Source organism: Tasmannia lanceolata, unplaced genomic scaffold (genome assembly GCF_043159265.1).
Source record: "Tasmannia lanceolata isolate RefF3 unplaced genomic scaffold, GAP_Taslan_0.1 ptg000029l, whole genome shotgun sequence".
NCBI lineage: Eukaryota > Viridiplantae > Streptophyta > Magnoliopsida > Canellales > Winteraceae > Tasmannia > Tasmannia lanceolata.
Window position 1 is genome coordinate 10,563,373 of NW_027518706.1, and position 114,996 is coordinate 10,678,368.

At 39.5% G+C, this 114,996-nt stretch overlaps 1 protein-coding gene, 1 long non-coding RNA gene and 1 pseudogene across 3 annotated transcripts; 1 reads left to right on the forward strand and 2 right to left on the reverse strand.

The window, feature by feature from the left end:
- Positions 1 to 27,811: 27,811 nt before the first annotated feature.
- Positions 27,812 to 28,351, reverse strand: LOC143859040 (BURP domain-containing protein 16-like). Its single transcript, XM_077369712.1, has one exon. The coding sequence runs from the start codon at positions 28,349 to 28,351 to the stop codon at positions 27,812 to 27,814; it is 540 nt and encodes a 179-aa protein (XP_077225827.1).
- Positions 28,352 to 36,263: 7,912 nt separating this feature from the next.
- On the forward strand, positions 36,264 to 96,401 carry LOC143859471 (uncharacterized). The gene is made up of 3 exons (XR_013239255.1): positions 36,264 to 36,325; positions 93,981 to 94,040; positions 96,303 to 96,401. It is a non-coding gene; the product is annotated as an uncharacterized LOC143859471 (long non-coding RNA).
- Positions 80,672 to 84,741, reverse strand: LOC143859470 (putative disease resistance protein RGA1 pseudogene; annotated as a pseudogene). Its single transcript, XR_013239254.1, has 2 exons — positions 81,213 to 84,741; positions 80,672 to 81,070 (listed from the first exon to the last, which is right to left on the reverse strand). The product of XR_013239254.1 is annotated as a putative disease resistance protein RGA1 pseudogene (transcript).
- Positions 96,402 to 114,996: the final 18,595 nt, after the last annotated feature.

Genomic DNA, 114,996 nt, shown 5'->3' on the forward strand with positions numbered 1-114,996 from the left:
CCCTTCTTATCTTACCCATTACCCCTTACCCCAAACTGCATGTATTTCTCATCTCTCTGACAAGAAATGAATAGACCCATCATCTTTATGTCTCTCACAACACATAGAGATACCCCTTTCACGTGACATGTCTAACACTATAGTCCGGTCAAATCGTCAACTTGGCACAACTGACAATTGGTGAGGTCTTAAATGGCTACCTACTTCAGTTGGTGAGGTCTTAAAACAGGTGACTTACCTACGTGCTCAGAATTAATAAAAGGGCCTTTATATCATCTCCCCATCAATAATTGTTCGGGGTCCAAAAAGTCCATCCCACTACCCATGAGCACATCTGTCATTATTGGTCAGGTCCCATGTGGGGTACCACCCCTGATATTTAGATTCAAGAAGGGTAATTTTGTCTTTTAGAAAATTTAGGTGTAGATGTAAAGTTCTGAAGATAAGCTCTTCTAATAAAAATCTATTTCAGCACAGTCGAATTCATGATCGTCGCAGGTGCCAATTTTTTATATATAATTATTATTTGGGATTTGCTAGGGCCCATTGCAGAAGGCATTTCGCAGACTAGCCATTGCATGAGACAGCAGCCACATAGGCTCCGACTTTGTGTTATCCAATTAATTCGGCTAAGTTGGCTGCTCTCTCATGCAACAACGGGTCCATAAAATGCCTTCTGCGATGGTCCCTAGCAAATCCCTTATCATTTTATAAAATGTAGATGCTTCATTTATGAAATGACCCCTTTTTCAAGGTAAGAATTTGATTGTGCTGAAATAGATTTTTATCAGAAGAGCTTATAAGAACTTTACATCGACACCTAAATATCAATGGCGGGCACCCATATAAAATCTCCCATGGTCTCAATTTGTCAGAAGAAAGACATAAATATACCAGACTTTGGTTATAGGAAAATACAACAACTCAACTCAATTCAACTAAGCCTTTGTCCCAAGCTAGCTGGGGTCGGCTAATGTATCCTTAGAAAATTTTCATGAAGAAGGTGAAAGGATCTATCCGGCTCAAATTGACTAAGTCTAATCCTGACACAAGTTGGGTTCCTCTATACGGATCATTTTCTTCCATTCTCTCCGATCCAAGGTCATGTTCTCTGTTATGTTCCTAGCCATCGAGTCTTTTCTCACTGTTTTTACCCAGGTTGTTTTCGATCTGCCCATACCTCTTTTTACTTCATCAACTTGGCACGAGTCACTGCTTCTCACTGGACCATCCAAAGGCCTATTTTAGATATGCTCAAACCATCTTAAGCGGTGTTCTCTCATCTTCTCCTCAATTGGTGCCACCCCCACAAATGCCTTCATTTTTAATTCTATCTAACATTGTGTGGTCGCGCATCCATCTAAGCATTTGCATCTCCGCTACACTCACCTTATGCACATGCTGCTTCTCGGGGGCCCAACATTCTGAGCCGTACAGCATGGCTAGCCTCACAACTGTCGTATAAAACTTTCTCTTCAACTTGGTAGGTATTTTACGGTCGCACAGAACTCCTGAAGCATGCTTCCACTTCAACCAACCTACTCTTATTTTATGGTTAACATCCTCTTCAATCTCTCCTTTTTCTGTGTAAGATTGAGCCAAGATAGCGAAAGATATCCCTCTTAGGTACCTCCCGTCTAGTCATATTTACTACATCCTCGCGCCGCCTCCTTATATTGCTAAAGTTGCACTCCATATACTCTGTTTTAGTCCTACTCAGTCTGAAATCTTTGGATCCCAAAGTAGTTCTCCATAACTTTAAGTTAACAATTAACTCCCGCTGTGGTATTGGTAGCATGTCATATGCGAATAACATACACCACGGTACCTCATCCTGGATGCCCTACGTAAGTTCATCTATAACTAGCGTAAAAATATATGGGCTTAGAGCTGATCCTTGGTGCAGTAATTCTGACACTAGTTGTTGCTCCATAATACATATCCTTAATTATATCAACATATTTAGTAAGCACCTTTTTTCCTTTCAAAAACCCTCGACATAACACTCATGGGATCCCTATCATACGCTTTCTCTAAATTAGTGAAAACCACATGATGGTCCTTTTTTATTTTCTCTAAATCTTTCCATTAAACGCCTAATCAAGAAGTTATCTTCCATAATCAATCATCCGGACATGAAGCCAAATTGATTCTCTAACACCTAGTTTAGGGAAATGATATGTTAGCCCTTTTTTTTACCTGTTGCAACCCCCAGTATAAAAGAGCTAGAGTTTGTTTCTCTCGGTTCTCTCCCTTTTTCTTTTTTTCATTTGCTTTTAAATACGTTTACTTTGCTCTGTTCACAACTTTATAATCTTACTTTTTTAATAGGGAGATGATAAATGTGCCCCCCCTCTTTGGATAAATGCGCGATAACGTGAGTTTTCCTTAAAAAGCAGGTTACCGGGTAACCTCTTTTCACCGAAACTCTTAGGGGCCATTTGGATACATGGATTTTAGAATCCATGTCTTAGTTTGAAAACAGTGTAAAAGAGGGTTTATCATCAGGCCGTTGTATGTTGTCCTGACAATGTTTCTTGGATTTTAAGTAAGAAATCCAGTTTTTAGAAGTCTCTACTGCATCCTAAGATTTCTTTAACCAGGAAACATGGGATGATCTGCTACGCTCTTGCTGACAAAAAGAAGTGCGAGAAACCAAAAAACGACGGCCGGTCCATTTCTTCAATTTTGAAGAAATCCCGGATTCTAAAATCCACGCATCCAAACAGCCCCTTAACATTTTCAGTGAAAAGAGGACACATTTATCCAAAGAAGGGGGCGTATTTATCATTTCCCGTATAATATCGGACCAAAGTCCTACCACAAACTTACCCTTCTAATCTTTCTAATCACCCCTTACCCCCACACTGCATTTATTTGTCATATCTATCTGTCAAGACATGAAATCTCTCTCTCTCTCTCTCTCTCTCTCTCTCTCTCTCTCTCTCTCTCGACATAGAGATATCCACCTATTTTTATAAAGAGGAGTGATAAAACGACCCCCAACTCAATTCAACTCAACTAAGCCTTTGTCCCAAAGTAATTCCGGGGAGGCTAATAAATCCTTTAGAAAATTTTCATGAAGAAGGTGAAAAAATCTACCTGGCTGAATAGCGCATCATATAAAATCTCCCTTCTATGATGGTCTTAGAAGAAAGACATAAATATGCCACAGATTATTGTTAGGAAAGAGTCAACATCATACAAATGGACCATAAATAATTGATAGGGGAGACCCCACATGACACAAATTGGCCGGTAATAATTGTAACGAAGAGGCCAAAAAGTCCAACCCAACACATTGAAAATGACCTCATCTGTTGGGTTATCACATCAGGCGGACCACATACAAGGCAAATCACTTATTTGCCCACTTTACCTACTTTGACAATGTTTCACATTTTCCATTACTATTTTTCATCTCCCTCTCACCTATAGCAACCAACAATGTAAATAGGTAGTGGAAATGATTTTGAAGGCACAACCTATTTACGTTGCGGCCCATCAAATGGATGGCTTGGATCGTCCTATTGTGTAGACCGTGCGCTTCATTTTTGATAAATATGGGTGAGGCCTACAACTGAGCCCTAATGTTACTGTACGGCCTGCACCATAGGATGATCCAAACCATCAATTTGATGGGCCACAATGTAAATAGGTCGTGCCCAAAAAATTATTTCCATGGGATGTTCAAAACCCTACAATCTAAAGATGTTTCCATAATATGCAGTTTCTCTTTAGAACGGAGGGCTAGGTTCATCCTATGGAGAGAGAGACCGGTTTGGATCGGAGGGCTAGGATCATCCTAAGATTTCAACAAATTAATTGTTGGGCCCACCAAGGAGTGGTTGTACCAGCTGTAGAGTGGTGAGAGGATTTTATCGGAGGGGGAAAATATCACTGCCCTTGCTTTATTCTGTCAATTGATATGACCCGACATACTGTTTCGTTTGCTTATGATTCAGTGTGTGGGAAATGTTATCAGCACTACTTTTTTTTTACGATTGCACCCCTCACTTTATTAAAAGTACGGTATGACCATCACGATAGGATGATCCAAGCCGTCCATTAGATGGGCCATACCCTAAATAGGTTGCGCCCCAAAAGTCATTTCCATAGGTTGATCCTAACCCTCCAATCTGTAGAGGGACTGAATGGTCCTAGCCCTCTATAGATTGGAGGATTAGGATCAACCTATGGAAATGTTTTCTTGGGGCACAATCTATTTAGGGTGTGGGCCATCAAATGGACGGTTTAGATCATCCTATGGTGCGGGCCATACCGTACTTTTACTTTTAATAAAGTGAGGAGTGCGATCATCAATAGTGCTGATAACATTTCTCTTTATTTATCATTCGTACTTTTTCTGGGTGCTATGGAAGGAAAGAAATGCAAGAGTATTCAAAGGTGTTTCTCGAAACTCGGAGTCTCTTTTCATAAGGGTCTTACCCCTCGCGATCTCCTTGGTGAAGATTCTCCCATCTTTCAGATTTGTCTCTACGTATGACCTATGGGCTGGATGGAGAATAATGTGTGGATCAGCGATCTTAATCCAAAAATCGATCCAAGAACGGGTTCCCTCAGTGCTGGACTTTGTGAAATTTAACTTTGATGGACCGAGTTTGGGTAACCTGGGCCTGGCCGGAACAGGAGGGGTTCTAAGGGATAGTGGAGGAGAGTTGTTACGGTCAAAATTTGTAGCACGATGTGGTAGTCAGGGATGTGGAGGTCAGTTCAATTCTGGGCTGTGACCTGCATAAGGTAGTGCCCGGTCAAATGACCAACCCGGAGTGGTAGCTCTAGATAGGCCCTATGATACTTAAGTCAGTATGACATATCAGATAACGAAAGCAGAGCTATGAATAGTAAATTTTGGGATTCGGAACCCTATCTTTGGATTTATGAGGGCTATTTATAGTGGGAGCCCAGGTGTTAGATTACCTTTTCACCCTTTGACAAGTGTCAACCTGTGATTGGGTAGAGATTACTTTAAGGCTTTCCTTTGGGGGTATTGTTACATGTTTACCCCTGGTTTTAGTGTGTAATTTCACTTTGCCTCGATGCCACATGTCGATCGGCGATCGAGGGTTCTTTTTACACCCCATCAAGAGGTATTGTGGTATTTTGCTGGACCTATTGAAGGTGCCGATGCCACTGAGGCTGAAGTGAAAACGGTTCATCAAGAGCTGAAGTTGTTAGCTAGAGAGCAAGTGCATAATGTTCATGTCGAAGGAGACTCTTTGAATGTCATAAGGTGGCTCAAGAAATCTCAAACTCCTCCATGGCGTTTTGACCACCTTTTCGACAAGATGTTTGATTAGGTGGATAGATCTTCTTGGTCCTTTCATCAAATTCGACGCTCCGCTATCCAAGTGGAGGAGTGTCCAAGGATGAGCTAGCGCTTTTTGATTCACTCCCCCCTTAGCGCTCTCTTTTTCTCTTGTTTTTAACTTTTGTTTATTCTTATCTGCTTTCTATCTTGACCACCTCAGTCTGTTTTTTTTCAATGAAATTGGCTACCATTATTGGAAAAAAATTGAGAGAAATAAACAAAGTGAAACAAAAGGTGTAGGACAAAGTCTTTACCTCCCAATGCATGTAACGAAGGTGATCTTCTTCTCTTTCAAAGTTCCAAGATGTGTGTCTCGTTTGAGTGCCTTATTGATGCGGGGGCGTATAACGACAACGGAATAGAGGTGCGGAAGCTAAAAGGGAAAATAGAAGGTTGTTGGTTTTAAAGAATGATGGAGAATCTTGGTTAGGTAAGTAGTAAGAATGGTGGATTATAAGTTTTGGGTGACTAGGTTGTTCTTTGGGAGATTAATGAAGATTAGTGGTCAATTGTGGTAAATAGCGGTGAAAAGAATTTAAAGAAGTGAAATATGGTAGTTAGTAGATGGGATCAGGATTAGGAAAGGAGGACAAAACATGAATTTAGTTCTTCCTGTTAGTTGACTGAAATAAAAGAAGATTGGTGGCTCTTTTGGGAGGGGTGAGAAGGTTAAGTGGGTGGTTAAAACAATGGAATTCTGTTGGGTCAAGAATGGGTGTTAACTGACTAAAAGAATCAAAGGCTCTGAGGGCTGAGTTTAAAGAAAGAAATTGGGTGGTTTTGTAAGGAAGAAAAGTGATGATTTAGGAGGATTAAAGGGCTTCTAATTAGGTGGTTGGAAGGGCTGAAATATAGGTGATGAAGGTGTGATTTTTGGGTAGATCAAGAATAGAAGGACAGTTTGATCATCCTAAGATCGAAGGGCTACGATGGAAATAATTTTTTGGGCACAACCGATTTAGATTGAGGCCCATCAAATGGACGGTTTGATCATCCTATGGTGCAGGCCAAACAGTAATTTCATAAAAATACGGGGACTATCGAGGGCTTACACCGTATAATTTCTCATATATAATATCACACCAAACTCCTATAACAAACTTCCCCTTCTTGTCTTACCCATTACCCCTTACCCCACACTGCATGTATTTGTCCTCTCTCTGTACAAGAAATGAATAGACCCATCTTTATGTCTCTCTCACAAGACATAGAGATACCCCTTTCACGTGACATGTCCACCACAGAAGATATCCTCTTATTTTTATAGAATATCGCTAATAATACCTTAATTTGGCACAACCGACAACATTGATTTTGAAGGATTTGGATGTCAGCATTTTTTTGGTTCTTGGGACTTTTGTGGAATTTCCGCAGGAAACCCACGTTTGGTTGCTAGTTATATAGTGGGCCCAAAAGAATCCCACCAACCAAAATAATCCGGCACGAAATCCAAAGCTGGAAAAAAAAATTCCTGGAACCAAAATAATCCTGCACGAAATTCGATGAACCAAAATAACCAAATGAAGAACTTTTTTCTTCCCAACAGTAGGGGTGTAAATGGATATTCGAAAATTCGATTACCGTCCGCATTCAAATCTGTTTCAAGTGAATATTATCCGAATCCATTTGAAGCGAATATATCACTTCCCTTGCTTTATTTTGTTCTCTAGTTTATAGAGACATTTGCTTTAGTTGATAACCTTAATTTCAATTTCTCTTGTGTAACGATCCTTTTCCACACCACGAAGCAGCCTCGAAGCAGCGTGTGACTAGACTTTAGCAAATCCCAATTAATAAGGGTTACATTATTTCTACGCAAGCGACAAATAAGGGGTCCAAAAAGTCCTAAAACTCTTTCCCGGCTCCCTCTTGATGGGAAGAACAACCACATTGGCTCACTTTTTAAAAGGACAAAATGACCCTTCTAGAATCTAAATACCGAAGCCTAGCTATGGCAAACAGTAGTTCGTTAAGATTTTTATTCAAAACTGATGACATTTTTGTGGCGGGGCCAAATTTTAAGACACTTGATTCAATGTACCACAAATAGTTGTTAGGGAAGAGTCGACACGACACAAATGGACCATAAATAATAGTTAGGGACATGGTTTTAAATTTCGACCGAAATCCGGTCAACACCGAAACTGAAACAGCCGAAATGTACCAAATTTCGGTCGAAATTTCGGAAATTTTGTCAATTTCGGCGAAATTTAAAAAAAAAAATTAATTTTTTATTCCTTTACCAAAGTTTAGATGAAATTACCGAAACCGAAATTTTGGCCCCAAAACCCGACATTTCAAGTGACTTTATAGAATTTCGGCCAAAATTTCAGGATTGCGGCTGAAATTTCCATTTCGGCTAGGTCCAAAATTTATGCTGAAACCGAAATTTCAAACCATGGTCAGGGAAGAGTCACAATAACACAAATTGGCCAATAATAATTTTAGGGAAGAGTCCAAAAAACTACAACCCAAGAACCACGGTGTGACAGACCCGCAACCCACGGGATCCCGCTTGGGTTTTGACCCACATTACCTCCCTAAAGAGAGATGTGATGATGCAAGGAAGCCTCAGGTCCTGAATTGAATAAGATGATGTCATCCTGAATTTTATAATCTCCCCAAAGTCCTGAATGTCACTCAAACTTTAACATGAGCCCAACCCTAACTCCCAACGTGAGTATGTCTCTAACATGAGACCGAGCGGTGTAGGTACATAGAAAACATTTTTTAGTCTCTTTGGTGAAATCCGTGCTGTGATGGCCCCGGTAGCTTTGAACTTTGGTATAGCATTTGCAGTAGTACCAATGGTGCAACAGGAATTTGGGTAGGGCAATGACAAAGGTAGTGTGACTTCGCTAGTGATTGGGCGCTTAAGCTCACCAACACTTTCCTCATATATATATATAAAAGGAGCGAATATATCACTTCCCTTGCTTTATTTTGTTCTCTAATTTATAGATACATTTGCTTTAGTTGATAACCTTACTTTCAATTTCTCTTGTGCAACTATCATTTTCCACACCACGAAGCAGCCTCGAAGCAGCGTGTAAATAGACTTTAGCAAATCCCAATTAATAAGGGTTACATTATTTTTGCGCAAGCGACAAATAAGGGGTCCAAAAAGTCCAACCCCACTACCCAAGGGCGCATCTTGTATTATTGTTTATTTATGGCAGTAGGACCCACACCCCAGGTGCCTAGACCTGGCAAGAATTGACCCAGGCCGCCCGAAATTTCCGGGTCCGGGTCAACATTTTAATAGATATCATATTTCCCTATATCAGTAAGTTACTAACAATGACTTTCTATTTTGTTCTCTAATTTATAGATACATTTGCTTTATTTAATAATCTGACTTTCTATTTCTTTTGCATACCTTTGCTTTATTACGTTCCTACTTACTTTCTCTTCTTTCCATTTGCTATTAGGTACGTTTGCTTGACTACTTCACAGCTTTGCTTTAAGGCCTGGACCATAGGATGATCCAAACCGTCCGTTTGATGAGCCATGACATAATAGGTTGCTTCCAAAAATTTATTTACTCATGATGATTTAAACCCTCCCATCTACAGAGGTTTCCATAATATGCATTTCCTCCAACACCATAGTCCGGTCAAATCGTCAACTTGGCACAACCGACAACTTCGATTTTGAATGCCGGAATTTTTTTTGGTTCTTGGGACTTTTGTGGCACGTTTGGTTGCTAGTTATATAATGGGCCCAAAAGAAACCCACCAACCAAAATAACCCAGCAAGAAACCCAAAGCTGGAAAAAAAAATACCAAGAACCAAAATAATCCCTCACGAAATCCGAGGAACCAAAATAACCAAATGGAGAACTTTTGTCTTCCCATTCGATTACCATCCGCATTCGAATCCGTTTGAAGCGAATATTATCCGAATCCGTTTGAAGCGAATATTATCCGAATCCGTTTATGAGATATCCGGCTCTTAGCGGATGCGAATCTGGTAAATACTATATCTGATCCGTTTAACATCCGTATCTGAGAAGTACATCGTTTTTATTTATTATTAATAATATCAGTAGTATTTATTTTTAGTAATGACACACTATCTTTTATTTCTAAAAGAAAAGAGAACTTGTTTAGAATTTTCTTTTTAGAAAATAAACAAAAACAAAAAGTGTTTTGGGTGGGAAATGGAGTAATTTCATTTTAAGGGCATTCTTGGAGACTAGCCATTGCATGGGACAGCAGCCACATAGGCTCCGACTTTGTGTTATCCAATTAATTCAGCTAAGTTGGCTGCTCTCTCATGCAACAGCGGGTCCATAAAATGCCTTCTGCGATGGTCCCTAGCAAATCCCTTATCATTTTATAAAATGTAGACGCTTCATTTATGAAATGACCCCTTTTTCAAGGTAAGAATTTGATTGTGCTGAAATAGATTTTTATTAGAAGAGCTTATCAGAACTTTACATCGACACCTAAATATCAATGGCGGTAACTGTCGGGCACCAATATAAAATCTCCCATGGTCTCAAATTGTCAGAAGAAAGACATAAATATACCAGACTTTGGTTATAGAAAAATACAACTACTCAATTCAATTCAACTAAGCCTTTGTCCCAAGCTAGTTGGGGTCGGCTAATGAATCCTTTAGAAAATTTTCACGAAGAATGTGAAAGGATCTATCCGGCTCAAATTGACTAAGTCTAATCTTGACACAAGTTAGGTTCCTCTATATGGATCATTTTCTTCCATTCTCTCCTATCCAATGTCATGTTCTCTGTTATGTTCCTAGCCATCGAGTCTTTTCTCACTGTTTCTACCCAGGTTGTTTTCGGTCTGCCCATACCTCTTTTTACTTCATCAACTTGGCACGAGTCACTACTTCTCACTGGACCATCCAAAGGCCTATTTTAGATATGCCAAATCCATCTTAAGCGGTGTTCTCTCATCTTCTCCTCAATTGGTGCCACCCCCACAAATGCCTTCATTTTAAATTCTATCTAACCCTGTGTGGTCGCGCATTCATCTAAGCAGTTGCATCTCCGCTACACTCACCTTATGCACATGCTGCTTCTCGGGGGCCCAACATTCTGAGCCGTACAGCATGGCTGGCCTCACAACTGTCGTATAAAACTTTCTCTTCAACTTGGTAGGTATTTTACGGTCGCACAGAACTCCAGAAGCATGCTTCCACTTCAACCAACCTACTCCTATTTTATGGTTAATATCCTCTTCAATCTCTCCTTTTTCTGTATAGGATTGAACCAAGATAGCGAAAGATATCCCTCTTAGGTACCTCCCGTCTAGTCATATTTACTACATCCTCGCCCCGTCTCTTTATATTGCTAAAGTTGCACTCCATATACTCTGTTTTAGTCCTACTCAGTCTGAAACCTTTGGATTCCAAAGTAGTTCCCCATAACTTTAAGTTAACAATTAACTCCTGTTGTGGTATTGGTAGTATGTCATCTGCGAATAACATACACCACGCTACCTCATCCTGGATGCCCTACGTAAGTTCATGTATAACTACCGTAAAAATATATGGGCTTAGCTGATCCTTGGTGCAGTAATATTGCAATTGGAAACTCACTAGACGTGACATCCGTAATTCTGACACTAGTTATTGCTCCATAATACATATCATTAATTATATCTACATATTTAGTAAGAACCTTTTTCCTTTCAAAAACCCACGACATAACACTCATGGGATCCCTATCATACGCTTTCTCTAAATTAATGAAAACCACATGATGGTCCTTTTTTATTTTCCCTAAATCTTTCCATTAAATGCCTAATCAAGAAGATATCTTCCATAATCAATCATCCGGACATGAAGCCAAATTGATTCTCTAACACCTTAGTCCAGGAAAATGATATGTTAGCCTTTCTTTTTACTTGTTGCAACCCCCAGTGTAAAAGAGCTAGAGTTTGTTTATCTCGGTTCTCTCCCTTTTTCTTTTTTCATTTGGTTTTAAATACGTTTACTCTGCTCTATTCATAACTTTATAATCTTACTTTTTTAATAGGGAGATGATAAATGTGCCCCCTCTTTGGATAAATGCGCGATAACGTGAGTTTTCCTTAAAAAGCAGGTTACCGGGTAACCTCTTTTCACCGAAACTCTTAGGGGCCGTTTGGATACACGGATTTTAGAATCCATGTCTTAGTTTGAAAACAGTGTAAAAGAGGGTTCATGATCAGGCTGTTGTATGTTGTCCTGACAGTGTTTCTTGGATTTTAAGTAAGAAATCCAGTTTTTAGAAGTCTCTACTGCATCCTAAGATTTCTATAACCAGGAAACATGGGATGATTTGCTACGCTCTTGCTGACAAAAAGAAGTGCGAGAAACCAGAAAACGACGGCCGGTCCACTTCTTCTCTTGTCTCTCATCTACAATTTTGAAGAAATCCCGGATTCTAAAATCCACGTATCCAAACGGCCCCTTAACATTTTCAGTGAAAAGAGGACACATTTATCCAAAGAAGGGGGCGTATTTATCATCTCCCGTATAATATCGGACTAAAGTCCTACCACAAACTTACCCTTCTAATCTTTCTAATCACCCCTTACCCCCACACTGCATGTATTTGTCATCTCTATCTGTCAAGACATGAAATCTCTCTCTCTCTCTCTACATAGAGATATCCACCTATTTTTATAAAGAGGAGTGATGAAACGACCCCAACTCAATTCAACTCAACTAAGCCTTTGTCCCAAAGTAGTTCGGGGGAGGCTAATAAATCCTTTAGAAAACTTTCATGAAGAAGGTGAAAAAATCTACCCAGCTGAATCGCGCACCATATAAAATCTCCCTTCTATGATGGTCTTAGAAGAAAGACATAAATATGCCACAGATTGTTGTTAGGAAAGAGTCAACATCATACAAATGGACCATAAATAATTTATAGGGAAGACCTCACATGACACAAATGGCCGGTAATAATTGTAATGAAGAGGCCAAAAAGTCCAACCCAACACATTTGAAAATGACCTCATCTGTTGGGTTATCACATCAGGCAGACCACATACAAGGCAAATCACTTATTTGCCCACTTTACCTACTTTGACAATGTTTCACATTTTCCATTACTATTTTTCATCTCCCTCTCACCTATAGCAACCAACAATGTAAATAGGTAGTGGAAATGATTTTGAAGGCACAACCTATTTATGTTGCGGCCCATCAAATGGATGGCTTGGATCGTCCTATTGTGTAGACCGTACGCTTCATTTTTGATAAATATGGGTGAGGCCTACAACTGAGCCCTAATGTTACTGTACGGCCTGCACCATAGGATGATCCAAACCATCCATTTGATGGGCCACAATGTAAATAGGTCGTGCCCAAAAAATTATTTCCATGGGATGTTCAAAACCCTACAATCTAAAGAGGTTTCCATAATATGCAGTTTCTCTTTAGAACGGAGGGCTAGGTTCATCCTATGGAGAGAGAGACCGGTTTGGATCGGAGGGCTAGGATCATCCTAAGATTTCAACAAATTAATTGTTGGGCCCACCAAGGAGTGGTTGTAGTGGCTGTAGAGTGGTGAGAGGATTTTATCAGAGGGGGAAAATATCACTGCCCTTGCTTTATTCTGTCAGTTGATATGACCCGACATACTGTTTCGTTTGCTTATGATTCAGTGTGTGGGAAATGTTATCAGCACTACTTTTTTTTTACGATTGCACCCCTCACTTTATTAAAAGTACGGTATGACCACCACGATAGGATGATCCAAGCCGTCCATTAGATGGGCCATACCCTAAATAGATTGCGCCCCAAAAATCATTTCCATAGGTTGATCCTAACCCTCCAATCTGTAGAGGGACTGAATGGTCCTAGCCCTCTATAGATTGGAGGATTAGGATCAACCTATGGAAATGTTTTCTTGGGGCACAACCTATTTAGGGTGTGGGCCATCAAATGGACGGTTTAGATCATCCTATGGTGCGGGCCATACCGTACTTTTACTTTTAATAAAGTGAGGAGTGCGATCATCAAAAGTGCTGATAACATTTCTCTTTATTTATCATGTTCCTACTTTTTCTGGGTGCTATGGAAGGAAAGAAATGCAAGAGTATTCAAAGGTGTTTCTCAAAACTCGGAGTCTCTTTTCATAAGGGTCTTACCCCTCGCGATCTCCTTGGTGAAGATTCTCCCATCTTTCAGATTTGTCTCTACGTATGACCTATGGGCTGGATGGAGAATAATGTGTGGATCGGCGATCTTAATCCAAAAATCGATCCAAGAACAGGTTCCCTCAGCGCCGGACTTTGTGAAATTTAACTTTGATGGATCGAGTTTGGGTAACCCGGGCCTGGCCGGAACAGGAGGGGTTCTAAGGGATAGTGGAGGAGAGTTGTTACAGTCAAAATTTGTAGCACGATGTGGTAGTCAGGGATGAACTGGTCCGGCTTAGGTAGGAACGTGTGCAAGTTGGTCTGAAGGGATGTGGAGGTCAGTTCAGTTCAGGGCTGTGACCTGCATAAGGTAGCGCCCGGTCAAATGACCAACCCGGAGTAGTAGTTCTAGATAGGCCCTATAATACTTAAGTCAGTATGACATATCAGATAACGAAAGCAGAGCTATGAATAGTAAATTTTGGGATTCGGAACCCTATCTTTGGATTTATGAGGGCTATTTATAGTGGGAGCCCAGGTGTTAGATTACCTTTTCACCCTTGGACAGGTGTCAACCTGTGATTGGGTAGAGATTACTTTAAGGCTTTCCTTTGGGGGTATTGCTACATGTTTACCCCTGGTTTTAGTGTGTAATTTCACTTTGCCTCGATGCCACATGTCGATCGGCGATTGGAGGGTTCTTTTTACACCCCATCAAGAGGTATTGTGGTATTTTGCTGGACCTATTGAAGTTGCCGATGCCACTGACGCTGAAGTGAAAACGGTTCATCAAGAGCTGAAGTTGTTAGTTAGAGAGCAAGTGCATAATGTTCATGTCGAAGGAGACTCTTTGAATGTCATAAGGTGGCTCAAGAAATCTCAAACTCCTCCATGGCGTTTTGACCACCTTTTCGACAAGATGTTTGATTGGATGGATAGATCTTCTTGGTCCTTTCATCAAATTCGACGCTCCGAAGTGGAGGAGCGTCCAAGGATGAGCTAGCACTTTTTGATTCACTCCCCCCTTAGCGCTCTCTTTTTCTCTTGTTTTTAACTTTTGTTTATTCTTATCTGCTTTCTATCTTGACCACCTCAGTCTGTTTTTTTTTTTTAATGAAATTGGCTACCATTATTGGAAAAAAATTGAGAGAAATAAACAAAGTGAAACAAAAGGTGTAGGACAAAGTCTTTACGTCCCAATGCATGTAACGAAGGTGATCTTCTTCTCCTTCAAAGTTTCGAGATGTGTGTCTCGTTTGAGTGCCTTATTGATGCAGGGGCATATAACGCCAACGGAATAGAGGTGAGAAAGCTAAAAGGGAAATTAGAAGGTTGTTGGTTTTAAAGAATGATGGAGAATCTTGGTTAGGTAAGTAGTAAGAATGGTGGATTATAAGTTTTGGGTGACTAGGGTGTTCTTTGGGAGATTAATGAAAGATAAGTGGTCAATTGTGGTAAATAGCGGTGAAAAGAATTTAAAGAAGTGAAATATGGTAGTTAGTAGATGGGATCAGGATTAGGAAAGGAGGACAAAACATGAATTTAGTTCTTCCTGTTAGTTGACTGAAATAAAAGAAGACTGGTGGCTCTTTTGGGAGGGGTGAGAAGGTTAAGTGGGTGGTTAAAACAATGGAATTCTGTTGGGTTAAGAATGGGTGTTAACTGGCTAAAAGAATCAAAGGCTCTGAGGGCTGAGTTTAAAGAAAGAAATTGGGTGGTTTTGTAAGGAAGAAAAGTGATGATTTAGGACGATTAAAGGGCTTCTAATTAGGTGGTTGGAAGGGCTGAAATATAGGTGGTTGGAAGGGCTGAAATATAGGTGATGAAGGTGGGATTTTTGGGTAGATCAAGAATAGAAGGAATCGTATGGGTGCAAAGGATTAGTGATCGGATGAGACAAATTTGGGTTGAATAGAGGTGGTGAAAGAGGCTGATGGGTGGTAGTTTGAAATCCCAAAGGCAAACCAAGAGTGGGAATTGGGTAATTAAAACATGTTGTGGGACCTATTTTGCCAATATTTGAAAGCATATTGATTTCAAAATGGTTTTGAAAAAGTGTAATTGAAACTCCTCTGAGAAATGCAAAACCATTTGTAATGTGCAAAATTATTTAAAATGTGCAAACTCTTTGAAAAGAAAGATGTCGAATACAATCTAAGAATGTAAAAACACTATATTCCACTGATTGCATTGGCCTCGATTGTCTTCTCTTGAATATTGAGTTATGCTTGTGAACTCCTTAGCTTGGTTTGTGCTTGTGACCCTACCAACTCTTGAAAGACTTAACTTTGGTTCATGGATCGCGAACATGATATCCCCCCCCCCCCTCTATAACCTGATTTGACTTTAAAAGTGGGCAACTTCATGTCAAATCATGTTATCAGGGGGGTGTGCAAGTACTGCAGGGGGGTGAAAATATCATCACCATAAATTTAATGAGTAAGAATAAATCTGTTTAAAAATGAGCCGCGAAATCGCCTAACAAGTCCCTAAATATAAATATAATTCATTTAATTCATCTGTGGTGGTTGTTTTCTCATGCAAAAGCTAGCCACAAAATTGCCTAGCAAATCCCTCAATATAAATATAAAAATAAAGAGAGATCAGTAGTCAATAAATACCATCATAAAAGTCAAAGAAACATAATAGTCACCGCATACGATAAATTTGAAATTTGGAATTTCGCGAAATTTAAATTTGAAATTTTGCCAAATTTCGGTTTCGGTTGATTTTGGTCCGAAATTTTGGAATTTTGGCGAAATTTCAAACCATGCTATAAAGACACCATCTCCCATGTTGTTTGAATCATCCAACCCGTTCATTCCATAGAACTTCACATAGATAGGGTGTTCCTAACAAACCATCTCCATACAATCATCCTAACCATTTGATCTGTAGAAGCAGAAAATGGACCCATTTTCTAGCCATTCATTTTAAACCTCCACAAATCCACGCTTACCATGATCCTATGGAGATCATTTTTTAGCTAGGAACACCCTATCTATATTAGGTCCTATAGAATCAATATGTAACATAACCCAAACAATATAGCTGCCTACCCTATTTATAGTGCCTTGCTCAGATAAGCTAGCTATCAGAGTTATCGCTCAGAAACCTTTAGCTGATATTTTATTATAACATCTTAAACATAATAAATAAATATAAAATGGAAGTTGCTAGGCAATTTCGTGGAAAGCCATTTCACAGCTGGCTTCTCAATGAGAGGATAGCCACCTCAGATGAATTAAATGAATAAGACAATGTTAAAAAGTCAACCTGTATGGCTGTTCTCACATGCAAAAGCTAGCCGCGAAATGGCTTTCTGCCAAATTGCCTATCAATAGGGGTGGCAACGGGGCAGAGCGGGGCTGGATGTTGCACTCCCCGTCCCCGCCTCAAGAAAAATTCCCCTTCCCCACTCCGGGGATGGCGGGGAATTCCTGTCCCCGTTCCCTGCGGGGAAATCTAATCCCCAACCCCACGCCGCACACTATGGGGAATTTTCTCCCCTAAACGGTGATCAATCATTCAATGAGGTCACACCTTATTAGAGTGTCCCTCCCGTCAATAAACAGCCCTAATCTCTAATTCTTTATCATATAATTGACATTCAATGCGCTTGAATTTTATCAAGATCCATATAATCACATAATCAATGACCAGCAAGAGATGAATAAAAATAAGAGCAGTTTTGGATTTTGGAAACTGATTTTGAGCCCAAAACTAATTATTGGGCACAAATTTGCGTTGAATTCTTAATTCAATAATTAGTTTTAAACTCAGAATCGACCCTCAATGTGCAAAATAAACAAGGCTTAACAATTCACTTGACTGATGCTTAAGCCCAATTTGTTTGGGATCCTAAGAACCGGGTGTGAGTCCAAAACTAATTATTGGACTCAAAATTACGTTTAAGCCCAGTTGTCTTGATTTTTGAGATCTAATTGCGAGTCTAAAATTGATTATGGGAGTCACAATCAGTTCTCAAAATCATAAGGCCCTGTAGGCCCTGTTCGTTTAGGATTATTACAGCCGATTATGACTGCCAAACCGATTATTGGACTCAAATTTTTCGCGAATAGGAGCGCTTGATTTGGAGATTTGGTTGTTTGGGTCCCACGTTGGCTGAAATAAATTGGTTGAGATATTTGTTATTTTGAGATTTGCTTTGTAGTTATTTAGTTAGTTGGGAGTCTTAGAGATAAGGCTTATCTAGATTAGGGATTTTTAATAAATAAATTGTACTCATCCTTTCTTTGTTCAATGAGAATTTTACCCCAAAATAGTGTTTTTTGTACAGAAAGGAGGAACGACCCTTCCCTCGAAGTGGGTCATCAACCATGTTGCGAACCGATTCGGGTTCGTAACAGTTGTAGAAAATTCAGTTATTAGTTTATTGATCTGATTTATTGAAATTTGTTGGCAGTTGGATGAAGGATTGGAAAATTCAGGGTTTTTTATTTCAAGAAAGGGTAAACTGAGATTAGCTTAGGTCTGTTTGGATACAGGTAGTTACCTTGTAGATTAGTGGTATAAGTAGTTATAGAATTTACCTTGTAGAATAGTGATAAGTAGTGTTTGGTTTCCAATCTCGTAGAGGGAGGGGGTGTCATTACCAATACAGAAAGAGAAGAAAGAGAGAAGGAAGAGAGAGAAATAGAGAAAACGAAATTTCCCAAGCCAAATTCCTTTTATGAGAAATTTGGCTTGGAAATTATAAGGAGATGACATTGATGCCACGTCACCGGACATGCAATTATTACTTCTGAAACTTGTTTGGTAGTCTCAAAGGATTTCAATGCTAAATTGGCAATCAAATGCCATAAAGTAGAAGAAAAGAGCATCTTTTTTCTGCTTGAGAAATCCTTGAGGATGCCAGGCATCTGGCAACCTAACAGAGGCTATGGTCAAAGAGTTGTGTGAATTTGTAGTGTGGTCTCTTTAGATTTTTATAGCATGATGCAAAAAAAAGAAGTTGGCTTGTGCTTTGTGTTGCTAAGGCCATGCTTAGACGGGTATATGTGGGTAAGTTACTTTACTTTTTTATTCACTTGCTGTAAGTGATCAACTTTGCTGGCATGTGTACGAATGTCGTTGTTTATGTGTATTGATTCATGTCATACAGCGAGTGAATGCAGGTACAGTGAGACACGTTTCTTGTGATGCTTATGTGGTTGAAGTGACTTTTTGGAACTTTATAGATCCTATAGCATGAATTTCCTTCATTGTTTATTTTATTTTATTTGTGTGTGTATGTGTCTGTTGGGGGGATTGGTTCTAGAAATAGTTTTAACTATCCACCAAAATCGACGTGAAACGACTGAAATATTTTTTGTTTCCATCACCATTGAAACACATACTGAAACCAAAGTGCATACCGAAACCAAAACCGTAAACGTATTAGTTGTAGACTATATTGATATGTGGTACATAATTTTTTTGGACAGTGATTTTATTAATGAAAAGCTTGATGGCCGATTTGGTCACTAGGCGGCATACAACGAGATCACTCAAGAAGCAAAAATAGAATGATACAAAGACAAAGACCCTCAAAGAGTACCCCACAGCAGCTAACTCCCCAAAGACCCCCTCATGGTGGGAGAAAGTCGGATATAATTATATTTATATAAGTTGCATTTGATATGCGGTCTATTTATTATGCACATATATTTATATGAATTATATATGAAACATGATATGTGCTTAATCATCAGACATACGATAATTCAACTCAACTCAACTCAACTCAACTCAACAAAGCCTTTGTCCCAAACTAGTTGGGGCCGGCTAAATGAATCCTTTAGAAAAATTTCATGAAGATGGTGATTTTTTTTTGTTGTTGTTAAAACATTATGGGTGATTTTTTGGCTCATGTGATGATTTTGGAGTATGTATTTGTGCTCATTCTATCAGAAATTCTATATGAAATGTCCATCACTTGCATATGTTTCCATAATTTTACAAGTTTTCCACCGACATTTTAACCGAAACCGAATTGTTTCCATTTCCATTCCTACCGAAACAAAAAACAAAGCCAAAATTTAAAACCTTGGTTCTATAATCCGATTACTTAGACAAGGTATCCTTATTCAGGCTATATTATGATGAATGATGATATGCTTTTTTGTATAAGATGTTCAAAGTGGATATTAGCTTGTGTCGGGTGTCATCCATTGTTCAAGGGGAATTAGGAGAGGGCTTCCTCTTTCTCTTTTTCTATTTGCTCTAGTTGTTTAAGACATTTAGGTTTCTTGCCTACTTGGGAATAAAAGGGCTTAGTTGAAGGGTTCAAAGAGAATAGTCCCGTTCCTAATATTTTTTCATCTTCGATTAATGGATGATTTTTTGGTAACGAGAGTGGAGAGCATATTCAAGATCTGTTAGTTATTTTAGGTGGTTTCAATTGTTTTTTTTTCGTTTGCAATTAATGGATTTTTTTGGGGGGTAACGGAAGTGGAGAGCATAAACATGATTTGTGAACAATTTTAAGGTGGTTTGAAGTGGTTCTTGTTTAAAAAGGAGCCTGGATAAAGGTTTGTCGGTGGTTGTTAATGTAGCAAATGAGACTTGAAGTTTTTTTCTGGTGGTTGATCATCTCCCAATCACATACTTTGGGTTCCCTCTTGTCGTAGGCATCATAGTCACACAAAAATTTATTATAAATTTATCAATTACATATATTATCTGTTGATTTATCATCCATATATTGCCAATATATCCTCAATCAATATCTTAAAACTTATAAATATATTAACTTAGCGATTTGCTAGGGAATTCTGTGGAAAGGCATTTCAAGGCTGACTTTTGCATGAGAGAACAGCCACACAGGCTCACTTTCAGCAGATTTTGTCTTATTCTTTTAATTCGTATGAGGTGGCTGTTCTCTCATGCAAAAGTTAGCTGCGACATGCCTTTCTGTGAAATTCCCTAGCAAATCCCAGTAACTTAATAATATATTAATAATTGTAAGTAAAATAAATTTATATTGAAATTGGTAATATCTCACTGATCAAACGACATGAAAATTCTAGAGATCACAATATATTGGTGATAAGTAAGCCTATAAATGACGTTTTTATCAAATTAATGCCTTATCTCCATGGGAGATGATACCATCACCCCCTTTTGTGATAAAGGGTGATAGTTGGGCTGGGTTTACTCAGGTAGTGAGTTCTCGAGTCTAAAAATTTAAACCCAAAGGTCCGAAACCAACACAACACAAGGTGGGCTCAAGAAACTCTTCCCAAACCCAGCCCAATGTAAAATTGACAGACCAATTAGCCAGCCAACTCAACCCAACCCATGAAATGAAGGGAGGCAAGGGGAGAGGGTTCTTGAGTTTGCATTTTTTTAGTCCCCTCTCATTATACATTGTGATAGATCAGGCTATATGTCAAAAACCATTGGTATCCCTTCAAAAGTGCCTTCAGTTTGGTTGGTGACTTAGTTTAAAATGGGATTATCTTTGTGGACGAAGAGCTATTAAATCATTTGGTGGGAGGATAACCCTCATTATAGCTACGTAGTCTTCGGGTTAACTTACATTCATATTCAAGTGATGCCTTTGCTGCAAAATTTGTAGTAACAGATATGGGTTGGGTTGGCGGTGGGTGGGATTATAGGTAGTTCCCTAGATAGGTTTTGGGTGCATGACAGTACTTGTGTATAAAGATAGATTTTAGTTGGTGATAGGTAATGACATTTCTTCCGCATTTTGTTGCTGTCCTCTTTACACTACATTGATAACATAGGTAAATATTTGTTCTTGGGACCTGAGGTCCCACCACAATATGATACTGCCCACATCGCCAATGCTTTATGGAAACCTAAAATTTGAGTAGGCCTCCTTCCTTTAATGGCCAATATACCAGCCACATTTGTTGTAGTTTAATTCTTTTAATGAGTTCATTGTGTTGAGCGTTTCTATTGGTAACTTTAATTTTCACAAGTAAGCTGGGCAATGTTCTGGTGTCGTGTTCCGGTGTTTAGTACCTTCCATTGAGCTGCTGGTTCACCCTCATTCTTGCAGATTGCAAATAATTCGATAGAACTAATAATTTATCCTTTTTATATCTGGATTGTGTATATGTTGTTTTAATGCCTCTACTAGCCTAAATCTTTTGGATAGTAGTTAGTTTTGATGAGCTAATAATTTATCCTTTTTATATATGGATTATGTCAGAGTATATGGAGTGCAACTTTAGTAATGTAAGGAGGTGGGGCGAGGATGTAGTAAATATGTCTCGACAAGAGGTATCTAAGAGGGATATCTTTTGCTATCATGGTTCAATCTTACGTAAGGAAGGAGAGATTGAAGAGGATGTTAACCATTGAATAAGAGCAAGTTGGTTGAAGTGGAAGCGTGCTTCAGGAGTTCTGTGCAATCGTAAAACACCTACCAACTTGAATGGAAAGTTTTATAAGATTGCTGTGAGGCCAGCCATGCTATACGGCTCAGAATGTTGGGCCACCAAGAAGCATCATGTGCATAAGATGAGTGTAGCGGAAATGCGAATGCTTAGATCGATGTGCGGCCACACAAGGTTAGATCGAATTAAAAATGTAGACATTCGTAAAAGGGTGGGGGTGGCACCAATTGAGAAGAAGATGAGAGAGCACCGCTTAAGATGGTTTGGGCATATCCAACGTAGGCCTTTGGTTGCTCCGGTTTGGGCATATCCACACAAGGTTAGATCGAATTAAAAATGTAGACATTCGTAAAAGGGTGGGGGTGGCACCAATTGAGAAGAAGATGAGAGAGCACCACTTAAGATGGTTTGGGCATATCCAACGTAGGCCTTTGGATGCTCCGGTGAGAAGAAGTGACTCGTGCCAAGTTGATTGAGTAAAAAGAGGTAGGGGCAGACCGAAAACAACTTGGGTAGAAACAGTGAGGAAAGACTTGAGGGCTAGGAACATAACAGAGAATATGACCTTGGATAGGATTGAATGGAAGAAAATGATCCATGTAGGCGAACCCAACTAGTCTTAGGATTAGACTTAGTCATTTTGAGCCGGGTAGATCCTTTCACCTTCTTCATGAAAAATTTCTAAAGGATTCATTAGCGAACCCCAACTAGTTTGGGACAAAGGCGTAGTTGAGTTGAGTTGAGTATATCTGGATTATGTATATGTTGTTTTAATGCCTCTACTAGTCTAAATCTTTTGAATAGTAGTTAGTTTTGATATTCAAAATTTTTATACCAGTCAACCTTAATTCTCTCATATGGTAGATTGACTTGGTTTAATATGTAATTTGTTGAAGTGGGTGTACTCGTTGAATCGTATTGCCCTTCAATTTTTGATTTTTTCCTTTTCTTGAATTGCTCCAACAATTCCATTCTCACCTGATATTTTGTCGAATCTCTCTCTGTATGTATATGTATATATGTCTATATGTATACATATCTAGATGTATATATATATGTATAATATATAGGCCAGCTGGTTTTTCTCTTGCTAAATCTAGTTTATCTATGGCTGCTCATTCAGATGATAAGGAGAAGTCTTCATACATTAGGTTCCTTGTATCAAATGCAGCAGCTGGGTCTGTCATTGGAAAAGGTGGCTCGACAATTACTGAATTTCAGTCGCGCTTTGGAGCTCGCATTCAATTGTCACGCAATCATGAATTTTTCCCCGGAACATCTGATAGGATAATCATGATCACTGGAGCATTCGATGAAATAATTAAGGCAACAGAAATTATCCTTGAAAAATTGTTTAGTGAGGTAGTTTTTGTATTTTGCCTTTATTTCTTTATTTTGTCTGAATATTTTATTTTTCCATATGCATGAGATTCCCTGCTGATTTGTTGTATTTGGCAGGTGCATGTTGAAGATGGTGATGATATTGACGCTACATCAAAAGTGAGGCTCATTGTTCCAAATAGCTCTTGTGGAGGCATAATTGGGAAGGGAGGATCTACCATAAAGTAATTTTAATTTTTTTTTTGAATGATATAATTAAAGTTTGTTTACTGCATTTATTTTTTAAACATTTAGAAGGGTGTACATTTTTTTCCATCCCGACTTGACACTATTTTGATTATACAAAAGCTTTTGGTTTTTGTACTTTTCAGGTCTTTCAGTTCTGGTGCAAATATATTTAGACATTTCAATAGGATTATTGGGTTTTTAAAAAGTCCATAGGTGCGTCAATTGTTTTATTTTGGTGAGGTGGCATGCTGATTTCATTAGGATTGTATTTTGAATTAAATTTTCTTTTAGGCATTTTAAGTAATGCACAATGATATCCTCTTTTAAAAACTTGCATGGTATTGTTTGTGCTAGTTCTAAATTCCAATTCCATTGTTGGTCATCCTCTCAATAGTTTTTATCTTATTTATCATTCCATTGGGATTCGTGAATGATTTAGAGGCTAAATTTTAATTGCAAGGTGGATAAACAACCAACAAGTGTTACCATTAAAAAAAAGAAATATCGAAATTTCAGGCAAAATCCCTCCTGAAAATTTTTGTGAGAATTTTGTAATTTTCTGAATCCAAGAAGATTTCGTTTCGGTGGCACTCGAAATCGAAATTTTTCTGCTGCTTTGTTTCGTTTCGGCATGAATTTAAAACCATGATTATATATCGCTTTTCCTTCATCTGGTGTTTTTATTAAACAAAATCAAGTAGCCAGTCAAATAAATAAATAGATCAAGCAGCTCTAATGAACTTACAGACGAAAAAAAAGTGTAGAAAATATCACTTGGTAAATTGGAATGATGTCGGTAAGCCATTCAAAGAAGATGGGTTGAGTATTTGAAGGCTAAAAGCAATGAACCAAGTTCTTCTTGGGTAATGGCTCTAGAAATTCGCCCAAGGTAGAGAACTTCTATGGAGAGCCACAATTATATGCCAAATACGGGGCAGTGGAAAGTGCTTACTAATTCTGAATTTTAACCAATTTGGAAGTCTCTTTTTTTGAATGGTAGCAGATTTCATTCATAAAAGATGACCAAGGGGGTTATTCCCAACTGTCCATGAGAGAAACAAACAATAAAAGAAAACAAACAGAAAGATAAACTTGCCCCGTATTCGAAGTCTCTTAAACGAGCCCTTACACTATACTCAGAGATATTCTTCAGTTTGGAGTTGCATAGAGACTGTTCAAAACTCATTTATGGTCCTCACTCAATTCACTTAAAGTAAGCCATTAGAAACTGAGGTCGAGAATTAAATCTTAAAACATTCAGCTTATGACTGCTAAGTAAGAATTAAGTAGACACGTAGGAGAGTATGGTTGGAGTGGAGGTAAACCTATGTGATCTCATGAAACATAAGCCACCATCAAATTTAAACGAGTGAATATAGTTGTTAGACTTGAAATTTTACAACCAGAGCAAAATAGTAAAATCCCTTAATAAAATAAGAAGAGAGAAAAAAGGGGTAGTTATACATAATGCTATTCCTAATAGTAAAAAGGATAAATGTAAAAGCTAAAATACTTTTATTCAAAAGGGAAAAAGAGAGCCCACGATGAAGGGAAAAGAAATCCATAAATTTAAGGGAACAAGTTAACTCTCGCGAAAAGGGCAATAAGTCACCCATGTTTCAAAAGGGGAGGTTATGTAACTCCCCACAAAAGGGGAAGTGATCTTGGAATCCCAGATAAGGGATGAGGTGGCACCCACAACAGCTCCACAAAAAAAGAAAGTGGACATCGCGAAATTAACGATAAGGGATGAGTTGGAAGTAAGTTTTTTTGAGAGGGGATCCTGATCCATTCCTGGAGAGAAAAAACTACGCAGAATCGGATCTTTGCGAAAGAAAAGCTATGTGAAGAAGAGAAGAAAGAGGAGAAAGAAAGGTGAGAAAAGATTACTGGCTAACAATGCTCTTTTTTTTTTCTTTCTTTGCAGGCTTCTCCCAAAATATTCCAAAAAAGAGACCAGGAAGAAGACCTTTCTTCTTCGGGAGAAAGAGGAAAATTCCTTTAGAGGATCTCTCTCTAAAGGTCTCTTTAGGATCTCTTTTCAGAGACTCCTTAAAGGGAGAAGACCCTTCTTCTTCTGGAGAAGGATGATAAAGATGAAGGCTCCCAAAAAGAAAGACGGAGGAAAATCACTTTAGAGAATCTTTCTCTAAAGGTCCCTTTAGGATCTCTTTCCAGAGACTCCCTAAAGGGAGAAGACCTTTCTCCTCCAGGAGAAGACCCTTCTCCTGGATGATAAAGATGAATGCTCCCAAAAAGAAGGATGGAGGAAAATCCCTTTAGAGAATTTTTCTCTAAAGGTCCTTTAGGATCTCTTTCCAGAGACTCTCTAAAGGTTGAAGACCTTTCTCCTCCAGGAGAAGGATGATAAAGATGAAATCTCCCAAAAAGAAGCCGGAGGAAAATCCCTTTAGAGAATATTTCTCTAAAGGTCCCTTTAGAGAATATTTCCAGAGACTCCTTAAAGGGAGAAGACCTTTCTCCTTTCTCCTCCAGGAGAAGGATGATGAAGATGAAGGCTCCTTTAGAGAATCTTTCTCTAAAGGTCCCTTTAGGATCTCTTTCCAGAGACTCCCTAAAGGGAGAAGACCTTTCTCTTCCAGGAGAAGGATGATAAAGATGAAGGCTCCCTAAAAGAAAGACAGAGGAAAATCCTTTTAGATAATTTTTCTCTAAAGGTCCCTTTAGGATCTCTTTCCAGAGACTCTCTAAAAGGAGAAGACCCTTCTCCTGGAGGAAAATGATGATAAAGATGAAGGCTCAAAAAAAAAAGACGGAGGAAAATCCCTTTAGAGAATCTTTTTCTAAAGGTCCCTTAAAGATGAAGGCTCCCAAAAAGAAAGACGGAGGAAAATCCCTTTAGAGAATCTTTCTCTAAAGGTCTCTTTAGGATCTCTTTCCATAGACTCTCTAAAGGGAGAAGACCCTTCTCCTGGAGGAGAAGGATGATGAAGATGAAGGCTCCCAAAAAGAAAGACGGAGAAAAATCTCTTTAGAGAATCTTTCTCTAAAGGTCCCTTTAGGATCTCTTTCCAGAGACCCCTTAAAGGGAGAAGATCCTTCACCTCCAGGAAAAGGATGATAAAGATGAAGGCTCCCAAAAAGAAAGACGGAGGAAAATCCCTTTGGAGAATCTTTCTCTAAAGGTCCCTTTAGGATCTCTTTTCAGAGACTCCCTAAAGGGAGAAGACCCTTCTCCTCCAGGAGAATGATGATAAAGACGAAAGCTTCCAAAGAGAAAGACGGAGGAAAATCCCTTTAGAGAATCTTTCTCTAAAGGTTCTAACCCTTTAGAATCTCTTTCCAGAGACTCCCTAAAGGGAGAAGATCCTTCTCCTCCAGGAGAAGTTTGATGAAGGCTCCCAAAAAGAAAGGCGGAGGAAAATCTCTTTAGATAATCTTTCTCTAAAGGTCCCTTTAGGATCTCTTTCCAGAGACTCCCTAAAGGGGGAAGACCTTTCTCCCCTAGGAGGAAGATGATAGAGACAATATTTCCCAAAAAAATTAATTAAAAAAGGATCTATTCACAAAAATCAGATCTTCAAAAATCCTTTTTTGTGAAGGACAATTAACAAAGTTGTAAAAAACCTTTTGATGGATAATTAGAGGTATTTTCTTCTTCAAGGAATGTAATTAACGACCAATAGAGCCGGAAGTGTACGATCCTTACCAAAATTAATAAAACCTCTTTTCACAAGAGGGAAATTTGATCTCAATTTATTTTATATGTGATTCTCTTTTCATGCATGTGAAATTTGTTTTACGAACAATATTTCAACTCATTATGCTCATGAGCTCTCGGTTTAAATCAGCTTGCTAAGAGAAACCACATTTATAGCCAAACCACAATATAGAAACCACATAGAGAGGTTTCATCAATTGTAGAGACTATTTCACAAACAAAATCGCCATTAACAGTCCAACCTTTATGGAAACAAATAAAGTTTTAAAAGAAAAGGTAAGTACGTTGGCCCCACTTCGGTGAAAGGCGTTTCGGGACATACATTTGCATGTGATGAGGACAACCACCTCACCAGAATTAAATTAAAAAGACAAAAATATGTTTAAAATGAGACTTTGTAACTTCTGTGGTGCAATGCGAAATGCTATTTTACGAAATTTCTTAGCAAATCCCATGATGAAAAAAAAGCCTAATCATAAATGCTAGATCAAACCCATAAAAATCGATTGCATTTATTCATAATAATAGCTTGCATTTATTCATAATAATAGCGTGCCCACAAGCTACTGACTTTCAACCCAAATTAGATCATTCCCAAATATCCACTGACAGACCTCGATATCTCAAGGCCCCTATCCCAATGCCACAAAAGCAGCGTGCGTGGCACTCCACTGGGTCGTATCCAAATGACAAATCCCCACTTCGTCATTCACCTTCTTTCAGCTCGCCTCCTCCAATGTTTTTACGCCATATACCATCACGCGTGAGAGTAATATACCAAATACGGAAATAAACTCTCATGACAGGACACTACCGACCACGTCACATTCATCGCAACCACTTTTTTGATGATCAGAGTCTGACCCCATCCGTTTGTGTTCGTCGTCGACGAAACCACCATCGACTTTCCGATGACGAAAAATGCAAACTCTGATATTGCCTCGATCGACATCACGCACCGCTTCGTCTCGTCCTTCATCGACGGCTGCTCGCATACCAAGATTGTATTTGCCATCACCGGCTCTAGACCATCGGTGGCTAACATTTTGACCACCTTCGGAAACCCGAATTGGAGCTTGTCTGCGAGAATCGTTGGAAGGAAAGATCGCTCTGGCAAATTGTCCGTTATATCCGACATCAGGATTTGTTTTCCCTCCACAAGATTCCGCTGCCGGAAGAACGTCCCAACCTCCACCTTAAAGTGATTATGTCTGAATCCGGTAATATTTAACGGATTGGATCTCTTCCCGTAAAGATATGCAAACGCACCAATCTTGTTTTTTCTGAAATCTCCCATTCCCTGTAATTTCTACCGTAAAGATATGCAAACGCACAAATCTTGTTTTTTCTGAAATCTCCCATTCCCTGTAATTTCTACCGGTCAACTCATATTGCAGTCCATTTCCGTGTTTGATAACGTGGCAAGTGATGTTAGCAGGGGATTTGAGGGCACAGAAAAGTTTTTCGAAGGAGCAGGAGTGGATGTGGGAAGAGTGGGTGTGGGAGTTTATGTAATGGGAGAATAGGGCCAGTTGCGTGGCATTTAATAGCGAGGATTTGGCGAGGAGAATGTCGGGGATTTGGTTGGAGGGGAAGAGGCGGGCCTGGTGGTGGAGGGATGCTTTTGGGAAGAAAAGGCTGAGGAAGGAGGAGGCGGAGGAGAAAGAAGCGGAGAAGAGACTCCATTTTTTTCCCTTCAAATTGTGGAATTTAGGAGTCTTAAATCGAAGCTCACAGGAGTCCGTTTCTACCGTTCCTATCTTTTAGGCTCACCAAATTATCATTACCCCCTTTCTGCCCGTTTCTTTAGAAGTTAATGAGAAGCCATGCAGAGCAAGTCCTGAGTTGGTTGAAGAGAAAAAGGTATGTCATGTGGGGCCCGCAACATTATTTTTTTCTCTTCAACTAACTCAGTGCGTGTTCGGCATGACTTCTCATTAACATCACTTGCCATGTCATCAAATGCACGAACAGACTGCAAGATTAGTTGACCGGTAGAAATGTGAATGAGTGGATTTCAGAAACAACAGGATTGGTGTGTTCACATATCTTTACGGGAAGAGATCCAATCCGTTAAATATTACCGGATTCAGGCATAATCACTTTGAGGTGGAGGCCAGGATGTTCTTTCAGCAGGGGAATCATGTAGAGGGAAAACGAATCTCGATGCCGGATATAAGGGACAAGTTGCTGGAAGGATCTTTCCTTCCGAGGATTCTCGCAAACCAGCTCCAATTCATGTTGCCGAAACTGGTCAAAATGTTAGCCACCGACGGTTTAGAGCTGGTGATGGCGAATTCGATCCCGGTGATGGCACTCCACTGGGTCGTGTCCAAATGACAAATCCCCACCCCGTCATTCACCTTCTTTTCGCTCTCCTCCAATAATTCCACGTCATACACCATCACGCGTGACAACAATATACCAAATACGGAAATAAGCTCTCATGACATGACATCACCGACCTCGTCACATTCCTCGCCACCCTTTTTCCGATGACCAAAGTCTGACCCCATCCGTTTGTGGTCGCCGTCGACGAAACCTTCGCCAACTTTCCGATGACGGAAAATGCAAACTTCAACATTGCCTCGATCGACATCACGCACCGTTTCATGTCGTCCTTCACCGGCGGCTACTCGCACACCGGGATTGTATTCGCCATCACCGGCCCTAAATCGTCGGTGGCTAACATTTTGACCAGTTCCGGCAACATGAATTGGAGCTGGTTTACGAGAATCCTCGGAAAGAAAGATCCTTCCTGCAACTTGTCCCTTATATCGGGCATCGGGATTCGTTTTCCCTTTACATGATTCCTCTCCTGGAAGAACGTCCTGGTCTCCACCTCAAAGTGACTATGCCTGAATCCGATAATATTTAATGAATTTGATCTCTTCCCGTAAAGATATGTGAACGCACCAATCTTGATGTTTCTAAAATCCACTCATTCGCTATCATTTCTACCGGTCAACTCATCTTGCAGTCCGTTCCCGCATTTGATGACGTGGCAAGTGATGTTAATGAGAAGTCATGCCGAACACGCACTGAGTTAGTTGAAGAGAAAAATAATGTTGTGGGCCCCACATGACATACCTTTTTCTCTTCAACCAACTCAGAGCTTGTTCTGCATGACTTCTCATTAACTCCTAAAGAAACAGGCAGAAAGGGGGTAATGATAATTTGGTGAGCCTAAAAGATAGGAATGGTAGAAATGGACTCTTGTGAGCTTCTATTTAAGGCTCCTAAATTCCACAATTTGAGGAAAAAAAAAATGGAGTCTCTTCTCCGCTTCTTTCTCCTCCGCCTCCTTCCTCAATCCTTTCTTCCCAAAAGCATCCCTCCTCCACCACTAGGTCTGCCTCTTCCCCTCCAATCAAATCCCCGACATTTTCCTCGCCAAATCCTCGCCATTAAATGCCACGCAACTGGCCCTATTCTCCCATTACATAGACTCTCACACCCTCTCTTCCCACATCCACTCCTGCTCCTTCGAAAAACTTTTCTGTGCCCTCAAATCCCCTGCTAACATCACTTGCCACGTTATCAAACACAGAAATGGACTGCAATATGAGTTGACCGGTAGAAATTACAGGGAAGGAGAGATTTCAGAAAAAATAAGATTGGTGCGTTTGCATATCTTCACAGGAAGAGATCCAATCCGTTAAATATTACCAGATTCAGGCATAATCACTTTAAGGTGGAGGTCGGGACGTTCTTCCGGCAGGGGAATCTTGTGGAGGGAAAACGAATCCTGATGCCGGATATAAGGGACAAGTTGCCAGAGCAATCTTTCCTTCCAACGATTCTCGCGGACAAGCTCCAATTCGGGTTGCCGGAGCTGGTCAAAATGTTAGCCACCGACGGTCTAGAGCCGGTGATGGCAAATACGATCTCGGTGTGCGAGCAGCCGTCCCTGAAGGACGAGACGAAGCGGTGCGTGATGTCGATCGAGGCAATATCGGAGTTTGCATTTTTCATCATCGGAAAGTCGGCGGTGGTTTCGTCGACGACGAACACAAACGGATGGGGTCAGACTCTGGTCATCAGAAAAGTGGTGGCGATGAATTTGACGTGGTCGGTGGTGTCCTGTCATGAGAGCTTCTTCCCGTATTTGGTATATTACTGTCACGCGTGATGGTGTATGGCGTAGAATCATTGGAGGAGGAGAGTGGAAAGAAGGTGAATGACGGAGTGGGGATTTGTCATTTGGACACGACCGTGTGGAGTGCCATGCACACTGCTTTCGTGGCATTGGGATCGGAGCCTTGAGATATCGAGGTTTGCCAATGAATATTTGGGAATGATCTAATTTGGGTTGAAAGTCAATAGGCTGTGGCACGCTATTATTATAAATAAATGCAATCTATTATTATGAATAAATACAATTGGTTTTATGGGTTTGATCTAACGTTTATAATTAGGCTTTTTTAATCATGGGATTTGCTAAGAAATTTTGTAAAAAACATTTCGCATTGCACCACAGAACAGTCACAAAGTTTCACTTTTAAACAGATATTTGTCTTTTTTAATTTAATTTTGGTAAGGTGGCTGTCCTTATCAAATGCAAATGTCTGTCCTGAAATGCCTTTCACCGAAATGGGGCCAACATACTTACCTTTTTTAGAGCTTTATATGTTTCCTTAGAGGTTGGACTGTTAATGGCGATTTTGATTGTAAACCTTTCTAACTAGCTTTACTGCTATAAGAAGTTTAATAGATTTTCTATGGTGTTTGGCCGTATAGTCATCCCATGGAAATGAATTTTGGTGCACCACCTATTTACATTGTGGCCCGCTAAATGAGCGGTTTGGATTATCATATGTGGTTGGCCGTACAGTTTTTTTTTTTTTTTTTTTGTAAAATTCTTACTATACGGCCACCCACTATATAAAATCGCTAAAATCATAAAATCTAAAATTTCCTGTCTCAAGACCTGAACTAGCCACCTCATCTTCAGTATGGTGTGGCCATTGTGGGGTGATCAGATTTGGTGTGTAAATGACAACCATAAGTTGGGGAAAATGCCGCTGGGAACATCTTGATCGATGTCCAACAAGCATCGCTTTACAGGAGAAGTTTTTTCCAAGAAAAAAAATCCCCATATCCAAACTTGCCAATGGACCCCACTACTGCCTTATTTATGTGATCTGATTAGCTGATCTGACAGGCAGCCATAAAACCCATGAAATGACATTGAGATCACTTGAACGGCTGATTTTGGGACCCTGATCATAAAAGGGGTTGCTACATGATGTATTACAAAATCACCAGTCTTGATCTCACTTTCATTATAGGATCCAAAAATTGCCGAAAAGCACTCGTGAAGCTCAAAGGATGAGCGCTGCTAGCGTAGAGCCATGACGACTCTACTACAACACTTACCAGGTGGGCTCGGCACTTACCAGTGAGGAGGGAGCCGATCTAGACCGTTCTTTCATCATTCTCTCCGAACAATGGGATCTTGGTTAGCTCTTCCACCGGCTCTCCGTGCATCTGGTGGGTATCCGGACGTAGGTCAGCTCCGGCGATTTGGAAAGCTTCTTTTGTTTTCTTTACTACTTTGGTGTAGTCAGCATAGCAGTTCCTGACCTTTTCTTGATCTCCTCTTACTTCGCCGACTCCCGCCTTTGTCGGGAATTTAATTTTCAGATGAGGTGTTGAGACCACTGCCTCAAGCTTATTCAAAGTCGGGCGCCCGATATAGCATTATAAGTAGAGGGGACCTTTTCAACTACGAAAGTTTGCATGATGGTTTTCTGGCAAGGCTCGGTGCTGAAAGTTACAGGTAAGTCTATCCTACCTTCGATACGAATTGATCTGCCAGAAAAGCCATAGATAGACCATTCAACGGGAATAAGCCTGTCCAAGCCTAAATGCATCTCTTTAAAAGCATTATAATGTAATAATGTAAGATATTGACAGAGCTACCGGTGTCTATCATAACCTTACTTACACTGAAGTTGGCGATAATAAGGCGGACGACGATTGCATCATCATGAGGGAGTAAAACATCATTGTAGTATTTTTCAGAAAAAATGATTTGCTCTCCGCTGTCGGGAGATTCCGCTCGTAATTTCTTTGCTAGGGTTTCCACCGTATTAACTTGGGCAGCATAGGCCTTCTGTCCAGAGATCGTTGGCCCACCCGAGGCCAGTCCCCCAGTGATTACATCAATGTTCGCTGCACTTCTGAGCAGAGAGTTGGTTCCTATATCCGGGAGTTGTTGGATCTCTGAAACCCACCTGATTTGGTCGTGCCCGGTTATTGATGGGGTCGGGATAGGAGGACCAGATGCCCTCGGGACCTCGGATTTGTGAGAAGGCCCAGTATACTTCGGGTTCGACAAATATTTATCAATTCGACCGATTCCGACCAATCTTTTGATTTCATTTTTTAGATTATAACAATCGTCTGTAGTATGCCCATGGTCGCCATGAAAATGACAGTACTTTCCGGTATTACGCTTTCAACCTGTGCCTTTCATCTTTGGTGGCCATTGGAGATCCTCCTTTCCTCGGATTTCATAAAGAATATTTTCCACAGAAGTGTTCAAAGGAGTGTAGTTGTACCTGTCTAACTGTTGTGAGGGAACTCGGTTACCTGATTGTGATTGTCGATTGTCAGACCGAGGGGGTTTGCTTTGTCCATTGTTCATACAGGTCTCCTCCTTTCTCTTCTCTGGAGCTTTGGCGAGTTCCAATTCTCGTTCCATGGCGAAAGATTCTTCATTGTTGACATATTTATCTGCTACCGCCATTAGCTCCTGGAGATCTCGGGGAGGGTCGATATTTAAGGCCACCTTTAGGTCTCGGTCGTGGACAACCGATTTCATTGCTGCCCTTACCATCTCATGATTAGGATCCTTGATTTGGGACAATTCGGTCCTAAACCGACCTATAAAAGATCGTAATGTTTCGTCCTTTTTTTGACGAAGAGCAAGGAGCGCATCGGCGGATTTTTTCTGTGGCCGACTATTGGCAAAATATGTGACAAATTCCCTACCTAATTCTCGAAAAGAAGATATGGAATTAGGTCTAGGACGACTAAACCAACTGTTTGCGCCTTTTTTCAAATATGAGGAGAAAGCGCGGCACATAATCGCATCGTTAGCGCCTTTGAATTCCATCTCCCTTTTATAAGATTGGAGATATTTCGAAGGATCGATATTCCAAAGGATCGAACGTTCCTTCATAGAGGTCGAGTCGTGGTAAGTCGAAATTTGGCGTCAATGGAGCCTGGGTTATAGCCTCAACGAATGGTGATTGTATTTCATTCTCCCACTCAGTCAGAAGGTTTGGCTCATAAGGTTTTTTGACATGACGTTGCATTTCTCTGACCTGATGTTGGAGTTCGGCGAGGAGTCCCGAGTCAGGGACATAAATTCCATCTCTTGGATTGCGATTAGTTGTCGCTGGGATGGGGTTGGCTCTGTGAGGGTTGTTATTCTAAATTAGGATAGGCTGAAAAGTTAATTCCGATGCTCGTCGATCGTTTGCCGCTCTGTTTTCGGGATCCGGCCTGGGGCTAGTGATTGAAGCAGATGACCGGTGATTCACTGGCCTTCGACTACGGGGGTTTCTTCCTTCAGGAGACTCGTCTTGTTCTTCTTCTAAGGGCGGATCCCGTACTTCCGCGATTAGTTGAGGAGGATCAACGTTCCAGACTATCGGTTGCGGGGTCGGTAAACGTCTCAGTATTTCCTGTAAGGTGACTGAAACATTCCCCACCTGAGATGCGAGTTGGTTGAACATGATCATAGTGACTGGGGTAGTATCATTGTTATAAGGCGTTTCCTCCGGAATTTGATACTCGGGGATGACCGTCTGCGCCTGACTCCTGGTCATTATTCCTTCGCCTTGTGGGTTAACTGCAACAGATCTCGAAGCTCTTGACCTCGAGTTTGTCATGGGGTCCCACGGATGGTGCCAATCTGATGATGCCAAAATCTGCTCTGCACGATCTAGTGGTGATAGATTGGATTCCTATAAACTACTTATGCTCACGGAAAGAAGTTAGTAGTACCGGGGTTATGATACTTCAATATTTAAGCGAGAAATTGGAATCACAGGTGAATTGAAGGGAAGGAGAAGAGATTTAGGAGTGTTACCAGCGAAGTTTGATGGGGATGAATTGTGACTGAACTTGGTATTCCCAAGCTGCCTACGTACCCATTTTTTGAGGATCAAGTCTAACGTAGTTCCATTATGAAGGTTAAGGTCTCCTTTTATAGAGAATAAAGTCCATGATGTTTAGAAGCTCACTGTTGTGGGAGTCTTTCCTAATTGGTAGACTTTCCCTGGAGATAGGTTTATACCTATTTTTAATAGATATCCTATCTCCTCATATAAGTGAGTTACTACCAATGAGACTCCTTTTTTTTAGGAAGCCACCGCCCCAAGGTATGTTACCTCTTTGAGGGGCAGTTTCCCTATTACGAACGTTGCTATTTATAAGGGGAGAACAATATCTCGTTTCATTATCCGAAGGTCGGTTTCTAATTATTTGGAGATGCCACGTGTCGTTCATCAACGGTAGATGCCAATTTTACCCCTAAGTACTACTGCATTCTCCTCTACTCTAAAGAATAGTTGGCCGCTAAGAATTATATGTTTGGCCCGTTATGCCCAGTTCTCTATTTCTTTATTTTCAAGTGGCTAAAAAATAAGAAGAAGATTGGCTTTAGATGGTTTTATTCCACTCAAATTCCCCTCTCAAAAAATCGGGTAAATAAAATCATTGTTGGGAAATAAAGACATGCTAAATCATTAAGAAATAAACAAATCGAGAAAGACTAACCCTTCTTCAAAAACTCTTCTCTATGGCTATTGATTTTTATTATTTTGGAGCTGCTTTTCTGTCCTTTTCTAACTGCTTTCAATGAACTCTTCTTGCAGATGAAGGGAATCATTGTTGTCTTGCCACTGTTTTACTGAGTTCAAAGGTAAGAGATTTGGTGTACAGGTATTTCATTAAGAAAAAAAACCATTTATAATAATAATAAGAGGAACACTAAACTCAGGGGCATCCTTGCCAATCTTCTATGTGCTTGAGGTTATGCATGATCAGTTATTTTTATAATTCACTTGGTATGAATTTTTCCTTGTCAAAGATCCCCTTTTATTTTAGCTTTCATATCATTCAATTGTCTCTATTGAATGAATTAACTTCTAATTTACAGCTAACCGGCCTAGCCAAGAACCATATCACTCTGACGTGGAAAGGTCAGAACTGCTCTTCGGTGGAAATCTCTGGGCTTGATATTGGATGGGGCCTGGTAATAAAGTTTTTAAAAAACAACACAACTTTTTTATGGGATTACTTGCCATTCAAAATAAACGGATGCTGTATTTTAAAATTTCAAAAATTGCTCTGTGTATATTAGCTTCATCATATATAACAATAAATTATAGCCTATAGGTAACACTGTATTTCAATTATTTAATTGCTTCAATGATAAGGTCAGTGGATAAAATAAAGGTAGGAATCTAATGGCTACTAAACTTTCTCAAGTCCATGTCCTTGATCACTCCAAGGTATAGTGAAGTGGCCTAATAATTACCAACTTCTAAAATTAAGAGTGTATATATTCATCAAAAATAAATTAAGAATGTATCCATTCTTAATTACTTGTGGCCTCAGACTGTTTGGGCTTGAATCCTTGACAGAAATCCTCATCACTAGCAAAATCCCAGGATTACATGAAAGAAAATAATCCTTCTGTACTCCTGGCAGCATTTTAAGTCAAATGTCTGACTCTTCTAAACCACTTGCTAGCCAGATCTGTGACTTTCAAATCTCCAACAATCTTTGTTTTACTTTCATCCGGGATTTTCTTCATCAAATGTCTTGTTTTCTTCAGCCCTAGGTTTTGGTCAAGTGAAATGCAGTCCCAAGGAAGGTCAAGAAATTTGTATCTAAGGGTAAGATTGGAGAAACTGCGCATACTTATGTTGATTTTATTCTGCCCAATCATTTCTTGGGAAAAACCAAGGGTGTTGAAATCTCCACCCAAACACCATTGGAGGGACAAACGCTCCTCCGTTGGCCTCATCCATATCAGCTAAGATTGGAGAAACTGCGCATACTTATGTTGATTTTATTCTGCCCAATCATTTCTTGGGAAAAACCAAGGGTGTTGAAATCTCCACCCAAACACCATTGGAGGGACAAACGCTCCTCCGTTGGCCTCATCCATATCAGCTAAGATTGGAGAAACTGCGCATACTTATGTTGATTTTATTCTGCCCAATCATTTCTTGGGAAAAACCAATGGTGTTGAAATCTCCACCCAAACACCATTGGAGGGACAAACGCTCCTCCGTTGGCCTCATCCATATCAGCTAAAAAACTGTAACGAATATTGGGGTCCATACATCCCTCATAATACCAACTGGATATCACTCTCAACTGTCAAAAAAATTTACAGAAACATGGTACTCTCAACCATTGTTCCTTCTCCCAAGTTTGACCAACAGTATTGCTTTCAATAGACTTCAACTTGGATTCTAGGATAATAAAGAGGTCCAATTTTCTCCCGCAACCTATTTATCACAGAGCTTTTTTCTTCTTCCTAACCCCTAATTCTCTTATATGCCAAGCAACAACCTTCACTAGGAAGATATTTTTTTTGCCTCTACTCTTTTATATAATTTTTCTTCCCATCATAATTTTCATCAATTTTTCTTCCCATTATAATTTTCATCAGAAGCCAGGTGTTTTAACTTTTATTCTCTTTTACCATTACTTCTACCTGAAACATTTTATCTTTAACAAAAAAAAACTCTCTACCATGTCCCTCAGATCCAACTAGTTCAACAAATCAATTCTTTGGTCTTACATGGCTACGAAGTTAACTCAATGAAAACTCATTTTCAACCAAAATTAAGTATCAAGATTCCACATCACAACCTTAATTTCCAACCCCTTCCTGTTTGAAGTTGACGAACTGCCTCTTGAACCATTGGGACATGCGTCTTATCTCGATTTTTATGCATCCAACTACAACCTCTTTTAGACACCGTTGTCATTCTTATTGGGGTAAATCACTACTAGATGGAGGAGCAATAGAGGTGGAGGGAGACACCGAGTCATCATTGAACAAGTCATCAACTTCCTCCTCTGTCTCCAATGCGCGTTTGACTCAAACAGTGAATCATAGAATTACGAGGTAGAACTGTGTGTATTCGGCACTTTGGTGCAGGTGATTATATAAAATGTGTCGGTACTTGGTATAATTGTTGAAGTGGTTATGTCTATGGTTGGTGCATTTCAAGTGCAGAGGCACAAGAGATCAGGAACCTTGTCAGCTTTGTAGTGAAGCTGAGTTGAGCTAAATGTTGGCCAAGTTCTGCAAGCTTGGTAATCTTGATTGAGAAAAGTGTTTTGACACCTAGGAAGGCCAGTGGGTTGGACAGAGCTAATGTGGGATTCCTTCCGAAGCGTAAACGAAAGATTTCTGACTATTGTGTTAGGCATCATTGAGCTGAACATGTGCCATGGGCTGCTTTGAGAGCAAGGTAGTTAAGAGCGGAAGCTTGGAGATCTTATCAAAGTTGATATGGTGGAGGCACAATGTCAGGAATTCCTAGTGCTATTGTGTTAGTGCTACAAAGAGAATGGTTCTATGTGAACAATATACTTCTTACTTGAAGTGGCATGAGCGGATTTTTTCCCTTTCAATGACAGTGCTAACATTGTTGAGTATGCTTGAAGAAGTGAAAGAGCAGAGACCTTCAGAGGATTGGTTGGTACATGCCATGCAACCTATGGTTCCGATATAGTTTGGAATTGGCAGATGTGAAGATGGGCGTGGTCCTTTGCAGTATTAGGCAGTTGAATGATGGGATTATCATATGGCCAAGGGGCTTAGAGATGATTAGATAGTAAGCTTTATGGAGAGGCCTTTCCGTAAGAAATAGTGTTGAACATTTCAACACTAGAGAAATGTACATAGACAAAAGAGATGGGAATCCTTGTGCAAGGTGACCCTAACACGGCAAGAGGCCAAGAGAGATGACACTAGTGGGGACCAAACATGGAGGTATGTTGGATGAGTTGACGTGTATTGTGCTTTGAGTGCAAGGAAGTGTTTTGCCATATTGATGAAGTCGATGGTTGACAGAGAAGGAGCTCACTCATTAGAAGATGGAGTTGAGTTTGCCTTAGACAAGGTAGTTATTCATAGGCATAGTGATTTGGTGGGGTCCGTTTGCTAGAAGGCGACTCCACGGGGTCTCGTGTTGAGGTGCATGTGTTGATTTGCATTACTCTCGGTCAAGTGGTAGGCTGGGGGAAATCATATTTACAGAACTCTTGCTCAAACAAATCCGCAATATGAGAAGGAAAGATCCAATTAATCCCAAATTTGTTTAAATTTAAAGACCACAATTCTCTAGCAACTCAACAATGAATAAAGTGATGATAAATAGATTCTCCATCCCCCATGCATAAGGCACAATGATTAACAACTAATTGGTTTCGACTACAGAGGTGGTCCACCATCAAGATTTTGTTGAGGCAGGTAGTCCAACAAAACACACAGACCATGTGGTGCATGAATCTTCCAAGCTTTTCTGGCAGAGGATGAAGAAGCAGACATTACAAGGTGTTGGCAGAAGGATTGAATTGAGAACTTCTCATTCAACTCCCATATCCAAATTCTCCAGTCAATATCGCTTCTTCAAATGTAGATTTGAGTCAATCCTACTATAAATAACTGTCACGGTGAACCTCTCTTTCAAACAAGGTCCAAAAAAATTAATTTTCCATTCAACCTTCCCATTCCGCCTATCGAAACAATCGCACATGCATTCCGATTAGAAGCCAAACTCTGGACAAGTCGGGGAAATAAGCAAGAACGGCATTCGACCCCTACCAACAGTCCATCAAGAATCTAATTGTCCTCCCACGTCCAACTCTAAATCAAATAATGTTTTGGAACAATGTAGAAATTTTTCATTATAACTGTCATGGTGAACCTCTCTTTCAAACAAGTTCCAAAAAAATTGAATTTTCCATTCAACCTTCCCATTTCGCCTATCGAAACAATCACACAGGCATTCCAATCAGAAGCCACACAAGTCGGAGAAATCAGCAAGAGAGGCATTCGACCCCCACCAACAGTCCATCAAGAATCTAATTGTCCTCCCACGTACAACTCTAAATCAAATAGTGTTTTGGGACAATGTAGAAATTTTTCATTATATCTCTCCAAACTGTTAATCCCATCCACCAATAATTTTCCATAGATTCCTAGCCCCCAATGCCCACAACCTGTACTTCTCAGCAATCACTGCTCTGGAGAAGATTGTCAAAAAAAATAAAATAAAAGATTTACTTTCTCTCCAAATCTCCACATCCATTTGTCAAGTAATGCATTATTAACGTCTCTAAGCTTTCTGATTTCAATCCCGCCTTGCTCCTTATGGTGGCAATCTCCTCCCATCTAATCAATTGAAATTTCCTTTTATCTTCTTTATCATTCCACAAAAATTTCTCTGAAATTGATCCAATCAGTTAATAATGAAAATGGGTTGCAAAACAAAGATATAAAAGTGGCGAACATTAGCTAGCACTACTTTGATTAGTGTAATCCTCCGAGATAGAAAACTCTTCTTTCAGGGAGAAAGTCTCCTTTCAACTCTTTCTATAACTGGATCTTTTAAGTTTCTGGACAGCCTGCCAATACGTAATGGGAGACACGAGTCAGAATAAGGAATGAAGCCTTTTCTGTGCCCAAGAGCTCTGTCCAGACTGTCTTCTTCCTCCTAACCAGTGGATCCCCATCACAACCAACTTTGGAATATTTTCACATGAAAATTTTCCATTTTTATGCCTGTTAATGTTTTCCCACTTTCTTGTAGAGAATTCCTTTGAGATTTGATGAAGAACGAGGATTGTGGAATCTTGGGAGGGAATTACCGGTAAGTATATTTTGTTGGTATTTGTAGAAATATCTGTTGCTGCATTTTATTTCTGATATCAATGAGCTTGCTACTTCATTTTTATATATTTATTACAATTGTACAATTTATTTTTGCTTCTAAATGACCACTTGGCATATGTACATTTTAATTCTAAATTCTTGGTGTCAGCCTTCAGCTTTTTACTTTAAACATTATATGGATATTGTCTACCACATTTTCTTGAGATGAGAAGTCACAGAATTTTGAAGTGGAAAAGAAACTAAATAATGATGCATGAGATGATAGGGGGAGAGTGGACTGATTTGCGATGGTGAGAGAAGATAGATAGAGATTCAAGGGCAAAGGAGAGCTAAAATGGACCTAGCTTAATGAAGATGGGGCATACCTTTGTTTGTAAGCTCCTCACTTAGGCAGATACTAATGCGAGCATTGAGTAGTAAGATACTAACGTGAGCATTGAGTTGTATGTTAGGAAGGTAGAGAATAATAAGAAAAGAAAGAAGTCCTAGAGAAAATTCATAGGGTTGGAGTTGGGGATGATTTGTAATGAATATTTGGGGAAAGAAAAAAGGACCTAGGGTTTAAGAGATGAAAAATAGATAAATACTAAATATCTTACTAAATATATGAGTAGAATAAAAGAGAATCTCTTTAGGAGAGAATAAAAGAGAAAAGAAGACCAAACATGTGGGAGAGTGTATTATCATTCATACTAAATATATGAGTAGAATGTCTTATTTACTACAAGTTTCAAATGACTAAAATACCCTTAATGAAGATTATGTAGCCTTTTCTAAATGGAACAAAATGACCCAAGTTCCTTAACATGGATTGGAGGATGTGGTTACGTTGGTTGTCAACTGGTATAGGAGTACACCAACAATATAATTAAACCCTTCAATTAAAAGTAAACCCAGATTATAATACAACCTATGAAAAATGATGTTGCGTTTGTATTCTCAAGACCATGGTTTTAAATTTCTACTGAAATCCGAAATTTCGGATTTCGGTGGGGAACGAAACCGAAATCGAAATTCCCGAAATTTACCGTCTAAATTTATAATATAATATTAACTTTTTATTCCCTTAAAGAATTTCGATCGAAATTTACCGTGCTCAAGACTTTTAACTCACTATGGACACAACATGACATCTATAGTCTTCAATTTCCTTTTTGTTTGGTATCGAGTGTCCTTGTAGTGCAAATCCTCTAATCTTTGACAGGCTTTAATTCTGATTTTACAACCCAGTCATCCTTTAGGCAGATTAGCCAATACACATGCACTTCGCTCTATCATGGCTTTGTTTATTCATGACTAGTTGTAAAGGGTGTGAAGATATCTATTACCTAATAATCATAGAGATCTCCAATGTTAGAAATGCCCCAATTAACCCAATAGTCTAATACATATTGATCCATCTTAATCTGCAACAAAAAAGCATGGCTTGGAAATGTTGGAAAGGGTTTTGTTACTGGGCAAAGTATTGTGATATCTAGTATCAATGTTCATTATAAAGCTAAAATCCTAAAACCATTAAGGAATGGTTTTGATTATAATGTGGAATAGAGTATAATGGAATAATATCATCATTGAAATTATGCTATGATTATCTTTCAAAAAAAAAAAAATTATGTCTATGATTAGTGTGCTGTGTGCATGAACATATATGGTTCGTCAGCTATGTTACCCGGATTCTTTTGAACGTGTCGGATTCCAATACTTCAATATTCTTTGCGACACTTCTAGATCTCAGTTTTATATGCTTTTTTCTGAGTATTACAACTTCACAATTACCACATGTTTTGAGTTTTAACCATCCTAATATTAAGGTTTTATATGGTAATTGTTAAAGTATAAAAGATTAATTAATGCAATCTCTAACGGCTTAAGCTTTTGGAGTAATTGGTTGTTTCACATAAATAGAACATTATATTTACTCAATCATTCTAAATTTTAATATATTAATTGTCATAACCATAATATTATGTAAAAAAATAAAATTTGAGAATTGATTAAAATATTTTGATGAAGCCACAAACCTTTCTTTCTTAGGCTTGCTGAATTCGACACTTGATTTCCGTGTCGGATTCCGACACGTACTCATACTCCTACTGATGCAATTGCCGATAAACATAAGATGTAATGATATTCTTGAAATTGTGCAACAAATCGAAATGTAAAATTCTCTTTCATTATGCATGTTAGATCTCAAAATCAATTATGTCATATATAATTAATTAAATGGTAGAAATCATAATGCTTGAGAAATTTGACAAAGAGCTCTACCTCTCAAATGGGTTATGGACCTGCAACTCCAACAGTCACTCTTCACAGCTATTCCCTAAAGCACATACACGCCACTCTTCTTCCAAAATTGGAAATCTATACGCAGGAAAAATCATATAAAAGTAAAAAGTGCTGGTTTTCACTGAAGCCCATTCTTACCGGAAGGACACTACGAGTACAAGTATATTGTAGATGGCGAATGGACATGCAATAACTACGAGTTGATAACGCGTCCGGACAAAGATGGCCATGTCAACAATTATGTCGATGTAAGATGTTTTTTCTAAAGCTCCGATTCACTTAGGCCCTGTTAGTTTTGGATTTTGAGAACCGATTGTGAGTCCAAAACTGATTATTGGACTCAATTTTAAGTTTAATTTTCAGTTCCAATGATCCCTTTGGACTCATAATTGGTTCTAAAAAAAGACGAGAAAAAAAAAAGGCAGGGCCTCAATTAACAAATCTTGAACAACTTATGTTTCTTGTTTGCTTGCTTTTTGCAGGTTAATAGCAATGATTCTAGTGATCTAAATAAGGAGGTTAGGAACCGTTTGATGGACGATGGTGCTGATCTCACGGACGGAGAAAGGTTAAAGATCAGACAATTTTTGGAAGCATATGTGGATGATCAAGTGTAGAGTTTATCAGTGTTTGATGCTACCATTCATGGGGGGATGCAATATTAATTATATGTGAATTACAAGTACAATTATCAGAATTCAGAATTCAGTAATAAAAGAATGCCATGAACTTGGCATTTTATGATTGTAAGCTTCCTTCGGATTCTGGCAGTTCTCAACCTGATTAGATGCAATCATAGTCACAAATATTTGCCTCAGGAATTTCTCAGCAGGTGTAGATTTTAATATTTTTTTTGTTACTTTCAAGTTTATAGTGGGAAAAAATGGAATATTTAAAAATATCAGAAAATATATAATGGAAGGAAAATAAATAATATCGTGTAATTGTTGCGATATTTTGAAAAAGGCGGGGATATTCGTAAGTTGTAACTAGAGAGAGAGAGAGAGAGCTCATTTCTGTATGTTAATGTTTTATTTCTTTTGATGGGGTGCAAAGTCATGGAAGGTTGGAAAGATGAGACAAAAGTTATCCGTGTGGGAGGAAAGGTGATGTGCCAAGACTGCACCCAAGGCTGGAACGAGTGGGCCCATGGGACCCGGCCTATCCAGGGTACTCTCTGTTCTTTTTTGTATCTAACATACTTCTGGTATTTGCCTTCAAGTTAGTGCCGTTATCATAAAAATAAGAAGCATTCTTATGATCCCTTCTCTACGTATTCAATTTGAGCTCATTCTTCTTGAATTTTCACCGGGTTTGGGATTTTTTTCATTTGAAAACTGATTATTAGACTGAAAATTGCATTTAATTTTGATTCCAATAATCAATTTTGATCTCATAATCCATTCTCAAAATCCAAAACAAACAAGGCCTTAGAATCTTCACACCGGTTTAGAATTTAGTACATGACCAATCATACCTTCGACCAAACATATAAATAGTTTGGATTATTGAATAGCATCAGTACTTTATCATACAACGAGTGATCTAACACGATCACTTCAATAGTATCAGTACTTTGTGCCTTGTTCCTCTTGGATATTGAGAATAGATTTTGAGTCCAAAACTGATTATTGGAATCAAAAGTTCAAAACTATCCACATGACGTAGGATTTTTTGCCCATGTAATAACTTAGGAAGAAATCATCTAGCAAGATGACCTCGTCTGATGAACAAAAAATGACCATAATCCAATGCACACATAGCATATGTGCTTATTGATTGAGACCGTTGATCTTATTCTCAAGATTAAGGCATTCAAAAATGAATGACTTGTAAACGTCTTTTTTCATCATGCTTAATCAATGGTTTTGAATCATCCGATGAAGGTGGGTCCAAGAGCATTAGACTAATCTTCCATCCATAGGATGATTGTTTCATTAAGGATTCCTTTCTTTCGACGAAAAATGGGTGTCAGGCAAATTTTACCCCCATTTTTAAGGTTTCATTTTTCCACTCCACTGAAAAAATGGCGTAAAATTTGTACTCTTATTTTCCGTCAAAAGAAACACTATTAAAGGCTCTTTTCGATGTACAATTGGACGTAAAATTTTCTTCACAACAAAAAACAAATTTTACGTCCATTTTTATGTTGAAAGAAAAAAATGAATGTAAAATTTGTTTTACGGCCATTTAACGTCGAAAGAAACGGAGCCTAACAAAAATAATGATCATTCAAAAAAGTTTCTCTACTTGTAATTTACCAAGAATGGTGCTATAATCATCTAAATATGCACAAATTTGCATTAATAACGCTCGTCAATTAAGCTTGTGAAATGATTAAAAGTATATTACATGTAGGCTGCAGGGTTGCCTTAACATGCATGGACGAGCGGGAAAGAGTGGTGTACTATGCAAACGACGAGACCGACGAAGAGGGCGAGTTTGAAATGAGTGTTGAGAGATACATCAATGGGAAGGAATTGAAAGCCGGAGATTGCTCCGTGAGGCTCGTGTCATCACCAGAACCCTCCTGTAACATCCTCACCGACTTTGCCGGAGGCCGGTCAGAGGTGAAGCTCAGTCGACCCTCTCATGTTTATGGAGATCATATCAAGTATACACTTGGGCCCTTCTACTTTACATCTCTTATGTCTGATGAACCTGGAACCACTGAATTGCCTAGTAAAAGAGGGAACTATTGATTATAGGGTGTTTGACTGTTTGTTTTGTTATTGATGGGAGAGTCACATTCTTATGTCTGCTTAATTTTTTGTACCTTCTATTGAATAATAAGTGCAAGATGTTCTGTTTAGGCCACTGGTATTGGCATTACCATGTTTTAGTACTTGCACAACCTTAGATTATCTTTTCTGTTTTAATTGATTTCTAGAGGGTTTTGGGAACTGTAATAACCTTTGACAACTGTTTAAATAATAAAAGAAGCTAAGTACATAACTAAAATAAATCTGATTAGAATGAATTAAATCAAATCAAATGCCCTGATTGGATTGGAGGAAAAACATTTCTCGTGGAATTTCTTTTCCTAATTTTCTTTTTTCATTTCCCTTATTCATAGGGAAATCATATGATTATGGCTTATTTAAAAGGATATCACTATAAATTGAAGATCCCTCTAAATATTGAACTACGGTGGTTTAAGTTATTGTTTTTAATTTTAATTAAATGATGGAAAAACAAGAAATTTTGGGAAATCTTTTCTTTTCCAAACAATTCATGCAATCCAAACCGTGCCTAAAAGTCTAAAACTACACTAAAAGTTCCAACTCATTACAAATTTTAATTAGGTAAAGCAATAAAAGGATCCAACAGAATTCGGAACACACACAAAAAATAGAGAGACTACAGAGAGTAGATAATTTAGTGATAATAATCGGCATCAACAAAAGTGGGTACTGAATTTAGTGATACAAATAAGCCTCTAGAAAAGTTGATGAAGAAAGCCTTCATAAACCACAATCTCCACACTAGAATCCACATCTGAAATCTATTGAAAAATTCAAGAGGAGGAGGACTAGCCCTTGCCTCGGACATAACATGGGCAAACACACACTACAAGAAGACAACAATCAGATAGAAAGAGGCAACCCTTATTAAAACTACCACAACAGAGGCTTGGTACATGTAACTGAAAATAGAAGCAGAAACCAAATAGCAATCCTCTGCCCAAATCCTTAACACGAAAACCATTAGAATTAAATTCAAAAGAAACATTATTATCAGCGAAAGATTTTTGTACTGAAAGAAGATTTTTCTTCAAATTAGGAACAACTAAAACATTTTTCATTTTAAAATTATGCTTTGGAGTTTTTAAAATTGACTGGCCTATGTGAGAAATGGGAAGAAGTTGACCATTTCCCACATAGATTCTGTCTGAACCATTATAAGGATTTGTAGTGGAAACACTACCTTCGGATGGATTCGTATGTGAAGACGCTCTTGTGTTAGGATACCATGGGTGATGATTGTTATTATTGAAATTCATTGCAGCGAACGACTGTGGAAGATGATCGACTGTGTAAGCTTGATTATAGCGATTTTTGTAGTCAAGAGCAACTCGATTTGGTTTATTACATATTTGACATATATCACGTTTAGGAGGTGGGAATGGAGGGCGACCAAAAATACTATCAGAATTAGTTGAAGGAATAGGACGATTAAAGGAACGAGATTGATTGTATTCACCATATACAAAAGAAGAGTTTTGATTTCCTCTATTGTCACGCCCCAAACCCCACCCTGGGCGTAGGACAAGACAGCGCCGTACACCTGCAAGACGAATCCCACAAATGTACAAGGCTACAAGCAATAACAAAATAAATCTGGCATTCCATAACTAAAATATCAAAGTTGAATTTATGCGGACCCATCAAAGTCAAATCAAATCTCATCTCCCCCCAAGAATCAAACAAATAAATAATAAAGTCATTACATCTTATTCAAGTACTCACTTCCTAATAAACTGAAATCAAATAAACTAATTTTGTTTCTGAGCCAAATTCAAATCCCAGCTAAGCGTCCTATTCCTCGTTAACTTCACGAGGATCAAGACCTGAAAAAAATGTTGAGTATCCACAGTCAGCTGAAAAGCTCAGTACATAATAAAGCACTACTCTAAGCACAGTCTAATATAACAGGGTTCAATAGGGTCAGATAGTCAAAGTCAAAACGGAGTTCAAAGTCTTAGCTGATTCATAGGCACCCACAGTTATAAGTGCATGTCGAATATGGTTTCTGAAATAAAAGTGCAATAAAGCAAATTCAAGTCTCGGTTCGAATCTAAGTCAAAGGTTTCAGAGTTCAGATACAGAGGGTTCATAGTTCAAATACACTTTAGAGTTATCGGCATAGTTCAGAAGACATGTTATTGCTTATACACCGACAGTCCACGGTGTTGAAACTAGTTTCTCAAGTTCAGATACAAGTCGACAGGGCCAGCGTTTTATCCCACTGACGGGCCAGAAGTTCCAGTGTACTACCCCCGCGGTGGGTCCAGAGTTTGCCAAATGTTTTACCCTGTAGACACCCCATTTTGACCGTGCCCTGCACCTCCTTGTTTTGTGCATAACCTTTTCAAATCAGTGTATGTGGACCCCAAATTACGCCCTAGGCTAGCTTAGGGTCCCACCAGGGCCCCTGTAAAATTTCTTCAAGATCTTTGCACGTTTGCCTAGCAAACGAGCTAAGGCAGTGTCGTGGGACAAGTTCAGAAGGGTGGTGATTTAGCCAGAAAAGGGGTGCGCAGAAGCCTAGAAAACCAGTTCAAATATTTCGTAATGGGCTGTCCGGGGAGATATAGGGGTATGCAGATTAGTGTACAACTTAATTGAGGGGTGCATTATCCAGAAGCTGGGCATTTCTGTAAATAAGAAAAAGATTTCTTTCTTCTTTTGCAAGTAATCATTAGACCCTAATCTAGCTTAAGGGAGGTTAATGGTTATGATTAGTTGGGAGAGCATCTTAGAAAGCTTCCTTGGAAGCTTCCTAGTTGGTTATGCCTCCTTTGATCCCAACCCTTGAACAAAAAGGCAATTTGGAGGGTTGGGATCAAAAGAGAGAAGATATTTTGCAAAAATTCTCCTCCCCTGTTTCCTACCTGGACCACTAACCCTATATAGAAGAATACCAAAATACATGGATGGGGGCTGCCCACGGAACAGCAGGGCTTTGAAAAATATCATTTCTATTTTTCTCGCCCTGGCCAACCCCCTTGCTGTGTAAAAGAGGGGTCATTGAATGCATTAGGGGGGTGTCCATGAAGGAGGGGGGGTATAATTTTTTATGGTCTTATAAGAGACCATCGAATTAGGGCAAAAGGGAGGATTTCTTTTTCTGGTTTTCTTTTTTTTTCTCTCGTTCAAAGCCGAGAAGAGAGAAAGAGAAAGTGAGAGAGGAAGAAGAAGGAGAGGGAGGAATCCGGCCACCCTTGCCGGAATCCCACCACCTCAATACCCATTTCCCCTAATATCCAAACCCATTTCAACCCTCCCTATTCCAGCCATCTCCTCCGATCTCTCTGGCCGGAATCCGGCAAGACACCGGCCCCATCACCTCCTCCACTAGCCACCGGTCAACACCACCACCTCAAACCCATTCTCCTTCTTCTTCTTCTCTTATTTCTCAAAACCCACATCCCAAACCCACACCCACCACTTCTCAATCTCCACCTCCATTCTTTTCCTTCTTTTTTCTTCTTCTCCAGCCACCATCGCATCCTCTCCGGCAAAACCCCTCTTCTCCGGCCAACCCATCGATTCCGGCCACCTCCATTAAAACTCCTCTCTCAATCCTTCTTCTGCTCTAACTCCCCTTTCCACCATCTTCAACTTCAAAACCCCCATAGAAACCCACTTCAAAACCCATTTCTATCCCTTAAACCCATCTTCATCCCCACGCTCAAACCCACCTTTGATCATCTCCATCTCTGCAACACACAGCCACCTACATCTCAAACCCACCTCCAAAATCCGACCCGTGTCCACCTCCCATCTTCTCCGGTTGGTTTGCCGGAAATCCACCCAAGCCACCATCTCCCATAGCCGCCGGCCACCACCACCATCACTCCTCCACCGTCCGGCCAGCCATCTGCAACTCCCACCGGCCGGCCATCACCACCAAACCCATTCTCCGACCATCCTCCACCTCCATCTCTCCACCTTCTTCCCCCCATTTCATTAAAAAAAAAAAAAAAAAAAAAAAAAAAGAGAGGGAAAAAATAGAGAAAGAGAGGGAGATTGCAGAGAGGGGAGGAGAAGAAAACCACCGGCCACCACCACCAATCCCTTACCTCCACCACCTTCAACCTGGAATCCGGCACCCAAAATCTCTGCAAACCCTCTTCACTTCTCCATCATCCCTTCAAGCCACCACCATCCCCTTCATCTGCCATTTTCCCTTTCTCCCTATCTTTCATCCAACCTCCGTGGATTCCGGTAATCCCACCGGAATCCGGTCACCCTCTTCTGGAATCCAACCACCCAAACACCATTTTCCCCCATTTCCATTTCTTTAAAAGCTAAAAAAAAAAAGCAGAGAGAGTAGAGATAGAGTGAATCAGAGAGAGGAGACCGAATCGACTCAGCTTCTCCCGTTGATTTTGCTGGAATCCGATCTGTTGTCCGAGTACAGCAGTGAAGGAGATCCAAGAAGAAAAAGGAGGGCTGGGTTAGGTTGAATAAGTGGTAGAGAAGAGGATTTATAAGGCAGAGTAGGTGGAGAAGAAGAAAATTCGGCCCGAGCTCAATACGAGTCCGACTCCGGCAGAGAAATCCCAATCTGGGCTTGCCGGAAAACTCAGGTAATTTGATTATTTTCTCCTTAAATTCAAGGTTGCTGAATGATTCATGTTGATCTGAATGGTATAGATGTGCCCTCTTTTGTCCATAGCTATTGTTGATAGCCATATAAGCGTTACCCATTTTTTTTCTGCTTTCATTATTATTGTTTAGTCTTATTTCGAAAATCATGATGGTCTTGATTAATTACATTGATAAACTCAGTCAGGATGGGTTCGCTTGATAGCAAGAAGCATGGTAATTTTGTCTAGGAGAAAGGATATGCTTCCATGGCTTGTGGTTGATCCTTGCTTTGAAAATTTCTAAGATGTTAACTGTTGGATTCACCGAGTTACGTTCATTGTTTTGTTTACATGACCATGGGTGGGAGCCATTTGGTTCGACTTGCGAACCATTGATTTGGGTACTTGTATGATCATGGTTTCTCTCTGTCATGCCCATTAGGTAGCAGAGGCCTTCATTGAAAATGGAGTGTATCTTCAGTTTTCCAGTTCGCATATCTCTCTTTTGGTTCATTCTGTACCACAATGGTCACATGATTTTGACTAGGTTTAATCTTGGAACTTTCTATCCTCATTTTCATAAGCGAGTAGAATCTTTGTGAGTATTGTGATGGCAGTACTCTTTTCAAGGATCGGTGCAGGTACTGCTAAGTTTTGGCAGAAAAATTATTACATGCATTCACGAAAATGTGGGGATGGAATAGAGTTGAACCTTGGATTTTGGATCTGATTTTGTTGAAGTTTTGATCTCGACTCGGAGCCTCTCCTCTTCCTTTCTCCTCTCTCCCCTTTGGATTTTACGTCGATATCCGGGTTTCGTTTCAGAGTTCTAGAGTTTCCTCTTGTCGTCTGGATCTTCATTGGAGTCCGTAGTTGTCACTAGCATTTGACATTGTCGTTGGTTTCTAAAAATTTTCGTATCCCGGGTTATGGCGATGACGGAATGTTTCTTGAGCCATCCCTTTGCCCTTCATGTCTCTGCTTATCTCATCATTTCTCATGGGCTTAGGGATTAACCCTTCTCTGGGCAATGATAAGGTTACTTGGAGCCCGTCTTTATGTTTTGTGACTCACCGCTTCGCACTTGGATCTGCACAAGTTGATGTCCCCTGTATGCACTGAAATTTTTACTAATTGGAATTATCATAATCTTTTGATATTTCTAATACTCTTCTTATCTTAAGCATTGAGTTAGGTTCTGAAGACAATAATGAATGGACTGTTCAGGTGAGATTATCTTGAAGCTTATCATATTTGTTTAATTTAAATAAATTGTTTTAGGAAAGAAGGAGATCAGATGACTACTCTATTCGATATTATCAACATGAGTACTGTCTGATTTCAAGGCGGGATTAGAAATATTATCATGTGTATTATGATATCAGATGATTACTTTAGCATCATCTGATTTCATCCCCATATTGGGGTGGTGTTCGTGGTTGGGCATAGAAGTGTTTGATATTATTTTCTTTTACTTTATTAGGCTATCCAGCGGCTGGTCTGGACTAATTAATGTTGTTTATCATTTTATGATTGTTATAGATTGTGTATTTTTTTTTTTTTGAAATTTTTTCTTTGCTTAGCACTTGTTTTATTTTTATAAGAATAGAATGAGTTTGCGATTATCTGGTAGCCTTTTCTTCTCTCTTTGATAGACTAACACAGTCTTATAGATTTCTGTTAATTTTCTTTAGGCACTAGAGTCCCCTCTCATTGCGAGGGCGATGAAGGCGCTAGCCCAAGCCCATCCTTAGGGGACTTGCTCAGTCCAAGTAGCATACCCCTCATTTGTATATAGGAGACTTGCCCAGTCTTGCTAGCATTTTTCTCTATCCTACCTCTGTGTCTAAGAGACTTACCCAGTCTCATTCTCTTGCTAAACCTCCTCTTTCTGCGTCGTTTGGTTTTGGAACAACACCTTACTCGGCTTGACAGCATACCCCTACCCTTATGGGTATTGGGTTGCACATTTGTTGCACCCTTGGGCTAGGTAGCTGTCCGGCCCGGCTGGGTGTTTCACCTTTGCCAACTATGCACAGGGTCTTTTATTCCTTTTTACTTGTGAGCTTCTCCTTATTCGATAGTCCATTCGCATAGGAGTCAGCCCTGATTAGAGAGTCTTTGACTCATTCATCCTTTGTAGTGTTATTAGAGTCTCTGACTCATTTGTACTTCCTCCCTAGTGTTATTAGTTAGGAGTTTTTCCATTAGAGACTAACTCAGTCATATAGAGCCTTCCCTGCTTAGGATCTTAGATTGTTTTCTCTGTTCTTGGGGCACTATCTTTCTTGTTGTGGTTTGTCTCTTTGAGACGCCAGTTTCTTGTTGTGGATCGTCTCTTTGAGACCTTTGTTGCTTGTTTGGGGTTTCCCCTTTTTGCTTTAAGGCTTTGCCTTAGTTTATGGTCTTACTTGCGTGTTCCCTTTAAGATTGAAAACATTTAAAGGTCTTGAGCATTGGAAAAGCTTTAAAATCCAAAAACATTAGAAATTTAAACCTCAAAAACATTTGAAAACTTTAAAAATACCAAAAAACATTTGAAAACTTAAAAAACCTTAAAAAAATCTAAAGTGTTGAGTGTTTCTTTTAGAAGCGTAGTTTGAGAGTTCATTTCGAACTACGTTGGCTTGATCCTCTTCCGAGGTACGTAGTGCAGCTTGGGATCCATATCCCAAGTCCAGCCAAACTTTTGTAAATAACATTTTAAATCTTTTTGAATAAGTAAAACCTTTTAAAACCTCATTTTCAAAAGATCTTCCTCTAGAGTTAGTAGTTTCTCCTAGATAGAGAGTTTTAGAGTTAGGTTTTTCTTTTGATAGGTTGTTTGATTGATTGTTTGTTGTGTGCTTGTTTTAGAGTTAGGGGTCTGTCCTAGAGTTATAGGAGCGCCTCCGTCCGGTCAGTCGGCGATCCACATAGCCGAGTGATGACTAGAGTAGGATACGCTAGTACACCCTTTGTTTTCCTTAGGAAACACAGCCTAGTTACACATAGGTTGTAGGAACCACCTGCATTAGCCTAGGGCTAATCTGCATTTAGTTAGGGCATATAGGGTGTCCTAAAAATCCACAATTCACTGGAACTTAAATAATCGTATAAGAAACTTTAATAACTGGTCCGGTCTTTTAGATCGAGTCTAAGATAGAGGGCTAGGTGTCTTAGGCATCATAGCTTAGAATAGGCGCGAAGAACTACGTTGCCTTGATTCTCGTGGGGGCGGGGATACGTAGGCTTCTTTGGATGAATACCAGACCATCCGAGGACTCGGGCTAATAATTTAGAGTCTTAGGATTTGTTGTGTAGTCATCGTATGTTTTGATGTGTTTTCATACTTTATCGTACTGATCCTATACCTTTAGCTATATCTTGCATGTGTTTGGACATCAGAACTTAGACACCCATTAGGCATGTCACTCATAACCTAGCTGTGCTTAGGTGACACATTTTTCATTTTATTTTATGGGTGTTTATTATCTTTATCCTCAGGAAATGCATGCTTAGGTAGACGACTCCCGAGGATTGTTCCCATTTCACATGATTTTTGCCCAAAACTCTTCGAGGTTAATAATAAATGGCATAAGAGACCAAGTGCTTGCACTCGGACGAATTGGGGGTGCTCTCAGACCTTCCCCATTCGTAACCAGGCACGAACCCATATATATTTCTGGTTATCCATTGCACAGAGGATTTGATTTTAGGGTTCCATGGCATATCCATGGATGGCGACTCTGAGTTTATTTCAGGTATGTCTCGGTTTCGAACCTTGGTTCCGGATCGAGACATATCTCTTTCTTTTTATATCGCCACTCGTGCTATGCTATGAGGGTGGCATCCGTTTTGAGAGTTCCTTGGTAGAGCTCTCCTTCACACGTGGATGATCCAGATGGTGTTAGGGACCCGTTCCCTCGCCGCCTATCTCGGATCGGGGTTCACATACCCCCATAAGACAGGGTCCAGAAATCATCGAATCCTCCACAGAAGTGTTCAAAAATGTCAAAGGTTCATATTCAGATGGTTCAAGATATTCAAATTGTAACTGATAGTTCATAGGTTCAGAGTTCAAAACAATGTTCATAACAGTATTTCAGAACAGTATGTCAAAGGTTCTAAAGTAGTAGTGGCTAAGATAGATGGCTGTGGACCCCGATCCGAAGAGGTAGTGAGGGAACGGGTCCCTAACAACATCCGGATCATCCACGTGTGAAGGAGAGCTCTACCAAGGAACTCTCAAAACGGATGCCACCCTCATAGCATAGCACGAGTGGCGATATAAAAGAAAGAGATATGTCTTGATCCAGAACCGAGGTTCGAAACCGAGACATACCTGAAATAAACTCAGAGTCGCCATCCATGGATATGCCATGGAACCCTAAAATCAAATCCTCTGTACAATGGATAACCAGAAATATATATGGGTTCGTGCCTGGTTACGAATGGGGAAGGTCTGAGAGCACCCCCGATTCGTCCGAGTGCAAGCACTTGGTCTCTTATGCCATTTATTATTAACTCCAAAGAAGTTTGGGTAAAAATCATCTGAAATGGGAACAATCCTCAGGAATCGTCTACCTAAGCATGCATTTCCTGAGGATAAAGATAATAAACACATATAAAATAAAATGAAAGATGTGCCACCTAAGCATAGCTAGGTTATGAGTGACAAACCTAATGGGTGTCTAAGTTCTGATATGCAAACACATGCAAGCCACAGCAAAAGGTATATGATCAGTACGAGAAAGTAAGAAAACACATCAAAACATATAATAACAACATAATAAATCCTAAGACTCTAAATTATTAGCCCGAGTCCTCGGATGGTCTGGTATTCATCCAAAGAAGCCTACGTATCCCCGCCTCCACGAGAATCAAGGCAACGTAGTTCTTCGCACCTATTCTAAGCTAGGATGCCTAAGACACCTAGACCTCTATCCTAGACATGATCTAAAAGACCAGACTAGTTATTAAAGTTTATTGTACGATTATTTAAATTTCAGTGAATTGTGAATTTTAGGACACACTATATGCCCTAACTAAATGCAGGTTAGCCCTAAGCTAATGCAGGTGGTTCCTACAACCTATGTGTAACTAGGCTGTGTGTCCTAAGGAAAACCAAGGGATCGCTAACGTATCCAAGACCTAGTCATCAGTCGGCGATGTGAATTGCCAACTGACCGGACGGAGGCGCTCCTATAACTCTAGGACAGACCCCTAACTCTAAAACAAGCACACAGCAAACAAACAATCAAACAACCTATCAAAAGAAAAACCCTAACTCTAAAACTCTCTATCTAGGAGAAACTCCTAACTCTAGAGGAAGATCTTTTGAAAACAAGATTTTAAAGGTTTTGGAAGAAAGTTTAAACTATTATTTACAAAAAAAGTTTGGCTGGACTTGGGACATGAATCCCAAGCTGCGCTACGTACCTCGTGAAAGAGGATCAAGCCAACGTAGTTCGAAACGAACTCTCAAAATAACAAACACTTACAGCAAATCAACTATTTTTTATGTTTTAAATTTCTAATGTTTTTGAATTTTTAAAATATTCAATGTTTTTGGATTTTAAAACTTTTTCCAATGCTTTTGAAGTTTTAAAGTGTTTTTTCACCCTTTTGGTCAAAGACCTAAGGGAAAATACAAAGAAAAAACCTAGGGCCAAACCCTAGAGCCAACAAGGGAAACCCCTAAACCAAGTAAACTAACGCCAAAGGCGAAGGAATGATCTAAGATCACAAGCGAGCACAGCTCTCCGAAGAAGACAAATGAGTTAAAGACTCCCTAACAAGAACAAATGAGTCAAAGACTCCTTAACAAGAACAAACGAGTCAAAGACTCTCTAATAACACCAACTAAGAGATAAAAGCGCAAAGACGAATGAGTCAAAGACTAGCCTGAAAGAGAATGAAACACGAGTCAAAGACTCCACTAATAACAACACAAAGGAAGCAACCGAGTCGAAGACTCTCTAATAAAAGCAACTAGAGGATAAAAGAGTCAAAAACTCTCTAAAGATACTGCAAAAGGAAAGGCGAGTCAAAGACTCTCCAATAAATCCAACTGAAAGAACAAATGAGTCGAAGACTCTCTAGAAAAACTGCGAAAGAGATAAATGAGTCAAAGACTCTCTAATAACAACACCAAAGGAATAAATGGACCAAAGATTCTCTAAAAGAAATGGAAACACGATTCAAAGACTCTCTAAGAGAGACGAAAACACGAGTCAAGGACTCCATTGACAACAACTAAAGGATATACGAGTCAAAGACTCTCTAAGAGATGGAAACACGAGTCAAAGACTCCACTAATGCTAATTAAAAGATAAATGAGTCAAAGACTCTCTAATAACACTACATTAAAGACAAATGAGTCAAAGACTCTCCTAATAACACCACCTAAAAGGCGAATGAGTCAAAGACTCTCTAATCAAGGGCTGACTCCTATGCGAAAGAACTCCCTACTCGGCTTGGCTTCATACCCCTACCCTTATGATAATTCTAATTTATACAAATTGTAGTGCGTAACAGGGGCATATCTGAAAGGTTGAGTAGGCCTACTAAACAAGAGAGGGGAGCGCTACTTAGATTGAGCGAGTCCCCTAAAGATGGGCTTGGGCTAGCGCCTTCATCGCCCAAATTGAAGTGATCTAAACCTATAGATCTAAACAAAAAAAAAACTGATTTTCATTTTTTTAATAGAATAAAAATAAAGTTTACTTTGTCCAAAATCCATTCAATTATAACAACCCATAACAAAAAATCAAGCTATAACATACATATGTCCAATCCTCTAAATAAATAACTCAAGAGTAATTATTACAGGTATTATCCTATATACTCACACAAATGCACATACACATTATCATCAAGGTCAGTTTGCACATGATACTTATTTATTTTTATATTTTTTATATTTTTACCAATAACCTGGTAATTCTTTCAGATATGAATTAAAAGGCTGCTATACTAGAAGAAAGAGCTGTTATGCGTTAAAACAGTGACATAAACTATGCACAACAGGGACTGAACTTGGAATTACATTTATAGGCAGAATTTATGTGCAAAGAAGGATATCACGGATCACAGGGATTCTTGCACAATAATCATAGATCTTGGAAAGAATATCATTATTCTTAACAAAACATAACCATTGCACACACAAAGATACACACAAGAAAGTTCACTGTAAATCCTGAAAGAATTGCTATGAATTCTAGATAGAATCACGGTCACATATCATTAAATGAATATTGGGAAGAGATTAACAAAAACTAGCTTAAGCTAAGCGAGATTTAAGACAAGAAAAATCAATTACCTGTTTGAGCTTGGATTTCTCTGCAGATTTCGAAGTTGCCGGAGATTCTCAAAAGGTACCGGAGATGAAGGCCTCAAGAATACGATCAGATGATCTCAATTAATCAGATCTGTTGTAAGAACAATCGGATCAAAGCTAAAAATTACCATTAGATCTGCAGATCTGCAAATTAATCCACTAAATTTCGAGATTGTCGGAAAAATTGAAGATCGGAATATGAGATATTGCAGGAGGATCGGAGAAGAAGGAGATGGGGGTTTTGAAGGCGATCGGAGGTCCGATGATTCCGATTGGAGAAGACAAGATTGGATCAGAGAAGGAGAAGGGTTATAAGGGAATCGGATTTGCAGAGAAAAGGGATGTTCGGTGGTGGAGAGAAACGGAGATTCGTCGGAGATGATCGAAGAAGATGGGGGCTGCCGGAGAAGGTTGATGAGTTGGCCGGAGAAGGAGGAGTTGGAGGATGCGGCTGCCGGAGAAGGATCAGATCCGATCGAAAAATCCGATCGGATAAGATGATTGGCGAAGGGAGAAACCCGATTCCCTCTCTTTCTCTCTCTCTCTCTCTTTGCAATCTCAGATCTGAGATTTCAGATCTCAGATCTGAGAATCTAACAACGAATGGCCGGCTTTTGGAGGTGGATCGGAGAAGCTTGGTCGGAGGAGGAAGTTGCCAGAGTCGGTGGATCTGCAGAAGAGGAGGATCGGTGGTGGAACCGGTGGATCTGCAGAGAGAAGGTTGGAGGTTGCCGGAAAGAGAAGCTACCGGAGAAGATGAGTGTGGAGATGGAGGAGGTGCTAGAGGAGGAGATGGATCGGAGAGGAGGAAGAGGCGGAGGATGCGGCTGGAGTTGCAGAGGTGGGATTCGGCCGGAGTTGCAGAGGTGGGATTCGGCCGGAGTTGCAGAGATCAAGAAGAAGAAAAAGAAGAAGAAGAAGAAGAAGAAGAAGAAGAAGGAGATGGGGATCCGATCGGAAAATCCGATCGGAGAAGATGCTTGGCCGGAGGAGGAGGTTGCCGGAGGAGGAATTGGCCGGAATCCAACCGGATTCTTGCCGGAAAAAAACGAAAAAACCCAAATCTCTTTTTTTTTCTCACCGCGAAAATCTCTCTCTCGTTTTCGACGAGAATGAACAGTGTTTTTGATTTTTCTGATTTTTTTTTTATATATATAAAAAATATGCTGTTGATAACGGCACTACTCTTACGGATAAGGCGCGCGAATTTGTAAGCGCACCTCCGCCGCTTTGTCTTATTAGACAAAAGGCAAAACTTCAGCTATTTTACAAAAAGACACCCCCCTGTGCGGATAATTTGCCCCCCTTCTGCATTTACACAACGACACTGACTCGGTCCGTTCGCAGGGCAAACCAACTCGGATTTCGACGAAATTTTACAGGGACCTATGGGGGACCCTAACCTAGCTTAGGGCGCAATTTGAGGCCCTAACTCACTGGTTTGGCGAGGTTTCGCACCAGCTAATTGCGAACCTGGGTCTGGTCAAAATGGGGTGTCTACAGATGCCCCTCTTTGGCAGAGCGTGTGTAACACGCGAATGGCAAAGCTGAACAGACGACACATTTTGACTGACCCGAAAGCAAAGCAAATTTTTGGGTTTTCAGTTTTAAAACGATATTCACAAAGGTAAAACTCTACCAACAAAAGGGAGATAGCCTCTCACCGACTCTTAACTCGGCAACTAAAACATCTCAAAGAGATAGTCTCTCCCTAATACTCATGACTCAACTAACAAAACTAGTTAACAAAAAACGAACGAACGATTACAAAAACACAAACACTTCTTCTTCCTTTTTTATCAGGCTAAACCAAAGTAAACATAACAATTGCTCAAAGAGCACAAACCAAACAAACAAACCAATCACTTCAATTACTCAAAGAGCTTTCATTTTTTTTTTTTAGAAACCACGTCACAATTTGTCTAAGAGAAATGTAACTCCAAACACTCAAAGAGTTTTTCCTTTTTAGAAACCTGCAAAAATAGGCCAAAGACCAATGTATTGAAACTCGTCCAAAACAAGTTCAAAACTAAATACTCAAAGGGTAAAAATTTTATAATGCCGATCAGTCTAAGACTTGACCAAATATCAAGGTATTCGAATATTTGAGCTAAACTCAAACATCTAATACCGAGGCGAGACTAAGTCTCAAGCCAGGCGATAGATATACAGATCATTGCTGAAAATAAATCTGTTTAACTATCCGAGTAACTCTGACTCCTCTCTTTCAAGGTAGCGAATCACTCCGGATCACGCGGTTCTGCTAAACAGTTCCACATAAACCTAAATTCGTATGCCCTGCTAAACAGTCCCATACAAACCTCTTCGCAGATACACATGACTCCTAACACGTTAGGAAGCTGCACATTGCGGAACGATGATTAGGTAAGTCACTGCTTGACATTACAATACTAATCATCAGGGTACTAAATACCCGGGAGAATGAAGAAAAGACCAATCCGTGTAACACAGGATCGGAAATATTTTCCCTACTAAAACATTTCAAAAAGACCAAACCGTGTAACACAGGTTCGGTAACTTCCAACTCTATTAAAATCTTTCAAAAAGACAAAACCGTGTAACACAGGTTCGGTAATTTCCATCTCTATTAAAATCTTTCAAAAAGACCAAACCGTGTAACACAGGTTCGGTAATTTCCATCTCTATTAAAATCTTTCAAAAAGACCAAACCGTGTAACACAGGTTCGGTAATTTATCTCTATTAAAATCTTTCAAAAAGACCAAACCGTGTAACACAGGTTCGGTAATTTATCTTGTCGATCAGTCTCAAACTTACTCGACCATTTAAAAGGATATTCGAATATTCGAGCTAAACTCAAACTTCTAATACCCGAGGCGAGACTAAGTCTCAAGCCCAGCGATAGTTATACAGATCATTGCTGAAAATAAATCTGTTTAACTATCCGAGTAATTCTGACTCCTCTCTTTCAAGGTAGAGAATCACTCCGGATCACGCGGTTCTGCTAAACAGTTCCACGTAAACCCAAATTTGTATGTCCTGCTAAACAGTCCCATACAAACCTCTTCACAGATACGCATGACTCCTAACACGTTAGGAAGCTGCACATTGCGGAACGATGATTAGGTAAGTCACTGCTTGACATTACAATACTAATCATCAGGGTACTAAATACCCGGGAGAAGGAAGAAAAGACCAATCCGTGTAACACAGGATCAGCGATTTTTTTTTTCCAATTAAAACCTTTCAAAAATACCAAACCGTGTAACACAGATTCGGTAATTTTCAACTCTGTTAAAAAAAACTTCAAAAAGACCCAACCATGTAACACTGGTTCGGTACCTTCTATCTCTATAAAAACACTCAAAGAGTTTTTTTTTTTTTTTTTTATAATGGAAGAAAATATCAAACCGTATAACACAGAATATAGTAATTTCTTCCTTTATTGAAAACTTTCTAAAACCATGGAAGAAAAACCAAACCGTGGAACACGGAACCATCAATTTCTATCCTTATTAAAAACCTTCAAAAGGAATGAAGAATTTACCATCTTTGATTGATTTCAATAATGGGCCAGTCATTTCTTACCGAGAATAACTACGAGCGCATGATCTTTGCTGAAAGCAAAGCTCAAGTAGATTGATGAGATTTTCAGGTGCTGACTCTCTTTAACAGGTGAAAAGCATTCTGATGAGGTTTGAAGGATGCAGGAGTAGATTCTATACTCCGCTGGGAATTGAAGTTTCTGAAACTGACTCCTGAAGGTACAATTTGATCAAGGAATTCAACTCAAAGAGTATGCTCAAGCTTCTCTGGTTTCCATTGGCTAAGAATAGATATCTCAGTTATCATTGTGTAATATCTTTTATGACGCAAGTCATAAAAGATGCCCCTAGTATGATGCGCTTCCATGACAAGGTCTTAAGAAAGCAGAACCAAGGTAAGTAGGAAAAATTCGAGTTTGCATGGGTTCTTTCTTTGGTATAGTGGTAAAACCAACTTCACAAAGGCTAGATCTAAGATTCTTCCTTTTTGCTGAATATTACTTGAGGCTTGATGTCTCTGGTAGGTTTGGACCAAATGTTTCTTGCCCTTTCCTTGATTCTTAAACCAGGATCCACTCTAGATTTTTCTTTACATTTCGGAAGGTGTACACCCATTCTTTTCAGTGTCAAACACTTTGGATTCTAAAAGAAAATAATGAGAAACAAGGAACAAACTCCTGAGGACTCTTTCAAAGAAGATTTACAATATTCAAGGGACTTGACTAAATTTTGATTCACCCTTAGATAAAATGTGTTATTTTTAAATGGTAAGGTCAGCCACTCTTAGAGTAGTCTCAAAAACCAAGTCAAGATGCTCTAATTTCCTCCATCGGGATTTCCGTCATGGTTATTACCCCCTTTGGGTTGCTCGGTTTTAATGCCCCTAGTTTAAAAAGGTGTCAAAGTAAGTCTCGTTGACACTATTCGGATTCCAAGATCCTACCCTATGCAGTGATTGTTTCTCCGTCTTCTTGAGTCTCCTCTTCACAAGAAGTCACAACTTTTAATTTTCAAGTTTTCAGTCTAAAAGACCAATTATCTCAACTTTTGCTTTCCAAGCTTTCAGTCTAAAAGACTACTTGTCTCAACTTTTGCTTGTACTCAAACTTGGGAATTCTACGTAACTGAGGAACTCATTCTGCTTCTATTCAACTCAACTTTTCATGGGAAGTATTTGCCTCTGACTAGATTGTCTCTTCAAGTTTCCAATCTAGCATACCACTACCCTTACTTTCTGATAAGTCAATCATTTTGCTTGTTGACTTAGCAAGAAAAATGACTTTCATCTTTCTTTAGGCCGCCCTTTCGGGTTTTCAACCTAGCGGGTCTTCAGACTCTCATTCTTTTCTTTCTGTTTTTTCTTTTCATTCGCCTCGAACCTTTACTTGTTTCACCAGAAGGACTTTCTAGGTGGGCTCGGGTTCAAAAGGGTTGAATACCTAAGGTTCTAAGGATTTGGACCGAATCTGGTCTAGCCAGACTACCTACGTACCCCAAAAATGGAGGATCAGATCCGCGTAGTTCGCTTAAGGATTTTTCAAAGAATGGTTTAGCATTTAGCTTCAAAATTTTGAAAAGGGATTTTATCCCAAGGTTTGACCGAACCTGAATAAATCAAGTTGCCTACGTACCCCTGAAGAAATGGGGATCAGGTCCGACGTAGTTCGGGTGCATAAATGCCCCGGGTTTATAATGTGTTTGAAAGGAAACATTGGCTTTAAATTGTTGGCCCAAAGGGTTTACAAATGGATTTTAAAACATTAGGATTTTGGCTATAAAAGCTCAAACGATCAAGGATGGCCTCCTGATGTATTTGATGTACAAGCTCTGTTGCTTAAGGTTCAAAGACTTAGAAAATTTTCTAGGAGTCTGACGGCATGCCAGGCAAAACTTCAACCACTGTGCTTCACTCCCATCTTGAAGATCTTAAATTTATGCTCAAGGTTCCACAACTCTTTATCCGAAAATCTTCTCTCAATATCTCATCAGCTCCACAGGATGTCTGATGCTTATCTCTTTAAAATTGTACTCTTCAACTGGATGTCTAAAGCAGATGAAGTCTTGCTTTGCTCAACAACAGGGCATTCCCCTGGTTTATCCTTATAGGATCAAGCAAGACTACCTCAAACCCCTCTAAACAGGTTTATCAATTCTTTGCGCTCCTCGGGAGATAAAATTTTGCCACTCCATCTTTCCCGAGTTTCGGATTTCGATACCACTATCAATGGCTTTGATTTCTTCTTTAAGTGGCTTTGCTCGACGCTCTTCCTCTCGTTTGACCATCTTTCAGATCTCGAGGGGAATTTCGTCTGCATTCTCATCCGAGAAGGGGGTCTTTAGTTGTTTTAAACATTAGATCTAAGAGTGAATCATAGAGTATCAAAGATACGAAATCAACAATTTTATTGAATAGAAGACTGTAAGTTCATTGATGATTTTTGACACACCTCAATGGGCTTTTCATCAGTTCTGATAGAAAACAGAACGCTGACTCTATATAAGAAAGACTGACAGATATGACACTTCTCTCTTTCTTTTTTTTTTTTTAACATCTACATAACTGAACTTTTTCAACTTAGAGAAAAGAAAGTTGATGTACACTCAATGAAAGGCAAATCTAAAGACGCAGGACACTTCTTCAAAGGTAGTGAACTGATACTAAAAGTTTATAGGTGATACACCTTTCCTCATGAGAATGATAACTATAAAGTTCGATCCTGGAGTAGGAATCCCAGAAAAGGCAATTCCACAAGGTCTAGGTTAAATGGGGCAACCAAAGGCTTATATTGACAATGTGGGTAAAACAATAGACTGCCTGGATCAAATGAGTTTAGATATGGTCAGTCTTTTGAAAGAATGGTCTTTCGCTAAACATAGACTCTTGACTTAGAAGCACACACACTAGATCAATAGTCATGGGATAAAGATTCTGAACAAATAGAGAAAAGAGTAATCTTGAAACACACCAAAAGGTATTTTATTCTGAAAATCCAAGAAATACTGTCTATGAAGGTTAAAGAAAAATAGACAGTGATCATATGACCTACATCAACAGGGTCTTAATGAATTCTCAATCCACACCTTTAAGTCTCATTTGAGTATAAATGCTCTTCTTTTTTGGAATGAAAGAGTCAGGAACGATAAACATCCCTAATCTAAATAAGTTTCGATCTCATCAATGATCATGCACTCAAAGAATACAGGTAAGATTAAACTTTTGCATCAATGATTTTGAAATGATCCAAGGGTAAAAAATATATGATTGGTAAACACGGATCAAATGAAAATCAATGGCTCAGATAATAGATCATGGCCATAAGAATGACAAAAGTAGGGTCAAAGACCAGATCTAAAATCTAAATGATGGATATCAACAACTGTATGATCAATATGATCAGAAATGATAGACCATGGTCATAAGGACAGCAAACGAGCTATCGGCCAGATCTCAAGATAACACAGGTAAGGATCTAATCCTACTGAACAATGTATATATGGGAATCAAGACAAGGTAGACTGACTCCAAATGATAGCAATCATGTTCAACATGTGTTGCGAAAAATTCGGCAGCACAATGACTATACAAGGAGGTCAAAGAAAGGTAAACTCATGATTTTCCTAACTCTAAGAAATAGCAGTTATGCTCGAAAAAATATTCTGGATAAAATTCGGCAGCATAACGGCTATACAAGGAATCACCCTCGCTCAACCAAAGGTATGTGAATAACGGTTACCAGAAAAAGGTAATCAACTAAAGGACTGACCAAAGGTGAGAATATACAACAACGGGTCAAACCCTATAATCTACAGATCAAGGACAAAACATGGCCAAGGTAATGGCAATCAAAAGCCACTAACTAGATCTAGATCTGGAAAACGAATGGATACAACCGATTAAATCGAATAAGGAACTCTAACTAAGAGGAGAACCCTAATATATATAGACAGTATATATATAGGTATATATATATACACACAAATCCTAACCAGGGGCACCAGCCCTAATTCTAATCTAGCGGAGTCAAGAAAATCTCGACTCAAGACAGACTGATAAGTGTACTAGGACCGTGTTGTAGCCATATAAAATGAGCTACCCTAGTCTATAAATGGGGCAAAGCTCCTAACTCTAGGCTCCACATGTGTAAGCAACACACGTTCAACCCTATATGAATGCAATACAGATGTATATAAACACAGGTACTTCCTAGTTGGATTTCACTAGGCCAGTAAGTATATACATAATATATAAAACAAAGTAGGGCTCCGGACTCAATCTAATGGGTACTATGCGTATGAAACATACTTAACATGTATAACACAAGTACGCCCCGTGTCATACATAGTATGCTTCATTGCTCATCGGCTGCTGTAGACACAAGTACACCCAATGTCTACGACTGCAGCTCTAGCGCATAGCTTGGAAATAGATTCAACAGTACCATCAGGGTGAAGACATCCCAGTCGGGTACGCATTGAATCTATCCCGTGGAGCCAAGAAGGAAAAGCAATGAAAGAAATAACAAATATGATAATGCATGATGTGTAGTGTGTGAATCCCTCGTTTTAATTACGCACCTGTCTGGTGCCCCTGGATTCTAAGCGAAAAAGTTCCCATTTAAAATGATTTTAATCCAAATTTCTCCAAAGTTAGCAAAAATGGCATTTATATAGAGTTAGGCAATGTTTCTAGAAATCCCCAGCAGAGTCGCCAGCCTGTGGACCCCGATCCGAAGAGGTGGTGAGGTGACGGGTTCCTAACAACATCCGGATCATCCACGTGTGAAGGAGAGCTCTACCAAGGAACTCTCAAAACGGATGCCACCCTCATAGCATAGCACGAGTGGCGATATAAAAGAAAGAGATATGTCTTGATCCAGAACCGAGGTTCGAAACCGAGACATACCTGAAATAAACTCAGAGTCGCCATCCATGGATATGCCATGGAACCCTAAAATCAAATCCTCTGTACAATGGATAACCAGAAATATATATGGGTTCGTGCCTGGTTACGAATGGGGAAGGTCTGAGAGCACCCCCGATTCGTCCGAGTGCAAGCACTTGGTCTCTTATGCCATTTATTATTAACTCCAAAGAAGTTTGGGTAAAAATCATCTGAAATGGGAACAATCCTCAGGAATCGTCTACCTAAGCATGCATTTCCTGAGGATAAAGATAATAAACACATATAAAATAAAATGAAAGATGTGCCACCTAAGCATAGCTAGGTTATGAGTGACAAACCTAATGGGTGTCTAAGTTCTGATATGCAAACACATGCAAGCCACAGCAAAAGGTATAGGATCAGTACGAGAAAGTAAGAAAACACATCAAAACATATAATAACAACATAATAAATCCTAAGACTCTAAATTATTAGCCCGAGTCCTCGGATGGTCTGGTATTCATCCAAAGAAGCCTACGTATCCCCGCCTCCACGAGAATCAAGGCAACGTAGTTCTTCGCACCTATTCTAAGCTAGGATGCCTAAGACACCTAGACCTCTATCCTAGACATGATCTAAAAGACCAGACTAGTTATTAAAGTTTATTGTACGATTATTTAAATTTCAGTGAATTGTGAATTTTAGGACACACTATATGCCCTAACTAAATGCAGGTTAGCCCTAAGCTAATGCAGGTGGTTCCTACAACCTATGTGTAACTAGGCTGTGTGTCCTAAGGAAAACCAAGGGATCGCTAACGTATCCAAGACCTAGTCATCAGTCGGCGATGTGAATTGCCAACTGACCGGACGGAGGCGCTCCTATAACTCTAGGACAGACCCCTAACTCTAAAACAAGCACACAGCAAACAAACAATCAAACAACCTATCAAAAGAAAAACCCTAACTCTAAAACTCTCTATCTAGGAGAAACTCCTAACTCTAGAGGAAGATCTTTTGAAAACAAGATTTTAAAGGTTTTGGAAGAAAGTTTAAACTATTATTTACAAAAAAAGTTTGGCTGGACTTGGGACATGAATCCCAAGCTGCGCTACGTACCTCGTGAAAGAGGATCAAGCCAACGTAGTTCGAAACGAACTCTCAAAATAACAAACACTTACAGCAAATCAACTATTTTTTATGTTTTAAATTTCTAATGTTTTTGAATTTTTAAAATATTCAATGTTTTTGGATTTTAAAACTTTTTCCAATGCTTTTGAAGTTTTAAAGTGTTTTTTCACCCTTTTGGTCAAAGACCTAAGGGAAAATACAAAGAAAAAACCTAGGGCCAAACCCTAGAGCCAACAAGGGAAACCCCTAAACCAAGTAAACTAACGCCAAAGGCGAAGGAATGATCTAAGATCACAAGCGAGCACAGCTCTCCGAAGAAGACAAATGAGTTAAAGACTCCCTAACAAGAACAAATGAGTCAAAGACTCCTTAACAAGAACAAACGAGTCAAAGACTCTCTAATAACACCAACTAAGAGATGAAAGCGCAAAGACGAATGAGTCAAAGACTAGCCTGAAAGAGAATGAAACACGAGTCAAAGACTCCACTAATAACAACACAAAGGAAGCAACCGAGTCGAAGACTCTCTAATAAAAGCAACTAGAGGATAAAAGAGTCAAAAACTCTCTAAAGATACTGCAAAAGGAAAGGCGAGTCAAAGACTCTCCAATAAATCCAACTGAAAGAACAAATGAGTCGAAGACTCTCTAGAAAAACTGCGAAAGAGATAAATGAGTCAAAGACTCTCTAATAACAACACCAAAGGAATAAATGGACCAAAGATTCTCTAAAAGAAATGGAAACACGATTCAAAGACTCTCTAAGAGAGACGAAAACACGAGTCAAGGACTCCATTGACAACAACTAAAGGATATACGAGTCAAAGACTCTCTAAGAGATGGAAACACGAGTCAAAGACTCCACTAATGCTAATTAAAAGATAAATGAGTCAAAGACTCTCTAATAACACTACATTAAAGACAAATGAGTCAAAGACTCTCCTAATAACACCACCTAAAAGGCGAATGAGTCAAAGACTCTCTAATCAAGGGCTGACTCCTATGCGAAAGAACTCCCTACTCGGCTTGGCTTCATACCCCTACCCTTATGATAATTCTAATTTATACAAATTGTAGTGCGTAACAGGGGCATATCTGAAAGGTTGAGTAGGCCTACTAAACAAGAGAGGGGAGCGCTACTTAGATTGAGCGAGTCCCCTAAAGATGGGCTTGGGCTAGCGCCTTCATCGCCCAAATTGAAGTGATCTAAACCTATAGATCTAAACAAAAAAAAAAACTGATTTTCATTTTTTTAATAGAATAAAAATAAAGTTTACTTTGTCCAAAATCCATTCAATTATAACAACCCATAACAAAAAATCAAGCTATAACATACATATGTCCAATCCTCTAAATAAATAACTCAAGAGTAATTATTACAGGTATTATCCTATATACTCACACAAATGCACATACACATTATCATCAAGGTCAGTTTGCACATGATACTTATTTATTTTTATATTTTTTATATTTTTACCAATAACCTGGTAATTCTTTCAGATATGAATTAAAAGGCTGCTATACTAGAAGAAAGAGCTGTTATGCGTTAAAACAGTGACATAAACTATGCACAACAGGGACTGAACTTGGAATTACATTTATAGGCAGAATTTATGTGCAAAGAAGGATATCACGGATCACAGGGATTCTTGCACAATAATCATAGATCTTGGAAAGAATATCATTATTCTTAACAAAACATAACCATTGCACACACAAAGATACACACAAGAAAGTTCACTGTAAATCCTGAAAGAATTGCTATGAATTCTAGATAGAATCACGGTCACATATCATTAAATGAATATTGGGAAGAGATTAACAAAAACTAGCTTAAGCTAAGCGAGATTTAAGACAAGAAAAATCAATTACCTGTTTGAGCTTGGATTTCTCTGCAGATTTCGAAGTTGCCGGAGATTCTCAAAAGGTACCGGAGATGAAGGCCTCAAGAATACGATCAGATGATCTCAATTAATCAGATCTGTTGTAAGAACAATCGGATCAAAGCTAAAAATTACCATTAGATCTGCAGATCTGCAAATTAATCCACTAAATTTCGAGATTGTCGGAAAAATTGAAGATCGGAATATGAGATATTGCAGGAGGATCGGAGAAGAAGGAGATGGGGGTTTTGAAGGCGATCGGAGGTCCGATGATTCCGATTGGAGAAGACAAGATTGGATCAGAGAAGGAGAAGGGTTATAAGGGAATCGGATTTGCAGAGAAAAGGGATGTTCGGTGGTGGAGAGAAACGGAGATTCGTCGGAGATGATCGAAGAAGATGGGGGCTGCCGGAGAAGGTTGATGAGTTGGCCGGAGAAGGAGGAGTTGGAGGATGCGGCTGCCGGAGAAGGATCAGATCCGATCGAAAAATCCGATCGGATAAGATGATTGGCGAAGGGAGAAACCCGATTCCCTCTCTTTCTCTCTCTCTCTCTCTTTGCAATCTCAGATCTGAGATTTCAGATCTCAGATCTGAGAATCTAACAACGAATGGCCGGCTTTTGGAGGTGGATCGGAGAAGCTTGGTCGGAGGAGGAAGTTGCCAGAGTCGGTGGATCTGCAGAAGAGGAGGATCGGTGGTGGAACCGGTGGATCTGCAGAGAGAAGGTTGGAGGTTGCCGGAAAGAGAAGCTACCGGAGAAGATGAGTGTGGAGATGGAGGAGGTGCTAGAGGAGGAGATGGATCGGAGAGGAGGAAGAGGCGGAGGATGCGGCTGGAGTTGCAGAGGTGGGATTCGGCCGGAGTTGCAGAGGTGGGATTCGGCCGGAGTTGCAGAGATCAAGAAGAAGAAAAAGAAGAAGAAGAAGAAGAAGAAGAAGAAGAAGGAGATGGGGATCCGATCGGAAAATCCGATCGGAGAAGATGCTTGGCCGGAGGAGGAGGTTGCCGGAGGAGGAATTGGCCGGAATCCAACCGGATTCTTGCCGGAAAAAAACGAAAAAACCCAAATCTCTTTTTTTTTCTCACCGCGAAAATCTCTCTCTCGTTTTCGACGAGAATGAACAGTGTTTTTGATTTTTCTGATTTTTTTTTTATATATATAAAAAATATGCTGTTGATAACGGCACTACTCTTACGGATAAGGCGCGCGAATTTGTAAGCGCACCTCCGCCGCTTTGTCTTATTAGACAAAAGGCAAAACTTCAGCTATTTTACAAAAAGACACCCCCCTGTGCGGATAATTTGCCCCCCTTCTGCATTTACACAACGACACTGACTCGGTCCGTTCGCAGGGCAAACCAACTCGGATTTCGACGAAATTTTACAGGGACCTATGGGGGACCCTAACCTAGCTTAGGGCGCAATTTGAGGCCCTAACTCACTGGTTTGGCGAGGTTTCGCACCAGCTAATTGCGAACCTGGGTCTGGTCAAAATGGGGTGTCTACAGAGGCATGCTAAACTCACAGTTAATTCAAAGGTTCAAAGATATCAATACGGTTCTCAAAATCAAAACTGATTCAAAACGAAGAGGGTTTATGAATACCCAAAGTAGTACGTTATTACGTACCTCAAAGATGTCAAATCCCTTTCTTATATTCTGATTACAGTTCAGTATCTTGATCTGAACAAAGCATAAGTAACAAATAAGGGCCCTTAGAGGTAACCCAAAAGCCAAAAGTTAAAGTTCAAACTAAAAATCCAAATTCGGGTTGTCCCAGTCGACTGGTCTTGGCCAGTCGACTGGCCCTTCACTACTGTTTCGGTCATAAAACACCATGTTGGCGCTCCAGTCGGCTGGTCCGCAACGACAAATTTTTCGGCGGATCCTTCTCCAGTCGACTGGTACTAGCCAGTCGGCTGCCCCAAAATTGTCCAAACTACTGTTTCAAAAACAGTACAAAAATTTGGAATGTCAGTCGACTGGTAGGAGCCAGTCGACTGCCCCGTCAATACGATCTCGATTTTAATTGTAGGTTTTATACGAGCCAGTCGACTGGTCAAGGCCAGTTGACTGCCTCGATAAAAATCTGATTTTTCACAAAACTTAATCAATTCATATCTTCTTCGTTCGGTGTCCAAATTACGCGAGGTCGGATCTGATGGATTCGTTTCGACGAGAGGAATCCACCAAACTCGATTTCACGCTCCGAATTCAAGCACATGATTTATGAAAATTCGCTAAAGATTCTTATTCTGATATCCAAAAGTCAAATTTCTGAATTCAGATTCTTATTGATCAATTTCAAGTTTGTTGGAATCGTAGAACAATATCGAATCCAAGATAACTTGAGATCAATTCAGAGGTTCTTATTTCTAATCCATATAGATAAAAGTTCTTCTTTCTTTTTTTCTAATCAAACCCTTGTTTAAGGGTTCCTAATTACCCGATTAATTCATAGTTCATAGATCTTAACTGGATTCGCGGCTTCGACTCCGAAATCGTGATTCCCTTGCTCTTCTTCTTCTCTTTCTCTGATTTCTCTTTCTAGGGCTGCACAACCGCTTTAGGGTTTGTTTAGCCACAATAATCTATTTATAAGCTTTCTTAAAAAGCCCTAATTCTGAATCAAATATGAACGGACAAAAATGCCCCTCTTTTAAAGAGGGGGACGAAAATTTTAAGGAGGGTATTTTCGGGTATTTACATCTACCATGAGCGTTAAAGGGAATGTTAGATTGATAGTTGCCTCTAGCACCACGACCACGGCCATTTCGACTGCCACGATTTCCACGACCACGATTAGCAAAAACTGCTTTGTCTAGAGAGGGTGTTGGTGGATGATGTTGAGTTATACGATGTTTGGTTCAAGAAGGACAGGACAAATCTGATCGAATTTTGGTAAAGGAGGATGCGCAGTTACTGCTGTCACAAAACTATTATATTCGGAGGAAAGACTTGAAAGTGCCTGCATTACGAGATCATCATCTTCTAAAGGATGCCCTATAGTAGTAAGCGAATCAGAAATTGATTTAATTTCTTGGAGAAAAACGTCCTTCAATTTGTTTGATTTCTTTAAATCATTAAAATCAATTTTGAGTTGAAAATATCGGGCATTCGCTTGATCATTAAATAGTTTTTCAATTGCAGTCCATGTCTGACGTGCAGTAAGAGATTGATAAGGGACCAAAATGTGTTTAAGAACATCAGTGGAAAGAGTGGCATTCAGCCAAGATACAATTCTATTGTCAACAAGTTTCCAAATTAAATACTCAGGAGTGACAATGGAGTTGCCAGATTCGTCAAGAATTGTTGATGGAGGAAGTGTAGAGGATCCATCAACATGATCTAAAGCGTTGTGACTATTTAAAATGGGAATAAAGATTGTTTGCCAAAGAATGAAATTTTCTTGATCTAAGTTAATATTAACAAGAGATTTAATATTTGTAATTTCAAGAACAAGAAGTGAAGAAGATTGGGAGGCAGCAGAAAGAAGTGTAAGAGAGAAAATTGACAGAAAATAGAGAGAAAATAGGCGATTTTAAAAAGGAGAATGTAAAGAACCAAAAAAATATAGCCGAAGGTGGAGAGAAAAATAGGCGAAATTAAGAGAAGAAATAGGAAAGTAAAGATTGAGAAAAAAAATATTCATCAATATGAGAGAAAGTTGGCGAAAAGTAGAGTTAAAATAGGCGTAAATATGAGAAAGAGTAGGACTCTAATACCATGAAGCCATTTAGAGATTGGATATATCGGCAACCTTAATGTATAGAGCAAATATTACAATACAGATAGAACATGCTATTAGAGTTCCGAACCACGAATGGCAGGTATAAGTTTAAAGCGTTTTAAAACCAATTATCTTATCATTGAAGAAAGATTTTTGTTAAATTTTTGTCGTTGGATCCCGGATGTTCTGATGATAGTATGAATCTGAATGGATATGAATTCAGACACCAAATATAGGATTCAAGGAATATCCTAATTTGGATCGACTCAGATCCTAGTTGGATCAGTCTAGTTGGCATTAGGCTTGTCACCGGTGTTGGGGTATTTTCAAAAATATCATTTTAAAATTACAAGTATTGCTTGATTTATTCAAGAAAAAATGATTGGGTAAATTTAGCAAGTATTTTGATTTTCTATTAAGGTCATGGGTTCAAGTCTCAAGAGCATTACATTTGTGCTATGTCTCCTCATTTTGGGTGGTCTCAACCATTGACAAGAAATTCCATCCAATGGTTCAAATTGGTGCGTCCAAAAAGACACCGCACCCTAAGAGACATCACAAAAGTTCAAATTTCAAAAGTGGTGTTGGTAGGAGAGGAAGGGTTGTGTCTTAAGAAGACACATCTATTGGATGGTGTCCTAAAAGACACATCCATGAAAGGTTGTGAGAAGAATTGGTGGGGGTGCAATCCTTCCAACTCTATAAATAGAGAAGGAGTAAGTTATGAAATAAAAAAATGGAAAAAAATACTTAAAAATATACCCCTTTCCATTTCCAATTCTCTCGCATATGAAGTGCTCCTTTTGACTTATCCCATGACTATATTACGTATTTCACTTATTTTTGGGCTTTTGATTCATTGTGTATCAACGGATTGCAACCATTGACTTCGCAAGAGTGTGTCGGGCAGTGTATCTTAGGGCAGAGATTCCAAGAGCCACCTGCAAATCATTTTGGATATTATCCTATTGTGGAGGAATCTACTTTCTTAAAGACAGTACCTTAAGTTGTGCGCCTTGCCCTTAATTTTATTATTATCATATTTTTATTCCTCTCATCAATTTTATCCCTCCCGTCATTTTTCAAATTCGTTCACCGCTTTAGCCTATTTCCCAACAACCGGACCAAGATAGTTTAATGGATCCTTTGAATCTGATTCTAAATTATTGGTAGATAGATAGATTTTTATAGTTTCGTTAGAGTCCCACATGTGGGATATGGACAAAGCCATTGTTTAATCAGTGGGTCTTATACAGTTCTATGATTAAAGTTCTGTGTTTCATTAGAGTCCCTCTCATTGAACCTTAAACAAACCCATTCGCTGATCACTGGTGGAAGTTCTCCATTTTCATCAACCGCCGTGTGATTGTGTTCGTCCAATAGTGGCGTAGCCGGAAGCGTGAAGAATGAGTCGAGGTCGATTAATATCAACACCGATCGGACTGATCTTCGAATCCACAAAGAGCGCTCGTCGAATCCACGAAGAGCGGTTCTGCGAATCCACGAAGAACGAGATAAGCAACTTTCTCAAGGAAGAAAAATTCTCAAGGAAGAGATAATGTCTTTGTTGTTCGCCAAAACAACAAGAGTTATGCACTTCAACCATTGACGGAAGAGAAGGATCCCAAGGCTTCTCAAGTGGAGGGGCAATCATGTTTGACGGTAAAAGAATCCTTTGCCAAATCCAAGAAGAAAGTGATTCGTGATGGCGTCAAAAGGAGCCAAAAGAGGCCCACTCCGCCTAAAGCTAAGTACAATGTTAAAAAAGAATAGCATCGGCTTTGTAAGGTCTTTGAAATTGGAGAAGCTACGACGGCATTGCCAGTGAACATGAACTCAAGGTTGAGTTCTCCTCAAGTGGAGAGGAATGACGTGGGCTGCAAGGCATGGCAATTTGGAAATTGCCAAAAAATTTCAATTTTCCAAAAGTAACCCACATCTCTTGACATAATTGGGAGGAGGAAAAAAAAGCAACACATCTCTAAATATTCACTTTTTTTATAGAGTCAATATCTGCTTTTTACTTTCTTTCTTGTACTAGGGGTTAGCTTACTTTTTTTATTTTATATTCTTGCTATTTACTTGTTTTAGACCAACAAGGCATGTTGCCTTTTCTTTAGCTAGTTTCTTTTTTGCCTAAATGTTTAAGTGTAGTAGGAGTTCTCTCCTATAAAATCAATTATGTGAATGTATAAGGTATTATTATGTTTGTTTATTGAAATAAAGAAAATTTTCTCCTTTCTTCTTAGTGAGAAAGTTGGTTTATCTTACTCTTTGTAGATTCAAAGAGCTTGTTCTTTGTGGATTCAAAGAGCACCCTTCGTGGATTCGAAGGTCTAGTCGATCGGAGGTCGACGGCAATCAACCCCCGACTCGTTCTTCGCGCTTCCGGCTATGCCAGATAGCCCCTTGGTTGGATTGCAGGAAAAACATTTATTGTGGAATTTCTTTTCCTAGATTAACAATAACAATGGTGATATCCCTGTAAATTAACTACAACTATATCATTTTTCTGTAAATGTGGGAAAGAAAAAAATTTCCATCATAAATGTTTTTCTTGCTGTCCAAACAGGGCTAAATAGAGTGAGAGATAGTAGATAATTTAGTGATAATAGTAAGCACAAAGAAAATAGGGCACATAATTTAGTGGTACTAATAAGCCTCTAGAAAAGTAGAAATGGAGATATTTGTACTGTCTCAGACATACATTTCCCTAAATCTTGATAAAGAAATGAAGAAATCCATCACAAACCACATTCTCATCGCTAGAATCCACATCAGAAATCTATTGAAAAATCAAGAGGAGGACTAGCCACCTTGCCTCCGACATAACATGGGATAATACAATACAAGAACTCAACAATCAGAGAACAACTCTTGCAAAAATTACAAGGAGCCAACCGTTAAAACTTCCACAACAGAGCTGAAAATAGAAACGAAAACTAACTACCAATCATCTGCGCAAGAACAGATCACAACCTGAAGAAACATACAGAAACCAACATAGAGCTCTGCCACAAGAAGCAGAGCAAATCCATAATAGAAAATTCTGCCCCAAACCCAGCCACAAGCCTGCAGAAAATCCTCCTAATTCCATAGGAGCACCAATTCAAATTGCGAGGAAAAGAGGCACCCAGAAGTAGGCTTTGGTTTACTTGAGTATCACACGTTGAATACAATGAAGAACCGCCTGCATATTAGAAAGGAAACAAAAAAAAAAAAGACTGGAGGAATGGAAATAGATAGGCGATATATCTCTTAATGAAAATCACTAATTTGCAAAGTAAATCCTAGCTAGTTTCTATTAAAACTCATGAAACGGTAGGAAAGTTTTTAACATTTTGGAAAATATTTCTAAAAAGTTCATACATAAATTAACCAATTATAAATTATTAAGTTTGCCAGAAAAGATAGTTTATTTTTATCATTTTATAAACAATTAATATTTTCATAAGAATATGAATAAATAAAGTTTTGGGAGTGCAAAAAAATGTGGATGTAAAATTACACATGAAAGGCATCTTTTTTTTTTCATTAAGAAAAGTAGTATTTTGGGACTTCCCAATTCTTGTTAACTAAGTGGAATATAATTTAGATAATAGGAATTAATGGAGAAAACTATTATTAAGAATAAACGAAGGAATAAAGCATATGCATTTCCACAAAGTTAAGAAAGCAAAATCCAAAGTACGGAGGCATTTGCTGTATATTGATATTATTTGGTATAATAAATTGGTCAGAGAGGTGAAGGAAAAAGAAAGAAAGCACAAAGACACGAGCAATTGGAATGTGTTATATAATTAAAAGATAAACAGGGGATTAGGAAATATCGAACCTGGGATGATTGGGTGAGTTGAAGAAGGGTAGGGAGATAAATCACTGTCTCAGTGAGCACGGTAGCAGGGGAGTAGGGTATTGATTCGCCTAGTTTTCTTCTCCATTGTTGGGGGTGGCAAAATGATGATATACGGTACATGGGCTATCTTATGCTATGCCTTACACCATTAGTTGCTTCCACCTTGGGTTTGGAATTCATGGTGTATTTGAAGACCTTCAACTATGCCTTAAAGTTGTGGAATTTTGTCTCAGGGTGTTACCTTGTTTATAATCAACAAGCTACTGAGAATGTGTTGTGATAATTCGGTTGTGGTTTTACTTTTTCAAGAATGACAAATAAAGTAAGGAGTCACTGTGTTGACATATTATCGTGAGGAAGATAATTCATGATCAATTAATGTCTATTGAATATATAAGTACTGCACTTATGTTAGCGTATCCAATAACGAAAGGCTTACCACTTGAGGTCGTTGATGACCATAAAACACGCATAAGGCTGGTGGGTAAAGCCGGTTACGTTGATTGGTGGGAGTCTGCATAAAGTTTATAGACATTGTAATGTGATCATTTTTGAGATTTTGATCCTGATAAATAAAGTTATTTGCTTTTTCATTATTTGTATTGTGTACATTGAATGGATATTTTAAGAGCAGAATGTCGGTAATAACATAAAGTGGACCATATTCATGTTGGTAAGTTTGCTAGCATTGTGACCATGGGTGGGTCATTGGATAGTTTAATAATCCAAGGATTATATGATTCGTTGTTAGTATAACTTATTGAACGGAATGCAAAATTGTTTGTTGAGAAAGAAATAAAGCCTACGCAAGCCAAGTGGGAGACTGTTAGATATTTTCTAAAGTTTGGACCTTCCAAACTTAGAGTGTCCTTTAGTTAGGCAATCTAGAGAATGGTTTTCATGTTCTAGTAATATTAGTGTGGTTTTGCATGTTAAGTAATCTTTCTTTTCTATGGGTTGAATACTCAAGTTTAGAAACGTTTGGAGAAGAAAAGTTAACTCAAATTGGACTTTCTAATTTGAGTGGAAAAGCCAAACGAATTTGGGCAATTAAGGGAAGTTCTATGGAAGCTTATTGCCTTAAAAGAGACCCTTGGTCCCTCTTCTTACCACTACCTATTTTTGAGAGCTAATCGAGAGGTTGAGAGTTCTTAAGTGAGGTTTCCTATAAACCGAGTGGTGTGTGAAGGAAGAGAAGAACAAAAGGACGTTTCTAGGTTTTCACCCTGCTTAGAAAAGATCGAAGACTCGTTGGATTTCAAGCTTCTAAACGGCGGCCATGATGAAAGGTACATCAAACCCATCTTATTCAATTTCTAATTTCTCTTTGATTCCATTGCTAAAGAACCAAGGGATGACTAAAGTAATGTTAAGAATAACAGTTAGTGCCATTATGATAAAAATTATAAGAAGCAAATAAAATCTTACCTTTATGGTTTCTTATGATCCCTTCTCTACCTGATAAGCTAGGATTGCCTTTGGAGGTACCCTCCGTATTCAATTTGAACTCATTCTTCATGAACTTTCACCAGGTTTGGGATTTTTTCATTTGAAAAATGATTATTGACTGAAAATTGCATTAAATTTCGATTCCAATAATTAATTTTGGTCTCAGAATCCATTCTCAAAATCCAAAACAAACAAGGCCTTAGAATCTTCGGACTGTGCTAGAATTTAGTACATGAACAATCATACCTTTGACCTAACTGTTAAATAGTTTGGATTATTGAACAAGTTGGCCTGTATGTCTGCTTGCTTTTAGATTTATCACACAACGAGTGATCTAAAATCCGTTCAACTAAGCCCTCTTTTGAGTCTAATAAACAGTTTGGCAGTGGAAAAAAAAATTAACACGATCAATTCAATGGTATCAGTTATACTTTGTGCCTTGTTCCTTTTGGATATTGAGAATAGATTTTGACTCCAAAACAGATTATTGGAATCAAAATTATCTAGCAGGATGAGCTCGTCACATGACGTAGGATTTTTTGGCCTATAATAACTTATGAAGAAATCATCTAGCAAGATGACCTCGTCACATGACGTAGGATTTGAGACCGTCGATCTGATGGGTCATCACAGGAAGGCCCAGTGGATATAGGTCTGATGCCACATGGAGATCTTATTCGTGAGATTATGGCATTCAAAAAATCAATGGCTTGTAAACATCTTAAAAATGGTCTTTTTTTCATCATGCTTAATCAATGGTTTTGAATCATCCGATGAAGATGGCACCAAGAGCATTAGACTAATCTTCCATCCATAGGATGATTGTTTCATTAAGGCTTCATTTCTTTCGACCAAAAAATGGGTGTCAGGTCAATTTTACACCCAATTTTAAGGTTCCGTTTCTTTCAACTTAAAATGGGCATAAAATTTTATGCACATTTTTCCACTCCACTGAAAAAATGGGCGTAAAATTTGTTCTCTTATTTTACGTCGAAAGAAACACTATTAAGGCTCTGTTTCTTTCGACGTAAAATTATACCTAAGATTAGTTTTACGCACATTTTTACAATAAAATAAATTTTATGTCCATTTTTATGTTGAAAGAAAAATTGGATGTAAAATTTGTTTTATGCCCATTTAACGTCGATAGAAACGGAGCCTAACAAAAATAATGATCATTCAAAAAAGTTTCTCTACATGTAATTTACCAAAAATGGTGGTATTAATAATCTAAATATGCGCAAATTTGCACTAACAACACTCCTCATTTAAGCTCGTGAAATGATTAAAAGTATTTTACATGTAGGCTGCACGGTTGCCTTAACATGCATGGATGAGCGGGGAAGAGTGGTGTACTATGCAAAAGACGAGACCGACGAAGAGGGCGTGTTTGCAATGGGAAGGAATTGAAAGCCGGAGATTGCTCCGTGAGGCTTGTGTCATTGCCGGAACCCTCCTGTAACATCCTCACCGACTTTGCCGGAGGCCAGTCAGGGGTGAAGCTCAGTCGGCCCTCTCATGTTTATGGAGATCAAATCAAGTATACACTTGGGCCCTTCTACTTCCACTCTCCAATTTGTGATGAACCCGATACCACTCAATTGCCTAGCCAAAGAGGAAACTATTGATTTTAGTGTGTTTGTTTTGTTGTTGATGGGAGAGTTACATTCTTATGTCTACTTAGTTTTTTGTACCTTCTATTGAATAATAAGAGCAAGATGTTTTGTTTAGGCCACTGGTTTTGGCATTTCCATGTTTTAGTAATTGCACAAACATAGATTGTCTTTTCTGTTTTAATTGGTTTTGAGAGCATTTTGGGAACTGTAATACATAACAAAAGAAGAGAAGTACGTAACTAAAATAACATCTGATTAGAATGAATGAATTAACTCAAATCAAATGCTCTGATTGGATTGCAGGAAAAACATTTCTCATGGAATTTCTTTTTCATTTCCCTGATTCATAGGGAAATCATACGATTATGGCTTATTTAAAAGGATATCACTATAAATTGAATATCGCTCTAAATATTGAACTAGGGTGGTTCAAATTATTGTTTTTATATTTAATTAAACGATGGAAAAACAGGAAAATTTGGAAAATCTTTTCTTTTCCAAACAATTCTTGCAATCCAAAAAGGGCCTAAAACTACACTAAAAGTTCCAACTCATTACAAATTTTAATTAGGCAAAGCAATAATAGGATTCGGAACACACAAAAAATAGAGAGACAACAGAGAGTAGATAATCTAGTGATAATAATCGGCATCAATAAAAGTGGGTACAGAATTTAGTGATACAAATAAGCCTCTAGAAAATTCGAAATAGAGATAATGTTTATCAGAAATACATTTCAATAAATTTTGACGAAGAAGCCTTCATAAACCACAATCTCCACAGTAGAATCCACATCTGAAATCTATTGAAAATCCAAGAGGAGGACTAGCCACCTTGCCTCGGACATAACATGGGCAAACACACTACAAGAAGACAACAATCAGATAGACAGAGGCAACCCTTATTAAAACAATCACAACAGAGGCTGAGTACATATAACTGAAAATAGAAGCAAAAACCAAATAGCAATCCTCTGCCCCAAGAGCAGACCACAACCTCAAAGAAACATACAAAAACCAACAGAGACCTCGGACACAAGAGCAGAGCAAATCCCCCAAACTCAGCCACAAATCTGTAGAAAATCCTCCAAATTGGGGCCAAAAAGGCAGCAGAACATTATTTGGTAAAAATTGGTTAGATAGATGAAGGAAAATTAAAGAAAGAAAGTAGGTTGTAAAATTAAAAGATAAGGAGGGGATTATGAAATAACGAACCTGGGATGGTAGAGTGAGTCGGAGAAGGGTACGGTTGAGAGATAAAATCACCGCTTCAGGAGGCATTGATGCATCTGCTTCTCTACTCCGTTGTTGGATGTAGCCGAATGCTGATATGCGGTACATGGGCTATCTTGTGCCAATCCTCTCCTCTCTCCCTTTCGCATCGTCTCCCCAAATTAGGACAATCTTCAATATACAGATGTTGGAGTGAGGTGAGGCGTTGTAGTCCGGAGGGCAATGAAGTCATTTTACCACAGCTAGAGATGGTCAAAGATCGAAGCGATGTGAGCTTGTCGACCCACTCTGGCAAATTCTGCATGATCTGACAGCAGCGAATGGATAGGTCTTGCAGTGTGGTGACATGTTGTAGCCCATCTGGCAATGATGCCAACTCATCACAAAAACCAATATCCAGATTTTTGAGGGTAGTGAGGTACCACAAGTCATCCGGCAATGATGCGAACTTATTACAATTCCAGATTTTCAGTTTTTTTAGGGCAGTGAGGTACCGCAAGTCATCCGGCAAAGAAATGAGCTTTTTACAGCCCACAATCTCCAATGATTGAAGAGATTTCAAGCCCCTTAGTACCCCTTCCTCCTCGGGTAATGATGCCAGGTTTTCACACCCTCTAATCTCTAACTCTTCAAGAGATGTGAGGTTTCGCAATCCCTCCGGCAAAGACACCAGCTCCTTACAAGCCGAAATTCTCAATGACTTGAGAGCAACGAAATTGTCGAGCTCCCTAGGAAGACTCTTCAACTTGTAGCCATGCCAAATTGTTAAATGTTGGAGTGCGTTGCCGTCTCGTAGAAAGCTTTCTGGAAAGGATGACATCTCATCAAGATTCTCAATATGAAGGGAGGTAAGATGTAGAAAACATGGCAGGGTGATCAACTTTGGGCAGCGTTCAATCCTCAATTCATCGAGGCAAGGAAAAGCTCCTCCTTCCACTGATGCCCACATCTCTAAATTATCCATAGCACATAGGAATAGTTTTTTCAAAGATGGAAAGGAAAATCCATTCAATGTTCTATTACCATAAAACTCATTGTTGATTTGCTTCAATGCACGCATTTCATATATCTCAAGATTCTTGAGCAAAGGAAGTTGCCCAAGTGGTGGGAGATTTTCACATCTCTGGCAATTTTTAAGAGAAACATTAACTAGATTTGTGAGTAATGAATTCTGTATCCATCCTGGAAATCGAATACCCTCATAGTCTGTTATCCGCAAATCTTTCAAATTACAGTATGGTTCAAGGCCTTCTAAAACTTCTTCCTTCATCTCAACATCACCATGATCAACCCCCCATGATAACTCCAATTCTCTGAGGTTTTTCTTGCGTTTCAAGTTGGTTTGTTTCGCATCACTTGCATTTCTCACAAGGCTAAGTTGTTTTATTGACAGTTCTCCTCTAAGGTTTAAATTGCTCAACTCACTGAGGCGACGTCCTTCCTCGCCACCCACAATGAATATGGATAGCGTCTGGAGGCAACTCAGCTGCCCAATCCTAATGGGCACACAAGTTAATGACCTACAACCATAAGTATCTACATGTCTGAGGCTACTCATATTTCTCATGTCCTTGGGCAAATTGCGGAGACTGTAACAATATCTTAGTTTCAATGTCTGCAAATTTTGTAGGTTGGTAATCGATTCAGGTAATGTTTTAATGATATAATTATTGGAAAGGTTGAGGTATCTTAGCTGTTTCAAATTGCATATTGAATGTGGGATCTCTTTAACATTGCATTCACTAAGATCTAGGCATCGCAGGTATCTAAGTTCCTTGATGTTGCTAGGGACAGAATTATACTGACGGCCCAATAGTAATGTCCGTATGGCTTTGGCCTTATACAACCTCTGCTCTATTAATAGTGAACGCAAATGAGAATAGACATACCGGGTCGATGTAGGAATATTTACAATTTTTTCCCGATCCACGATATAACACTTGTTCCCAATAACAGACTGCGCAAGATCGTGCACCAAATCATGCATTTTGCACCTCGTTATATTTCCAGCATCGTCTTTTTCTATGTCTTGGAAGAAAGACCTCCATAATAAATCATTGAAAATCTCATTTCCAATGTCTTCCAACTCCATAGTTTCGTTAGGGGTAACAAAGCCATTAGCCATCCAGAAAAGAATAAGTTCTTCTTTCTTAATGATAAAGCCTTTGGGGAACACAGAACAAAAAGAAAAACATTGTTTTAGATGAGATGGCAAATTAGTATAGCTCAATCTTAGAGCAGGCAAAATTTCATCTTCTTTTTGTTCCCATATTTGGCTGTCTCTTACAGACAACCACGAAGCTTCCTCCTCCCTTTTGAGACGCAGGAGGCTACCTAATGCCTTTGCTGCTAACGGCACACCCCCACATTTCTTGACTATATCTTTACCAATTGCAACCAAGTTTGGATGCTCTTCACTTCTCCCTGATACAAATGCTTGACTCTCAAACAGAGACCAACAATCACTGTCTGATAAACCAGTCAAGTGGAGGAGGGAGTCATGAAGCGCACCCATCATCAATGCAACCGTTTCGTTACGAGTAGTTACAATGATTTTGCTCCCTTTACAATATGTTACGATTTGCTTCAGACTATCCCACTTTTCTCTATCCTCGTTCCATACATCATCAAGTACAAGCAAAAATCTCTTCTCGCAAATTATTTCTCGGAGGCTTTTTTGCATCCCATCCAACTGTGTAAGAGCAGTTGGACTTCCAGTTGCAGATTCTAAAATTGCTTTTACAATTCTAGTAACATCAAAATCTTGTGACACATGAATCCACATGCTTAGCATAAAATGGCCCATTACACTCTCGTGGTTGTAGGCCAATTTAGCTAGTGTGGTTTTCCCCAGACCCCCCATGCCAACTATGGCAATAACCGGGACATCATCTTCATTACCCGCATCGGTTAGCAATAGTTTCACAATATTTTCTTTATCCTCGTCTCTCCCATAAACTTGTAATTCATTTACTAAGGACACGGTGGGTGTTCTCTCTCGACTCTCAGGACTCGTAGTTGTTACATCTAATTTGAACCTTTCCCTATCTTCTGTAATTTTTTGTAATCTCTTGAGGATCTTTTTTGTCCTAGTTGCGATCTTATGGCGTTGGAATTGAATACAAGGTAAGAAGGTATTGCTTACCTGGATGTTGCCACAACCAATTGAGCGTAATCGCTGAGCTTCCACAGCCCAATCTGTCAAGATGTCATCTGCATCATAGGCCGCATCTGTAAGATTTGAGAGCCAACCCTTCAGCTGCCCATTCTTGACCGCCATCGCCTCTGCGTTTGGGAGTATATCACGAATCATCGGTAAGATTCTCTGAAGCTCTTCCACATCATCCTTAACACCCCCCAGTAACTGAAGCTCATCTTGGATTAGAGAGTTCAATTTCTCAAGCAGGATACTAATGATAGCATCCGCCATATTTTCTTGGTAATAGGATAACAAATTTCTCTCAAGCTAGAGCGACTAGAATCACACAGATATCTTGCAAGCTTCTTCCAGTAAAATTGTTTCTTTGTTATATAGGCTCTTCTTCTTTTTACTATTCCTCTTTTATTTTCATTTTTCATGGATCTTCTTTTCCTTTCATGTTTGCCTTTTATTCGCCCTTTTTTTACATGGGACAACCCCTCTAGTGTAAAAAAAAGTGGTCATAAATACACTAGAGGAGGATGTTCCAGGTAAATAAAAGGGCCAGTGTTTATAGAGACATCTGCTCTAGTTGATAACCTTACTTTCAATTTCTTTTGGAAGTAGGACTATTCCCTAGGGATGCGCACAATAGCCTGTAAACCAGGCTCATCTAAGCCAGGTGGGATTCGATCACTTGTCTCTGGGAAGCAAACCCGTGACTTATGCCGAAGAGCCACACCCATCCGGGTCACAACGAAGTAGCTTCGGATAGACTTTTACAAATGCAAAAGGGTTTTGCAGAGTATTTTGGCGCAAACGACAAATAGGGGGTCCAAAAAGTCCAACCCCCAACGCAAGGGCTCATCTTTTATTATTGTTTATGGCAGTAGGTTAGACTCATTTTCCATATTCTTTTATTCTTTCAAATTTCCTTGTTTCTAACGAAAATTTCGAGGACGTCAAATCTATAAAGGGAAAATGACCTAAAAACGGACTTTTGCCCTTAAATATAGTGTGTGCGCACGCCGGGGTGCGGGGTGGGGTCCGGGGGTTGAATATGACTGATGACGTGGAAAGAGGACAGCAATGCCCATCTTCAGCCATCAATCCACTTTTGCGGTCATTTCACTTGAACTTTATGTTTTGTACTTGGAAGTGACATATTCACCCCCTTTTTTACTTGGGACGACCCCCTCTAGTGTATTTATGAATTCTCCTCTACACTATAGGGGATGTACCGAGTAAAAACAAGGGGCGAATAGTGGTTTTACAACTTGAACCACCATTAGGCCCTCTAAACCACTAATTAGAACTATTTAGACAGTCTTAACCACTATTTAGGATGTTTGAACCACTATTAGACTCTCTGAATAACTATTAGACCTATTTAGAACCTATGAACCACTATTAGACACTCTGAACCTCTATTAGTCCATATGAACCACTATTAAACCCACTATTAGATGCTATGAACCACTATTAAACCCTACGAAGTATTGGGTGTAAGTAGTATTGGTTCATATGGTATAATAGTGGAGGTCTAATAGTAGTTCATTGGGTTTAATAGTGGTTCAAAGTGTATAAATAGTAGTTCAGATGGTCTAATAGCGGTTCAAAGGTTCTAAATAGGTCTAACAGTTATTCAGAGGGTCTAATAGTGGTTCAAATGGTGTAAGTAGTGGTTCAAACATTCTAAATAATTATAACAATGGTTCATAGGGTCTTAATAATGGTCCATACATCCTAAATAGGTCTAATAGTGGTTCAAAGCGTAAGTAGTGGTTCAAACATTCTAAACAAGTCTGGTAGTGGTTCATCAGGTCTAAATAGTGGTTTATACATCCTAAATAGGTCTAGCAGTGGTTCAGAGGGTCTAAATAGTGGTTATAATTAGTTGTTCAAACATCCTTAATCGTGGTTAATTGTTTAGAGTTTTAATTAATGGTTTAGAGGGACTAATAGTGGTTCAAACATCCTAAATAGTGGTTAAGACTGTCTAAATAGTTCTAAGTAGTGGTTCAGAGGACCTAATAGTGGTTCGAGTTGTAAAACTACTATTCGCCCCTTGTTTTTACTCGGGACATCCCCATAGTCTAAAAGAGAATTCATAAATACACTAGAGGGGGCTATTCCAAGTAAAAAAGGGGGCGGATATATCACTTCCCGCCGTAAAGAGGGAAATGATATATCCACCCCTAGCTTTTACTTGGAACAACACCCTATATTGTAAAGGAGAATTCATAAATATACTACAGGGGGTTGTCCCGAGTAAAAAAGGGGGTGAATATATCACTTCCCAGTGCAAAACATAAAGTTCAAGTAAAATGATATATTCGCCCCCTATTTTTACTTGGGACAGCCCCTATAGTGTAAAAGAAAATTCATAAATACACTAGAGGGAGTTGTCCCAAGCAAAAAAGGGGGCAAATATATCACTCCCTAGTGTAAAACATAAAGAAAAAGTGAAATGATACATTCATCCCCTATTTTTACTTGGGACAACCACATATAGTGTAAAAGATAATTCATAAATACAATAGAGGGGGTTGTCCCAAGTAAAAAAGGGGGCAAATATATCACTTCCATGTGTAAAATGTAAAGCAAAAGTGAAATGATGGTTGAAGATAACTTTAATAAGTCATAAGAGCATTTCTGCCCTCTTTGGCAAAAGTCGTTACTTTTACCCTTTCTTTGGGCATTTTCAAAACACCCCTCGACACAATATTTTAGGCAAAAGTCCATTCTTAGGTTATTTTCCGTAAAAATTTTCTTTCTTTCTATAACTTTCTTTGTTTCTAAATGAATGATCACATGAATAGACCTTGTAGTCATGTCATAAGACATAAAGTTGCCCAAACACTAGGGCGGCAACTCGGGTCGGGCGGGCCGGGTTTTGAAGAGCCCTACCCTACCCGAGAAATATCTCGGGTCTAGATGGGTTGGGATTTTTTCGAAAAACCCACAATTCCCAAACCTAGCCCCTACCCATGATAATTCTCGGGTCGAGTCGGGGCGGGGCGGGTTTTTTCACTTTGACGCATTGTTTTACATTATCTAACTTCAACTCATTGAGATTAAATGCAGAGAGAAACAAACTCAATGGTATGGGATAACATAAAGGTATATATAGGTGTATGAGTGCTTAGATGCTTGCATTTAACTTTTCTATACAAAACACTGGTTCTGTGCTTATTAAGCAAGGACTCACTAGCAACAAAATGCAAACATGCATCAATCGTATAGCAAACCAAAGAGGGTAACCATAAACTTCATATAACCACATAAACAATTCATTTAAACATGCAACAACAATAGCATTGACGTTAAATTCAATGATACATACTAACGCGCGTAATACTCAATTTATCTGTTTCGAGTCGGGTCGGGTTTCGGGTTTTTCAACATGGAACCCGACCCTACCCGAGATTGAGTCGAGTTTTTCAACCTTAAACCCTACCCTACCCTACGCATGACCCATGATTTAAGAACCCGAACCAGGGTATTTTCAGGTTGGGTCGATGCGGGTCGCGTAAAGCCGACCCAAGTTGCACCCCTACCAAACACTACGTTTAAAAATTACTTTTTTATTCGAAAAAGTCCACTTGTATTATAAAATAATAATAAGATCCCTTATTTCGGCACAAGCGACAACCATGAAGTTGATAGGTGTCCAAAAAGTCATTTTCGTGCACCCCTACCAAACACTATGTTTAAAAACTATTTTTTTAATAAAAAATGTCCACTTGTTTTATAAAATAATAATAAGATCCCTAATTTCGGCACAAGCGACAACCATGAAGTTGATAGGTGTCCAAAAAAGTCCAACCAGGTTAAACTCATTTTCCCACACCCCTACCAAACACTACGTTTAAAAACTAGGGAAAATGACCTAAATAACTATTTAAAATAAATTCCACCAGTTTTAGTGTCTTTTCTGGAACAGAACAACTAGAATAGGCAAAACATCGGAGCATTCCATTCCAATGAGCAAAATAGAACGCTCATCGGAATAGAATTAAGAACTAAGATATGGAGCATTTTATTCCCATCCATTGTGGTTAATATAGAAATTATGCTACTATTGAATATATATACTTCCATGTCACCATGAATCAGATAAGAAAGTCGCTTGTCACTTCCTATGTCCCTTCTTTCACCTGAAGCACCTAACCAAGAGGAGTTATATAAACTTCCTCTGTGAAATAGTTTTTAAAAAAAACCTCCTCTCTGAAAGTGCCGTGAAGAAAAGCAATCTTCACGTCTAGCTAATGAAGAGACCGACGGAAGCAAGGTTCTCCACTGGAGCAAACATAGATCTGTAATAAAGGCCATGGAATAGTAACATCCTTTTTTTCCCTCAGATATGCTGGGCAGACATTTGCCTTTTTAAAAAACAACACCAACTTTTTTATGGGATTACTTGCCTTTCAAAATAAACAGATGCTGTATTTTAAATTTTCAAAAATTGTTCTGTGTATATTAGCTTCATCATATATAACAATAAATTATAGCCTATAGGTAACACTGTATTTCAATTATTTAATTGCTTCAATGATAAGGTCAGTGGATAAAATAAAGGTAGGCATCTAATGGCTTCTAAACTTTATCAAGTCCATGTCCTTGATAACTCCAAGGTATAGTGAAGCCGCGTAATAATTACCATCTTCTAAAATTAAGAATGTATATATTCATCAAAAATAAATTAAGAATGTATCTATTCTTAATTACTTATGGCCTCAGACTGTTTGGGCTTGAATTCTTGACAGAAATCCTCATCACTAGCAAAATCTCAGGATTACATGAAAGAAAATAATCCTTCTGTATTCCTGGCAGCATTTTAAGTCAAATGTTTGACTCTCCTAAAACACTTGTTAGCCATCTATGTGACTTTCAAATCTCCAACAATCTTTGTTTTACTTTCATCCGGGATTTTCTTCATTAAATGTCTTGTTTTCTTCAGCCCTAGGTTTTGGTTCTGGAACCCAGTCTAAAAATTGAACCACCAAAGAACTAAGGTTGGAGACCAGCTTTAAGAGGGCTTTAACAGAGTCTTGGATAAGGGTCTTCCCAATCTTTAGAAATGATCAATCTATAAAACCTAAAACTTAGTGGGCTTTCTTAGCTATTAGACAAAGTGAAATGTGTTCCCAAGGAAGGTCAAGAAATTTGTACCTAAGGGTAAGATAGGAGAAATTGCGCAGTATGTTGATTTTATTCTGCCCAATCTTTTCTTGGGAAAAACCAAGGGTGTTGAAATCTCCACCCAAACACCATTGGATGGACAAACGCTCCTCCGTTGGCCTCATCCATAGGACCATATCAGCTAAAAATCTCTAACGAATATTGGGGTACATACATCCCTGATAATACCAACTGGATATCACTCTCAACTGTTAAAAAAATTTACAGAAACATGGTACTCTCAACCATTGTTCCTTCTCCCAAGTTTGACAAACAATATTGCTTTCAGTAGACTTCAACTTGGATTCTAGGATAATACGGAGGTCCAATTTTCTCTGGCAACCTATTTATCACAGAGCTTTTTTCTTCTTCTTAACCCCTAATTCTCTTATATGCCAAGCAACAACCTTCACTAGGAACATATTTTTTTGCCTCCACTCTTTTATATAATTTTTCTTCCCATCATAATTTTCATCAATTTTTCTTCCCATTATAATTTTCATTAGAAGCCAAGTGTTTTAACTTTTATTCTCTCTTACCATTACTTCCACCTGAAACATTTTATCTTTGACAAAAAAAAACTCTCTACCATGTCCCTCAGATCCAACTAGTTCAACAAATCAATTCTTTGGTCTTCCATGGCTACGAAGTTAACTCAATGAAAACTCATTTTCAACCAAAATTAAGTATCAAGATTCCACATCACAACCTTAATTTCCAACCCCTTCCTTTTTGAAGTTGATGAACTGCCTCTTGAACCATTGGGACATGCGTCTTATCTCGATTTTTATGCATCCAACTTCAACCTCTTTTAGACACCATTGTCATTCTTATTGGGGTAAAGATCAATAGAAAATCACTACTAGATGGAGGAGCAATAGAGGTGGAGGGAGACACCGAGTCATCATTGGACAAGTCATCAACTTCCTCCTCTGTCTCCAATGCGCGTTCGACTCAAACAGTGAATCATAGAATTACGAGGTAGAACTGTGTGTATTCGGCACTTTGGTGGCAGGTGATTATATAAAATGTGTCGGTACTTGGTATAATTGTTGAAGTGGTTATGTCTATGGTTGGTTCATTTCAAGTGCAGAGGCACAAGAGATCAGAAACCTTATCAGCTTTGTAGCAAAGTTGAGTTGACCTAAATGTTGGCCAAGTTCTGCCAGCTTTGTAATCTTGATTGAGAAAAGTGTTTGACACCTAGGAAGGTCAGTGGGTTGGACATAGCTAATGTGGGATTCCTTCCGAAGCGTAAATGAAAGATTTCTGACTGTTGTGTGAGGCATCATTGAACTGTGCATTTGCCATGGGCTGCTTGGAGAGCAGGGTAGTTAAGAGCAGAAGCTTGGAGATCTTATCGAAGTTGATATGGTGGAGGCAAAATGTCAAGAATTCCTAGTGCTATTGTGTTAGTGCTACAAAGAGAATGGTTCTATGTGAACAATGTACTTCTTACTTGAAGTGGCATGAGCGGATTTTTTTCCTTTCAACGACGGTGCTAACATTGTTGAGTATGCTTGAAGAAGTGAAAGAGAAGAGACCTTCAGAGGATTGGTTGGTACATGCCATGCAACCTATGGTTCTGATATAGTTTGAAATTGGCAGATGCGAAGTTGGACGTGGTCCTGCAGTTGAATGATGGGATTATTATATGGCAAAGGAGCTTAGAGATGATTAGATAGTAATCTTTATGGAGAGGCCTTTCCCTAAGAAATAGTGTTGATCATTTCAACGCTAGAGAAATGTACATAAACATAAGAGATGGGAATCCTTGTGCAAGGTGACCCTAACATGGCAAGAGGCCAAGAGAGATGACTCTAGTGGGGACCAAACATGGAGGTATGTTGGATGAGTTGACGTGTAATGTGCTTTGAGGTCAAGGAAGTGTTTTGCCATATTGATGAAGTCGATGGTCGACAGAGAAGGAGCTCACTCATTAGAAGATGGAGTTGAGTTTGCCTTAGAGAAGGTAGTTATTCAAAGGCATATTTGGTGGGGTCCGTTTGCTAGAAGGCGACTCCACGGGGTCTCGTGTTGAGGTGCATGTGCTGATTTGCATTACTCTCGGTCAAGTGGCAGGCCGGGGGAAATCATATTTACAGAACTCTTGCTCAAAAAAATCCGCAATACGAGAAGGAAAGATCCAATTAATCCGAAATTTGTTTAAATTTAAAGACCACAATTCTCTACCAACTCAACAATGAATAAAGTGATGATAAATAGATTTTCCATCCCCCATGCATAAGGCACAATGATTAACAACTAATTGGTTTCGACCAAGGAAGCAGGATTCTTCCCTGGGAGCCTTCGATTCCCACTTCAATTCCCGTTTCGATTCCCGCTCTGGCAACCTTGAGTAGGATTCTTCCCTAGGAGCTTTCGATTCCCGCTTTCGATTCCCGCTTTGGCAACCTTGGTTTCAACTATAGAGGTGGTCCACCATCAAGATTTTGTTGAGCCAGGTAGTCCAACAAAACACACAGACCATGTGGTGCATGAATCTTCCAAGCTTTTCTGGCAGAGGATGAAGAAGCAGACATAACAATGTGTTGGCAGAAGGATTGAATTGAGAACTTCTCATTCAACTCCCATATCCAGATTCTCCAGTCAATATCGCTTCTTCAAATGTAGATTTGAGTCAATCCTACTATAAATAACAGTCACGGTGCACCTCTATCAGACAAGTTCCAAAAAAATTGAATTTTCCATTCAACCTTCCCATTCCGGCTATTGAAACAATCACACAGGGAGTCCGATTAGAAGCCACACTCTGGACAAGTCAGGGAAATCAGCAAGAACGGCATTCGACCCCCACCAACGGGCCATCAAGAATCTAATTGTCCTCCCACGTCCAACTCTGAATCAAATGAGGTTTTGGAACAATGTAGAAATTTTTCATTGTATCTCTCCAAACTGTTAATCCCATCCACCTATAATTTTCCATAGATTCCTAGCCGCCAATGCTCAACCTGTACTTCTCAGCAATCACTGCTCTGGAGAAGATTGTCAAAAAAAAAACAGAGAGAGGGATTGACTTTCTCTCTGTAAGCCCAATGGTTCCCACCTTGGCATTCCCATCTTATTTTGATGATTCCAATACACAAGTGATTTATGATCACTAATGTGTTTGATTGTTTAAGTTGTAGATCTCAAATACTTTAAGACAACATTGCTTGGATTGAGGCCAAGAAGCACTCATTGAACCACATTCGGAAGGCCAAAGACATCGTAGATCCAAGACAAATGAAGACTTGAAGAATCCATTGAAGATCAAAGTCATGTTTAGATTGTATTAAATCCAATCTTAGTTTTAGATTTTAGAGGCATAATTAAGTAAATAAACAATCACCCTAAATATATAAGTGATTGTCTTTGTGGAGTTCCAACACCTTGGAACTCTCATAGCAATCCCAACTTGGTGTTAAGTTGGAAGCCTAAAAACAAGAAATGAAAATCTGCATGAAATAGGCTTCTCGGAACTCCGAGAAATGGTCCAGTAGACTTTTTTCCAACTTCTGTTTGTATTCTCGGAACTCCGAGAAATATTCTCGGAACTCCGAGAACACTACAACGGTCGGATTTTTAGCCGTTGCGAATTTTCCAGGAATTACAACAATGCCATTGAACGGTCATATTTGGTTTTTCCTATATATATGGGCACTCCAAACATTACAATCGTCAATCCTAACACTCTAAAACTCCATTTGAACATCCAAAGAGTGAATCAAACTTGATTATGCCTCTCATCCTCTAAAGCTTAGGATTTGGATCATAGGCTAAATTTATACATCTTCTACAATTCTTGTAAACCCTTGTGAGGGATTTTTTTGTTCTTTCTTTCTTACTCAAAGAACTTGTATCGGGCGAGTGTTCGGAGAAGCGTAGCCCACTCTCCGTGGTGAAGATTGCCACCAAGGTTAAAGGTAATCAGAATTTGTAATCGGCACTGATCTTCGCCGAAGTTAAGAAGATCACATAGTGGAGCCATCAACGGGTTTGGTTGGTGGAGTGGAGTAGGCCTCGCGTTTGGAGGACCGAACCACTTTAAATCTCGGGTGCAATCTCTCTTACTCTTGCTCTTTATTTTGCATTTGCACTTTAGATTTAACTTGTGTGCTTGAATTTTATCTTGATCTCTTAATCTTCTAAATTTGGGTTGAAGTTTTTCAAAAGATTAAAACTCGGTAGCAACCTAATTTCTCACTCCTCATAGTTGCCGTACTCGGGACCACCCTTGGAATTTCACTCTCCAAATCTCCGCATCCATTTGTCATAACCAGGGCTCTGTCCAAACTGTCTTCTTCCTTCTAAGCCGTGGATCCCCATCATAACCAACTTTGAAATATTTTCACATGAAAATTATTGTCATTTGATTTCATGGTTCCATTTTTATGCCTGTTAATAATTTTCCCACTTTCTTGTAGAGAATTCCTTTGAGATTTGATGAAGAGCAAGGATTGTGGAATCTTGAGAGGGAATTACCGGTAAGTATATTTTGTTGGTATTTGTAGAAATATTTGTTGCTGCATTTTATTTCTGATATCAATGAGCTTGCTACTTCATTTTTATATGTTTATTACAATTGTACAATTTATTTTTGCTTCTAAATGACCACTTGGCATATGTAGATTTTAATTCTAAATTCTTGGTGTCAGCCTTCAGCTTTTTACTTTAAACATTATATGGATATTGTTTACCACATTTTCTTGAGATGAGAAGTCATAGAATTTTGAAGTGGAAAAGAAACTAAATAATGATGCATGACATGATAGGGGGAGGGTGGACTGATTTGTGATGATGAGAGAAGATAGATAGATATTCAAGTGCAAAGGAGAGCTAAAATGGACCTAGCTTAATGAAGATGGGGCATACCTTTGTTTGTAAGCTCCTTACTTAGGCAGATACTAACGTGAGCATTGAGTAGTAAGATACTAACGTGAGCATGGAAGGTAGAGAATAATAAGAAAAGAAAGAGATGTCCTAGAGAAAATTCATAGGGTTGGAGTTGGGGATGATTTGTAATGAATATTTGGGGAAAGAAAAAGGACCTAGGGTTTAAGAGATGAAAAATAGATAAATACTAATTATATGAGTAGAATAACAGAGAATGTCTTTAGGAGAGAATAAAAGAGAAAAGACGACCAAACATATGGGAGAGTGTAATATCATTCATACAAAATATATGAGTAGAATGTCTTATTTACTACATGATTCAAATGACTAAAATACCCTTAATGAGGATTATGTAGCCTTTTCTAACTGAAACAAAATGACAATGACCCAACTTCCTTAACATGGACTGGAGGATGTGGTTACATTGGTTGTCAACTGGTATAGGAGTAAACCAACAATATAATTAAACCTTTCAATTAAAAGTAAACCCGGATTATAATACAACCTATGAAAAATGATGTTGAGTTTGTATTCTCAAGACTTTTAACTCACTATGGACACAACATGACATCTATAGTCTTCAATTTCCTTTTTGTTTGGTATCGAGTGTCCTTGTAGTGCAAATCTGCTAATCTTTTACAGGCTTTAATTCTGATTTTACAACCCAGTCATCCTTTAGGCAGATTAGCCAATACACATGCACTTCGCTCTATCATGGCTTTGTTTATTCATGACTAGTTGGAAAGGGTGTGAAGATATCTGTTAGCTAATCATCATAGAGATCTCCAATGTTAGAAATGCCCCAATTAACCCAATATTCTAATACATATTGATCCATCTTAATCTCTAACAAAAAAGCATGACTTGGAAATGTTGAAAAGGGTTTTGTTACTGGGCAAAGTATTGTGATATCTAGTATCAATGTTCATTATAAAACTACAATCCTAAAACCATTAAGGAATAGTTTTGATTATAATGTGGAATAGAGTATAATGGTATAATATCATCATTGAAATTATGCTATGATTATCTTTAAAAAAAGAAATTGTCTATGATTAGTGTGTTGTGTGCATGCACATATATTGTTTGTCAGCTATGTTACACGGATTCTTCTGAACGTGTCAGATTCCAATACTTCAACATTCCCTGCGACACTTCTAGATCTCAGTTTTATGCTTTTTCTGAGTATTACCACAACTTCACAATTACCACATGTTTTGAGTTTTAACCATCTTAATAGTAAGGTTTTATATGGTAATTGTTGAACTATAAAAGATTAATTAACGCAATCTCTAACGACTTAAGCTTTTAGAGTAATTGGTTGTTTCACATAAATAAAACATTATATTTACTCAATCTTTCTAAATTTTAATATACTAATTGTCATAACCATAATATAATGTAAAAAAATTAAAATTTCAGAATTGATTAAAATATTTTGATGAAGCCACAAACCTTTCTTTCTTAGGCTTGCTGAATTCGACACTTGATTTCCGTGTCGGATTCCGACACTCGTGCTCATACTCCTACTGATGCAATTACCGATAAACATCAGATGTAATGATATTCTTGAAATTGTGCAACAAATCGAAATGTAAAATTCTTTTTCATTATGCATTTTAGATCTCAAAATTAATTATGTCATATAATTACATGGTAGAAATCATAATGGTTGAGAAATTTTACAATGAGCTCTACCACTCAAATGGGTTATGGACCTCCAACAGTCACTCTTCACAGCTATTCCCTAAAGCACATACACGTTACTCTTCTTCCAAAAATGGAAATTTATACATAGGAAAAATCCTATAAAAGTAAAAAGTGGTGGTTTTCACTAAAGCCCATTCTTACAGGAAGGACTCTACGAATACAAGTATATTGTAGATGGCAAATGGACATGCAATGAATACGAGTTGATAACGCGTCCCAACAAAGATGGCCATGTCAACAATCAATGAAGCATGGGTACTCTCCCGGGGGTCCCGTACCCGTACCCCACATGTATGGGGTGCGGGTACGTTCGGGTACGCCCCGGGTACGTCCCGGGTACGCACCCTACATTTTTTATAAAAAAAACAAATTTTTAAGTCTGGGGGCGTGTCGGGTGCGTCGCGGGTGCGCACCCACGCGTACCCGACACATTTGGTGGGTTTTTTAAAGAAAGGGGGGCTGTTTTAGCGACTTAAGGGGGTGTGTTTATAACATATGGGGGGGTGTTTATAAAACAAATAAAGGGGAAAAACCCCGATCATTTCCTCGCCTCTCGTTTTTCTCTCCCTCTCTCAAACCCTAAATCCCTCTTGTCCGGCGAGATTCCCTCCACTCCGACAAGGTCCCTCCCCTCCGGCAAACCTTAACGGTAATCCTCACTCCCTCTCACCTCTCTCTCTCTCTCTCTATGATTCTATCTCTCTCTCTCTCTCAGCCTCTCTCTCTCTCAGCCTCTCTCTCTCCGTCTCTCTCTCTCTCTCAGCCTCTCTCTCTGTCTCTCTCTTTCAGCCTCTCTCTCTCTGTTACTCTCTCTCTCTCTCAGCCTATCTCTTTGTTTCCCTCTCTCTCTCCATGACTCTCTCTCTCTCTCTCGGCCTCTCTCTCTCTCTGTCACTCTCTCTCTCAGCCTCTCTCTCTCTCTCTGTGTGTGTGTATCTCTGTCTCTCTTTTTTTTTGGGATTTTGTGAATCTGTTTTTTTGGGGATTTTGTGAATCGATTTTGAATCCAAAAACAGATTATTGGGCCCTCTTTCTTTTGGATTTTGAGGATAGATTGTGAGTCCAAAGCAGATTTTTGGACTCACAATCTGTTGAGTCTAATTTTGAGTCCAAGAATCAGCTTCGGACTCACAATCTGTTCTCAAAATCCGAAACAAACAAGGCGTCAATGCTATTTTTGGTGCAATAATCTGTTGGATTCAAAACTAATTGTTTGTCTATTTGTTTTTTGGGTGCAATAATCTGTTTTTGGGGTGTAATACCTGTTGAGAGTCCAAAACTGATTATTGGATTCAAAATTTTGTTTAATTTTGAGTCCAATAATCTGTTTGGAGCTCAGAATTACATTTACGTCCTGTTCATTTGATATGGATTCAAATGAGAGGAAGCTCAGAATTCTCTGCTACTCTTTCTCTCTCTCTCTCTCTCTCTCTTTGTTTTTTTTTTTGGATTTTGAAAATTGATTTAGTCCAAAACAGATTATTAGCCCTATTTGTTTTGAATTTTGTAATTTTCAGTCCAATAATCAGCTTTGGACTTAAGTTGGTTTGAGAAGTGCAAAAATCCAAAATTAAAATGGCCTAAATGTTCATTTGGGATTGTGTCAACCGATTGACAGTCCAAAACTGATTATTGGATTCAAAATTTTGTTTAATTTTGAGTCCAATAATCTGTTCGGGGCTCACATTTAGGTCCTGTTCATTTGATATTTTTATACTGTGATAGTTTGTTCATTGTTCATTGAATAGATATTTTATTATATATCTATTCAATAATTTGTTGTATATTTTATTCTAATAATCTGTTCATTGTTCTTTTAATAGATTTAAGAATGTCTTCATCCGGTGCTAGTGTGACACCTCCTACCGATGAAGATGTCTCGAAGACTTTGTGGAAGCTTGTGTCGAGATTTGATAAAGATCCTAAAGGTGGAGGGAATGTGAAGTGGCAATGCAATTATTGTCAGAAGAATTTTAGTAGCTCGTACACAAGGGTTAGGGCACACTTGTTAAAGATAGCCGGACAAGGAATCGGAGCATGTCCTAAAGTGAAGAGGCCAAGGAGATTATGAAGCAAAATGCTCCCAAGAAAGTGCCATTGCCGCCATCGTCGAGTACTGGATCATTGGGTTGCACAAGTATGTTTGTGGCTCCAAGTTATGATTTGAAGAAGAGAAAGACAAGTGGAAATGTGAGTGCACTTGAAAAAGCTTTCAACATGGCGGCCCGTGATCAACTACATGCCGAGATTGCTAGGATGTTTTACTCCGATGGCTTGCCCTTTCACCTAGCAAGAAACCCATATTATGCTAGTTCCTACACTTTTGCCGTCAACAATGCACTTTCGGGTTATTTGCCTCCGGGGTACAACTTGCTTAGGACAACTCTACTTCAAAGAGAGAGGGCTAATATTGATAGGTTGTTGCAACCTATTAGAGACACGTGGAGGGAGAAAGGCGTGAGCATTGTTAGTGATGGATGGAGCGACTCACAGAGGAGGCCTCTCATTAACTTCATGGCGGTATCGGAAGGTAGACCTATGTTTCTTAAGGCGATAGATTGTTCGGGGGAGACAAAAGACAAGCATTTCATTGCTAACTTATTGAAGGAAGTCATTAATGAGGTTGGACATGATAAGGTTGTCCAGGTAGTTACCGATAATGCTCCAAATTGCAAGGCGGCCGGACAACTTGTTGAAGCTCAATTTCCTTCCATATATTGGACCCCGTGTGTGGTGCACACACTCAATCTTGCTTTGAAGAACATTTGTGCGGCAAAGAATGTGAAAGTAAATCAAATTTCCTATGGAGAATGTAGTTGGATCTCGGATATTGCGGGAGATGTCATGCTAGTGAAGAATTTCATCATGAATCATTCGATGAGATTGGCCATATTCAACGACTTCAATAGTTTGAAGTTGCTTTTCGTTGCCGAGACTCGCTTTGCGAGTGTTATTGTGATGCTTAAAAGATTTAAACTCTTAAAGCAAGGTCTACAATCGATGGTGATTAGTGACTGTGGACCCCGATCCGAGACGGGGCGGCGTGGGGACGTGCCCCCGCGCGAGTCTCTAGATCATCCACGTGAAGGAGAGCCCCACCAAGGAACTCTCGAAAGAGTGCCCCTCACAGCATGAGCGGCGATGTAAAGTGAGATACCTCTCGATTCGGGGACTAGCCCAGATTCGAGGCGTACCTTAAACAAAGAAGAGTCGCCATCCAAGGAAGTGGGCCCTGGATCCCATGCTGTGCTCTGTTGCAACGGATAACCAGAGATATAAAATAGGGTTCGTGCCTGATGACGAATGGGGAAGGGATTAGGCGCCCCCAATTCGCCCAAGTGCTAGCACCTGGTCTCTTATGCCATTTATTATTAATTTTGAAGAGTTTTGGGCGAAAATCATGCGAAATGGGAACGAATATCTCCGAGATAACGTCTAGCTAATCATGCATGTCTCGGAGATGAATAAGAAGCACACACAAAAGAAATGAAAGATATGTCGCCTAAGAATAGCTAGGTTATGAGTGCCATGCCTAATTGGTGTCTAAGTTCTGGTGGACAAGCACATGCATGCTACAGCTAAAGGTATAGGATCTGTACATAAAAATAAGAAAACACAGCAAAACACACAACACAACACGACTCGACACATGACCCGACACGACAAACCCTAGACTCTAATGCAATACTTGACTCGGACCAGGATGGCCATCCATCCTAGCTGCACTACGTATCCCGGCCTCGGGAAGAATCAGAGCCAACGTAGTTCGGTGCCCTATTCTAAACTACGATGCCTAAAACTCTAGGACCGCTATCCTAGACTCGATCCACTAGACTCGACTGATGTTTAAAGCTTTTTGTGCGATTGCTTAAATTCAAGTGGATTGTAATTTTTAGGACTCTATATGCCCTAACTAATGCAAGTTGATTAGCCTTAAGCTAATGCAGGTGAGCCCTATATCCTATGTGTATCTAGGCTGTGCATTCTAAGGAAAACCATGGGTTGACTATATGCTTCCTAGTCTAGCCATCGGTTCGACTAAATGTCTAACCGATTGACTTGAGGCCTCCTAACTCTAGGGACACTCACACGACAGGACACACCATATCAATACAAATCAGGACCGACTCCTAACTCTAAAACACCCTAAATATCTAGGACAGACTCCTAACTCTAGGGGAAGATCTTTTTTGAAAAGGTTTTGAAGTTTTTTTGTATTTTTTTAGAATATTTGAAGTTATGAAAAATGGTGAAAGTTGTGAGAAATATTTACAAAAAATGGTGACTGAAAATGGTGAAAGGGTGTAAAAATGGTGTCTAAAAATGGTGACTGAACTCAGGGTGCCAGCAGCACGCCTGAGCTGCCTACGTACCCCTCAGCTAGGGATCAAGCCATCCGTAGTTCGGACCAGAATTCCTAACTACTCTGCACATGACTCAAGATTTTTTAGATTTTCGATTTTTCAGATGTTTTTGAATTTTCAAGTGTTTTTGAAATGTTTTTGTTGTTTTCAAGTATTTTTGAAATGTTTTTGTTGTTTTTTGACACCAGAGAATAAAATCCTATCATCATACGGGTAGGGAGACTTCTGGAATCCCGCAAAGGTTGGACCGCATCCTATGCTTTGCGGGGGAACGAACAGGAAAATAACTCGGCAAGGGTTGGACAGCATCCTATACCTTGCAGGAGCGGGTAAAGATCACGACTTGATGAGAGGATGGACAGAATCCTAACCCCTATGATGATAGGAAAAATTCCTGGACTGACTGAAGGACTGACTCTCAAACTGGAAATTCTAAAAAAAGATATGCTAATGAGACAAGGCATGTCTCTTAAAGAGATGGAGGACAATTATGACCAATGAAACAAAGTTGTCTCCAAACGGGTTGAATTTTATCACATGAGACATAGCCTGTCTCCCTGAGGATAAGCTTTTCTACGAAACAAAGCATGTCTCTCTAAAAGAATGTGACTTTGCTTACCTGAGACATAGCTTGTCTCCCTAAATTGGGGCTCTAAATGACAACGTTTAAGGGTTTCCAAAAGACTGGGCAAGTCTTGAAACAAATGAGGGGAGGTCTACTCGGACTAAGAGAGTCCCCTAAGGATGGGCTTGGGCTAACGCCTTCATCGCCCTTGCAAGGATAAAAAGATTAGGCAACTGACAGACCAAGTTGGTCTTCAACTGTAAAAAGGATTTTATAAAATGAGGCTCAATGGAATTTAAAAAGTCTAGACATGATTTAGAAGTGATTCTAGAAGTTTAGATGTCTAGGTTGACATATAAAACGGGTTCCACTCATTTAGGATAAAAATATATATATATGTATATATATTGAAAGCACTATGCACAACATGCAATTTTCGCAAATAAGGCTCTAAACTATAAAGTGAATGATGAAAATTGATCAATATATGATTTGTGACTTGATAGCATGCTCATCATATCCCAATACAAGCATTAGAATCAATATAGGCTCAAACAATCTAAAAAAAAAAGAAAAGGTGAAATTTTCACCCAACATGTAATTTTCACCACAAATGGTCAAAAATACCAAACAAATCATGGGAATGATTCAATATATGATTTAAAACTTGCTACCAGGCTCTAAACATCCAAAACAATCATTAAAATTGAATTGAGCTCAAGTTATTCATGATTTTCAAGAAATAGCACAATTATGACATATAGTGTGAAAAATGCAACTTTGCACTGACTTTTAGACCCCCCAAACATCAAAACCATCAAAAACTCTACTGATCAAAATTGTAGATCTCAGCATAAGAAACATTCTCTCAGTTGACCATTTCGCTTGGATCTGGCCAGAAGCGGCCGGAAAATGGCCTCTTCCGATCCATCGCCATTAAAAGACATATTAGCACTTTTACTGAAAGTTCGGGCTCAGTTTTGACACTTAAAACATCGTTTCTGGAAACATTCACTCATTGACAAAGTATTAGAAAATCTTGTGAAGAACACTTTTTCTTTGTATGATTTCGGACGAAACAGACCTGGAATAGCCTAAAAATGGCCCACAAGCTGATGTTGCAGAAATGACAGTTTTTTCAGAAAGTCCGAAGCTTGTAAGTATTTTTTGACATATTAAAAAGCCTTTATGGAAACATTTGCTCAAGAAGACAGTTTTAGGAAATATTATAGCGAACACTTTTCCAGCTGACAATTTCGAACAATTCTGAGCAAAAGCAGCCCAAAAATTACTCGACATGATAATTTCTAAAAAACTTGGACCGAAAACATCATTATGAACTGAAAACTTTAAACGAGCATAACTCTCTCGTCTTTTGGCGAAATTTGGGCCGCCATATGTCGAACTGACCGGCTCGCCGAGATCTACAAGATTGAAATGTATATTTTTGAAAGTTTTGAGCATTTGAGGTCAAAAACTGAAAAATTCGGAACTGGACAGTGTAAGGATCACCATACCTAGGAGAATACACACATACACTCACACTCACATACACACACGCACACGCACACACACACACACACATGTATACGCATAGACCTATGTTCACAGACATACACAACTCACTCACACACACAGACATACATACATCAGCCACTGAGAAAAACGAATTGCTAAATGCATGCAAAACCATTCCACAATTCTCAATTAAAGGCAAAGCATGAGACCCGAAACTCATTTGACAACACCGTGGAAATCACAAAGTGAATCACTCAAGGACAAGCACAATATAATTTTCTAGATGGACCAACCTTGATTTTGATTTTCAGTTCAAGCACAATGGAAAGGAGATACAATACTTGTCAGTTTAAGATAATGAAGATGAAGCATAATGAAGACGAGCCATAACATGTTAAGACAGGGGCTGAAATGTGCTTAAAAATGTGACTGAAATGTGCTTAGGAATGTGCATAAAACCGAGGCTGAACTATGGGACAGATTCGTGCCAAAACTGGGATTGAAACATGGAATGAATTTATGCCAAAACAGGGGCAGCAACATGGACTGAACTGGGGACAGAATTTGTGCTAAAACAGGGGTGAATTGTGAACAGATTTTTGTGCTAAACATGGCTGAATATAGGGACAGATTTGTGCTAAAACTGGGGCAGCAACAAGGACTGGACCATGGACAGAAACGTACCTGAAACAGGGGCAGCAATGAGGAGTGGACCATGGACAGAAACATACCTGAAACCGGGGCAGCAATGGGGCTGAAATGGGGACAGAATCGGTGTTGAAACAGGGGCAGCAGTGGGGCTGACATGGGGGTTTCTGAAAAATGGAGGTGGGTTTGGGAGTGGCTGTCGGAGATGGGGGGTGGTGATGGGGGTTTGGATGGTGGAAGATAGAGGGGATAGAATAGGGGGAGATGGTGGCTTGGATTTCGGTGGGTTGGTGGCCGGGAGTGGGTTTGGCCTCGCCGGATTCCGGCTGGCCGTGGTGGTGGAGAGGGTGAAGATGGGGGTGGCAGCTCGGTGGAGGAGGATGGGCGGCTGTGGAGGTGGATGATGGTGGAGGTGGAATTGCAGAGGTGTTGGCGAAATGGGTTTGGAGAGGGTGATGGTTCGGTGGTGTTTTTTTTTTGTTTTTTTTTTTTATGGGTTTTGATGTGGTGGCTGTGGAGGAGGGTGGTTTGGGTTTTGGGTTTGGAGGGAGGTGAGGGTGGAGATGGAGGAGGATTTTCGAAGTGGTGGGTGGTGGTGGCTGGAGGTGGTGGTGGCTGGTGGAGAGAAAAAAATAAATAAGACGAAGGAGGTGGTCGGTGGTGGTGGAAAAAAAATGGGTTTTGATGTGGTGGCTGTGGAGGATGGTGGTTTGGGTTTTGGGTTTGGAGGGAGGTGAGGGTGGAGATGGAGGAGGATTTTCGAAGTGGTGGGTGGTGGTGGCTGGAGGTGGTGGTGGCTGGTGGAGAGAAAAACAGAAATAAGACGAAGGAGGTGGTCGGTGGTGGTGGAAAAATAATGGGTTTCGGTAGAGGGTTTTGTAGGGAGGGAGATGGAGGTGGGGATTGTGGGTGAAAGGGGAAGATGGAGGTGGAGATTGAAAGGTGGCCGGTGGTGGTGGCTCAAGATAGGCTTGCCGGATTCCGGCAAGCTCGCCGGAGAAGATGGTGGTGACTTCTTTTTTTTTTTTTTTTTTTTTGAAATGGGTTTTGCTGATGGAGGCTAGGGTTCGAGTTTGCAGAGGTGGAGGTGGCTAGCAATGGTGGTGCGGGTGGAGGAGGAAATGGTGGAGGAGGAAGATGGAGAGGTTGTGGACTTGCCGGATTCCGGCAAGCTCGCCGGAGAAGGCGGCGGCTGTGGTTTTTTTTTTTCTTTCTTTTTTTTCTTTTCTTGAAAATGGATGAGCTCCTCCTCTTTCATGCAAGAACTCCCCTTTGCTATATACTTAGGGTTAAAACCCTAAGTCTAATCCTAGCCATCTATGTGGTATCTTCCCTTCCTTGGGTGATCCCCACCCTTGATCTACTCCTTTGCCTTCACAAACCCTAGAAAATCTCTTTCTCACCTCATCCTATCCACACCTTTTTCCTTGTTGATCCTATGGCTTAGACTCATTGCTTCTCAAGCAAGCAATGTGAACATCCAAGAATACCCTCAAAGATGGGTTGATTTCCCCTTTGCCCAAACCCCTATTTTGGAGAATGACATGCTTGGCCCCCCCTTTTTTGCTCTAGACAGCCCCATCTAGTGTATTTTAGCTACTCTATCTTTACAGGGGGTGGCTCGGGTAGAAACAGGGGGCGGAATAAAAATCTTTTTTTTTTCTTTTTTTTTTGATTGGCCTATGATAAGCCAGTATTGGCACACCCATGCCCTGCTAATTCATACTCCCTTTTACATTTCTTTAACTACGCCCGGTTCGAGCTCGAGACACGGGTTGGGATTTTGTTCAAACATTGGAGGGTCAAGGTACAGTCAAAATGGGGTGTCTACAGATGCCCCTCTTTGGCAGAGCGTGCTTGTCGCGCGAATGTCAAAGCTGAACAGACAACACATTTTGATTGGCCCAAAATCAGAGGGTTTTTTTTTTTTTTTTTTTTTTTTTTTTAATTTTGGAATTTTTATTTTTTATTTTTTTGAAAATTATACTCACAAAGATAACATGGTGAAATAGCCTTTCCCCGGACGCTGACTCTACAAACGCTGGTGAGATAGCCTCTCTTGAACTCGTAACTCAATTATGGATATATGGATGAGATGGCCTCTCAAGGGATAGTGAGACAGAGACAGACTCTCACCAATTGCAGAATGGAATGATTAGACAACATCTAATTAAGCCACTCAGGGATTTGGAGATTGTAAAGCGGAATGATTGGACAGCATCATGATCAAACCTGATTAGGGATCCGAGAAGACGGCATCTTGACAAATGAACGCAGCGAATTGATTAGACAGCATCATGATCAAACCTGGATCGGGATCTGAGAAGACAGCATCTTGACAGATGAACGAAGCGGAATGATTAGACAGTTATCATGATCAAACCTGAATTGGGATCTGAGAAGACAGCATCTTGACAGATGAACGAAGCGGAATGATTAGACAGTTATCATGATCAAACCTGGGATCTGAGAAGACAGCATCTTGACAGATGAACGAAGCGGAATGATTAGACAGTTATCATGATCAAACCGGGATTGAGATCTGAGAAGACAGCATCTTGACAGACGAACGTTGCGGAATGATTAGACAGTTATCATGATCAAACCTGAATTGGGATCTGAGAAGACAGCATCTTGACAGATGAACACAGCAGAATGATTAGACAGTTATCATGATCAAACCGGGATTGGGATCTGAGAAGACAGCATCTTGACAGATGAACACAGCAGAATGATTAGACAGTTATCATGATCAAACCGGGATTGAGATCTGAGAAGACAGCATCTTGACAGACGAACGTCGCGGAATGATTAGACAGTTATCATGATCAAACCTGAATTGGGATCTGAGGAGACAGCATCTTGACAGATGAACACAGCAGAATGATTAGACAGCATCATGATCAAACCTGAATCGGGATCTGAGAAGACAGCATCTTGACAGATGAACACAGCGGAATGATTAGACAGCATCATGATCAAACCTGAATCGGGATCTGAAAAGACAGCATCTTGACAGATTGACAACAGCGGAATGGGTGCTCTAAGGGAGACTTTAGTGAGGTGCTCTCAGGGAGACTTTGGTTGGGTGCTCTCAGGGAGACTTTGGTGAGGTGCTCTCAGGGAGACTTTAGTGAGGTGCTCTCAGGGAGACTTTAGTTGGATGCTCTCAGGGAGACTTTGGTGGGTGCTCTCAGGGAGACTTTAGTGAGGTGCTCTCAGGGAGACTTTGGTTGGGTGCTCTCAGGGAGACTTTGGTGGGTGCTCTCAGGGAGACTTTAGTGAGGTGCTCTCAGGGAGACTTTGGTTGGATGCTCTCAGGGAGACTTTAGTGCGGTGCTCTCAGGGAGACTTTAGTTGGGTGCTCTCAGAGAGACTTTGGTTGGGTGCTCTCAGGGAGACTTTAGTTGGGTGCTCTCAGGGAGACTTTGGTTGGATGCTCTCAGGGAGACTTTAGTGAGGTGCTCTCAGGGAGACTTTGGTTGAATGGATATTTCTTTTGATTTTGATTGATTGATTTATTGATTCAGATTGATTCCTTTGAAATTTATTTTGTCTCTTGCCGAGAAAATGGGAGTGCGAGTTCTTTACTGAGAACCAGGCTCACATGATCTGCTGAGGTTCTGAGTATTGACCACTTCTTCTAAGAGAACTGAATTCTGCTGGAGATTGAAGGCTGCGTGAGCACATTCTAGACTTCGCTAGGGAAACTGATTTTCTTGGAGAATTGACTCTTCTGAATAGTGGAATCAACTGAGGAGTTTAGAGGTTTGGCTTGAGATGTGCTCGTACCCCTCTTATCTTAACTTGCTGGAGGCCTTATTACTGATTGCCTTTGTGTGCTTGACATCTTTTATGACGCGAGTCATAAAAGATGCCCCTAGTATATTGTGTTTCCATGACAGGAGTTTTAAGGAGGCAGGACAATGATGGTTGAAGAAAAGATGTTTTATTTCATGAAGGCTTGAGGTTGCACAGTTTTTTTTTTTTTTTTGTATGGAGAGAGTAGGACAATCACCATGATGGCCGAGTCTGAGAATCCCTTCTTTCGTATTGCTAACTTTTGGAGGCTTAAGGTCTCTGGTAGGTTTGAATAAGATGTCTCTCGCCCCTTCTGATACCTAAACCAGGATTTACTCTGAATTTTCTTTGCATTTTGGAAGACACGCTCCCATTCTTCCAGCACCCGACAGTTTGGACTTTGCAAGGAAAGGGAACACAAATATGAAGGAGGAACAGATTTCCAAGGACTCAATCAAAGAAGACTCTTTTTGCTTTAAGGACTCGACTCGCTTTCGACTCACTCTTGGATCTGATGTGTTATTTTTCAAGGGTATGGCTTAGCCACTCTTAGAGTATTTCGAAGACCATGTCAAGAGGCACTACTCTCCTCTTTCGGTGTTTCCGTCATGGTTATTATCCCTTTCGGATTGCTCGGTTTCAATGCCCCTAGTTTAGAGGAATGTTAAAGTAATCTTGCTGGCACTACTTGGACTCCGAGATTTTGCCCTGGTTGAAGACTGTTTCTCCATCTTGATGATTCGCTTTTTCGTTGGAAGTCATTGCCATTGACCAGATTGCCTTTTCAGGTTTTCAATCTGACGGACCGCTTGCCCTAACTTTTGCCTGGTTCGCCCTTTCGGGTTTTCAATCCAACGGGCTTGATACCCTAATTTTTGCCTAAGCCGACTTTTCAGTTGTCAACTTAGCGGGTGAATGACCCTAAATTTTGCCTAGACCGCCCTCTCGGGTTTTCAGCCTAGCGGGTCTTCAGACTCCATCGTTTTTTTTTTTTTTTTGACTTTGAACCTCTGCTTGTTCACCAGAAGGACTTTCTAGGTGTGTTTGGGTTCAAAATGGTTGGATATTTCCTTTGGATTTCAAAGTTTCAACCGAGCCCGGATTGGTCAGGTTGCCTAAGTACCCCAAAAATGGAGGATCAGGTCCGCGTAGTTTGCTGGGGTTTGGAACAGAATGATTTGGCTTTTAGCTCAAAAGTTGAAAGGGAATATTTTGATTTTTATTCCAAAGGTTGAAAGGGAATAATTTGACTTTTATTCCCAAGGTTGACCGAACCTGAATTGATCAGGTTGCCTACGTACCCTGTAGAAAGGGATCAGGTCAGACGTAGTTCGAAACGAACTACCCCTGGTTTGTGGGTGTTTGAAAAGAATGTTTGATTTTGTTGAGGCTCAAAGGTGTTTGTAAAAGGATTTCTTTTTTTTTAAACTTGGGATTTTGGCATTTAAGGCTCAGGCGTCCAATGATGGCCTTCTGGTGTTTTGGCATACAAGCTTCTTGAATGGCTAAGGTTCAATGGCTTTGAAGTTTTTCTCTTTCTCTTTTTTTTTGAGGAGTCTGGCGGCATTTCCTGGCAAGACTTCATCTGCACTGTGCGAGCTAGACTGATTGAATTCCCACTTTGTCTTTGAGATCTCGCACTGATATTCGGGATTCTACGACTCTGGGTCTTCTCTAAATGCTGAAGATGATTTTGAAATTTTCAATCTATTTATCAGCTTTGCTTTTTGAGATTCTGACGTTCTTGAGGAGTTGACGTGGGGCATGCTCCCCTCTCCTTTCTTCTCTGGATTCTATCTTTTTTTTATTGGATGTCGGGGGGCCCTACTCCTTGAATGTTCTAACTTGAAATTCCATCGGAATGTATAGCCCAAGTATTCTTTTTGGGGTTCATGTTCTATGCTCATGACTTTGTTGTCCGAAAGTCTTCTCTCAATTTTTCATTAACTTCACTTGATGTCTGGTATTCTTCGTTTGAAATTTTCACTTTTTCGACCCGATGTCTGAAGCTGAGGGTGACTTACGTTGAACAGTGCCAAGGCATGCTTCTGGTTTATCCTCATAGGACCAAGCAACACTTATTTGAACCCTCTAAATAGGTTTATCGATTCTTTGCGCTCTTCGGGAGATTTTGCCAATCCTTATTTCCCGAGTTTCGGATTTGGATACCACTATCCACGGTATCGATTTCATCTTCGAGTGGCTTTGCTCGACGCTCTTCCCCTCGTTTGATCAGCTTTCAAATCTCGAGGAGAATTTCATCGGCATCCTCGTCTGAGGAGGGTGTCTTAATTTGTTTATTAACATTAGATCCAAGAGTGAACATATACAAGAATAATGACGACACTGGAATCAAATGTTCGTTGCATTGAATGTTTGAAGTACATACATTGATTTTTGACGCGCCACGATAGGCTCTCCATCAAATTCAACAAAAGATTGGACATTGGTTCACAATGAGAGAGACCAATAAACACAACGTACGTAGAATTGATATTGACATGGTTAGGCTTACCAACTTTGACAGGAGGGTTGGTATACACTCTTCCAAACAAATTTCAAAGATGAGACACTTCATCGGAGGCAACGGATTGGCGCTGAAAGTTCAAGGACAACGTGCCTTCATTGATAATGATTGGAGAGAGCAATCCTGGCGTTAGAATCTCAGAAGAGAGGGCCTCTTTGGTTTCTGTTGATCCAGGTCAAATTGTTCTTTAGCACCTGACAATGGCAAGGCTTTCTCTAGTATAATGTTTTCAAGGAGTTCAAGCTCTGACATTTTTCTTTTCCCTTCCTAATCATTTTCCAGCCCAGAGGTGGTACAGGTAAATGTGGTAAGATATATGAAGGGTTGAATGGGTGAAATGGTTCCCATGGTGGGTGTAGGAGGTGCAACACGGTTAGGTGTATGGTTCTTGGAAGCACTTGAGTTCAAGAAGAATGAGGGGATCCCTGTCTATCAGGTCATGAATGTCATCATCGTCTCTCTCATTTCTGTCAAGACGAGACTTTCAGTGAACTCGGCCATCTGGGCAATGTGAGGAGAAAAAGGTACAGCAGACCGGCTAGACCAAGCGAGTTTAGAAATGAAAGCTCTTTTGGGGTTGATGGCAGACGAGTGACTAAGACTCCTTTCATGGACACCACAAACACTAGGCTCAATGAGAATTAATCACATGGCAATGCAATGCGCAAGTTGAGACAAAAGGTAGCACCAATACATCCTTCCGTTGGGTAAAATCCGACAGCATAACAACTGTACATAAAGATATGGTACGGCAAGTACATAGTTTGTCAACGAACCAGAAAAGATAATGATTTCGCTCAAGGTTTCTGAAAAAAAATCGGCAGCATGACGGCTATACTAGGAGGGTCTCAGCAACTAAACATGAAGAGTATGCTGTCATGATCAAGATAAAGCAGGGCTCTCAGCAAGAACATACACTCCGGTAATGATAATGGCAAGATAGACTCATAACCGACATGCGGAGTACATCTGATCAGGATCAATCAAATGATCAAGCACATGGGAGATAGATCATGGCTAAAAGAGCCAAGCATCTGATGATAATCCATAGAATGGAGAGAGAGGAATAATTGATTAGATTATGAAGGAAAACTTAACTAGGAAGTAAACCCTAATCTAATAACAAATATGTATACATATATATACATCCTAACCAGGGGCACCAACCCTAGTCTAATCTAGCGGAGCCAAGGAGGTCTCGACTCGAAAATGTCTGTGAGTGTACTAGACAACGCGGCGAGTAATCACAGTGTGACTTACCCTTCTACACTACATGGGTAGGCTGACTTCTATCCTAGGCTCACATATGCTGGTCGCACATGTTCGTCCTATATGAGTACATATATATAGTGTCCTAGCAAGGGTTCCCTAATTTTGGTTCTAAAGAGAGCAACTAATATATATATATACATAATATAATGAAATGAAAGTAGGGCCCAGGCATTTCTGCAGGGTACTATGCCTATGACCATACCCTTGATGTATAACGCCAGCACACCCAGCATTATACAGAGTATGTTCATTGCTCATCGGCTGCTGTAGAACACCAGCACACCCAGTGTCTACGGCTGCAGCTCTGGCGCATAGCTCGGAAATAGATACAACGGCTCCCATCTGGTGCGCGTCATATCTATTCCCTGAGGCCAATAATGAAAATAATGAAAGAAATAAAGAATATGACAATGCATGATGTGCAGTGTGTGAATCCCTTGTTTTATTTACGCACCTAATTGGTGCCCCTGGATTTCTAACGATAAAGTTCCCATTTAACTTGGTTTTGACCCAAATTTCTTCAAAATTAATAAAAATGGCATTTTTACAGAGTTAGGCAATGTTTCAAAAAATCCCCAGCAGAGTCGCCAGTCTGTGGACCCCGATCCGAGACGGGGCGGCGTGGGGACGTGCCCCCGCGCGAGTCTCTAGATCATCCACGTGAAGGAGAGCCCCACCAAGGAACTCTCGAAAGAGTGCCCCTCACAGCATGAGCGGCGATGTAAAGTGAGATACCTCTCGATTCGGGGACTAGCCCAGATTCGAGGCGTACCTTAAACAAAGAAGAGTCGCCATCCAAGGAAGTGGGCCCTGGATCCCATGCTGTGCTCTGTTGCAACGGATAACCAGAGATATAAAATAGGGTTCGTGCCTGATGACGAATGGGGAAGGGATTAGGCGCCCCCAATTCGCCCAAGTGCTAGCACCTGGTCTCTTATGCCATTTATTATTAATTTTGAAGAGTTTTGGGCGAAAATCATGCGAAATGGGAACGAATATCTCCGAGATAACGTCTAGCTAATCATGCATGTCTCGGAGATGAATAAGAAGCACACACAAAAGAAATGAAAGATATGTCGCCTAAGAATAGCTAGGTTATGAGTGCCATGCCTAATTGGTGTCTAAGTTCTGGTGGACAAGCACATGCATGCTACAGCTAAAGGTATAGGATCTGTACATAAAAATAAGAAAACACAGCAAAACACACAACACAACACGACTCGACACATGACCCGACACGACAAACCCTAGACTCTAATGCAATACTTGACTCGGACCAGGATGGCCATCCATCCTAGCTGCACTACGTATCCCGGCCTCGGGAAGAATCAGAGCCAACGTAGTTCGGTGCCCTATTCTAAACTACGATGCCTAAAACTCTAGGACCGCTATCCTAGACTCGATCCACTAGACTCGACTGATGTTTAAAGCTTTTTGTGCGATTGCTTAAATTCAAGTGGATTGTAATTTTTAGGACTCTATATGCCCTAACTAATGCAAGTTGATTAGCCTTAAGCTAATGCAGGTGAGCCCTATATCCTATGTGTATCTAGGCTGTGCATTCTAAGGAAAACCATGGGTTGACTATATGCTTCCTAGTCTAGCCATCGGTTCGACTAAATGTCTAACCGATTGACTTGAGGCCTCCTAACTCTAGGGACACTCACACGACAGGACACACCATATCAATACAAATCAGGACCGACTCCTAACTCTAAAACACCCTAAATATCTAGGACAGACTCCTAACTCTAGGGGAAGATCTTTTTTGAAAAGGTTTTGAAGTTTTTTTGTATTTTTTTAGAATATTTGAAGTTATGAAAAATGGTGAAAGTTGTGAGAAATATTTACAAAAAATGGTGACTGAAAATGGTGAAAGGGTGTAAAAATGGTGTCTAAAAATGGTGACTGAACTCAGGGTGCCAGCAGCACGCCTGAGCTGCCTACGTACCCCTCAGCTAGGGATCAAGCCATCCGTAGTTCGGACCAGAATTCCTAACTACTCTGCACATGACTCAAGATTTTTTAGATTTTCGATTTTTCAGATGTTTTTGAATTTTCAAGTGTTTTTGAAATGTTTTTGTTGTTTTCAAGTATTTTTGAAATGTTTTTGTTGTTTTTTGACACCAGAGAATAAAATCCTATCATCATACGGGTAGGGAGACTTCTGGAATCCCGCAAAGGTTGGACCGCATCCTATGCTTTGCGGGGGAACGAACAGGAAAATAACTCGGCAAGGGTTGGACAGCATCCTATACCTTGCAGGAGCGGGTAAAGATCACGACTTGATGAGAGGATGGACAGAATCCTAACCCCTATGATGATAGGAAAAATTCCTGGACTGACTGAAGGACTGACTCTCAAACTGGAAATTCTAAAAAAAGATATGCTAATGAGACAAGGCATGTCTCTTAAAGAGATGGAGGACAATTATGACCAATGAAACAAAGTTGTCTCCAAACGGGTTGAATTTTATCACATGAGACATAGCCTGTCTCCCTGAGGATAAGCTTTTCTACGAAACAAAGCATGTCTCTCTAAAAGAATGTGACTTTGCTTACCTGAGACATAGCTTGTCTCCCTAAATTGGGGCTCTAAATGACAACGTTTAAGGGTTTCCAAAAGACTGGGCAAGTCTTGAAACAAATGAGGGGAGGTCTACTCGGACTAAGAGAGTCCCCTAAGGATGGGCTTGGGCTAACGCCTTCATCGCCCTTGCAAGGATAAAAAGATTAGGCAACTGACAGACCAAGTTGGTCTTCAACTGTAAAAAGGATTTTATAAAATGAGGCTCAATGGAATTTAAAAAGTCTAGACATGATTTAGAAGTGATTCTAGAAGTTTAGATGTCTAGGTTGACATATAAAACGGGTTCCACTCATTTAGGATAAAAATATATATATATGTATATATATTGAAAGCACTATGCACAACATGCAATTTTCGCAAATAAGGCTCTAAACTATAAAGTGAATGATGAAAATTGATCAATATATGATTTGTGACTTGATAGCATGCTCATCATATCCCAATACAAGCATTAGAATCAATATAGGCTCAAACAATCTAAAAAAAAAAGAAAAGGTGAAATTTTCACCCAACATGTAATTTTCACCACAAATGGTCAAAAATACCAAACAAATCATGGGAATGATTCAATATATGATTTAAAACTTGCTACCAGGCTCTAAACATCCAAAACAATCATTAAAATTGAATTGAGCTCAAGTTATTCATGATTTTCAAGAAATAGCACAATTATGACATATAGTGTGAAAAATGCAACTTTGCACTGACTTTTAGACCCCCCAAACATCAAAACCATCAAAAACTCTACTGATCAAAATTGTAGATCTCAGCATAAGAAACATTCTCTCAGTTGACCATTTCGCTTGGATCTGGCCAGAAGCGGCCGGAAAATGGCCTCTTCCGATCCATCGCCATTAAAAGACATATTAGCACTTTTACTGAAAGTTCGGGCTCAGTTTTGACACTTAAAACATCGTTTCTGGAAACATTCACTCATTGACAAAGTATTAGAAAATCTTGTGAAGAACACTTTTTCTTTGTATGATTTCGGACGAAACAGACCTGGAATAGCCTAAAAATGGCCCACAAGCTGATGTTGCAGAAATGACAGTTTTTTCAGAAAGTCCGAAGCTTGTAAGTATTTTTTGACATATTAAAAAGCCTTTATGGAAACATTTGCTCAAGAAGACAGTTTTAGGAAATATTATAGCGAACACTTTTCCAGCTGACAATTTCGAACAATTCTGAGCAAAAGCAGCCCAAAAATTACTCGACATGATAATTTCTAAAAAACTTGGACCGAAAACATCATTATGAACTGAAAACTTTAAACGAGCATAACTCTCTCGTCTTTTGGCGAAATTTGGGCCGCCATATGTCGAACTGACCGGCTCGCCGAGATCTACAAGATTGAAATGTATATTTTTGAAAGTTTTGAGCATTTGAGGTCAAAAACTGAAAAATTCGGAACTGGACAGTGTAAGGATCACCATACCTAGGAGAATACACACATACACTCACACTCACATACACACACGCACACGCACACACACACACACACATGTATACGCATAGACCTATGTTCACAGACATACACAACTCACTCACACACA

Excerpts from the sequence above, each read along its gene's own strand:
- LOC143859040 (XM_077369712.1), bottom strand. The coding sequence starts at position 28,351 with ATGGGAGATTTCAGAAAAAACAAGATTGGTGCGTTTGCATATCTTTAC.